We start from the raw sequence: 142,542 nt of genomic DNA on the forward strand, positions 1-142,542 counted from the left end.
ATATAGCAAGACCTATCTCAAAAAAATAAGTATAAATAAAATTACAAATGGAACGTCTCGTTTTATTAGGCAATGTTGCTTTAGAATCACACAGTTGCTGTTTTTATGCCTTTATTATTAGATTACATTACTTAGACAAAATATTGAGTTTCATGGAAAGGTTTTGTGTTTGTTTATTTTGAGATAAGAGTTTAACTATGTAGCCCTGGCTGGCCTGGGAAGGTGTCTGCTACAAACTCAGACAGGTTTTTGATGTTGTTGCTGTATGTTTTGTTTTTGTTTTAACTAATTGGTTCCTGAGTTAACAGTAAAGATTACAAATCTGAGAATCCGAGACTAAGCTCATTAATCTTGAAGTTAAATTTTTTTCCATTCCTTAAATCAACTGTGAAACAACCAAATTATTTAAGAACACAAAACAGAGTGGGAGTCTGGGAATTAAAATCCATTGCACCCTTTCTCATGGCCAGTCTCAAAATCCATCCCTTTTTAATATACACACTACTATTATTGTATTTTTATGTGTTTTGCCTGCAAGTCTTGTCTTGTCTATGCACCAAGTACATGCCTGTTGCCATGGGAGCTGCCCTATGCCTTTTGGGAACAGAGCCCAGGACATCTGGAGAAACAATCTGGGAGCGCGCGCGCGCGCGCGCGCGCGCGCGCGCACACACACACACACACACACACACACACACACACCCATCCCAGAAAGGGGTGTAACCCTGGCTGTCTTGGAACTCTGTAGACCAGACCAGCCTCAGACTCAGAGATCTGCTTGCCTCTGCCTCCTAAATGCTGGAATTAAAGGCAGGCAGCTTCATGCCAGGTTGCAACCTAGGCTCTTAAATACTGAGCTATCTCCGCAGCCCCCAAAGATGCGGCTCTTTTCAGGAAAAACTGGGACAAAGGCGGTTGTCAACTCTCAGATGATCACAATACCTTCTGACCCACAACAAAAAGTTGAGAGGGTAGGCGACTCCACCCTTAAATTCTAAGACTCTCTAGAGTGACTACTCAGGTTGGCCATGGAAAAAAGGACTTCAGAGTCACCCTTTCTCAAAGTAACCCAGGGAATCTAGTCCCTGTCATTATCTAAAGAGACCCTATCCAGCCCCGACTAGCCGACCTGCTCGGGGCGTGGTCCACAAACGCCCCGCCCAAACCCCTAAGCCAAACAGTCTGGGCGGAACTAGAAGACACCACCCCAGCCAGGCCCACACCGAGACCAGCAAAGGGGGCGGGGCCATATTAGGCCACACCCTCCCGCTCTCCCAGTTCAGAAGTCAGGCTCAACCCCGCCTTCCGCACCGCCCAGCCAGTTCGGAGTCCTTGCTCGGCTCCGCCTCAGGCGCACGCGCGGTCGGCGCCCACCGTGCGTCACTCAGCCCCCTGCCCCGCCCCCGCCGCACCGTGCCTCCGAGCCGGGACGGCGGGGCGGGCCTTGCGGCCCAGGCCCAGTGCCCGCCCCGGCCTCAGGCCCTATGTAAAGTTGCGGTAGCCAAGTCTGAGGCGGCGGGGGAACTCACGAGTCCCTTTCTTCCTCACTCGCAGACGCCCGCAGCGCCCGATTTCCTGCGCCGCGGTGTCCCCAGGTCACCAGCCGGGCGCCGTGGGCTGCTGAGGATAGCATGCGAGACTACGACGAGGTGACCGCCTTCCTGGGAGACTGGGGACCCTTCCAACGCCTCATCTTCTTCCTCCTCAGCGCCAGCATCATCCCCAATGGCTTCAATGGGATGTCAATCGTGTTCCTGGCGGGGACCCCGGAGCACCGTTGCCTGGTGCCTGACACCGTGAACTTGAGCAGCGCGTGGCGCAACCACAGCATCCCGTTGGAGACGAAGGACGGACGACAGGTGCCCCAGAAATGTCGCCGCTACCAACTGGCTGCCATGGTCAACTTCTCCGCGCTAGGACTGGAGCCGGGACTGGACGTGGACCTGGAGCAGCTGGAGCAGGAGAGTTGCCTGGATGGCTGGGAGTACAGCAAGGACATCTTCCTGTCTACCATCGTGACCGAGGTAGGTGGCAGGTTCCTGTCAGCATCTGGTGATAACCGCGGGCGACAGTTGTAGTCCTTCGTCCAAGGCACAGGCTCCCTGGTGATGGGCATCCTCCAGCCAGGACGCCCAGGAACACAGATTTATGAAATAACTTCTAGCCACGGTATGTCCCTCAGAGCACAAGTGGCAGGCTGGCCATCCGTCCTTAGAGCCACATTGAAGATGAAGTCCAGAAGGTCCTGCTTCTAGGAAAAGCCCTAAGGCTCTGAGTGGTGCGACTTTCTCTAGTGATGTGATCCAGAGAAGCCTAGGACTTGGTCTAGGGAAGTGCCTCCGTCTCAGCGTCTGTGTTCAGAAAGGGATGCTCTGCAGAACGTTTCTAAGTTAAGGAAGCATGTGTCCCAAACTCTCCTCCTTTTCTCTAGTTACTCTCCCTCCTTCACCCATCCTCATCCCAAATGATGTCTCATCCTGCCCCATGAGAAACGCCTCATGAGAGATGCCCCATGAGAGATGCCCCTTGAGAGATGCCTCATGAAAGAGGAAGATGCCATATGAGAAATTGTTGTTTAACTTCAGTGGATTGTTATTTCTTAAGAACCCCTGGGTCTAAAGATCTATTCAGGGTGACTTTATATGGAGTCTTTTCCACAGTATTCTGAGACAAGAGCGCTGATGGGGTTTAATTGTGGCATGTAGCCTTTATGTGGAGAATGATGGAAACCTAAATCCTCATCCCCTTTCTCTTTATTCTTCAGTGACTCTGTCCGACCCCTTGCAGTCTCTCAGCTGGAGATGTGACATGCTGTTTAATGGTGCATGTGGATGTGTTTGGGGGACTTAGGCACCAACTGTCATTTCCTGGGCTCTCAGCAATACTGAGTATGCAGAACAATGAAAGAGCCTTACGTGATATTCAGGGTCACTGAATGTCAGGAATAGGGATTGATCAGTTAGTGGAGGAGATAACTTCTTGGTGAACCTAGCCATTAGGTCCAGATCCAAGAGCAAGAAATGGTTACAGGAGGATGCATAGCAGTAGCAATAAGGAGAAGCGAGGGGTCCATGTATGGCATCTAAGCCGCCTGGAGGCCAGAGACTGAACTTCCCTCCTTATGGAGGCTCCCAGGTATGTTGCTTCAGGGGTTGTGACCCTTCAAGGGTAGAGTCTGAGAGCATCCCTGCAAAAATCACTGCCTGCTTTCTTTGGATGTTTGAGAGTTGGTGTCTCCAAAACCTGTGCCTACCTGCTACCTAAGTAAGTAGTGAGAGTGAACGTTAAAGGCCGTGGTGGCGCTCGCCTTTATCCCAGCACTCGGGAGGCAGAGGCAGGTGGATCTCCGTGAGTTCCAGGCCAGCCTGGCCTACACATGAGTCCCTGGACATCCAGGCCTACACAAAGCAAAAACGAAACAAAAAGCCAGTACTAAGTTGGTTAGTGCTTTTGATCTATGAGTCCACAGAGAAGAGATTCTCAGTTGCTCCACATTATCCTGGTCTCCAAACTCACAGTACTTGGAAGCAAGTGGGATCCGACAGAGGCTACTGGGTGACAGCAGTTCCTCAGATCTGTTTCTGGCTGCCCAGAGACGGGCAGTTGAAATCTGAAGGGATTTACTGGCATCTCTTGAACTTTACCTTGACCTTGAGGGTACTGGGCTTGCCCTGTGTCACTTGCTCTCACTGTCATGCTGCTTGCTGCCTAGGGTGGCTGCAGTGCTGGTGAGCTCCCCAGAGGAAAAGTAAGCAGCAGGAGTCCAGATCCTTTCGACCTACCGCTGCTGCCAATGTCAGCGTGTCTTTATTTTTTCCCAATGGATCTGGATGTTATTGAGCTGTCTTAGCAGTTTCGTAAGAGCTGTATGCCCTTTCACCTACTTACAGGTCAGCAGTCTTTGCGGGAGGCGAGTTTAATACTTTACTTAGTTAGCCCTTTTGTTTGGGAATACTGGAATGCCTGACTTGAAGTTCAAGGCTTGTCATCTTAGATGAACAACCACTGTTGAAAGCTGCTGCATTAACATTCTGATGACTTTTTCCAAGACAACCCACACCTAGCCTGCTGACCACAGCAGCTAGTCAGTCCACTGCCTGCTAAATGTCTCTAAGCCTGCCCTCTATCCCAATTCTTCTTCTTCTTCTTCTTCTTCTTCTTCTTCTTCTTCTTCTTCTTCTTCTTCTTCTTCTTCTTCTTCTTCTTCTTCTTCTTCTTCCTCCTCCTCCTCCTCCTCCTCCTCCTCCTCCTCCTGCTCCTCCTCCTCCTCCTTCTTCTTCTCCCTCTTCTTCTTCCTCTTCCTCCTCCTCCTCTTCTTCTTTCACTTTCAAGTTAAATTACATAATTGAAGTACTAAACTTTGCAATAGATTAGATTTCTGTGTCTCCCTGAATCTTGACATGATGCTAGATGAGGGAGATTTTTTTTTCTGTGGGTTTTTCATAGGGTTTCTCTGTGGCTTTGAAGCTTGTCCTGGAACTAGCTCTTGTAGACCAGGCTGGCCTCGAACTCACAGAGATCCACCTGCCTCTGCTTCCCAAGTGCTGGGATTAAAGGCGTGAGCCATCACTGCCCAGCTTGAGGGAGATTTTTTTTAATTGAAATTGGGTGATTGGGAAAATAATTTATGAGCCTTTATAGAAGGTTTAAGAACTAATTGATAGACAAAAGAGAAACTTGAGGAGCCACAGACTGACTGGAATGCTTTAAGCGAAATATGATCCCCCCCCCTACACACACACACACACTGACTGGAGCTTGGCTCTATGTGTATTGAAAACCAGGCAGTGGGGTTGGCCAAAAGAAAGAGATTTCTGTGAGGTCAGAGAGCTTTGTGAGCCCACGTTTCAGAAAAGCTTGATGAGCTACATGCTTGTAGGCTGGCCCCTCTTCCTGCTCCTTGCTCATCTCTGGGACACCTGGCAACTCCTACCCACCATGCTGTACTTCTGATCCAGAGCTACCCCTTCTTCTGAGAACCTGCCTGTTTCTTACATTGCTGTGCCACCTGCTTTGTGGTTTCACAGAAACCTTGCCAAGCCTGCAGGCAGATACATTTCTGTATGGCTTTCGGGTGCCTATGAGTTCAGGCTCCTTCAGCTGAAGTCTGGCATGGCTCTGAATTGTCCTACACCGTACCCGTCTCTGCTTTCCATGAGTCTCTTGTCAAGGCATCAGCAGGACTCCAACTTGTTCTCTGGTGTTCCAGACTAGCTTTTCCATCAGTCTTGCCTCTTGCCTAGGTCATCTTGGAAAATGGGAATTCTTCCCACCATTATCCACAACCCACTGGATGAAAATCCTAACACCCTAGTTGGTGGGTTTGGCATGAGTCTGAAAAATAGAGACCAGAGTACCTTGGAGCCAGGACCTTACTGCTTACCTGTGTTAGCCACCCCCTTGCCTATGCCCTGCTTACTTCTGAGATCCACAGACACTCATCTTTGCCTTGGTAGCTACATGACAAACCAAAGCCACTTGCTGGCCCTAACTCCTAGTGCACAGAGCCATAGTAGACACAGCTGATGGGAGCAGTCACACTGAACCCTCTCTTACTGAGAACCAGCACTCTGGGTCAGGGTTCGATAGTGACACAGTCGGGAGTCATAGAGCAAAGAAAAGAATTCATCTACAGATGAAAGTCTGGAGTTCATCTGGACTCTGCACAGATGGGCACAACACCGTAAAGGAAATGATGGTGTTGAAGGGCGGTGGCCCCTTTATCCATTGAGCCACTCAGCCATGTATCATTTAGTTCCCAGGTCATTGCTCTGTTCAGGACATGGTGGGCATGACAGAGGTTGTTAGAGCAGGTACTACTTCTCTTTCCTGAAAGCCCTAAAGCAAGGATCCACTATAATTTTTTTTCAATTTTATTTTGTAAAATTGATTCTTGCTAGGCTGACCACAAGTGATCTTCCTGCTTCAGATTCCTGATTGTTGGGACTCTAAACTCTCACCATTAATTGTAGTGGGGGATAGAACACAATGTTTTAGGGAAAGTAGGAAGTGAGACCTGCTAGTGTGCTTGGTCACCGATGCAGACACACTAGGTACATCTCAGGGAGACTTGTGCCTCTTGGACATAGATCCTATCACTTTTCTCTTCCAGCTGGTTCATGGGTGCAAGAACATTTAGTCCCAGAAGACTGTATCCTCTCTTTCTCCTTCCCTCCCTCCCTTGCTCCGTCCCTCTCTTCCTCTCTCTTTCTCCCGCCCCTTTCTTCCCATTGTTGAAAGGAATGTTCATTATATATTAGGTAGAGATGTGCTTCTTTGGGCTGAGAGGTGACTCAGGGTAAGTATGCTTGCTGACACTGGATCCCAGCTCCCACACTGAAAAAAGGAAGGGAGGGTGGGAGGAGGGAAGGAAAGAATGGAGGAAGGAAGTTAGGGAGGGAGGGAGGGAGGAAGAAAGGAAAGAAGTGTGGGGCCTATGAGATGTCTAAGTGTTAAATAGCATTTTGTGCTCATCCAGAGGACCTGAGTTCAGTTTCTAGCATACATGGGCAATTCACAACCACCTGTTATTCTGGGTCCAGAGGATTCAACACTTTGTTCTGGTGTTGTATACACAGGCAAGTATATACATGTGACATACACTCACATAAACACATAAAGTTTAAAAAGTCATACACAAATTTTTTAAATCATTTTTAAAAAGAGGAATAGAAAGCTGTGTGTGGTGGGGTACACCTTTAGTATCAGCACTCCAAGAGGCAGAGGCAGTGGCTCTCTGAGTTTGAGAGAAGCCACGGAGAAGCCCTGTCTCAGAAAGCCAGAATGTGGAGGAGCCAAGCATAGCTATGCTGTTTAGGGAGAGACCCCATCTCAAAGGAATAAAGCAGGACACCCAACATACTCCTCTAGTCTCCATGTATGTAGGTATAAAGACCTGTACAGACATGCATACACATATACTACATATGCATTATATAATAAACAGAACATATCTTCTTTTATAAAAGCTCAACAATTGTTTTTTTCTTAAAGATTTATCTTTGTGAGTGTTCTGTATGCATGTGTTTGAAGTACCACATACATGAAGTACCAAAAGAGGGCATGGGATTCTCAGGGGAAAAGCTCATCAGTGATTGAGACATAAATGAGATAAAGAGTCTAGCTAAGTGGACAGTTTAGAGAGCTCTGGCACCTATGTTAATATACCCTTGAACCCACTACTACTAGAGAGACACATTTCTGACTAGAAAGAAGTGTGGACCTTGGTCATAGCTGTTCTTGATTCTCCAAGTTTGGGTCCCCTCTTCTAGTTCTCCATCTATGAAGCTTCATGCATGGCTAGTACTACAGAGCCACCTACCAAGTAGAAGAAGCATTGATTGTCTAGCCTTCGGGTACTTCAGTTATAGCTGAGTAGCCAGTGAGTACAGAATACTAGGTTCGTGTGTAAGCTCATCAAGCAGGAATGTGTAACTTTGACTATGATCCCACCCCTCCAACAAGAATTCAGGTCAAGTCTAAATGCCTACTGCATTGGATATGAAGGTTGACCAGTGAATGAATAGATGAGACTCGCCCTGTGCTTTTGAGAACTCTTGTCTTGGCTGACTCTACTCACAGGCTCCCTATATACAGTAGGAGACAAATATTATTGTAAGCCAGGCCCTGAGAGGTATCAGGGACTGTCAGTGGTAGGTAACTGAATACTTATTTCAGTGAGTTAAGCTCATGCCTAGACTAAGGACAGGATAAATCAAACAGATGGGGTGAAAGCCTGAAAGATGCTACAAACCATTAGAGCAGTTTCATCTGCTTTCACTCGGCATCCAACCTTGCAGTGTGGGGTTCCCAGAAGCCTGTTTTGGGTAAACTTATAAAGATCTACTGTTTTAGGAAGAGCAGCGGGCTGCGTCCTGCTGCCCGGCTAGCTTAACCCCCAAAATAACCACACAGTAATTGTATTAATTAAATTACTGACTGGCCCATTAGCTCTGGCCTCTCATTGGCTAACTCTCACATCTTGATCTAACCCATTTCTAATAATTTGTGTAGCACCACGAGGTCGTGCCTACCAGGAAAGATTCTAACCTATGTCTGTCTCGGTTCGGAGATTCTTGGCGTCTACCACACTTCCCTTCTTCCCAGCATTCTGTTCTGTCTACTTCGCCCACTTAAGGGCTGCCCTATCAAAAGGCCAAGACAGTCTCTATATTCAACCAATGAAAGCAACACACAAACAAAAGAACCTCCTACAACAATCCACAACTCAAGAACTTAGCTATAGAATCCTGTGTGCATTTCTTTTTCTTTTCTCTCCTCCTCCAACTCCTTATTTTTTTTTCTAAAAGGCATGGTCTGATCTAGCCCAGATTAACCTTGACAATACCATGTAGCTGAGAATGACCTTGAATGTTGACTTTCTGATCCTTCTCTCTAAGAGTAGGTACTAGGTATTGAAGCAAGGGCTTTTTATATGCTAGGCAAGCACTCTACCAACTGAGCTTCATCCCAATCTTCTGAGTGGATTTCTTGTCTAGCATGGATGTATCAGTCCCAAACCATCACAATGGACGTGTTGATAAACAGCTTCCAGCAACTTACCCTCATTTCATCTTTGTTTTAGCAGAAGTAATACATTTTATCATATTTGAGAGTGACAGTAGCCATAATGTAGTATGTGACAAACAGCTTCACAGAAGCTCACACGCTGCCTGCCATCATTGACTCCTTCAGCTTTATGACCCCAACCACTCCTAGTGACTTTAGCAGTCACATGTGGATGGTGATCACTATAGGAACATTTATCCACCTATCCAGTATCTGGGTGCTAGCACCACCAAGGCAGGTGGAGCCTGGAGGGTCCTGATGCTCAGCATGCTTGACTCCTGCTGGTCTCTGCTTCCTCTTTGACTTGGAGACCAGCTATCCACAATCATCCCCTGGGTTGGGATCACTACCCATCTTAACTCATCCTAAAGTACATGTTACTTACTGCAAAGTGGAGAGCTAGTAGTATGTCTGAGGCAGCAGTGGAGGTTCTTTATGGGAAGCCAGTTGGGTGTCCTCCACACCCAGGTATAGGTGACTGCATGAACCCAGGACAGCAGAGAGGCCCGGCTGTTTATTCCTCTGCCACCAGCCTAGAAGACATTCTTTGTGAGAGCAGCACTCTCCCAGCCTCTGCTGAGTACTGGGGAGGCAGCAGGCTCTGTGGAAGGCAGACAAGAGTTTGGTGCCAGCAGAGGGAGCTCTAGATTGCCATGAGGGTGGCTGCACTAATAAGGTCTACAGAGGTTCCTACTGCACATAGTCTCTACCCAAGCAATATCTTTCTGGGAAACACCAAAGTCCCTGTTTGGACTTTCTTCCAGTCTTCCAGCTTTATATTGGGGTGAGACAGCTAGATGTCTAAGTGTCAATGTTTTCCATGTACCCCACTCCTCCCTGTATACTTCATTTTCTAGTTGTGGTAACTGTAGATGGAACCACATTTTGAGTGTTAGAAACTCAAACAGTGAATCCTGTTTCCTACCCTAATCTCTGCTTTTCTAGACAAAGGAATTAAAGCAGTGTTCAATATGATGGGCAGGGCTTTATGTGAGGTTGGAAATCTAGTTAACTCTTGAGTAGGTATTTATCTTACTCAGTGTTCTATTGCTGTGAAGACACCAAGACTGTGGCAGCTCTTATAAAGAAAAGCATTTAATTGGGGCTTTCTTATAGTTTCAGACATTTAGTCCACTGTCGTGGCTGGGCGCATGGTGACACATAGGCAGACATGGGGCTAGAGAAGTAGCTGAGAGTTCTCTGTCCAGAAGAAGACAGCCACTAGGCCTGGCTTGGGCTTTTGAAAACCTCAAAGCCCATTCCCAATGACACACTTCCTCCAACAAGGCCACACCTCCTAATCCTTTCAAATAGTGCCACTCCCTGGTGACCAAACATTCAAATCTGTTAGCCTCTAGGGCCATTCTCATTCAAACCACTATACAGTTAAAACCATTTTCAGAATCCTAGTCTATAGCTCTTAGGCACAACTGGGATTAGTCCTGATGATGTGTGGAACTGGATATTCCAGACCAGAATATAACAGGGACCGAGGGACCATTGGCCTTGGTGGGAACCCAACAGAGCCAAAGGAGCAGGTCTACACAGAACACCCAAGAGCCTTTGTCCTCGATGTACTGGATGCTTTGTCTCTTGACTCCCATAGCTCCAGTGGCCTAAAGTGTATTAAGCAAAGATACCTTGCCTTTTCCACAGCCTATGGTCCTCTCTGGATTCTTAATAGTAAGTACAACAGGCCTTGCTGACCATAGGTCAATGTCTGGGTAGAATGATGATGCTTTCCTCAATCCCCTTCCCAAATGAAGCAATGCATGGGAGTTTGTGCTATGAGAGACAAGATAAAGGAGAAGAGGCTCCTGCTTTCTCTGCATTGCTGCCCAGATGAGCCATTGCTTGTGTTAGTGAGCGCATATACTCAGAACATTCAGGGATGCGGGGTATGCCAGATCATTTAACAAGAAGCCTTACATCTCAGAAAAGAAGTGACTGATGCATCCCTTTGCTTTTCCTACAGTGGGACCTGGTGTGTAACGATGACTGGAAAGGCCCTCTCACCACCTCCTTGTTTTTCGTGGGTGTGCTCTTAGGCTCCTTCATTTCAGGACAGCTCTCAGACAGGTAAGATCAAGGAGTATGTACCTTTCCTTAGCTTCAGCTGATGGTGTTCTCTTAGACCATGGCCATTCGTTTCAGAAGCAGCAAGCATCTATGTCTAGCATAGACTTCCAACAACTTCCAAATGGGCCAACAACCTCACATAATTTCCCAGTTCTTATTGAGCAGAGAAACCTGAGCTAGCCAAACCATGCGTACCCATGGTCCAATGACCAGTTGCCTTGCCATGATTCACTTCTACACAAGTGTGGTGCCCTTTTTGTGGGAGATTATAGCACTCTCCTATTCCTGAGAAAGGGAGAGAGAGATTGATGCTATACATGTGTGGATGTGCTGTATTGTAGAGCACTAGGCAATACCATGGTGCCCACCTCTGTATTCTAAAGATAAGGTTCTTTCTCCCTGAGCAAGGTAACAGAAGATTAAGATCTCACTGGTCAGTTAGTGGTGTGAGGAGCAGAACTCTGGTGACCCTTAGGTAAGTGGCCTGTGGTTATGGCACTTACTGTATGACCAGGATAATGATTGTTATTTGTACAATTTCAAAGATTTTATCTAAGTTACATTAATGACTATCAGACATGCATTTTAAAAAAGAATTTGACAGTCTAGTATTGATGGAAGGAAAATAAGAGAAACCTTGTTTCTTATGCACACACTCTCTTTCTCCTTTTAGTTTTTGGTCTTTTGTTTTTTTCAATACAAGGTTTCTCTGTGGGACAGCACTGATTTTTGTTCTTAAAAACTTGTAAGCTGATGCAGCTGCCAGCCCAGTGGGCTGGTGTAGCTGCGCGGAGACTCGCGGAACACATGTGACCAAGGCTGCGGTGAACAGGCGGTGCGGCGGCAGGTTAACGGCACAGACACAGAAAATAAGCATAAAGCTTTATTAAAGGAGAGAGAAAGAGAGAGAGAAAGAGAGAGGGGAGAGACAAAAGACGCATGTGCACACACACAGGGACAGTGAGTGGAGGGAGAGGGAAGAGAAAAGATTCAGGATGATTCCGAGAGACCAGAGGTCGCTGGGAGTGGGCGTGGAAAGGGGCGGGGACCAAAAGAATAACACTGGTTATCTGGAACTCCCTTTGTAGATCAGGCTAGCCTTGAACTCACAGAGATCTATCTGCCTCTGCCTCCTGTGTCCTGGGATTAAAGGCGCACACTGCCACACCCAGTTTACAAGAGAGAACTTAAAGGGATCAATTAAAATATTTTCAGTGGTTCTTGCAGAAGATGGTAGGGGCTGAGCATAGGACCAAGGCTGGAGAGATGAGAGTGAAATCAGGAAGACTTGCTGACTGGTCACATGTGGGGAGTGCGGACAGAAAAGGCCTCTGGCCTTCATAGCTAAGACAAAGAACCACATTTGCAGGGGAGACATTGGATACAATAGGAAGGTATTGAATTTGGGGTGATTACAAGACCTCTGATTGGAGAGATTTAGTGTGTTGTTGGATGTATAGCTAATCCGTGAGAGGTTCCTGTAGGTGTAATGGCAGAGGAGGGGCAGGAGCAGGCTGAGAGGTTCTTCAGCAGAAGTGAGGAATTTAAGGATAGAATGACCACTGAATCTCAAAGGAATTGATTTGATGTCAAAATCAAGGAGGAAGTGCCCAAGCTGAGTGTAGGAACCACGCCAGTTGTGTGCTAGGTTAAATAGATCTTTATGAGCCATCTTAAGAACCATGCATGGAACACTATGATCACCTGAGGAAAGGGGAAGTCCCACACTAAAGAGTTTCTCCCAAAGAAACAATGGAAACAAAATTCATGAGCATGCTAGGCATCACCTTCCCTACAGAAGGGGGATGGAGTATATTGGAGACCTTCTCTGAAATTTTTGAGGCAGAGAGCTAGGAATGTAGCTCCACTTCCCAGTTGGTGAAGTGTTTGGTTAGCATGCATAAAACCCTAGGTTTGATGTACACACCGAATAAACCAGGTGTGATGGTGCACCCCTGTAATCCCAGCACTTAGAAGACAGAGGCAGGAGGATTACAAGTTTAAGGTCATGCTCAGTTACATAGTGACTTACAGGCCAGCCTGGGATACATGACAACCCTCTCTGAGTGTGTGTGTGTGTGTGTGTGTGTGTTGGCTTTTGCACCTGAAATCTCTTTTAAGCAAGCTTGCTCAGCCTGGAAATGAAAGCACTGAGTACTGTGTTCTGCCTGCGGTCCTTGCCTGCAGCGACAAGTACTGCCATAGCCTGTTGCACAGCCAGAGACATGCTCGGGCTTGTGAGGTCGGCTCTGCGCCTCCCTACTTCTGAGTACAAGGTTGACAACCAAACCAGATTATGGCCTCAGTTGGTGTTCAGAGGAGCAGCAGTAACTTTTTAATTTTTTTTTTTTCCAGACAGGGTTTCACTGTGTAGCCCTAACTGTCCTGGAAACTGCTGTGTAGACCAGGCTTGCCTGGAACTTACAGAGATCCACCTGCCTCTACATCCCAAGTACTGGGATTAAAGGCACGCACCATCACCACTGGGCTCAACAGTAACTTTTTATGTTTGACAAATGTTGATCTTTCTTCCTAGCATATTACTAAGTCTAAAGCTCAAGTTCGATTAAAATAATCCTATTGCCATAGCTTTTATGTGACATTATCAGGCTATCTTTTTGTATTAGGAGAGGTTCAACACTGGGAAGAAGTATATTAATAGTTCCTGGTCTTGTAAATATGTAGCCTTGCCATTTTGTTGACAGCCTTTAAAAGTGAGGTCTGTGGGTGGGAGAGATGGCTCTGGGTAATGGTACTTGCCAAGTTCAGCCACCTGATTTCTGTCGTAGGGACCCATGTGGTAGAAGGAGAGAACCAACTCCAGCAAGTTGTTCTCTGACTACCACATGTCCCCCGCCACCACCCCATCCAGAAATATAACAAATTAAAAATAAAGTTCAAAATGAGGTTTTCTGGTCTAAGTATGGTTGTGCATGCCTATAATCCAGGCCCTAGAGGCTAAGCAGGAAGGTAGACTTTGAGGGTAACCTGAGCTTATGATAAGATTTGGCTTAGCCCAGCAAAATCCCAGCAAAATTCTTCAAATACCTCAAAAGAATGGTACTCAACTTCATTTGGAAAAGCAAAAAACCCAGGATAGCCAAAACAATCCTGTACAATAAAAGAACTTCTGGAGGCATCACAATCCCTGACTTCAAACTCTACTACAGAGCTACAGTACTGAGAACAGCCTGATACTGGCATAAGAACAGACAGGAGGATTAATGGAACTGAATAGAAGACCTGGATATCAATCCGCACATCTTCAAACACCTGATATTTGATAAAGAAGCAAAAAATATCAAATGGAAAAAGAAAGCATATTTAACAAGTGGTGCTGGCATAACTGGATATCAGCATGTAGAAAAATGAAAATAGATCCGTATCTATCACCATGCACAAAACTCAAGTCCAAATGGATCAAAGACCTCAACATAAAGCCAGCCACACTGAACTTTATAGAAGAGAAAGTGGGAAGTACACTTGAACGCATTGACACAGGGAACCACTTCCTATATATAACCCCAGCAGCACAGACACTGAGAGAAACAATTAAATGGGACCTCCTGAAACTGAAAAGCTTCTGTAAAGCAAAGGACACGGTCAACAAGATAAAATGACAGCCTACAGAATGAGAAAAGATCTTCACTAACCCCATCAGCCAGAGGTCTGATCTCCAAAATATACAAAGAACTCAAAAAATTGAACACCAAAAGATCACAGAATCCAATAAAAAAAATGGAATACAGACCTAAACAGAGAATTCTCAACAGTGAAATCTAAAATGGCTGAAAGACACTTAAGGAAATGTTCAACTTCCTTAGTTATCAGAGAAATGCAAATCAAAACAACTCTGAGATTCCATCTTACACCTGTAAGAATGGCCAAGATCAAAAACGCTGATGACAACTTATGCTGGAGAGGTTGTGGGGAAAAGGGAACACTTCTGCATTGCTGGTGGGAACGCAAGCTGGTACCACCCCTTTGGATGTCAGTGTGGCAATTTCTCAGAAAATTAGGAAACAACCTTCCTCAAGACCCAATAATACCACTTTTGGTATATATCCAAAGGATGCTCAATCGTGCCACAAAGACATGTGCTCAACCATGTTCATAGCAGCTTTGTTTGTCATAGCCAGAACCTGGAAACAACCTAAATGTCCCTAGACTGAGGAATGGATAAGAAAAATGTGGTACATTTACACAATGGAGTACTACATAGCAGAAAAAAATAATGACAGCTTGAATTTTGCAAGAAAATGGATGGAACTAGAAAACATTATTTTGAGTGAGGTACCCAGACCCAGAAAGACAATTATCACATGTACTCACTCATAGGTGGTTTTTAAACATAAAGCAAAGAAAGCCAGCCTACAAACCATAATCCCATGTAATTTAGACAACAATACAGACACTAAGAGAGACTTACATAGATATAGTCTATGTAAGTAGAAAATATAAAAAGACAGGATCTCCTGGTAAATTGGGAGCAATAAACCAACAAACACATTTGTTTGTTTGTTTGTTTGTTTGGTTGGTTGGTTGGTTTCAAGTTTTTGTTTTGTTCTTGTTTTTGTTTGTTTGTTTGTTTTCAAGAGAGGGTTTCTCTGTTTAGCCCTAGCTGTCCTTGAACTTGATTTTGTAGACAAGGCCTCAACTCACAGAGATCCGCCTGTCTCTGCCTCCTAATTACTAGCCTTAAAGGTGTGTGCCACCACCACCTAGCTACAAGTTTGTTTTTTAAAGTAAGATACCGAAAGTGTCATAGAATAATTGTGTGGTTTGATGAGTTATTCCAGGAAATAAAACGAAAGGTTTTTGCATTTTTAGGTCAAGGTGGGAAGTGATTGAGGTGGATTGTTCTTTTGGGGTAGGAGATTTATTAAAGTAGTTATTAACATGGCAGGAGTTTGGAAAAGAGCTCAGGCCCGTGTGCATAGTGGTGGTCTCTTCTACACTTTTCATAGCAAGGGGTCTGGGAAGGAGATTGAAAAAATTCCTTTTTAGCTCGGCAGTGGTAGTGCACACCTTAAATCCCAGCGCTTGGGAGGCAGAGGCGGGCAGATCTCCAAGTTTGAGGCCAGCCTGGTCTACAGTGTGAGTTCCATGACAGCGTGGGCTACTTAGAGAAACACTTTATCAAAAAACTAAAGGAAAAGAAAGAAAGGAAAAAAAGAAAAGTTTCCTTTTTAGCTCATAGTTGACTGTTGCTGGAAATAATCAGAATGTGGGCAATAGATCAACATCTCCCTTTATGGGTCATGACTGGGGGAGTCTTTAAGGATGGGGACAGTAAGAATCTAGGCAAATATTTACTTTAGTTCTGGAAGCCAAATTACTTTAGATTCTGTCATTGTCACAGTTCAACCACAATGGAGTGGCCTGACAACTACCAGCAAGTCAAGCGGTAGAACTTTGTGCCTCAGAAGCCCATCCAGTGTCTGCCCCACCCAAGTTAGCACCCATGAGTAACCATTTCCAGGCCAGAGACGCACTCAGCAGTGAGTGCTCACTGCTCTTGCAGAGGCCCTGAGTTCCATTCCCAGTTCCCACATTAGGCAGCTCCCACAGCTCCAGCTGTGGGGGATCTCATTTTCTGGTCTCTATGAGCACCTGTACTGACACATGTATGTATCCCTACCCCACAAACATATATGTACACATTATTCAAAACAAAAATCTGCAAAAAAGCTTTCATTGAATAAGGTTATAGAAGAACCACTTCCATGTAAACAGCTGGGTGGCTTTGCTTTATAATCCCAGGGATGAAAGGGCAGGAGCAAGAGCTTATTTTCCAGCCACCCTAAGCTAATGGGTGAGTTCTACATGCCAGTGAGAAACCCTGTCTTAAAATGAGGTGGACAGCTCTGAATAATGACACTGAGATTGACCTCTGGTCTCTACATGCATATACATACACACATGTGCACATGAAAACACATACACACACATATGCATATGATACTCAGGAAAACTGTAACATAGTAAGCAGATGGACACCTACAAACCTGAGAAAGCATTGTTTCCGGTGTATCCGAGGGTGTTTCCCATAGTGTTGAGTCTACATGGACTAAGGAGAAGGTCCTCCATGCAGACAGTGTGGGTGAATGTATTCTCCAAAAAGAACCATGACCGAAAGAAAACAGAAGCATGCTAATCTAAGAAAGACAGCAGTCTGCACTGTAGATAATGATGCAAGTCTCCTGCTCCTCTGGCTGCCTTCATGTAGTTGCCCCTAATCTGTCCCTGTAATAAACGGTTTTGTATGCTGGGTTGTTTTCGTGGTTGTTTTTGTTTTCATTTGTGCTGGAAGTTGAATCCAGGTCCTGGTGCTTACTAAGCATGCTCTCTGCCACTGAACTATTTTCACATCCTTCCATTATTTTGAACTACAAATAGCATTTTCTATAATTCATTATACTACATATTTCATATTTACATCATTTCCAATTCTTGGGATATAGATGGTATTTTCATTTTGTGTATTTCAGGAAAATTTGGTTCCATGAAGATACATTATTCCAGCATTGATTTTGTGTATAACTATTGTGCTAATCTGTTGAAACTTCCTCATTAAATGAAGAAATGTACTTTTTATAAATCTGCACTTAGGAAAGATAATAATTTTTCCAGATCTCAGCTCTTTGGGTGACCCATGGAGGGTTTTTTTTGTTTGAGGGATTTTTTTTTTTAATCTCATCAAGAGTTAGACTGGGGACTGGAGAGGCAATTCAGACATTGAGAGTACTGGCTGGTCTTCTAGAGGAACTGGGTTTGATTCCCAGAACCCACACAGAGCTCATAAGCATCTGTGACTCCAGTCCCAAGGTATCTGGTACTTTCTTCTAGCCTCTGGCACCAGGCATACACATGGCGCACAGACACACATACAAGCAAAAATACCTATACATACAAAATAAAGTTAGTTTTTCCAAAATTCTGATTTTAGAATTTTGAAATTTTAGATCTTTCAGAGTTTCAGCATTCAAGATTGTGGCGTTCAGGATTTTGTCTTTCAATTTTAGTGCTCAAACTCCTTTTTTTGTGTGATTTCTTTGGGGGAAGATAGTTTTTTCTCAAAAATAATTTTCTTTAAACCTTGTCTCAAAAAAAAAATGTGTTCTTACTCTGTAACCCTGGCTGGCTTAGAACCATACAGATCCACATGCCTTTTCTCTCTGATGTCTTGAGTGCTAGGATTGAAGGCATTTGCCACCACACCAGGCCCCTAATGTACACCCTTAAGTACAAGTTTTGCCTTGTCCATTTGCAAACTTTAGTATGTCTTAGGGCTGTAGAGATAGCCAAGCAGTTAAGTGCATTGACTGTTCTTCCAAAAGACATGGATTCAAGTCCCAGCCCACATATGGCAGCTTACAACCATCTGTAACTCTAGACCCAGGAGATCTTCTGACCTCTTCTGACCTCTACCTGTACTCGGGATGCATGTACATCAGGCACCAGGCACACACACATGAACATAAAATAATAAAATTACATTTGAATTGAGTATATCTTCTAGTCTACTTTATTCTGTTTTTTCCCTTTATCCTTTTCTTTGCCATGAGGTTTATCTATTGAAGAGCCATGGGCAGTTCTGTTGTAGAATTACCCTTCCAGGTCTGAGTGATCTTATATTCCCTGAGCCTCTTCCTTTGTCTTCTGCTGTTTTTGCAGATGGGCAGCTGCATTCAGAGATTGGATCAGGGTCAGTCCCTCTGGCAGGATTATAGGACAGCATCATGAGGTTGTCAGTCATTCACACATAGTGCCCATGTCACTTCACGGCACTTTTTTTCTCTTTGTTTGCAGCATTTTTATAAACAATTCTCCACCCCCACCACCTTTTTCTGGTTATTCATGTCACAGACAAAGGGAAGTCAGGATAAATGATCAGTCTTCATTTACCATGAATTACGACTTTTCTTTCTTTAAGATTCATTATAATTACATGAATTTAAACAAAACAAATGCCTTTCCATCCCCTGCAGTCATTAGCATCATTGTGGTGCTGCTGTTGGAGCAGCCTAAGTGTCCAGGCTACAAACTCATGCTGGAAAGTGTGGAATTCAGTGACAGCATGGGGACTGAGAGGTGGGACTACGCTGATACCAGTCCTTATAACAGGAGAACGCCCCTAAGTGGATCCAGTTGCTGCTGCCTCTCCCAACTGCTTCTCTGTGACCTTCCTCTCCTCCCCAGGTTTGGTCGGAAGAATGTGCTGTTTTTGACCATGGCCATGCAGACTGGCTTCAGCTTCCTGCAGGTTTTCTCTGTGAACTTCGAGATGTTTACTGTGCTCTTTGTCCTTGTTGGCATGGGACAGATCTCCAACTACGTGGCAGCATTTGTCCTGGGTATGGACATCAGGTTGGAGTTGAGTACTGAATACTGTGTTTCACTTTTCAGGAGACAAGTTGTTATGTCCCTCGGGGAAAACTGGCTAGGATTCTCAAGTAAATAAACCTAGCTTACCTGCTGGGAAATTGAGCCTGACAATGGTTTCTGACTTCTGATTTCCAGTTTTCTTCTGGCCTCTGACTTGTGGCCCCTTGACCTTATTAGTACTTAAGCCATTAACTAGGATTCACCACGGGGCATCCATTCTTAAAGACTTGCAAGGCAGGGGCCTAGATAGCTAAGGAAAGAAGGAGGCACACCAGCAGGGGGTGGGCCATGATGGGCGGGCTCCCTAGGAAAAGGAGATGCCAAAGAGCATTGGTGGCTGTCAGTGTCTGCCAAGGACAGTGAGCTGAGAGGTCCAGCTGAGGTTCTGTCAGAGTCCACCCTTCAAGGCTCTGACTCAGGCAAGCCACCTTGTTCCCACCGGAAAGCTTCTGGTCTCCCTGTTTGGAAGAGCCTTGCTGAACCAATCAGATCACTGGGTTCCTTGGGTTGTATTGTGGAAAAGATTATTACTTTCTTTGCACACTTCCTAGAGCATCCTGTTTTCCTCGAAGGATAATAGTTAGCATGTGTGGCTGGGGATGCTGCTGCTGATGTTTTCATGAGAGCACTGTTGCCCAGGGACCTCAGAGAAACACCCAGGAGCAAATCAAAGCAGACTTAGTTCAGATGCAACCTTTCCCAGGGCTTCAGAACACAGCTAACTCTGGCTCCCTCCTTGTCTCTGCACTGAAAATGATACCACAGAAGAGTCATAAGAAAATAACCCAATTAATGATTAACTTGATTCCTCCCTTGTTTTGAACAGGAACAGAAATTCTCTCCAAGTCAATTCGAATTATATTCGCCACATTAGGAGTGTGCATATTTTATGCATTTGGCTACATGGTGCTGCCTCTTTTTGCATACTTCATCAGAGACTGGCGGATGCTGCTGCTGGCACTCACTGTGCCAGGGGTGTTGTGTGGTCTTCTCTGGTGGTAAGTGTGGGCCTGCCCCTTGGGCTGCCTACCTTTGGGGAGGCTTAAGTCTCATGTCCAGTAGAGGGCAGCAGTAGTTCCCAAACCCCAATTCTAGATTCCAGAAAAAGGTAGTGAATATTATTTATAAATCAGGTCAGAAAGTCTCTCTATACTCAGAAAAGCCTGCTTGTCCTGTGCCCTGTTCTAGGCTGAACTAAGAATTTGCTGCATGCAGATAGGGGCCAGCCGAACCTCTGGGAATTCTCAGATCCGGTACAAGACAGCAAGACCTGGGCTGTAAATGCTTGATGCTGAGGCTCCAGGCATGGGTGTCTGGAGGTAAATAAAGGGAGGGCTTCAGAAGTGAGCTTCCTTGAGTGGCTCTGCAAAGGAATGCAGGCTCCAGCTACACTTCCAACAGAGGGGCATTGATCAGGCAGAGCATAGGCCTCAGAAATAAGCCATGGAACTTGACAGAGGAACCAGGCAGGAATCACTCCTTACACTAGACCGGACTAAGGTGAGATCCTCATCCATGTACAGTGGTGAGCGCCCTGGAGAATAGTGGGAGAAGAAGAAATAGTGCATTATGGCTCCTGATTATGATAGAGGAGAGAGGCTGCCTGAGGACAAGGAAAATATCCAGTAAGACTCCAGCCTTGATACCCATGCTGCTTTGTGGAAAGAGGCTGTCGAGTCCAAAATCAGAGGTGGAGAGAGGAAGAAATGATGTCAAGTGATCGCTGCAGAAGTTTCTGTGGATGTCGGGGACAGAGTAGAAGATAGCAGGATCTGGCTGTGCCTAACTCTCGGCAGAAGCCAGGCACCAGAAGTCCATCCTGTGCTTGCCTCCTTAAAGCCCACAAGGGGGCAGCACTGCTGCAGACGGGCAGGTGCCAGCCCGAGTGGAGATCCCCTTGGGATGTGCAGGATGCTTGAGTTTTCCTCACTATAGTCAGTGTTCAGCAGAACTAATAGCTTAGGGAAGACTGGGCCATCTCTGTTTCTGGCTTATGAAAACTCCTGATACTCCACACACTCCCTCTGCACCTGAAACCTCATTTCCCGTCTCTAGTTAAGCATGCCCAGCCTCTGGGAAAGCAAGTGAACAGGAGGCCTCAGTAGAATGCACTTGTACTTTCAGGTGTATTCCTGAGTCCCCCCGATGGCTCGTCTCTCAAGGCCGAATTAAAGAGGCAGAGGTGATCATCCGCAAAGCTGCCAAAATCAATGGAATTGTTGCACCTTCCCCTATCTTTGATCCAGATGAGGTAAATTTGTGTGGAAGGTGGTGGGGAGACTCACATTGGTCATTTTAGATCAGCACCATACAGCACAGCTCACGGGAGCTCAGCCCTTAACTCTACCCAAACCCCAGCCATCCGTAGAGCAAGGTCTGTTGAAATGCAGAAGTTAAAGGCATAGAGAGATGATTCAGTCTGTAAAGTATCTGCCACATAAGTATGAGGACCTCGGTTCAGATCCCAGCAACCAACCAAAAAGCCAGGCATGGCAGAGTGTACCTGTAATCCCAGCACTGGGGAAGCGGGGACAGAAGGATCCCAGGGATTTAGTCAGGACTGGCAGGTCCAGCCAGCTAACCAGTCGAGGAGAGATCCTGTCTCTAGTGTAAGGTAGAAAAGTGATTGAGGATGACACCCTAAGTCAACCTCTAGCCTACACACACACACACACACACACCTTCCTGTGGTCCATATACATATATACCCTTGAACATGTGTTGAACATGTGTACACACAAGCCTCAGAGGATGAGGAATGGAGTTGAGCTACCTAATTCTTCTCCATGGACGTTTTACCCCCACGCTTCCTTTACTTCTTTCCAAGTATCATATTTTTTTAACCATTTCTTTTTCTTCCCTTTTGTTTTCTAAGAGTCTCACTGTGTAACCCTAGCTAATCTAGAAATCTCTGTGTAGACTAGGCTGGCCTCAAACTCACAAAGATCTGTCTCTGCCTCCCAAGTTTTGTGATTAAAGGGACATGCTGCTGTACCTAGCTTAATTATTACTTTTAACTGTAAAGACCTTTCATGGGAAATAGGCTTTTATCAACTAAAGCATTTTTGGAAGTCTTTGTTTTTTATGCCTCAGGGGCTGCCATCTGAAGATTATTGGAACACTGTTAGATTGACTCAGCAGTATTCTGTCTCTTCTCACTCTCAGTTACCATCGTCCAGGAGCCAGATTCTTTCTGATGACCACCTCTTCCCTGTTCTTAGGTACTCTCAGTAATTCTTTTTGGTTTTGCATGGTTCCTGGTTCTTGCTTCTTGTTCCCTTTCCTGCCTTCTTTATAGCAGGCAGTTTCTTCAGATTTATGATAGGCACTGTAGATGTTGGCAGACATGGGACTTGGTATGTTTCTGGTTTGAGAAGACAAGGGACTGGCTGAAGGACCACTGCCCATAGCAATGCTAAAGGGTGAGCCGCAGGCATGTTTGAGATGCTCTGGGCTCACGATGAAGACTTGGGGCTTTTGAGAGAGGAAGCAGTTGTTATAAGCAACTGAGAGGCTATTGACCACCAACAGCCCTGCTGGCGTCTCCCTTAAGTGGTGGCCCGGCAACGGCAGTCACTTAGCATGCTTTAGAAGGCCGCTGAAGCACAGAAGTCAGGGCTAAGGGCATTTTAAGTGAGGTGCTTTGGTAGCGTTTAAGTAAGAGGTCAGTCTGGGTGAGCCCTCTAGCCTCGTTGGCATCACTAAGGAAACTGGACTGTTTCAAGATTTCTTTGAGCCTCAAGTTGACCTTTCACTGAACTGCTGAGTTGGTAAAATCAAACTAGGTTAGCTAAGAAAAAGCATCGGTGTGTTTAGACACGTGGTTAGTCATGGCTTTGGCTCTGCATAATCTCATAGGAAGTTACTCTGGGTTAAGGGTGGGTCAGTTTTCCTGTTTTCAATTTGGATATTTTTTTCTCCTGGAAGTAGACCAATAACAACACAATATGAGGACTCAAAACATTCATTCCACTTAAATATCAGTTTAGTAAAAATACAGTAATTTTTTTTCTTTGACTGAGATAACAGGGAGTCAGTCTTGCATAGGAAACCTCAAAGGCCTCCCTGAGAGGCAGCAGTGAGCGTGATGGGCAGGGCAATCCAGTGAGCTGGCTGTTACCTTGCACCTCTGCCTTTGCTGTGCTCCTCTCTTTTTCAAAACCCCATTCTCTTTTACTCCAGTTTGTCATTGACTAAGCCTGCGGGGGCCTTGGACATCTCCCTTGAGTCATTGTGCTTCTGTCTTTTCAAAGAGCCTTAGGATGCTCCTCACTCTTGAGAAGTAGATGGTGTAAATGATGGGTTCCAAGTCTCCCAACTTTTTCTCCTTCCTATACCATTAACTCTATTCTTCCTGCAGTTACAAGACCTAAATACCAAGACACCTCAGTCACACCACATTTATGATCTGATCCGAACCCGGAATATCAGGATCCTCACCATCATGTCCATAATCCTGTGGTGCGTAAGTGAGACCTACCTGCCTGAGCCTTCCCCACTCTCAGGACTCTTTGTCTGCAGGCATGCTCAGACTGAAGCTGGAAACCTCTGTCCTCACATGATGCAGGGTTGTCCTCGTGATGGATGGCAGCCACAGGGACATAACAGTTCTTTTGTAGTGGAAGCCCAGGAAAGGAGAACGTGATCATAGAGCCTGTAAGGATATAGGGATCCCCCAAGGGAATCCCACAGGTCCTTGCTTAGCTGTTCCTGTCCCTTGTCCCTTCCCTCAGTAGATTCTATGTGGTAAATAGGCAGGAAGAGACTGTCAGCAACTCTGCTATGTTCATGGAGACAGAGGGAGCTCCCCTACAATGGGGCCATGGTGTCTGTCATTTGCACACGCACCCTGCACATCCCCATACCTGGCTGTTTCCTCTTAAAAGTGTTCTCTGTTGATGACCCACACTCTGGCTGGGACAGTTGGGGATTTGAAGAAGGGTCTCAGTGAAGACACTTTATCCTTTGGGTTCCAGGGGCTGCTAAGACTGGAAACATGGATACAGGATATGGCCCTTCTGGGATGTTCATAGACTGTCCTAAAGTCAAGACCATGGCCTGGATGTTTCCTGCAGGTTTCTTCTGACAAGGTGTTACAGTTATCGGAAGGAATCTCTGAATTACCAGGGAGGAGTACAAGGCTGAGTGCCTGCATAGCTCCTGCCAGCCACTTGTGATATCAGAGATCCTCGAATATACTGAATGAGTGTGATGAGACAGCGAGGGGGAGACTCACCGCAAAGACCTCACTGATGGGCTCAGCCAGCTTTGGACCAGTAAACTAGTTTGCTTCTTAGTTTGGGGTAGGGTTGGTCTTTGAGTCACCCATTTCCAAGGAATTGTCTGCAATGCCTCAAAGGCATCCTGAATCCATGGAGACTACCTCAGACTTCCAGCCTGAGACCTCTCACCTACTCTGAATCGCTCACACTCTAATCATGCTCTGAGGTTTCCTGGGGCATATGAGTCTTTCTTTACCGTGCCAGCTATGTTCTCAGCCTGTACATGAGTCAAAGACAGTCTGGTGCCAAAGAATACAGCTCATCAACAGAGAAACCTATTGGGATCAGAGCCAGACACGGGAGTGGTGTAAATGGGAGACAGTGAGGCCTCACCTTTGGGAGCTCCCTGTTCCAGAAAACGGTGAGGTTGCTGTCAGCCTCTTCCTGGCTGACTACAGATAGTCTCCTAAGGGCCTTCTCCTCCATGTCTGTCACACCTTACCCAGTCCGTTGCTCATTCTCTAGCTCCTCGTACATTTGCTGTGTTTGGAGAAGCATATAGAGCAGGGAATTGGCGTTTCACTTCAGAGTAGGATTTTAATGTTGAAATACAGGCTGGGACTTTTCCCCTAGTGATGAAGTCAATGTGAATCATGTAAACTCTTTTGATGTGACACTTTTTTATGGAATGTTCTGAAAGTGTACCAACAAAAGATTTACACTGGTCTCTGGGGCTAGGGAAAGTTAACTGTGCTTGGAAGTAAGGCACAAGATGAAATCTACACTACCCTCCCATTCCCTGCATCAGGAACAGTTCAGAACTTGTCAAGACGAATTTTTTCAAGGTATATGGCTCTGGAGAGGTGGGTGCCACTTCTTGAGCTCTCTTCTGTACTCTTGCAGGCTGACCATATCAGTGGGCTATTTCGGACTTTCTCTTGACACTCCGAACTTGCATGGAAACATCTATATGAACAGCTTCCTTTCGGCGGCTGTTGAAGTCCCAGCCTATGTGTTGGCCTGGCTGTTGCTGCAGTACTTGCCCCGGAGATATTCCATCTCTGCTGCCCTCTTCCTGGGTGGCGGTGTACTTCTCTTCATGCAGCTGGTGCCCTCAGGTATGGATGGTGTTTATTTGCAGACCTGCTTTTTCCATATGTCACTTGCTTTGAACCAGGCTGTTTACAAAACGAATGCAGTCAGGCCCATCACATACATGCCTCATGTATGCATTGCTGTCTTAAAAATCAAGACATGACACTTCACAAAAAACAGGAGGGGGTCCTTCATGGCCTGGGCTGTGTGCAATGTGAAGAAAGCATTGGGCTTGTTGGTTCATTATGCCCTAGACCCAAATTAACATGTTCATATCTGCTTTCCTCAGAATAAAAAGGAAGAAGGAAAGCCATCCCACTAGTTCTGTCTTATTTATTTATTCAAGCAGTAGGAGGTCTTGATGGAGTCTCTTTCTAGTAGAGAAGAAACAAGTTAATAACTGCTTGTTAATCTTAAGATGTTGTTACCTTCTGTGTAGAAAGAAAGGGAAATGGAGCTCTAAAGAGAAGTCATGAACAAGAGGTATTCAGCAGAATTTAAATGAGGTAACAGAACACCATAAGAAAGTCAGTGACACCATTCCAGGAAGATGAGACAGAAAAAGAAAGCTAGGCAAGATGGCTCACACCTGTAATCCCAGTACTTAGGAGGTGGGTGCAGGAGAATTAGATGTTCAAGCTCATCCTTGACTGTCTGGGGAGTCTGAGGCCAACCTAAGTTACATGAGACCCTATTTATTTATAGATAGATAGATAGATAGATAGATAGATAGATAGATAGATAGATAGATAGAAACAATGCTCTGGCAGGAAGTGAGCCCAGTGTGTTTCAGGGTAGCAAATGACCTAGTAATCCATAAAGAGACAAAAGGTCTTGGAGGCTATGGGCAGGACTGTGCTGGTAAAACTGCCTTGATATCCTACTAATAGACAGGAGGAACCCTTTCTGACAACCTGGGGAACAGATGACAAGCCTTATTTGTCCATCACTTGCCACAATCTTTGATGCCCCTGTGGCTTTTGGGACCTGTAGTGGTAACTTTGAGGCTGTACAAGGGACAACCCGGTGTGTGGCAGAAGGAACCTGGGAGTGACTGCAGTGCCCTCACCTGAGCTCAGAGTGACCTGTGGGTCACAGTAAAGTCGATTGGAAGATCATCCCTAAGTTCAGATGGCTTATAGATATTTTCAATGACTTTATTATACTTATTTTTTGTGAGCAGGGAGACATGCTTCCCAGCAGACATATAGAGGTCAGAGGAGAGCTTGCAGGAAGTGGGAAGAGTCAGTTCTTCCCTTGCACTGTGTGGGTCCTGAGAATCACAAGTTCTCAGGCTTGGCTGAAAATGCCCTTATCGCTGAGTCACCTCAAAGCCCAGATCTGTGAATTTGTTGAGTAGACTGCCAGCATGAACTGAGCTAGAGCTGGACTCCCCCATGCATATCCAAGTCCTGGTTAATTCCACAGTGCCCTCACTGTGAGCGTCCGCGGAAGCAGCTCATCCCTAACACAGGAAGACTTCTGAAGGCAGGCGGATTGGGATGAGGGACACATACTGTCTGGGCCTCTAGGTTGAGGAACACATTTACCCTCACATAGCTAAAGTGCCCAGTCTCTATGTAGGAATCCCCTTAGAAAGAAACCTAAGCCATAGTGTTTCCTCCCAATAGGAAGGTATAGAAATTATCCAACTCTCTCCACGCTGAGTCAGGGAGAAAGTAAGTTCATTTTAGGCTGAAAGGGAAGAGAACTCCTCCAGGGCAACCCTTACACTGGTCCCTCTTGCCTTTGCTATCATTCCTTTCTCTCCAGAATTGTTTTATTTGTCTACTGCCCTGGTGATGGTGGGCAAGTTTGGAATCACCTCTGCCTATTCCATGGTCTACGTGTATACAGCTGAGCTGTACCCCACTGTGGTCAGAAACATGGGTGTGGGGGTCAGCTCCACAGCATCCCGCCTTGGCAGCATCCTGTCTCCCTACTTTGTTTACCTTGGTAAGTACCATGGAGCACTGGAGCGATGGATGGGGCAAAAGCTCTAAGTACCTTATGTGTGAGCTGGACACAAGCACCTATAGTTAGCAGGATGCATCCGTACTGGGACCCTGGATGGAGAAGGTGCTTTCCAAGTGTAGTGGAGAGAAGGCACCCATTTCAAATGGAAGATAGCTCATAGACCAGCTAGATGGGATTGAGAGAGTGTTGGTGTTTCTATTTCGATCTCCCCAGACCCTCCATCACCAACTAGATTTCTTTTCTTTTAAAAAAAAAAAAAAAAAAAAAAAAAAAAAACAACTTTAAAAAATCTTTTAAAAAAACTTTTAAAGTTAAAAAAGCCTCAGTCTTTTTTTTAAAGAAACTTTTTTTGAACTTTTCAGCAGCCCTTGAACTTTAGCTCCTCTTGCCTCGGCCTCCCAGTAGGTGGCACACAGGCCTTCATTGTCATACATGACAGGGTGTTTATGCCCTGTGAAGATCTGCCTTCTGACATTATATAGCAGGACTCCTTCCTGGATGCTGCTGCTCCTCTGCACATACCTAGCTCTGGGGAGGACCTGCCAGTGTCCCAAGAGTAGCAGGTCCTCTGAAGGCTTGGTCCATGGCTCTGAAGGGCTGTAGCCCCTTGTCTAACCTGCATGCAAGTCAAACTGGGACACATCTGCACAGGTGGAAAGTTGCTCCTGTCCTAGACAAGAACCTTGTGTTCCTTGGGAACCCTGCAGCGTGGTGACTGTGCTTCCCTGTACCTCTCCCTTGTCCATTGTGGACACTGCTGGACCTCTGGGCACATCTGTGCCAGGCCTGAGTTCTGAGACTCTCTAGATGCCAGCCTTCACTCTAGCAGTCTAGGCTTTGGGAAACACTGAGATCAACAGTAAGGTGACTCCTACATAAAGCCCCGAGGAAATATAAGGTCAGAATGAAACCAGTGTCACTGTAACCTGGCTCCTCTGCTTGACCACAGGTGCCTATGACCGCTTCCTCCCTTACATCCTTATGGGAAGTCTGACCATCCTCACAGCTATCCTCACCTTGTTCTTCCCAGAGAGCTTTGGTGTCCCTCTCCCAGATACCATCGACCAGATGCTAAGGGTCAAAGGGTAAGAGACTTTCCCCTTAGAACTATGGATGCATTCGTCTGGGCCTGACCAGGTCTTTGGGGTGTGCTCCTCAAACTCGTGCTCCCTGCACACTGTCTCACAAATAACTGGACTACTTTAACCATGTGCTGTAAGGGCAAGGGCCTGATCCTGTGTGAACAGGTGTCCATGTGCATGACCATAAAAGCAGCCACTCCAATGCAAAGACCACGGGAAACTTCAGAATCTGCCATGGCTTTAGTTTTTCTCCATATCTGGCTTGTTTGTTTTGAGACTGATAAGTATTTTTATAAGATCTGTAAGTAACATTGCTTTCCTTGTATTAATAGAATAAAACAATGGCAAGCCCAAAGCCAGACAAGGATGCTAAAAGATGGTGAAGAAAGTCCAACAGTCCTAAAAAGCACAGCCTTTTAACACTCCTCAAGAAGGTGAAAAACTAAACAGCCTGTGTGTTGTCAGAAACACTGTCAATGGGCGAGGAGTTTTCGGTTCTGTTGACGTTGTGTATAATGTGCTCATGGATGGGTGCATCTGTCCAGAGAGCCACCTTCCTCCAGGGACACCAAGGCTAACTGCAGACAGCTTGCCCATCCCATTACAGTGGTGGACTTGGCCTTTCCAAAGAAGTCAATGAGTCTCTTGAATCAGTGGGACTTGGAAGACTATGCGAAACTTTGTAAGATGGGTAAGGTTGCACAGATAGAGATGCAGGTCCATTTTTCCCTCCTCTCCCTAACTGACAGACTCACGGGAAAAGGAATAGGTGTTGCTCGGTGACAGTGTGCTTGCCTAGGATGCACAGGGCTCTGAGTTCCATACGAAGAACCAGAAGGAAACAAAACTTCTTCAGAAAATAAATGATTCCATGGGGAGTTTGATTTCTCATCTTTCCTAAGTTACAAAACTCCTTACTGTGATTGCTTTAACTCACAACAGGAGAACACAAGACCTAGGGCACCCTAGAGGGAATGAAGGTGGGAGCAGGTACATCACGTCAGCAGTGTGTGGGCGGTGACTGCTCAGTCCCACAGCCAGCTGTGCTGTGTATGTCTGGTCAGAGTCTTGGGCTTGTCCGGGCCGTGAGAAATCCACTGTTGAGGCCACGGCTTGGCTTCCACTGCTGTGTAAATCAGAATCCCTGGCTACCAGACACTTACTGTGCCTTGAAGGGCATGTATGGGTGACAGAGTGCCCCTTCCTTCTCTCAGCACTGTCATGGGGATTGTTTTGTTTGTCATCTGTTGTTGTGTCTCAAGTTATTCACCCTTCAACAGAGACTTGGGAGCACTATTTCTCAGCTCTGCATTACCCGGGCTGGTGTACAGTTGCCACCACGGAAGTGCAGTTGCACCTCCCAGCCTTAGCCACTGTCACTGCTCTGAGTGCCCAAACAATAACACTACGCTTGTTCCTTTTACGATGTATAATCATGGGGAAATTCAAGAAAGAAATGTAAGTTGTGTTGACAGTCTCTCAGAGTTGCTGGCTGCAGCCGTGTAACATCGGCGGGTGTTTTGTGTTCAGTGTGATTGTCTCTATTGATTATGTTGCCATGGTACTCCTAACGCACTCACTTCACCTACTTTTTAAAAAAGAATGTTTTGTGAAGCTACTGAGTGCCTTGGGCAATGAGATGGTTTTAATAAACAATGATTTTTTTTAATAATAGCAACTGACTATAATCTTTATTCCTAGTATTTGATGGGCCCTTCTCAAACCAGCATGCAACTCTTCTGTAGGCTAACTGTAGCAGTGTTCAAGGTTAAGATTTAACTAGTACTATGCTATATAAAAGTTATCTACCCAATATTGACCGTGATTTGCACCAGCCTGGTACACTCAGCCTGGGTCTCCATGGAAACAGCCTGAGCTCAGAGCTTCTGTACAGTTCTGTACTCTACCTGGAATAAGACTCTGAGGAGCAGGAGTGAAGAACAGGGAAGGAGGGAGGCCCAGTCCTAGGATGCTTACTGAGTTGGGCAGCACCTAAGAAACTGCAGGGTCCTGAGTCTCTGAGGAAGCCTGGGAGATGCATCTCAAAACCATCTTGCAGCATAGAGAAAAGTGGGGAGCATTTGCCTCATCACCCATTTAAAAGACAACACTGGGGTCTCTGTTTCCTATACACACAAAGATCCTGTCCTCGGATGAAATGCATGAAGCTAAACACTGCTGACCCAAATGAAGCCCTTCAGGCTGCACCTCATCAAAGCTGCCCAAAGCCTGCTTGAACTGGCCTTGGAGCGCCTGAGTAAGGGGTAGAGCAGAGAGCACTGGGCTGGAGTGGTGTACAAGACACACATGTTGATGACCAGTGTTTGCAGGGTGACCTGTGCTGGAAAATACGATGGGACCTAAGTCCAAAGCTCAGCTGTTGCTTAGACAACCGAAGGCCATGTCACATGACAAGCAGGGGCTTCTGGTTCAGGAGTAATACAGAGCAGCATATCTGGAAGATTCGCTTTCCTCCCCTCAAACCAGGTCCTGAGCTGGCTTTCCGATGGCATGCCTTCTCAGGAACCCCAGATTATAACTGCAGTTCTCCCCAGCATATCCTGCTATGAGTGAACAGCTCCTACATTGGCTTTTATTCTTGGTGTCTGGTTCCAGACATTCAGGGCCTCCTGAAGCAAACACTGAGCTGCCTGAATGCCCTGAGCTCTCTCTGTGGGCAGCAGCAACAGCCCAAAGCCCTTCTCCCGAAAACCGTCACCGTCTGCACAAGCCAGCTGTACTTATATATTCTGTTTCCATTGGAGCGATGTCTTCAGAAGGACCATCTTCAGGAGAGGGGCATGTGAGCATTGAGGCCCTGAATGCCTGTGGTCATTGGAGCCGGCATACACATAGACAAGATGAGAAAGAAATCTTAAAAAAAAAAAAATCTCACCACCATCCAAGGTGAAGGCAAGGATCCCAGTATGGTGGTACACATCCGCTATCATAGAATTTAGGATGTGGAGACAGAATCACAGGTTCAATCCGATGTCTTCTTCTGGCCTCCACAGGGAACAGGAATATATGCATGGAGACAAATACTCACATACATTACATTAAATTAGTTTTGGTTTTTGGTTTTGGTTTTTTGTTTGTTTGTTTGTTTTTTGAGATATGGTTTCTCTGTGTAACAATCTTAGTTGTCCTGGAAATCACTCTGTAGACCAGGCTGGCTTAGAATGCACAGAGATCCACCTGCCCCTACCTCCTGTGTGCTGGGATTAAAGGTGTGAGCCACTACCACCTGGCCCCTTTTTTTGCTTTTTGAGACAGGGTCTCTCTGTATATTTGTAGCTGTCCTGGACCTCCCTATGTAAACCAGGCTTGTCTCTAGCTCACAGAGATCTGCCTCTGCCTCCCTAGTGCTGAGATTAAAGGTGTGAGCCACCATACCCAATCCAAAAATAAAGTTTAACAACACAATATTTAAAGGATAAATTATTCATCTAATATATAGATTCTAGTGATCAATTTCAAGTACCCAGGCTCACACAAACAAGAGCCTTTACCCACTGAGCTGTGTCATTGCCCTTGGCCAATACTTTAGTAATTTATCCCTTATTGAGAAAACTGTCGTAAACATTCTCTGTGTGCTGCTTGTGTTGTTGAGAGTGAAGCCTGGGCCTCAAGCATGCTGTGTAGGTGCCTTACCAGGGACTGTGTCCCCCACTCCTAGTAAATAGTACAAAAATACAGAAATACTTACTTTATGTCAAATTAAAATACGTTAAATAAATTAAATAAACATGTTTTTTTAATCCTTCATGTAGCCCAAATTTATTCTTTTTGTGTTTCAGTCCAAGCTTTCTAATGGGACCTAGAGTCCCTGACCATGTGACATCCTAGAGAACTCAGTGTCCCAGCTCGGGTAGTCAAGGCCCATGAGTGCTCAAGCTTGCCTTTGTAGGAACAGCCTGTGGGGTCTGAAGAGCTCTGTCTGCACAGGTGATTCTGTTACTCGGTCAAGCTGACAGAACTCAGGGACAGGGCTACCCTGCAGCTCTCCAAGGGCACCTTGCTCAGAGAGGCTGACTTGGGGTGAGCATGCCTTTGGTGAGCAGCTACTTCTCACTCCAGATGACAAGGATTCCGTCTTCAGGACTGAAGCAAAGGCCAAGGCCTTTCAACAGGGGACACTTTAAAAGTGATGTCAGTCACTCTTGTTGACTCAGGTACAAGTTACTCCTATCTTTATGATGATTCTACTTTTGGCTTCATGGTCTCTTTTAAGGGTGGGTTATTTTTTCTCTAAAAGGAAAGAGTCCCAGCACTGAATTTTACTTGGAGGATGGGGGTTGGGGTAATCCATAAAGCAAGGCATTATAGATGAGACCATTCCCCTACAAGGAAGACATGACTGTTAGCTTATTATTGAACACAGGAGCATATTAAAAGTAGGGAAGTTGAGACATGGTGGTTCTTTGCCCATCTGATACCTTGCTCACGCTGTGGAGAATTGAGGATCTCCAAAATCCTTCCAAGGCTCTAGCTGGTATGAGGCCATCTTTGTCAGAGTGAGCCCTTCCACAACCAGCAAGATAGAATGAAGTGTGAGGTGTTTACTGGCAAGAGCAGGAAGCAAAAGGAGAAACAAAAAGAAGCCTAAGCCATGAAAGACTGAGGTCTGGATGCAGGTATGGTGCCAAGAAAGGGGAGCAGGACAGAAAGAAGCTGAACAGAAGGAAGCTGAAGTAGGTAGAGCCGCAAGCAGCAGGCCGGAAGTGTGGGCTACACTCACAAGAAGCCCAAGCATTCAGACTTGATGGTGAGGCAAGTTCCACCTGCTAGTTGTTCCTACAGGATTTATGTCGTTTTATTCTTTTGTGTAAGAGAGTGCCAGGGCCTGTGTGTACAAGCCAGAAGACCGGTGTGCTCTTCCTTCCATAATGTGGATCCTGAGGATCAAGTTCATATATTATCAGGCTTGACAGCAAGGGCCCTTACCAGCTGAGCCATCTCATTGGCCCTTGTCCAGCATTTAGGATGGTTTTCTAGATTTGACTGATTGCTCTTATTTCCTCACTAAAGTATGTGTCCTGAAGGCAAAGACCACATTTATGTCTGTTTGCATTCGATCACCAACATTGGCAAGATGGCTGCATTTCTTGTGGTTGCTACCTAATGTTTCAAATTTGATTGTGGGGTTTGTGTGTGTGTGTGTGTTTTGCTTTTTCTTCATTATTATTATTATTATTATTATTATACTTGTTTACTGGGAGACACACCAAAGCACACATGTGGAGGTCAGAGGATGACTTTTAGGAGTCATGTTGTCCTCTCCTTCCAACAGATGGGTCCCAGAGATTGAACTGCTGAACCATTAGCCTGCTACCTACCACTGCCTACTACTGATTGAAAGGTATATTATAGATGTAAACTCGGCATTCTCTTTTATATAACAGCACTAATCAATGCTAGAATGCTGAAAATCAGTGAACTTTTGGGTCCCCAAAAACCAAGGACCAAATATAGACTCACAGAAATGTCCAAGACTTTAGGCAGCCTTGGCTTCCTAGCACTGGGGAGGCAGAGACAGGATGATCTCGGGGGCTCGCTGGCCTGCCAGCCTAGCTGCATCTATAAGCTACAGGTTCATGGAGAGCTCCTGTCTCAGAAAAATAAGGTACAGAGTGATTAAGGAAGACATCTGACGATGACCTCAGGCCCCCACACTCAAAGGCACACCCCTACATGAAACCAGGATTTGGCTTTTCCTGTGGGGATTCCTTCCTCCCTTCATGGCTGTTCTAGTCTAGAGTCTGTTGCTGTAATAAAACCCTGATCAAAATCAGTTAGGGAGGACAGGATTCGTTACATCTTACAGCTTACAGTCCATCACTGAGGGATGCCGGGAGGAACTCAAGGCAGGAGCCTGGAGTCAGGAAGCTTACTGGCTTGCTACCCCACAGCTGCTCAGCTTGCTTTTTTATACAGCCCAGGACCACTTGGTCAGGGCTGTCACCTCCCACAGTGAGCTGGTCCCTCTTGTATCAGTCATCAGTCAAGAAAATGGTCCCCAAGAGTCTGTAGGTCAGTCTGATGGTGGCAGTTCTTCAATTGAGGGTTCCTCTTCCCAGGTGGATCTAGTTTCTCTTTAGTTGAGAAAAGTTAAACGGCACCCTGTCTAAAACCTTGCAAGCCTTTGTTTATGCAAAAACAGCCAGAGTTCCACTCTGCTCCCATGAGTCAGAACTGCCCTATAACAAGCAAGAGCCTTGCTGCAAGGCTTGCCTTGGATTTCTAATGTTTTCCGTTTTCTTCATGCTGCAGACAAAAAACACCTTCTGACGAAGAGCTGTGAGCTGCTGTTTTCCTAATGCCGTCATTTGGGCTGTCTCCCTTTCCCTCTGCTCCTGCAGGAGACACAGAAACCTCCTGTGTATAGACCAAGGCCTCCATCCTGCAGGGCGTGTGCAAGGTACAGAAACGCAAGGCAAGCGACTCGCAGTTAGCAGTTCACTTGGCTTTTCACTCCAGTTTTTGGACTGCTCTCTGGGCTCTGTAAAAATAATTGTTTTGTATTTGTTCTGTCTCTCTCACACACACAGAGGAAGGGGGAGGTGGCGGGGGTGCTAACCCTATTTGTCATGACATTTTCCGATAGCAAGTGTTAGAAAAGTCATGTGTCCAGGCCAGTGCAGGACAGAGCTCAAAGCATTTGGGCAAACTTTGTGGCACGTCTGCCTTGACAAAAATGTATTCCAGTGGGCTAACCTCAGCAAACTGTGAGACTTAGTGTTAGAAGCCTTCCCCCAAAGACTGCAGTGCATCCTCAGTGCCCTGTGTGCAGTGACAAAGTCTAGACTCCAAACTGTCCTGTCATCATGGAGACACCACCAACCTTACCAGGTCTTGTCTGTCCACAATGACTTAGCCGTTGCTCTCAAGTTACCCACCCAGAGGCTCATAGAAAATAGTCTGCCAAGTATTTCCTTCATTGATGGTTGCATTTCCTGCCTAAAACCTAGAAGGAGGTGTGACTGCAGGGGAAGAATCTAAGACTTGTTAAATACAGTGCCCCAAATCATGGTCCATCAGAGACAAGATTAGGGCCTGGCCAATAGGTGTTGATAGACAGCACTTGGACCAGAGTCCAAACCTTAGATTTGGCTTTTTCCAGTTTTTCTGATCACGTGACGGTTCTCCCTTTTCACCCAAGTGCTTTTGTATGTGTGTGCAAATGTGGGACTTAATGGTCAATATCTTCCTCAGTTGGTTCACTACCGTATTGTGTGTGTGATATACATGTGTGTGGCTGTGTTATGCACATGTGAGTGTATGCAAACACACACACATCAACAAGAAGTGTAGGCCAGATGTTAAAGTTGAGGGTCATTTCCTTTTTATTTTTATTTTTTCAACATTGTTATTTATTTTGTGTGTTGGGGCAAGCAAGCTTGTGCCACATGTACATATGGTCAGATGTCAACCTGTGGCAGCTGGTTCCCTTCTTACACACTCAGATCCTAAGGCTTGGTGGCAGGTGCCCTGCCCTGCTGAATCATCTTGCCAGCCCAGCTATTCTTTAGAGACAGGTTCTCGCACTGAACATGGACCCCACAGACCCAGTGGCCAGCATGCCCCAGAAATCCTTTTGTCTCAGCTTCCCTGATGCTGGGAATACAGGCATATTGCTTGTCCAGCTTTTTGTGGGGCTTTGGAGACTGGGTTCTGGTTCTCTGCTTGCAGGACAAGCTAACACTTCACTGGTTAAATCATTTCTCATCCCCTCACTCATTTGCTGCATATCTTGTTGTGACAGACAGCCATTACCTAGGGCAACAAGAAACTTCCTTTAAAACATTTAGAATGAGGTGGTGGCTCATGCCTTTAATCCTAGTATCAGGAGGCAGAGGCCGGTGAATTTCCATGAGTCCTGGCAAAACGAGTTCAAAGCCAGCCAAAGCTACACAGAGAATCCCTGTCTCAAAATACCACACACACACACACACACAGAGAGAGAGAGAGAGAGAGAGAGAGAGAGAGACGAGAGAGAGAGGAGAGGGGGGGAGAGATAGAGAGAGAGACGAGAGAGAGGAGAAGGGAGAGAGACGAGAGAGAGAGATAGAGAGAGAGAGAGAGAGAGAGAGAGAGCGCTCTTACATGGTTAACCCTTTACAGCTGTTCTCAGTCTGTGGGTTTCACCCCCTTTGGCAAACCTCTATCTCCAAAAATATTTACATTATGACTCATAACAATAGCAGAATTACAGTTATGAAGTAGCAACAAAAGTAATTTTGTGGTTGGGGTCCCCACAACCTGCGGAACTGTATTATAAAGGGTCCCAGCATTAAAAAGGTTGAGAATCACTTGGTACATGAAGGTGAGGTCTCCCTCAGCAAGGTAGGGTCACTCAGTTCCAGTCACCCAGGCTAGCACTGGCTGCCCCACGCCAGACCCAAGCGCTGCCAGTGGTCAAGTCCAGTCCAGGGCCCAGGCACTGAGTGGCGAACAGCCGGAAGCCGTGACCCTGGCTCGCGTGCCCGTGGGCAGGTGTTTTGGACACTTAGCAAAGCAACGCGCCTAAGAGGTCACGGCTCCACTGCCGGCCGCGCGCGCTGTGAACGCGGACTCTGGCGCGCACACTGCCCTGCCAGCCCACAGCGCCCGCCCGTGGGCCGTGTTCGTTCCGGGCGCGCACGGGCCAGGCCCGCCTCCGCTGGTTTTCGCTTTCGCTTTGCAGCTACTCTGCAGAGAAACAAAGCAGCCACGACGACTGCAGATGCGTCCACGGTGAGGGGAGCTGAGCGCAGCGACCTGGACCCCGGACCCACAGGCAAGGTAAGCGCAGCACCTGCCGCTCACGGGCTCCTCCTTGCGGAGCAGGCGACTAACTCCGGGTCCACGCGGGGCGGGGAAGGCCTTAAGCATGGGACGGCTGGGGTCCGAGTGACTCAGAACCACCAGGTCAGGCTGGAGGATCCGGGATGCCTCGAACCAGACCGCCTGGGATATAGCAGTCCAGGGTCTCCGTCTTCTCCCACGTTTTATTTTTGCAGCATATTCTCCCTCTCTCCCCCTCCCTCTCTCTCCCTCTCTGCCCTTCTTCCCTCCCCCTTTCCCTCCCTCTCTTTCTCTTTCTCCCTTTCTCCCTCCCTCTCTCTCCCTCTTCCTCTTCTTCTTCTTCTTCTTCCCTCCCTCCATCCTCATTTCTGTAAAATCCCATGTGGGAGGATGCATCTGAATGCAGAACCTGCCCTACCTGAGCTCACAGCAGCTCCTAACCTACCCTCCACCCTTACCTGTCAGCCTCAGCCACTTCTTAGTTGCCAAGGTTTGTGCACCTGTCCTGCCTTCTGAGTGTTACCAGACCCAGAAAACTCAGCCCACCTTTCTTGATCATAGCAGTAGGACAAGGCCAGAAACAAGGCCTCTTCCAGGGTCCTTCCCCTATGTGAAGTCTGATGTTCCTTCTGAAGGGACCACAAGCCCATGCCAGCAAAGATGGCCAGGGATGGGTACACTCAGATATGGAAGATAGCCCTCCACGGACCACGAATCATTCTCCTGCCTCCCAGCAGAAGGATGAAATATGGGGCTGCCTTGTCTTGCCTTTGATGAGGTCTACACGCTTAGGTGTGAGAACTGGACTCTACCCCAAGCTCTGGAGAGAGTCCCTGCCTCAGGGCATCCACAGACCCTGGCAAGAAAAATTGTACAGATGTGCTTTGGTAGCGAACACCTTCAACCCCAGCACTCTGTGGGCAGAGGCAGAGGGATCTCTGAGTTCCAGGCCAGCCTGCTCTACACAGCAGGTTCTGTCTCAGCCAAGGCAACACAGTGAGACTCCGTTGTACAGTAGAGATAAAATAGATGGCACAAGAGCCACAAGCTAAGAGTACAGGGACCAGGTCTTCAGATACTTGCTTACATTTGAGTGACAGCTTTCTGCCTGGCCCCTGGGAGCAAGAACCCCCTTGTAGTCAGCCTCTGTCTCCACGGAAGTTAATTCCACCTGGTCCCAGATCTGATCCAAGGTCCACGACTGAAACAGAACTGGATCTGATCTTTAAGGAGAGTTCTGGACTTGAGAACGGTGGCCAGACATCCTAATCTGATAAAGCATGGATCTCCCCTGTGCTTCTTCCTGGATGGTATGATTAGGTATTTCTTTTAGAACATTTGGTTTCTTAAGTCAGAAAAATTAGGTTTTCATCTCTTGTTTTGTGACTTGCTTTCACAAGCTAATTCTTTTCTCCAGAACTCCTTTCTCTCCCTCTGAGCCGAACTGAAACAGGAACCACGGGAAATAAATAGAATCCCCAATATTGATTTCTAATTTAAAAAAAGTGCATCAAACGTGGTGGCTACACCATCTGGACTTGGGCCGCTGAGAGGTTGGGAGGTGGAGGGGGGCACAGAGGCTTGTCCTAATCCTGTCTGCAAACGCTTTTGGTTTTGCTTTTGATTGTTGATGGAACTTTATTAAATGCTTATGCTGTATTTGGCAAGGTGATCATGTGATCACCTCTTCCTTCCAGTTTCCAATAACATTAAATCAAGTGGTGTTTCCTATTTTCTGTGTGCAGACACAGCTCATTTAGGAAGGATATCTGCTCATTGGAAGTTGGTAGAATACTCTCGTAAAACCTTCTGGGTCCAAAAATGCAGGAAAGAGATTTTAAAATCATATAAATTAATGTCTGTGTTAAAGGGGGAATTATTGGAGTGGCTTCTTTGTGGTCCCCTGAGTGAAAGGCCAAGAACGCAGTGGCAGTTCAGTCCCAGCCTCGTACCGAAGTCCCAGAGGAGTCCTAGAGGGCTGCCAGTCTGTGTTGGAATCCTGAAGAAGCTTAGGTTCAGCGCCTCAGGAACGGGCCTGATGAACTAGCCCGGAAAAGTGAGGACAAGCAGGCAAAAACGCAAAAGCTTCCTTCTTCCACATCCTTTTATGTGGGCTTCCACCAGAAAGTGTGGCCCAGAGTTAGGGTGGGTCTTCCCACCTCAAATACCACAATCAAGAAAACCCTCACAGGCATGCCCCGCTGATCCCAAGTGCAGTCGAGTCCACAGCCAAGACTGGCCCTCAAACAATGTGCTTTTATTTGTTGAGCCATCGCTCACTTGTGTGGCAATTTTATAACTTTTAAAATGTCGGTTGTATTTTTCATTTCCTCCTTTTCTGCATAGACTGTTTTTAAATTAAGTATGAAGGTCAGAGAACAATTTAACAGTTGATTCTCTACTTCTAGCCTTTGGGTCCCTAGGGTGAAGCTCAAGTCATCACCTTGATGGCAAGCACCCTTTTCTCTGCCCTGCTAAGCCTCTTTATTTGTTGTTTGTTTTTGTTTAGAGTAGTTTTTGGTATTGGTTTGTTTGTTTGATTTGGTTTTCTTTCTTTCTTCCTTCCTTTCCTTCCTTTCTTCTTTCCTTCCTTCTTCCTTTCTTCTATGTATATGAGTGCTCTATCTGCATGTATGACTTTATGCCAGAAGAGGGCATGAGCTCCCACTATAGATGGTTGTGAGCCACCATGTGATTGCTGGGAATTGAACTCAGGTCCTCTGGAAGAACAGTGCTCTTAACCACTGAGCCGTTTCTCTAGCCCCTGTTTTGGTTTTCTGAAACAGAATCTCACTATGTAGCTCTGGCTGTCCTAGAACTCACTATGTAGACCAGGCTGGCTTCAAACTCCACAGAAATCTGTCTGCCTGTACTCCCAAGTGCTGGGATTAAAGATGTGTGTCCCCATACCTGGCCTCTAAGCCTCTTTTGGAAAAAAAAAAAAAAGGTCTTCTGTTGGTTATTCTCCATCAGTCTTCCTAAAGCTCTGCCCTCCACCACGTCTACCATACTGATTCAGCTTTTATACTTAGTATTTTTTCTATATTTTGTTGGTTACTTGCATTTTGCAATAGATTCAAGCAGTGTACTTGTTTGTATGACAGAAAAGTTCACTCCTGCCTCCTGTGGAACACTCTCTGTAGGCAAACAAGGTTACGGTACTGGCAATCTTGTCTGGACCCTTTCCTATCTCTTACAAACATATTTGTACAACTTTCCAGATTATGTAAGTTATAGGTCTCTGTTTATATTGTGTACACATACACACATCTATTTAAATGGAATCCCCTAATTTATCCAGTTTCTAACCATGAGATTATGTTGAAAGCCTTGAGTGGTGGGATTTAATTCATCTGGTTTTATTCTCTTCAGTGTAGATGTCGTCTTAGTTCTCTTGTTTTGTCTGACATATATTTATTGTAAATTATTCTTCTCCCACCCCCAGTTCTGTTTTTGAAGCAGGGTCTCATGTAGTCCAGGCTGGCCTCAAACTCAATGTAGTTAAGGATGACCTTGAATTCCTGACGATCCACCTCTAACTCTTCAGAACTGGGATTCAGATATATACCTGCCTCCTTCTCCTTCTTCTTTTGTTGTTGTGTTGGTTTTGGTTTTGGTTTTTCAAGACAAGGTTTCTCTGTGTAATAGTCCTGGTTGTCCCAAAACTCACTCTGTAGACTAGTCTGGCCTCAAACTCACAGAGGTCAGCCTGCCTCTTCCTCCCAAGTGCTGGAATTAAAGACGTGTGCCACCACTGCCCGACCCATTTTTTTTCTTTTTATAAAGAATTTACTTTTACTTATCTGCGTATTTATATGTCTGTGTATGCTCATGCAGCCAGGAGTGCCTTTGGAGGCCGAAGAGATTGTTGGGTCCCGTGGAGCTGGAGCTACAGGTGGCTCTGAACCAGCTGCTGTAGGTTCTGGCATCAGAACTCCTTTGTCTTCTGCCGGAGCGACAAGTGCTTTTCACGCTGAGCCTTCCCTCCATCCCTACATGCTGTTGTTTTTCTTTAATGAAATAGGGCCTTACTCAGGCTGCCCTCCTGACCCTTCTACCTTAGCCTGTGGTCTCCAGTAGCTAGGACTACAGGCATATACCACCATGCCTGACTTTCTTGTCTCCTTTTGAGTAGAGATTGGAAAGTTCCTAGCTTTACAAGGGCCATCATTCAGTTCTTTAAAATATATATGCTTACTCCATTTTTAATGGATATGTGTGTATGTCTGAGTATATACATGTACACCACATGCATGCAGGAACCACATAGAGGTCAAAGAAGGGCATCAAATCCCCTAGAACTGGAGTTATAGGTGATTGTGACCTGCTGTGTAGGTGCTGGGACTTAAACCCAAGTCTTATGCAAGAGCAGCAGAACTCTTAACCATTGAGCCATCTCTCCAGTCCCTGTCATTCAATCTTAAACATATTTTCCTATCAATAGCAAAAATTAATATGAATCTATTAATTACTTCTTTTTAAACATGAAACTTTTTGACCTGTTTTTAATTTTTATTACATTTACTTATTTGTGTGTATGTGTGTGTGCGCGCATATATATGTGGAGATCAGAGGATCACATGTGGAGGCCAGTTCCTTTCCTTCCACCATGTGGGTCACAGGAATTGAAATCAACTCGTCAGGCTTGGTGGCCAGTGCTTTACCCAACTAGTCATCTCGCTGGCTCCCTGATATCTTCTGAACTTGTTTTTACTGTTTTTTTTTTTTTTTCAACTTTCCCCAGCATTCCTACAGGCACTGTTTGCCCAGAAGAATCATCTGGAAGTTTCCTACGTTACTAAATTCTTCTTGCTTTGTTTCAAAACCCACTTTCATTTTTCTACTTTAGAGATCTTAAGCATTGCACTCATCCGCACCCTACTCATGCAATTGTGGGCTGAAGTGGACTGGGAAGGTTCAAACACGTTTCCCTTGGCTCTCTGAAAATGCACGGTGAAGTGTATCTGCCGAGTAATGCTTCCCAGAGGCTCACATTCTCTGCAGTATATGCTGGAATCCCTGCTCTTCTGACCCTCTGCTGACCTCTCCTGGCACAGGCCTTTGGAGTGTTTGCAGAGGCTGGAGTCACTTCCTCATGCTTTGCCGAGTTTACTTTAGCTCAGTTAAACCAAACCCTCTGTTGGCTCCAGTTAACTTCCTAGTAACTGAAGGTTCCACCAACAACCCTGCCCTAGAATCCGAGACTGGCTAGAGGAACGTGAAATTGGAAATTGAGCTGCTGAGGACTAGTGATATAGCTCAGGTGATAGAGTGCTTACCTAGCATGCACAGGGTCCTAGTGTTCATCCCCCCAACACCGCACAAAACCCCGGGGGGTTATGGGAGGGGTGCTGGAGAGATGACTCAGCCATTAAGAGCACCTGCTGTGCAGTTATGACAGACGATAGAGCTTAGATCCCAGCAGCCACACAAGTCCAGGTGCCCCGTGCCTACTTGTAAGCCTGGCTTTGAGGAGACAGAGACAAAGATCACTGGGATTTTGCTGCCTTCTAGCTTAACTGAGAAAAAAAATGCCAGCCCCAGGTTCAGACAGAGACCCTGCCTCAAAGGAATAGACAGAAAATGATAAAAAAAAAAAAGGGGGGGGGGCTTGATACCCTCTTCTGACCTCTGCTTGTACCCAATCATTTGTGCACACACAGAGATAGACAAATCTTAATTTAAAAAAAAGGCGTGGAGGCAAACCCCTATAATCCCCAAGCTTGAGAGGTAGAAGCAGAAAGATCAGAACTTCAAAATAGTCCTTGGCTACATAATGAGTCTGAGACAAGTCTTGTTTCAAAAGCGAACGGGCTAGAGAGATGGCTCAGTAGTTAAGAGCACTGGCTGCTCTTCCCGATGCCCACATTCAATTCCAAGCACCCTCACGGTGGCTAACAGCTCTAGTTCCAGGGAATCGATGCCTTCTTTTGACCTCTATGGACACTCTTACACGTGTGTTATACAGACATACAAGTAGGCAAAACATCTGTAGCCATAAAATTTAAAGCAAAGCAACAAGACAAACCTGGAGCTGATGGCTCAGTAGTTAAGGGCGCCAGCTGCTCTTCAGAGGACCCAGGTCCTATTCCCAGCAACCACAGGGTGGCTCACAACTCCCTGTAAATCCAGTTCCAGCGGTTCCAGAGGTTTTTTTCTAGTCTGCATCTGCATCAGTCATATACATACATGTAAACAAAACACATACACTAACACACACTCTGTGAAGTTAACTTTCCCCTGCCCTAACCATCTGCCAGATATTTTACCATCCGCAGGTACTCCTAGGCCTTTTTATGCTTTTAGAATCCAGTCAGGCTCCTGTGACCTCTGCACGCAACAAGAGGGCTGAGGGTGGGGTGGGGGACAGATGACGATGGCATTGTCAGGAAGGAGCCTTCCTCATCATCTCCCAGTCTGCTCAGGGTACTAGATCCAACTTTTCATAGACACTAAGGCGGCTCTGTAACACACCGACTGCCTCATACCATCCTGCTGCAATCATCCAGAGACCTGAGTTTGATCCCACATAGTAGAAAGAGAGAAACGCCTCCCCCAAGTTGGCCTCTGTCCTCTGCTCACACGCACATGCATACACACGTACGCACGCACACACATGCCACAGATTTACACAACTCAGTGCCTTAAAACAAGACACTTTGACTTGTTAATGGTTCTGGAAGTCAGAAGCCATAAGATGGAGGGTTTGCCGGTACTGCATTCCCTCTGGAAGCATGGAGAGGAAACCATGGTTATTTATGCTCACCTGGATGCTCTTCCTCTCAAGACCCCCACTCAGGCACGTCTGCAACACTGCCTTGCCTGTGCGGGGACCATACACACAGCCTCAGGGAGTCAGACAGCCCGTCTTTGGAGCCTTCCAGCTCACCACCTAGCACAGTCTTTGGAAAACACACATCCAAGTCCCTCACTCCTCTGATCAGGACCCTGAGAGGTGCTGCGGTTCCCCGAGAACAAGGCTGCCATGGCTCCTTGGCAGCAAGAGCCCTGAAAGCCTGGCCACACCTCTTAGCCTCACCCTGCCTCCACATTGCTTCCTGCCTGTGACCCAGCCTGTACATACAGCCTGTTTCCTAAAGACTGCAGCTTCCTACTGCAGGGTGGTCCCCGCCACCCAACCCTGGATGCTCTCAAGCTTCAACTTTGCATTTCTTGAGATGATCATCAGGTTAATAACAAATCTTTCTGTGTTAATACTCTTTGAGGCAGGGGCCACAATGACTTGATCAATTAAATGTTTCTTATGTAACTAAAGATGCCATTGGGGCTAGGACCATGTCTAATTCTTACCCACGGTTGTATCCCTAGCAAGGTACGTGGCATGCAGTTGTGAGCAAAAAATGATATGGTCCATGAGCTCTTGGAGAGAAAGGCATACAAGAGTAAATGTTTGTTTATTGTCCTCATTTTCTACCTCCTGTACTTGGCTTCTGCCCAGGAGGTTTGTTTTGGGGTGTGTGTGTGTGTGTGTGTGTGTGTGTGTGTGTGTGTGTACACAAGCACGCGCATACACATGGCATGGTGAATGTGTGAAGGTCAGAGGACAAGCTCAGTCTTTGATCCTCCCCTTCCACCTGGCTGGAGGCAGGGTCTATATGTTTGCCTCTGCGCTGTGTACTCCCAGCTCCGTGACCTGTAAGCTTCTGGTGAGTCTCCCCTCTCCACCTCTCACTTCCCCATAGGAGTGATTGGACTATAGGTGCTCGCACTACTGCCCCTGGCTTTACATGACAGGTCTTGGCACTCACTTGTGGGCAAGCACTTACCCACTGAGCCATTCTGCGGCTCCAGCTCAGCTTTTATCCTTCCTGTGTCACCTCCAGCAGTAGAGTGGGAGACCCAAGTGGAGGGATTTGTGTGTATGCAGTTCCCTCCCCAAACACCAGGGCAGTGCTGTATCCATGGAGATTTGGGAATGACCTCCGGAATGTTCAGCATCTCCAGGTTTTCTTCTTTCAAACCCCTTTGAAATCAGGTGATGCCTGTCCTTCATTTTAATCACCCAGCCTAATTCTGCCATCAGGCCGATTGGCAAGAACCTTTTAAAAAGCATTCACCAGTTTCTATGAGGGTTCTATAAATGAATAAAAGCCAAGCATATAAACTATAGCCCTGTGTGAGATTTAGCTGCTGTGGGCATAGTGGCTCATGGGTTAATCCCAGCTCTTAGGAGGCAGAGGCAGGTGGATCTCTGTGAGTCAGAGACCAGCCTTGCCTAAACAGTGACTTCTGTGATAGCCAGAGCTATATAGAGAGACCCTGTCTCAAATATATATATTTGTGTGTGTGTGTGTGTATATATATATATATATTTGTGTGTATGTGTGTGTGTTTGTGTGTGTGTGTGTGTGCACACACATATGGAGAGGACTAGCACTTGTCGTCTAGCCTGACTGAGTTCTATCCTCAAGACTATGTAGTAGACAGATTCCTGAAAATTGTCCTCTGACCTCCACACTCATGCCATGGTACATATGTGCCAACACATACATACACACACACACACACACACTCTCTCTCTCTCAAATCAATGAATAAATAAATGTAATAATTTTGTAATGTGTGCATCTGCCAGGTGTGGTGGGACACAAGGACCTGCCTCCAGTCCCAGCACTTAGGCTGAGGCAGGACAACTGGTTCCAGGCCAGCTTTGACTTCATATCAGGGTCTCAAATAAAATTTATAAACAGCAGCTGGGTGTGGTGGCCCATGCCTTTAATCCCAGGAAGCAGAGACAGGAAGTCGAGGCCAACCTGGTCGACAAAGCAAGTTCCAGGCCAACCAGGGCTATATACATCCCTGTCTCAAAAAATAAAAATAAATAAATAGGGCAGGAAGGAGGAGAGGAAAGGACTTGCCTTGGGAGTGGATGGCTCTTGGTCCTTGCTTAAGTGTTTTTCTGTCTGACCTGCAGGTGGCAGCATGTCCTGGGCCTCCTTGTGATGTCAGGCGGCTAAGAAAGAAGAAAATGGAGTCCCTCCTCCTGGAGACCGGCTTGAAAGCCAGCCATGGGTGAGTGTGAGCTTGAGCCGGGCCCTGTGTTAGGTTTCAGGCATTGATGTGAACCACATGTGTTCAGTATCGAGGTTGTTTGTTGATATTCACAGGTTGTTTACAAAAAACTCAACTGTAAAACCAGTTATCCTTATGGTGTTGCAGAGGCCACGAGGGGCAAAGGGAAGTGTACCCCAGTAGCTCATCAAGTGTGTGGTATGTTACAGGTAGGAGGTGTTTGGTGCAGGGCTCCTGAGTCTCTCCTCCAGCTGCTCTGTCGTGGTTCAGGCTCCACTGGGGACCTATGCTGGCCCATCAGCCCTCAGGCCAGACTTCTCTACCTCTGATCACCCCGTCTACCACCCATTAACTTCATCTTGCTTATCCTAAGACCTTCTTTGTGCCACATTCATTTGAGGGGCTGGAGGGATGGTTCATGGGTTGAGAGCACTTCCTCTTGTTTTAGAGGACCCAAGTTCTGTTCCCAGCACCCACTTACCTCCCAATCCATACCTGTAACTCCAGCTCCAGAGAATCTGATGTGCGTCGGGATGCTTGCCTGGGGTGTTCAAGTCCCGTGCTCCATCCCCAGCTCTACAAAGTAAACACACGGATAAATTAATTACAGTTGGAGGGCAGATGGTGTTGTTAGGTGGTAAACTGTGTCTGATTAAGACCTTGAGTTATGCCCGGCGTGGTGGCGCACGCCATTAATCCCAGTACCAGGGAGGCAGAGACAGGTGGACCTCTGTTCGAGATCCAGGACAGGCTCCAAAGCTACAGAGAAACCCTGTCTCAAAAATCAAAAAGAAAAGAAAAAGACACACAAGACACACACACACACACACACACACACACACACGAACAAAATTCTATTTTTAGCTGGTTAATACATTATTCACTGTAATTCATTTGGAGGACTAAGAATCCCACAAACTGGAAAAGTTTTTTAAAACTGAAAAGCCTTCCCTGTACCCAGGTTACACATTGAGGGACACACACCAATGAACACTGAACTCCCGGGCACAAGCTTCACAGCTTCATTCCAGAAACAGATGCAACCATGAGTCCACTCTTACCACAGTCAGAGACTTGCGGAGCAGTCGTGGGTTTGCGGCTGTGTGGATGGGTGTCAGTTGGGTTGGTTATGCTCTGGTCATTGACAGCTAAGTACCCCATACAAGTCTTCCCAAACTTGTCCCAGCGAGCTGCTCTGAACCAGTCGCCTCCAGGACATGCTGGGCATTTCACACTGGGAGACTGGGAAAATAAACACCTCAACCGTGAACTCATTTTCCTTAAAAAAACAAAACCGGAAAGCAAGTAAACACACATACAAATGTAATAAATAAATAAAAACATAAGCAAGAAATCAAAGTCTGGGTCTCGAGGTTGTCCTGGATAGACTGGGCAGTTGTTGTGAGTGGGGGCTCATCCAAGGACTCTTCCAGGTGTGCTGGACAGGTGTGCAGGAGCAGTGAAGGCCTGGACCAGAGAGAGGGGTGGGGCAGTGGGTCTGCTGAGGCCACAGGACACGGTTCTCTGAGCCTGGGCTTCTCCCTGATGGCTCTGTGGGCCTGACTTCAGCTTCTCACCCTCTGGCCTTAGAAAGCCCTGGGGCTGAGCTGCTGCTTTTGAGTAAAACGCAGGTGTGAACCTTGTGGTGAAGGACACAGCAGCCCTGGGACTCTGACAGTCACAGTCATGCAGCATTTCCGGCCGGGTTGTTTTTAAGCCACCAGTACCAGTTTTCAGTTGAACTGTTTTCCTTCCTGCAGTCCTTAAGTGAGACTCCTTGTGAGTTCTCGGCGCTCTGTTTTGAGGGAGCTCCTCCATTGGCCTGGTTGGGTTGGAAATAGAAATGATTTTCTTCCTCCCACACAGGCCAAACGTGCAGAAAGGGGTGTGGCTTAAATTTGTCTCCAATTTCATTTCTAGGTGTTTCTTTTCCTTTGCTTGGAAAATAGAGTACTGGAGTCACTCTTAAATTCTAACTTGTAACTTCAAGTGAGTCACCATTTTTATTTTTTAACATTTTTGGTTCCACATTTATTTGTGTGTGGAGGTCAGAGGACACCTTATAGGAGTCCGTTCTCTCCTTCCATCTTGTGGGTCCTGGACACGAACTCATGTTTGGCAGCAAGCGCAATTGCCCACTGAACCAGTTTACCAGCCCAGTACTTTTATTTTATTTTATTTTATTTTATTTTATTTACAGTGCTGGGAACTAAACCCAGAACCTCATACACATTAAGAAAGTGGTCTGCACCAAGCTTATAGCCTGACCCATACATGGTATTTTAGATACCCAAGAGAAAGGACAGTTACTCACAAGGATCTTACATTCCTCCTGGGGCTGGAGGTCAACACGGTTGGTAGAATGCTTGCCTAGTGTGCCTGAGGGCTCTGAGTTCCATCCTTACCTGAATAGAACTCAGCCCAGCATGGTGGTGTTCACTGTGTGCTGCACTGGGGAGGTGGAGACAGGAGAATCAGGACTTCAAGGTCATCGGAAGGTACATATTGAGTTTGGGGCAAGCCTGAAATACATGAGCCCCTGTCTCCAAGAAATAATAATAATTAAAAACACAGCAACCCCCTGCCTCTTGGTGACACAGAACCATCCTCCAAACCCTTCACACACACACACTCATACATACACACACACACACACACACACAATAAAAATACCCTAAAAGGCCTAGTCAGAAAGACTTGATAAGACCTGCCCGAGGGCTCTAGTAAATTCCAACTGGAGGAAAGGGTGTCTGCCTTAGCTGCTCAGGTGTGAGGAGGGAGCAGCTATCTAGAGCTATCACAGTACCTAAGTTGGTTGGGCAGGTTTTGGTGGGGTTGTAAATTTAAATTAGCTCCCCCCCCCAAATAAAAGGAAGGAGGGAAGGAAAACAAAACATAACAGACTTTAGAACAGAGGGACCACTTAGAGATTAAAATAGGAACTTTTATTTCCATTTTACTTACACCTGGAAAAAGCAACACTTTCTTTTCAAACAAGGTCACATGGCGAGCTGGACTTGGATCTGGCACACTCCAGAGTCACACACGCTGTCCTCTGTTATCTGCAGCGACAGGTTGACTTTGTGTGCAGCTAGGTCCCATCTAGTCATGACCTAGTATGATCTTTAGTCTATACATTTGTCTATGACAACCACTCCCCAAGCTGAACTGTCACCAGGTAAAAGGGGACTTTAGGTAAGTCACTTCTCAGTGTGTTGTTGGCACCGGGAAAGCCATAGCAGGAACCAAGCCAGGTCTCCAAGCTCCGAATAGAGAACATGACAGACAAAGTCTGCAGAGCTGCAGAGAGCAACTAGGAAGCTGTGGCACTTCCAGGAAGGGCTTTCCTCTCTAGTGGGAGCTGCGGAGCTGCTGGCAGTGAAGTTGAGGCAGGGGAGAAGTTGACGGTGAGCTTGATGTCTGTCAACATAGCAACAGGAGCTGATGCCTATCAACCCCCTGCCAGCTCTGGCTTGCACCCAAGTGTCCTGTGTATTCCTCTGTTAACTTACTCCCTGGGTGTTCAGCAACCAGCTAAGCACCTAAAATGTACCAGCTTGAGCTGTGGGCACAGAGGTACAGTAGGGCCTTCCCTTAAGAGGCCATGAACCCTGTGCAGTACAGACCTGAGGGGAGGAGAGAGGGCCATATTGACCAATTGTTTAGTGAAAAAAAATCTGTCTTTATGGTTAGAAAAGATACTCTTGAAGGGCTGGAGAATGTAGTTTGCCTAACATGCATGAGGCTTTGGGCTCTGTCTCCAACATTGCATAAATCAGGTACAGTGGTGAACACCTGTGATCCCAGCAGTGGCAAGGTGAACCAGGAAAATCAGAAAGAAATCAAGGTCATCCTCTATTACAGTCAGAGTTCCAGGCCTGCCTAGGTCACAGGAGACTAAAACAAACAAAATGGAATGAAGGAAAGAAGAGCAAAGTGTATGCTTTCTCTTAGGATGTTTTCATTTGGGTTGGAGAGAATCCACTTTGACTGGAGGGGGAACTTTTATCCTCTTTCTCCCCTCCCCCCCCAAGATCCTGAGAGCCTAAACTGCTCACCCCTTTCCTGGCCTTCTAGTCTCAGTGTAAAATCTGGTTAATCAGATTATTATTATTATTATTATCTGAAGGAGGAAGAGAAAAATAACTTCTTGAAGAGCGTTCTCATTCTGATTCGGCTAAGAAAAAAAAACTTCCATAAGATAGGCACATGGATGGGTGAGTGGGAGGTGCGTGTGTGTGGAGGTCAGGGGTGGATGGGTGAGTGGGAGGTGCATGTGTGTGGAAGTCAGGGGTGGACGTCTGGTCCTTCCTCTGTCTTGTTTTCTGAGGCAGGGTCTCTCACTGAACCTGAGGTTCACTCACCCAGCTAGGCTGACTGGCCAGCAAGCTCCCTGTCTCCGTCTGCCCAGTGCTAGGACTACATACATGCCAGTGCGCCCAACTGTGACCTGGATGCTGTGGGGTCTGAACTCAGGTCCTCCTGCCTACATAACAGCACTTCACCACCGTCCCAGCCCAGCCCGGAAACTTCATAAGAGGATGGAGAACGTTCCCTTAGCTGTGTCCAGGGGGTTGTGACTGTTACTCATTTTACGCAGCTCCCAACCCCTTTCATTTGCTTTCAAAACACTCGCACGTCTGTCCTCAGTCTGCATGTCTATGGTCGAGGGCTTGTAAAGACAGACATGGTACTGACAGCAGCTGGGTCACTGTCCTCCCAGTTTCCTTCCCTGCACATAGGAATGAAATAACTATGGTAATTATGTAGTAAGGCTGGATATGACTGCACGGTGTCATATCCTGGTGTTGGCATAGCGTGCGGCTTAGGGTAAAGCCTCATGGACTGCCATCTAGGATGCTGGTGATACATCGAGGAAAATAGAAACCCCAGAGGTCAAGTGACTCAGACAGGGTCTTGTTGAACTCAAGCCTGGTTAGTCTGGCCTGTGCTCGCTCACTCCGGGGTCCATTCTGGCTTCTAGGGAAAATGGTGATATAAACAGATCTGGCTGCACTAGCTGTTAGCTGCTGTTCCCAGCTTTTGCAGGAGACTAGTAGACAGATTTCCTTAGCACACAGGAGCCTCAATTCTAGGCATGCAGAGCCCTTCTGGGCCAGGCAAGTGGGAGCAAAGGACAGGGTGTGCTGCCCTCTTTGTGATGTGAGCGGCAGTGGCCGGGGTGAGGCATGCTCCTAGTATATCCTAGCCTTTGCCTGCTGTAGCCAAGTCCTGCCAACTCGTAGGGCCATCGCAGAATCCTGGATGAACAGCTGGATGAACAGGTCCTGTCACCTGTGTGCAGGTGTGGTGGAGTCAGGGGCCCCCTAAACAGTTGCCTCCATAAATCTTCTGCTCTATGGAGCTGGAGTATTAGATACTCTCTCCAGCCATCCTGGTCACCGGGTGCTTTAGGACTCTCCTACTGATCTCAGCCACAGAATGGTAGTGCTGCTGATGGAATAGATCCCAGGAGGGTTTGCCTAGAAGGCAGCTGCACTGTGCATTTTGTGCCAGTGTCCCGCAGTAGGAAAATCCACACACAGTAAGGCCTGTGCTTGAGGCTGGAGTGGGTATGCTTGGGAAATTATTCAGCCTTTCAGCTCTCAGTTTCTATATCTGTAAAATGGGAGTAAACATACCCAGATGTGGTTTGAAATGGAGTGCACCAGCCTGTCTCTAGGAACTTTTTTTTTTATTCCAGCAGTTGTTAAGTAGAAACAGCTTGAAGGTGTGACCTCGGGCAGCCCCCTGAAGGCTGCACATGTGACAACTCAGATTCTAAATTGAAAGAACTGAAAACCTCAGATCAGACATCTCTGCCACACTGTTGGCTTTAAAACTTTTATTAGGTTGTGTGTGTGTTCTTTGCACATGTGTGCCACTCCATGTAGAAACCAGAGGACAGCTTACAGAAGTTAATTCTTTCATCCAGCAGGTGGACCCTGGGGATTGAATTCAGGTCCTCAGTGTTGGCAGCTTTTCCCCACTCCTCTGCCCACTGAGCCATCTTACCTACTCTGTCTCTGCCACAGTACTATTTCAGTGATTCTTGCTGCCTAGCTAATGGAGCCAGCTGAAGTATGATGCCACATGGTTCATTTCCCAGCATCTCCTCTGTGTAGTTCAGGGACCCGGAAAGGAAGCTTAGTTACGCTGCTAGACTAACCTAAAGTGGACTGGAGAGACAGCTCAGCGGGGAAGGGTGTTGGCTGAGCAAGCGTGAAAACCTGAGTTCAGATCCCCAGCACCCATGTAAAAAGTCAGATTGGCCCGCCATGCCTCTGTAACCCAGCGCTGTGGGGGATAAAGATGGGTGGGGGTCTCTGGAGCTTAATGGCGCCAGTTCACTCCGCGATCATTAGAGACCCTGTCCCAAAGGACAAGGTGGAGAGTGAGTGATGGAGCAAGGTGTCCCTGTCCTTCCTCTGGCCTCTTCCCACGTATCAGCATACCCGTGAGCACACTCGTGGGCACACGTGCCATCCTCACACAAAGGTAAATGAGTAAATTGAAGGTTTGTAATACTGAAGTTTTTGTGCACTCTTTTGATTCACATGACGTCCAGGTGGTAAAACAGATTGTGATGATCCCCGAGGCGGCCCTGTTACCCTGCAGCACACGTGAGCTCGTGAGCCATGACAGTGCCCGTCTTGGTCTCTGCACTGTCCCCTGGGCGTGGCAGTGGTCGAAGTGGTGACTGTCAGAGAACAAGGGCTCTGGTTGACCCCCTCCCTGTTCTAAACAACTGGAGAAAATCACAACTGGAGAAAATCTGTCCGGTCTTAGGATATTCTGTGGCTCCTCCTTTGCTGGCCTCTTTAGGGCCTGGAGAACAGTGTTCTCCTGAGGCTGGGTGTCCATTCTGGAGAGTAAAAGATCCATTCTGAGAGCTTGCTCAGTCTTCTGGCAGAAGCGTGGACAGACAGATGTGAGGTCATGTCTCAGCGGCGTGCAGGTGGCAGTGCAGGAGGCTGCTCTGGCTGCATGTAAAGCTTGAGCAGTAGCCGGGCACCATCCCCACCCACCCTGCAGACTGCAGCTGGGCCCCTTCCTCACAAGTTTTTCATGCATCTGCCTTTGAAAGAGTATAGCAAGTGGTCTGTGGGCCTGCCAGCCAGTCCCCCAGCAAGGTGAATCAGAGGCCATTGTCACCCTAGTCTGTAATCCCACAGGACAGGAAGTGCAAACCTGCTCTCCTAGCGTCATTGGCACCCAAAAATAAACACACCCTACTTAGTTTCTGCTGTGTGCCTCAGGTGGTTCCAGCATGCAAGTAACTGTTGGACGGCCTGGAGCCCAGATGCCCAGTGGCCAGCAGGGAGCCCCAGTGCTCAGAAAGCTCTGAGGCTGCCGCCTGCCAACCAGGCCAGGTTGGCTATGCTGCTGTTAATACCAGCAGTTCCCATGACAACCTGGAGATAAACACCTGCCATGAAGCAAAGGCTGGAATGAGATCAGGTGTCTGAGCAGGGTGGGGCCTGGACTGTGATTCAAACACTTTTAAATGACCTGTATTTCTACGTGACTATTCAAGAGGCATAATTTGTTTGTTAATCGGCTAGGTAATACAGCAAGAACTCAAAGTGGCTCCCCTACGCAGGCGTCTTAGAGGAAAGCAGGTTGCCCTGAGCCTTCTGAGGGAAACGCTGGTGTGAGGGGTGTTAGGGAGCTGCTAGTGCAGCCCCAGCGCCTCATGAACCCAAAGCCGCTGCTGCCAGCACTGGCTTGCAGCCACGCTATGATCCCCTCCTGGCCTCTTTGCAACAAGTGGCTCTAACACCTTCCTGCCCTAAAGCAAAACATGTGACTTGAAAGAAGTAGACCTGACCTCGATTACCAGGTGCAAATATCAGTCGCTGGGAGTCACCAGGAGGCCAGTCCCTGCTTGTTAGCTATTAAGAGTACACGGTTCGTGTGTGATAAAGGCCGGCCGCCTCTCCGTTTATGATTTCCAGTAAACCAGAGCACTTCAAGGAAGGGCCAGGGCAAGTCAGAGGCTCCAGACCAGGCCCTCCACTGAGCTGGCACAGCAATTTCTGCAGAGGCCTAAGAGACAAGAGCAAGATCTCAGCTCCTAACAAAAAAATTAGCCCTCTCTGGGGGCATGGCTGAGAGCCATCCTGTCTGGACAGCTCTGGAGGGACAGGCAGTTCCTGCCCCCAGTCAGGCATCTCATAGGCACGCTCAGGGTAGGAAGTTCAGAAAAGGAAGAAGAAACCAGTTATGTATATTAGTTGCTTTGTGCTTACTGCCGGCTGCCAGGGCAGCTCAATGCTCTGGGCGCGTTTGTCTGCCACACTGGGCAACAGCAGCTTAGCTCTTAGAGAAAGCTGGGGAAACATTCCCAGCAGGCACCTGTGGTGGGGTTCCTCTCCAGTATGGGGAAGCCCAGGCCACAAGGAAACTGGAGGCAGGCAGTTTATCCCACCTGGGAAGGGAACTGAGGTTGTCCTGCCTACCCCCTGCTGCCAGGTGGCTCCCGAGAATCTCTGGGTTTCTTTGAGGCACCCAATCTAGCCGCAAACATAGAAATTTTGTATCAAATGAAATTAACGGGCAGTAAACAGTAGCATGTATCCATCTACTAAGTGTGTCATTGCCCCATCCGCTTCACGTTGCTAGGCACCGGGCAAGTCTTTGCTCAATAGAGCTGAGTCGTAGAGATAGAAAATGAACACAGGATGAAGCATCTGGGACTGGGGACACTGCTCAGCTGCTGGAGTGCTTTCTTAGCGTGCACACAGCCCTGGGTTTAGTCTCCAGCTGACCCTGGGTGTGATTGCAAATGCCTATAATCCCAGCATTAGGCGGTGGAGGCAGGAGAATCAGAATCCCAAAGTCACCCCCTGGCTACGCAGTAAGTTTGAGGCCACACTGGGCTACTTAAAACCCCATCCTAATTTGTTTTAATACACTAGCAGAAGTGCTGTTTGAAAGTTGAAACACACAGATATGTATGTACTCAAGGGACCGAGGAACTGTGGACAGGGTGGTCAGGGAAAGGCTCTCAGCGGGGATGCCTGAAAGAGAAGCAGACTCAAGAAGTGTGTGGTGGCCTGTGCAGTCCCCTGTCCTGTCTGATACAAGGACAGGAAAACTAGTGTGACAGGAAGCAGGATACTTGGGGGGTGTGACTCTGCCTTTCCTATCTTCTAAATCATTACCTCAACATCCATCTGGTAGAAACCTTTACCGGGTGTCTTCAGTGCCAGGCACTCTGCTTGGAAGTGCTGAAACCAGGACCGGCTATCAGGTTCCCCTCACAAGAGGCATTTGGTGTGTTGGGGAATGCACCACGGAAAGCAGTGATGAATGCTATGGGAGGAGAATTCCAGAGGCTAATAGTGGAGGTCTGAATGGCTTCCTGATCCACCGCAAGCTCTACGGGAAAACAATGGGGGAAATGAGGCCTGAGCCATGGTGAGGGATGGAGTAAGATAGTGTCTGAGCCATGATGAGGGTTGGGGTGAGATGGTACCTGAGCCACGATGAGGGATGGGGTGAGAGGATGTCTGAGCCATGGTGAAGGATGGAGTGAGATAGTGTCTGAGCCACGGTGAGGGATGGGGTGAGAGGATGCCTGAGCCATGGTGAGGGATGGGGTGTGGGAAAGAGAGCCTGGAGAAGCTGGAGGCTGGGGTAAAGGTATGAGAGGCCTTGAGACTGACAGCTGCTGGGTGCAGATATATAGGCCTCAAACGCCCTGGAGCCTCATCCAGACGCTCAAGAATAGCCTGTAGAGTTGAGATAGATTCTTAAGGGGCCAAGGCTGGAGGACAGGATGCTGCTTATGATCTGAGACTCGGACCACTCTCCATGGACCGCTTCCTTCCAGAGAGCCAGCCCATGGGAGGACCAATCCCTGTCAGTAGCCGCTTGTCAGATCAGAATAGAGATGAACCTCAACAGATCACTAGGGTGAGAGGGAGCAAGGACCCAGGGCACATCAACTGCTCGGTTCTTCGTGGGCAGGGCTGCACAGTTTCAACCTGTGCGTCTAGAGGCAACACAAGGCTTTGCATGTAGGTCAAGGGGACTTTCTTACCAGATCCCTTTCAGGCACATCACTGGGTTGGAAAATACATAGGAGTGATTACCGCATCCCAGTGAATGCATATTCAGACTTAACAACAAGTTAATCATGTATGCAACCCCAGCCTGCTGAGGATGTTGGAGTTCTCCATCTTTCCTCTTTCTCCTTCCTCATTTTGTATTCCCCTGTCTCAGCCCCAGTCCCAGAGCCTCTGGTTGTCTTTTTAACACACACACATTGCTTCTTAGCAACACTCCAAGGTGCATGGTGACAGATACCTGGTTACTTTAAGGACTGCCACCTTAAGTTGATGTGTTGACAACCAGAAAATAAACAGAGAAAGAGAGAGAGAGAACCACCATGTGCTTAGGCTCTGTGGCCTCAACTGTTCCAGACACTGCTAACCACATCGCCTTCCTCCTTCTCCCCACCCCTTTCTTTTTTTGGTAGGGGGTGTTGAGTTAGTGTGTAGCCTTGGCTGTCCTGGAACTCTCCCTGAAGACCAGGCTAGCCTCAAACTCACAGAGATTCATTTGTCTCTGCCTCCCAAGTGCTGGGATTAAAGGCGTGTAATACCACCACCCACCCGGCTCTTTCTTTTGCTTAAACAGAGGGTCAGTCCATTTGTTCATAAAGGTCCTTTCTCTGCCCTTAGCACAAGCCCGGTGCCAGGAGCCAACTGATGGGCTGTACCACCATCACCTTGCCTCTGGCTTCTGGTTAGGCTTACTCAATGGAGAGCACTAGCAAGAAACAAAGAAGATTAGGACAAAGTTTATTCCCCTTGGGGCTGGTTGAGATTTCTCAGTGGGTAAAGGAGCTGGCCACCAAACCCGAGGATCTGAGTTCAGGTTCTTAAACTTGTCTGAGCCTCAGCTTTGCTGCCTTCAAATGGGGCTGAGACAGTCCTTACCTCATATAAAGTTCAGTGGTGGGCCGGTTATCGGAGTGTGGGAGGGGTTGTGGCAGCCCCAGAGAGTGAGGTTTCTGGGGGATATCAACAGTGGGGAACAGCTAGGACCTGTAGCTTGATGGTGGTGTGAAGGAAAGGAGGGGTAACAAGTGCTGGGAGGGGGCACCTGGCAGGAGTTCTGGGCTCCAAGTGAGGAGGATGCAGTAACTGGGTAGAGACCAAAGGGGTATTCAACTCTTTTTTTTTTTTTTAAATTAATTTAGCAGGGAAGTGGTGGCGCACGCCTTTAATCCCAGCACTCTTAGATGCAGAGGCAGGTGGATCTCTTTGAGTTTAAAGTCAGTCTACAGAGCTAGTTCCAGAACAGCCAGGGCTGTAACACAGAGAAACCATTCTGAAAAATCAAAATATGTGTGTGACTACACATGTGGAATTCAGAGGACAACTTGTAAGAGTCTGTTTTCTTTCTACCACATAGACCCTGGGGATTGAACTTAGATCCTTGGGTTTGGTGGCAGATAAATAGCAGAGTGGATCTCAATTCCAGCTGTTCCAAAGTGTGTGTGTGTGTGTCTCTGTGTATGTGTGTGTCTCTGTGCATGTGTCTTGTGTGTGTCTGTATGTGTGTGTGTCTCTCTGTATGTGTGTCTGTGTATGTGTGTCTGTGTGTGTCTGTATGTGTGTGTTTGTGTATGTGTGTGTCTGTGTGTGTGCATGTGTCTGTGTGTGTCTCTGTGTATGTGTCTGTGTGTGTATGTGTGTGTCTCTGTTTGTGTATGTGTATGTGTGTCTGTGTGTCTGTATGAGTCTCTGTGTGTGTGCGTGTGTCTGTGTGTATGTGTGTGTTTGTGTATGTTTGTGTCTGTGTGTGTGCATGTGTCTGTGTGTGTGCATGTGTCTGTGTGTGTCTCTATGTATGTGTCTGTGTGTGTATGTGTGTGTCTGTGTGTCTGTATGAGTCTCTGTGTGTGCGTGTGTCTGTGTGTGTGTATGTGTGTGTTTGTATATGTGTGTGTCTATGTGTGTGTGTGTGTGTGTGTGTGTATGTGTGTAAGTCTGTGTGTGTGTGTCTTGTCATTAGGTTAGATTGCTTCCCACCCACTAGAATTCACCTCCCCTCGACTTCGCGTATCTGTTTACTCTAGTCTTTGTTTCTCAATGCACAACCATTTTTTTTTAAAGCATGAAGCAGACTTTCTGGTAACTGTGAGAAGTGACTGGTGTCTGGTATGGATGGCAACACCGCTGCACTAGGCTGCTGTGACTGTCAGTGTCCCATGCTTGCTATGCCCGAGGATCTGTCCTTTGCTCTAAAGGTATCATAGCCCCCGGGGGTTGCAATAAAGTTCTCAGTCTGCCAGAAAGGTAACCTGAGGTTACCTAGTGTTGTTCCCCACTTCTCAGCACTAGGACTACACTTTATTCTAGCTCAGAGGCGGAGACATGGCACATGATGTGGTTCTTCGGTGGCTGGCTTTCGTGATCTATGATAACACCCCAAACTAGGGCAATCCTGAAACTGCTGATTCAGTTTGCATGAGGATATTACTTTTTATTTTAAGGAACTTTCAAAATCACCTAAAATTTAATTGTAGACGCAGTTTAGCACTGGAGAACCCTTGGGCGTGGCCTTTCCCAGCACTTTGAGATCACTGGAGGTTTGATACACCGAGGACATTGGCCAGGAAGTCGCTGTTGGGTCCCTGAGCCACCCAGTAGTCATAGACCTTTTAAACCCTGGAACTCGGCTGCCCTTCTTGCCTCACCAGCCTTTCTGGAGGAGACCACGGAAGACTGACCCTTTACAAACCTCATTTTAAAGTTTTTTTTTTTAAAAAATACTTTTTTGTCGGGCAGTGGAGCTGACACACTCTTCTGGCCTCTAGGGGCACTAGAATGTACATGGCAACACATACATGTATGCAGGCAAGATGACCATATACATTAAAAAAATCTACCAAATAACTAGGTGACACACACCTTTAATCCCAGCACTTGGGAGGCAGAGGCAGGTGGATCTCTGAGTTCAAGGCCAACCTGGTCTATAGAGTGAATTCTCAGACAACCAGGGCTACATAGAGAAACGCTATCACAGAAACACAAGCTATTTTCTTCTTTTTAATGTATTTAGGGTGTATACAAATGCTATATCTGGGTGTGGAGACCAGAGGGCAACTTGCAGGAGTCTCTTCTTCTATACCGCGTGTAGTTTGGGGATCTGGCCCAGGTTGTCAGAATAGTAGCAGGTGCCTTTACCTGCTGAGCCATTTCAGCGGACATCCTGTTTTTTTTTTGTTTTGTTTTGTTTTGTTTTTTTTGTTTTTCGAGACAGAGTTTCCCTGTAGTTTTTAGAGCCTGTCTTGGAACTAGCCATTGTAGACCAGGCTGGCCTCGAACTCACAGAGATCCGCCTGCCTCTGCCTCCCGAGTGCTGGGATTAAAGGCGTGCGCCACCACCGCCCAGCACCCAGTCCACTCTTAACCTGTTAAAGGCGGTGAGTTTCTAATCCTCATTGCTCTCCTAAACTCTAACACAGAGTTTCTCTTGTTCACGGAGGCCAGTATCCCCCTTGTTCACGCAGAAGGAACAGAAGGGCGATCTCTAAGAGACACCTCAGACTGACCTGACCTCATCCCAAACAGCCCAGTGACTGCTCCCCTCCTTGGGGAGAAATGGACTGGCCTAGGTGCCACATCCTTGACATGGCTTCCAGAAATTGACCTGACTTGGGGGCAGCTAGGGTATGAAGAAATGACCATTATACATACACACAAAAAAGCTGGGGTCAGGTAACCCAGGCTCTCTGGTAGAGACAGCACAGTACCCAGGAAGCTCAGCGTGTTTATTATATACAGTAGAACAGAGAGACAGGATTATTACATAGCTGAACAAGGAGGAGGGGCTATTACACACACAGATGAGGAGCAGGGGTTATTACCTACAGATTAACAAGGAGACAGGTGTAGTAATCTCTGTAGGAGCAGTCTCTATAGGAAGGCAGTCTTTGGGTTATAAATATGAGAAGGTTGAGGGGAGAAAGCTATGGTGGACATTTTCTGCACATACTATCAGCATCTACTTTAACCAGAAGAAGGCTTCTGAGCCTCACCCCAGGGGAAGGGAGGAAGGTTTCGCTATTTTCCCATGGGTCTGAGGCTAGTTTCCTTGACATGGCCGGCGTGTGTCAGTAACACACGTTCACTCAGGACCTCACACACTCAGGATCACACACTCAGGACCTCACACACTCAGGACTTTACACAATCAGGATCACACACTCAGGATCTCACACTCAGGACTTTTTCTACTCCCTACACCAGGGCATCCAGCTACTGTCAAGGAGCTGCCCTGGTGGCAGTGGCCTTGACTTGAGAACTGTCTGGACCCTGAAGCTGCAGTCTCCACAGCCGACATAATCAAAGCCTGATTTTATTATCTCCCTTTCCGGTCTCCAAGAGCCTGTGCACTGGTTCCTCTAGCCTAACCCCATGCCAGTAGCCACACAACCTTCCGTCCCTACCCAAACCCAGCCTTTGCTGCCTCAGCTTATTGAGTATGAAGATTACAAACCTGTGCTCACACCACAGGCCCTCAGCTACTTATTTCTCTCAGATAAATAACTGTTGCCCCTCCTAGCCTCTAAACCTGGCACACTGTGAACACACAGTACTGCAATGCTGACTGAGCTGCTTGTCCTGCCCTTCCTCAAGGTCCTTGATGTTTCAGGACACAAGCAATAGGAAGTGTTAGGTTGTCTAGGACTTCCGGTAGGCGGGCCTTCTTGTGGGTGGAGCCCTTGTGTGGGAGGAGCCTCACTGGACAGTCTTGTATGCAAGAGCCCTCCTATGGGAGGGAGGCCTGGGGGGAGGCTCCTGAGAGGAAGCCAAGGTAGGAGGAATAGTGAAGATAGAGCTTACCCGTCTATGGCCAAGTCAAAAATTTAATACTAGAGACTGTCTTCTTCTGTTTCTTTTTTCTCCACTAGTGGGAAATATGCCCCACCCTTTCTCTTTCTTAAGTCTCATTGCATTGGCCCTGGTTCAATAAAGGGGTGCTTTCAGGATTCGTACTATGTGGGGGGTATATGTGGCCTGTGTGCACATGCATGCACACAGAGGCCAGAATGGGTTGCTGGACCCCTGGAACTGGAGTTACAGGTGGTTGTGAACACCCGATGTAGGTGCTGGAAATGAAGGTTCTTTGCAAAAGCAGCGAGTGCTTGTAACCTCTGAGCTGTCTCTCTTGCCCTGAGTCTTCCCTTTTTCCCAGATGTGAGTTTATGCCTGTGCCTCCACCTTCTCCAGCAGGGTGTTCAGTGCAGGTGGAAGGCAGGAGACTCTGGTTGGCTGAGATGTTGGCACTGCCTCGGGGGAGTTGTTCGGAATTCTTCTTTTAAAGGATTATATTTCTACTTTATACGTAAGAGTGTGTTTTGTACATATGTGTAAGTGAGTCATGTGCAAGCAGTGCCTGTGGAAGGCAGAAGGGGACATCAGCTTCCTGTAACTGGAGTCAGGGACAGTTGTGCCCCTCCATGCAGGTGCTAGGAACCAGAGCTGGGCTCTCTGCAAGAGCAGCCAGTGCTCCTGACCTTTTCCCCAGCCCTTTATTGGGACTCGTGCTGGCTGTGTAGCATGGAGAAACCTGTCTCTAGAGCCCCAGCATAATCTCTGGGGTGGCACCCCAAGTGCTATCAGATGGCACGTCATTCCTTGCACCAATATGTCAGTGAGGGGACCCCTATGTTAGTGCAGACAACAGCAGCCTCTCTGACACAAAGGACTGATTCCCTGGGTTTAGTCTCAGTGCATAGTCACACCCTGAAGGTGGTTCCGTGCGGAGTCACACCCTGAAGGTGGTTCAGGGAAGAAGCCCAGACCTCATGTTTGCTTTAAAATATCCCCAGGAACTCTGCATCCCCCTGTAACTGGGAACAGGGACCTGATGGATCCTGAGTCCCCAGATCCAAAGAGTTAGCCCTAAGAGTTGGACCAGGCACGCTGACACCCTCCTCCGGAGAGGACCGGAGTGCCAGTGAGAGCAGGCTCCTGTTGAATGACCCCCACGTTTGTCATTACCTCGTCATTCTAAGGACCTCACCCTCAGACCTGACTAGTGGACAGCTTGTCCCGAGACGCAGAGCCTGTCGTGTGTGATGTGGAGCACCAGACACCAGGAAAAGTAAATTAAAAAGAAATCGGAGAAAATGCAGAGCCCCATCACGTAAGGCCAGAGCACAGTATAGAGAGGTCTCCACGTCAGCCCTGGCTGCAGTTGCCAACTGAGAATGCTGTCTGCAGAGACTTCCCAAGGGTTGTGTAAACAGTTTGGATGGTTATATCTTTTAAACAACAGTTTCTGAAAACATTGGGTGGGGAAAAAATCTTAATTATTCAACAGATCGGTGTCTTGAGCCAGCCTTAGAGTTCATGAGAGGCCGGCCATACAGATTCACTTCCTCCTGACTGGGGCTGGGGGCAGGGCCCTGGCTTCTCAAGAGGGCAGTGTTGGTAGCAGCAGGCTGGGGGGTGGATGCGGTCCCAGTCTACCATTCCTACAAGCAGCTGTGTCTTGTCATCCGGGGAGAGAGAGCGGGTCTCCTGGGGACTCCGTCCCTCTGGGGAGGGATCCTTCACTCCTGGCTCAATCCTCCCATCTGACGGTCTGACATGAAGGAACAGTCAGGGCTCCAGGCTCCTGAGCCATGGCAAGAATCTGCTCTTCTCTCAGGAGTCTTGGCAGCCTTGTTGGGCACTGGGCTTTCTCCAGTTGATGGAGCTTAGACTCTTTTTCAGCAATGCCCATGTCCAACACATCCGGGTCACTATCTCCTAACCACTCTGTGCTCTCACTATGGGCAGGTACTTATGTCATCCCTCTCAGCTCAGGTCTCTCCTGCTCCTCATTGTTAGTGTGTGTGTGTGGTGGGGGGGTGCTGTCTGCAATCTCAGCACTCACTCAGGGATAGAGGTAGGAGGAAAGCCACAACTCAGGTCTCAAACTCAGGACAAAATGCCTGAGGTGCCTATTTAACACATCAAAGCGGACCCTGGATGCCAGTCCCTGCTGTTTGTAGTCCCAGCCACTCTTTACAGAGTCTTTCTGGCTGGTGCATCCCATCCCCCACCCCCACCCCTACCGCTGTAGCCCCTGAGCTCCGCTTCCCTTCCCCAGCTTTTCTGATTCCTGTGTCGCCCATCCCAGGCCCCAGCCGTTTTTTTTGGCTTCCCATTCTCTTGGTTCTCTTGATTCCTGCGAGCACTCTCGTGTGTCATAGTCATCTGTTCAGTACCACCCCGCTCCAAGTCTCTGGCCTGGTTCAGTCTGATGCCCACGTCCAGTCTGGCTGTTTTCTCCCTCATTATCTACAACAAACCTTCTCCTCAACCATACCTAGGAGTGTCAGGTCCTCGTTTTCTTTTTATTCAGTCAGCAACTGTGCTAGGCCACAGCAGTGACACATGGCCATATGTTAGGACTTGTGTGTCTAGCATGAAGGTGGAGAGTCCCCGAGCAGTGTTTTTGCAGAAGGATGCAAGTGATGCCTGTGTTCATCTGGTAGGTTGGACCTTCTCAGCCAATTGACAAGGGTCACTGGTAGGCTCCTAGCCAGAGAGGTGGGGAGGGGCTTGGTCACTCCAGACCATAAGTAAGTGGAATGATTTCTCCAAAGCATGGTTGAGGAGAAGGTTTTTATCGTAGCTGTGAGGGAGAGTACAGCCAGAGGCATCTAGACGAGTCCAGAGCAGGAGAGAAAATAGTACATTGAACATTTCCAGTAGACAGAACCGGGCCATGAGGGGTGGGAGGAAGCAAGAAAGAACTAGAAGCTGGCAGTGGTGGCGCACGCCTTTAATCCTAGCACTCAGGAGGCAGAGACAGGCAGATCTCTGTGAGTCTGAGGCCAACCTGGTCTCCAGAGTGAGTTACAGGACAGATTCCAAAGCTGCAGAGAAACCTTGTCTCAAAAAAACCAAGAAAGGCCAGGCGGTGGTGGCGAACGCCTTTAATCCCAACACTCAGGAGGCAGAGGCAGGTGGATCTCTGAGTTCGAGGCCAGCCTGGTCTACAAGAGCTAGTTCCAGGACAGGCTCTAGAAACTACAGGGAAACCCTGTCTCGAAAAAACCAAAAAAAAAAAAAAAAAAAAAACCCAAGAAAGGAATAGAAATGGCGGGGGTTGAGGGGTGCCAGTCGACCAAGAGCCAAGAGCAGAAGACCAACAGATAATCCGAAATGGCAGGGTGATATAGGAATCAGGAACTGGGGATGGAAAGCAAAGACAATGAAGAGGTTTAGGGTGGGGCGTGGGGTGAGAAGAGCTGAGAAGACCACACCTACTGAGCGATCCTGGAGGCCAATGTGCTAATAGGTGTGCGCTTAGCCGTCTGTCCCACTTTCTCCTGGACCCGACATAGTCTTGAATCTAAGATCTTGTCTTTTCCGTGGGGAAGTCAGACTCATAAAGTAGCATGTGATTGGTAGGGCATCACTCCGTTCAAGCTGGGGGAAACGTGGGGAAGTTTTTGGATCCAGATTTCATCCCAGCACATCACAGGGGATTTTGGAAGTGCTGCAGAATGGTGAAGCAAGCACGGTGATTGTTTGTAGTCCAGCGCTTGTGCAAAGCGCCTGCTGTGTGGTGACTCAAAGAGGGTAGAATTTCCCTAGGGGTCAGCCAGCTGGACAAGTCAATGCTGCTCTCGGCGCAGGCGCAGGCCCGCAGGGCCCGACTGAGGGGAGGCTGTAAGGGAGAGGGAAGAATCTGCACATGCCTGCTGAGCGGCGTGAGGTTCAGCGCCCATCTATGCCACGTGACACAGCAAGGCTCAGGCTTCACACTCAAGTGGACCCGCCCTTGAGGTTAGAGGCTCTCCAATCAGCAGGCTCTCCAATCTCCAATCACTTCACTATGATGTTTAATACTAGCAGTTTTGTTCTTTCGGATATGTCTGAGAGAGAGAGAGAGAGAGAGAGAGAGAGAGAGAGAGAGAGAGAGAGAGAGAGAGAGAGAGAGAGAGAGAGAGAGAGACAGACAGGGAGGGAGGGAGGGGGCGGAGAGAGAGAGTTGCTTCCAGGCAGGGTCTCACTAAGTTGCCCAGGCTAGCTAATGGACTTGTTCTGTAACCCAGGCAAGCCCTGATCTTGCCATCCCTAATAGCTGGGGTGACAAGCATGTGTACTGAGGTGAGGCATGAGCATCGGGGGTTATTTACTGTCATGCAGTCTGTGGCACAGTGAGGGTGACAGGCTGAAAAGTGTCAGCTAACCTGACCACTCAGGGAAAAGCCTCAGTCTTAGTCTGAGCAAGGAGATAATAAAGCTGTTTTCCTTTCTTGTGGCCTATGGAGCTCCCAGATACTAGTGGGCAAAGACGGCCTGCCATGTAACCAGCCTGTTCCCATTGGTAGACAAGCACCCAGACCCCCAGTTTCCTCCAGATGCTCTCCCTGTGACTAAGGAAAGGAAAGCTAACCATGTGGAGGGAGACACTCCACAGATGCTAAAAAGGAAGGATCGCTGCCCCGTCTGTCTACAGCCACCTTGGCCAGGACATACTGGATCAGTAGGACGGGCCTTTGCCCTGATGGCTCAGGCATGCTAAGCAGATGCCAGCCTCCGCCCTGTGTACTGATAATCCCAATCAGCTACCCTTGTTGGGTGTTGGCTTTCTGCAGAGTGACCCCTTGGGTGCAGTGGGACCTGCTTCTCTACAGGTGTTCTGTTTACTAGAGAAAAGGGACACTAGTCTAGGTCGCCCAAACCCTGTGTCCTCTGTTCCTTCCCCTCTTCCCCTTGACTTAAGTCTAGCTGCCTCTTTTATTCAGCCTTCACCACACCAGACACCGTGGGGTCCTGGTCCTAGGCGCCCAGTAGTTAGTAAGTCCAGATGCTTATTGTCTGGTGGGAGCCATTTCTACCTCACAGTAAGGTCAGCCAGGTCCTAAGCAGGTCACTAGCAGTCCCTATGTCCCTCCTGAGCTGCGGGTCCTCAGGTCCCTTGCTGGCAGGACTGCATTGATGGAGAGAGCCTGGGACCTGCCGCCTCCCCGCCCCTTCATCGGCCCTGGACAGCTGGAGGTTCATAGCTGCTCTCTGCAGGAAGATCCACAGGAAGATGGGGTGACTCAGATGAGTGTAGCAGGGGCAGGGTAGTGGTGGAGGGGTGCCATTGCCCCCCAAGGACATGCCTTCTCTATCAAGGACCTGTGAAGAGTCCCTTTTCACCCAAACTCCCTGCTGCAAGCCCGCTGCCTACAGCAAAGTGTGCCCCCAGGGACCAGAACCCAGCCCTGATCTAGCCCAGCCTTTTCCTGTTGTGACCCAGGCAAGGCACCTACCGTGCTGAGCTTGTATCCTTATTAATAAAGAGGAGCTAATGACTGTTCCTGCTCTCTTCACTGTGAATGACACTTCTTGTCCTTACATTGTCCTGGAGCTGGGGGTGAGGATTGCATTTTATGTCAGGACTGTCTTGAGTATAGAGGTCAGCTAATTCTGCGGAGCTTCCTGTCTGTGTCACAGGGCCTGGCAGGAGCCATCCTCCAGTCCTTTGGATACCCGTGTTTGTTGTACACCAGACCCCTGTGTATTTTACCAGTGTTTGTTTTGTTTAATCCGCACAGCAAGCCTGCGAGGTTGATATTATTGTGCCCATCTTGCAGATGAGCTAGCTGAGGCCTCTGGAGTGGTATGTCCTTGCTGGGGGCTACTGCAGTGAGCTGAGGGTTGCAGATCTAACAGTAGGCAGAGTCCCACCCCTTTGCCACATGCCATCCCCAGGTGGTCACCTTCTGGGATGAGCTGGAATGTGTCAGAGTCACTGCACATTCCCAGGTGTGCTGGCCTTCAGAGTTGGAACTCTGAGGGTACACACTGTCCCTGGCAGCCCTCTAAGGGATGAGGAGCAAGCCTGGAAGTGTCCTTGCAGCCCTGACCCAGAGCCAGGATTCCCCCCACACGGGGGGAGGGGAGGAGCTTTCCCATGGGGATTTCCCCAAGGGGCTGGAGTGGGCTCTTTTTGGGGGTCAGAGAAGGACATTTGCTCGCTGGCTGAGATGGGGAATCCCCATGGATTTCACGGTGCCAATGGGAGGAGCCTATTGTTTTCCTAAGGCGCAGTCCTTAAGGGAGAAGAGGGCTAGGGCCTGTCAGAATTAGCCTCTCAACCAAGTCTGGTTGATGGCGTCTGGAGCTCCAGCTCCTCCTCCATCACCTACTTCTGCCATGAGACTATGGCACCAGACAGTGGTACTTGTATTAATAACTGAAGGAAACAGTCAGAGATTTACAGCCTCCACCCACTTCTGAGGGAAAATAAAAGACACCAGATTGTTCATTACCACACTGACTTCTGGTGGCCCTCACTAGAATCAAGGCAAATGGCCAGTGTTTGGGGATTGGATAACATACTGTGAGCAGACATATGTAAAGTACTAAAAAACGAAAATTATCCCTAAGAGGAAACTGCAATGGCAGGAGCATCTCATAACAGATTTAGTAAAAATTTAAGTCACAAAACAATGGTTATAATTTCTTTTTCCGACCCCTGCAATCCTTTTGCCTCAGCTCTGAGCAGGAGACTACAGGCATATGCCACCATATACAGCTTGATTTCCTTCCCCTCCTCCCAGTTTTACATTGCAATCCAGACATGGTGATGTACACCTGTAATCCCAGGCTTGAGAAGTAGAATCATAGGGCCAGGGATTCAAGGCCAACCTGTGCAGCATGAAACCCTGTCTGAAAACGTCTGGAAGGATGTCTGTGAAATGCTTTTGCTGTCTGTTTTGTCCTGTTTTTGTGTTATGAGACTGAGTCTCACTATGTTGACCAGGAGCTTTCTATGTAAACCAGGCTGGGCTTGTAGTAGTCCTCCGGCTCTGCCTCCCCAGTGCTGGGATCACAGTATATACCAAATGTCAACTGTAATTGTTGCTGAGAATTATAAATGTCTTCTGAGAGGGGTTTTCTGATTTCAGTATTTCCCTAATCCATCAGTGAAAAGATACTGTATTTTAGTCTTTTGTAGCTGCAAAAGGAAAAGTCCACAGTGTGGGGGGTGTCTTCCTTTGTCTGTGGCTAGGAAACAGCGGGCCCCAGCCAAAGTCCCGGAGTGCCGATAAGGAAGATCCTACAAGGGAGGCCTCAGAGGGGAATTGGCCCAGTTTGGTTATCCAGGCATTACCAGAGAGACCAGCTGACAATACAGGCTACAGCAGGGAGGCTCCTCCATCCTTTCTGCCCCTCGCCCTACATTATTGCCCTCACAGGCACATTGGCATCTGAAATTACCTCTCTGCTAATGGCATGTTTGTTGAATTTGGCCCTCTGCAACAGAAGGCGGCCCTGGGAGAACAGAACAGGAGCCCTGACTAACTAGTCCTTGAGCCTCCCTCCCCCCACCATCATGAAAGAGCAGATGAGATCTTGGTTTATAAGAACATGGGGACTGAGCCGGGCGGTGGTGGCGCACGCCTTTAATCCCAGCACTCGGGAAGCAGAGGCAGGTGGATCTCTGTGAGTTCGAGACCAGCCTGGTCTACAAGAGCTAGTTCCAGGACAGGCTCCAAAGCTACAGAGAAACCCTGTCTCTAAAAAACAAAACAAAACAAAAAAAACAAAAAAAAAAAAAAAAAAAGAACATGGGGACTTTCTCAGCAGGACATTTGTCCCAAGGCTCACGTGGCAGTGGGAGCTGGAACTGACATCACAGGAGTCGAGAAGCCGAGAGAGAGCAGGCTTATGAGCCCAGAAGTGGGTGGAGCTTGACAACTGGGAGAGCCTGGTCCTATCCATGGTTCCAGTTATAGGTGCCGTAGATGGGCCAGCTTTGCAGTCTGCATTCTCCATCCCTTTGCCTCTAGCTTCTCTCTTCTGAACCTGCTGCACTTGAGATGTGTTCATCCCATCCATTCTGCTGGTCCTGCGGTGACCAGGTATGCAAGATGCTCCTTCCATCTTCACGGTACATGGCCTGTCTCTGTGTACTGCTCATCCTCCCTGGCACCCCTTCTCCTGCTGTCCCTCGAACAGACTGTGAGTCCTCAGTCACCTTTGCCGAGCTGTTGGATGGGCTTCTGTTGTCCACATCTCCTCTCCAGACATCCATCCTCTTGTTGGTTGATGGTTACTGTAGGAGGGCCCAGCTCGCTGTGGGTGACACCATTCCTAGGCTGACGGGCCTGGGCTGTATAAGGAAGCAAGCAAAGCATGAGCCAGGGAGGGAGCCAGCAAGCATCATGCATCCATGGTTTCTGCCCCAGGTTCCTGCTCTGATGTCCCTTAATAGGTTATGAGCTGGAGGTGTAAGATGAAATAAACCCTTCCTTCCTCAAGTTGCTTTTGCTCGGGGTTTTATCACAACACCAGAAATCAAACCAGAATAACCCCCAGTCCTAGGAGTCCTCCCTCAGCCAATTAGCTCTGCTTTCTAGAATCTGGCCACATCCATGCTACCTGCTCTACCCAAACCACCACCGTCCCCAGCATGTCTGTGGTGGTGGGCTCTCTTGATGAATGGTTCTACCTTTGCTCCTAAGTTTATTCTCCACAATGCTTCCAGGATGATCATTGCTAAAATATGAACTGTTATGTTACATGTAAAGCCCTCTAGCTTGCCTCTAAGGCCATGCAATCTCAGGACCCTCTCTGAACATTTGGTACCAGCTCAGGACTCCCAAGACCAAGTTCTTCACACAAAGGAAATGTATTTGCCCCAAAGGTACAAATGGCAAGGGGAAGGGAACAAGGGAGAGAAGGAAGGGTATTTGTTAGAGGGGGAGAGTTGCCTCTGGATAGACAGGAAACAGATGTGGCCCACAGGCAAATGGCAGTTTATAAAGGTAAAAGGGGAAACCCCGGATGAGATGAGGTATTTAATTTTGATTGGACATGTTAATTAGGTGAGCCAATGGGGGCTTTTGATTGCCAGACTTCAATACTTTGACAGCTGGACCCTGGTAGTCAACCTCAAGAGAAATAAGTGGCCAAATAAGGGAACAGACCTTGGAGACGAGCTTTAGGAATGTAATCTAATGGTTTTTAGCAGGGCAGAGGGAATGGGGGGAAAGGGCATGGCCTGCCAGAGCCATGTTTGCTATGCCGATCTGGCCAGAGTCCCTTGTTCTCCCTGCCTCCCGTTCCTCAGTGGCTTTCCTCGCCTCTTACTGCTCAGATCACAACTGACCTCACTGGTCACCTCCAGACCTTTGCCTTTGTTCCTGACCCTGGGAACCACCTTTCCATTAACCCTTTGGGTTCATGGCCTCAGTTCTTCAGTTCCTTTTTTACAAGGTACCTTCTTAGATCTGCAGTCATCCCTGGTTTTGTGTGTGTGTGTGTGTGTGTGTGTGTGTGTGTGTGTGTGTGTGTGTTTGTAGACCTTTCTTTTGCCCTTTGCTTTGCTTTGGTTCTCTTGCATCCTAACCTGCCCTTGAACTTACTACGCAGCCAAGTATGACCTTGAACTTGGAGTTCTCCTGCCCCTGTCTTCCAAGTGTAATGATCACAGGCACATGCCACCACACCTAGCTTTATGCAGTGCTAGGGATCAAACTGATGGCTTCGTACGTTCTAGGCAAGCACTCTGCCAACTGCGCTACACCCCAACCCCACTATTCAAAATTTTGAAACTTCTTCTCGATGTTCTCTACCTTCTCCTGATTTTCTGGGTGTTTTTTTTTTTCTTCATAGCACTTTACTACCTGTGACTGCTGTGTTCTGTTTGTTTTCTTATTCAGATTTTAGTATTTCCAAGAACACCACACACTCCCTAAGGGGAGGTTCTTCTGTTCCACTGGAACAGTACCGGGCATGTAGTAGGTGTTCAATAAGTAACTGATGAGATCAGGCACATTTGGGGTGATATGGCCATAGGGTGTTCAGTAAGTGGCTGATGAGTGGCTTCATTGGTGAAGATAGTTTATGTGTGTATGTGTGTGTGTGTGTGTATACATATATAATATATATTTATATTATAGGTTGCTCCTATTTATTGATCCTTGAAACGGGATGGGGGAGGGCTGGGGCTTCTCCCAGTTTACATGCATTCAAGGCCAAGTGAGAAGGAAACCTCAGGAGAATGGGGCCACGTCACTGTCTTCTCAGCTTGTGTTCACTAGCCCACATCGCAGTGGCTCCGGGAGAACTTGCCGCAGATGGGCTTGCATCATTCACCTTCCATCCCCAGTGCCCACTTCTCACTTCCCTTTGTTCCTCTTCTAGGTGTTAGTGCTTGTAGCTGCTCAGGAGAAAGCAACATGGAGGTGAGAGCAGTCAGGCTGTGGCTAGCTTGGGATTTCCCATGTTAAAGGTTTTGTAAAGTGGCCCAGGAAGTCCCAGGGGACTGGTGCTGACTTCATGGACAGAGAGTGAACCCTGGGGTTAGGTGACAGTTCAGTAACGTCAGGGGTGATGTGAGGTCTTCCGCGCTTGAAGATTAGTCAGGTTTCTGGTGCTACAGCGGGACACCAGAGATTGGATAACCTGTCAGGGACAACAGTTCATTCTCACTCCTTTTCCCCAGAGGCAGGAAGCCCAAGACCAGATGGCCCCATCCTGCGTGGGTCTCATGCAAGGAGAGAGGGAGGCAGCAGCCAGCAGGGCAGGGGTCACTGAGGACCCTTCTCTCCCAGTGATCCAGTCACTTGGGCTCCACAGAGCCAGTGATTTCAGAGTGACAGACCATGTTCTAGACACAGCTTGAGAAAATGCCTGACTGTGAACCCACAGGACAGCTTTTCTGCTCCAACACCCAAGGGCTTCCCTTTCCAGCTCTTTCCAGAGCTCCTACATGGTGCTCTGAAGTCAAGGAAGGCCTTGAACAGTTTAGTTCTAGACTAAGAATTCATTAAAATCACCCCCATCCCAGCATGTGATTCCTCTGGTTTCCTGCTGAACTTAGTCTAAATGAGAAAATTAAAATATTCAGTGTCTAGTTAATGTAGGCAGCATGTCTCTATCGCAGTGTACTGCTGATGTGGGGGACTTGCTGGGGGTACTATTGATGTGGGGACTGCTGAGGGGGAACTGTTGAGGTGGGAACTGTTGATGTGGGAACTGTTGATGTGGGAGACCACTGATATGGGGGACCTACTGGGAGGGGACTGTTGATGTGGGGACTTCTGTGGGGGGGTGACTGCTGAGCAGCGGGGGGTACTGTTGCTATGATTAGAGACAACTTTAAAACTGTCTCGCGTTGGACCAAGCAATTGACTTCACAGAACTAAGGAATAATCATATCTAGGCAAAAGGGGCTGTAACTACATTGTTTGTAAAGGAAACATCAGGAAACCTCTGGAAACATCAAAAAGAAATTACTCTGGACCCTTTTAGATTGCTTCGTAAGGGTGCTTGCCACCAAGTCTGAAGACCTGAGTTTGATTTCCCAAGACCCACACAGTAGGAGAGAATCCCCACTCTACAAGTTGTCTTCTGACCTCCCACACTCAGTTGACACACGTGTGCCCCTCCCCATTCAAGGACACACCAAATAATAAATAAATAAATGTAATTCTGAAACAGAAAAGGAAGTATTCAGAATTTGTACATCTGTTCAAGGGTGTGTCGAGCATCGGAGTGACATGCTAATAAGACAGGCATATCTGTCGTTTTGGTTTGTTGATTATGTTTTGAGACAGGGTCTCACAGTGTTATTACCCTGGCTGGCCTGGAACTCATTATATAGACCAAGCTAGCTTGGTCCCAGAGCTCTGCTGCCTCTGCCTCCTGACACTGTGACTAAAGGCATGTGCCATGATTTCTAGCTGGCTGTTTGTATTTAAGACAGGCTGTCTTGTAGCCCAGGCTAGCTTTGGGCTCCTTGTGTAGTCAGTCTCTCAGGTGCTGGGGTCATGGGTGTAAACCACTATACCTGGCAGTATATTTGGATATATTGGTTGTGAATAAAAGAAAATAGAAAAACCTTACATTACATAGACAGTACCCTCCATCCTGGAAAGTTGAAGATGACCGGTCTCTTAGCCAGCCTGGGGACAGGACAACGTGACCTGCCTCAGCCTGTCTCCCACACCTGGTGAAAGGAACACGTCTTGGGCTACAGCACAGACTCTCACGTGCTGAGCGCTCAGCAAGGTCTACCCAGAACACATGGACCTGGAGGACTCTTTCAGAAGCCTTAATGTTCTGTTTTGTTTGGGGGTAAGGCTAAGAGAATCATGAGTCATTTCAATATTTCCTTATTTTCTACAAAGCATACTTCTGCAGTGATGGCATACATTTTTAAAAATGTATGTGGGTTGTTTGTTTTTTTAGCATATGTATTTTTAGTGCAGCCACTGAAGAGGGAATGGCTCTGTGGGTAAAGATGCCTACCATCTGATGATGCAAGCCTAGAAACCCGAGTTCAATCCCCTGGACCTACAGAAAGGTGGGAGCAGAGAACCAGCTCTACAGAACTGTGGTTCTCCGACCTCCGCGTGTGATACCTTCATCCTTCCACTCAACATTAATCAAAATTTAAAAGTTTTTTGTTTGTTCATTTGTTTTGTTTTTGTTTTTGTTTTATTGAGCTGTAGAGCATTTGACTTGGGTAGGGGAGCCAGCTGAATAGCTCCTGCTCAAAGCTCTAGACTCTCTGAGCTCCAGGCAGGGAGGAGAAGCGCTGGAAATGAGGAAAAGACACACCCTGGGGACCCGCTCCAGGGCCAGCTAGCCTGTTCCTCTCCACACGCCACCTCTGGCTCTGGTAGAAGAGCTGTTGACCTCAGGCTAGCCTGACACAGCTTCAGATGGTTAACTGCCTTCTGCGACTGCTGAGACCGCCCTGCTCTGGTCCTTCAGAGAGAAGTCACGTGGCTCCAGGTCCTGGCTCCTTGCCCATCTTTAGCACCATTTTGCCCACATCCAGATCAGGAAAGGCAGGAGTCTCAAGGAATCCCTAAGTCATTCTGCAGGAGTAACCACCTCTCGGCTAGGCAGTGGTGGCGCACGCCTTTAATACCAGCACTTGAGAGGCAGAGGCAGGTGGATCTGTGTGAATTCGAGACCAGTCTGGTCTACAGAGCAAGTTCCCGGACAGTCAGGGATGAATGGACACAGATGGTCTATGGTGTGCCTCTGATCAGAGACAACACATGACATGGCCTATCTGGCACAGTGGACTGGCGGGTGCCAATTTTGCCTGGAAGCTCACTATGAGTGCTCTGCCCAGAAATGTGAAAGTCATATGACTAGCCTTGGGTTAGGGTTAGGCTTAGGGTCATGTAAGTCTCACTTCTTCTGCTCTAGTCACAAGTCTGCCTGAATTCAGGGAAGAAAACAGACTCAACTCTCAGTGGGTGAAGCGTCACTCGTGAACCCTGAGCCATTCAGGTCAGGTGGTGGTTAGGAAGTTGAGTGTGTGTGTGTGTGTGTGTGTGTGTGTGTCCTGTTTATCGCAAGCATGCATGAGCACGTGTATATCTGTGCATTAAGAATCATTCTCAGTCACTCTTCCACAATCCTCACTGATCTGGAATCTCTCAGTCAGGCCCAGAGCTCACTGATGTGGGTTTTTAGTGCAGCCTGAGCCTTCCACCCATGTTCACCCCTGTGTTCTCCTACCCTTCCTGCACCCTTTCTCTGTCCTACCACCCGCGCAGAGTAAAGGCGGGGTCCCCAGCCTCCATACTATCACGTCTACAAGCCCCAGCTCCTCTGAAGCTCCGGGAGCAGGAGGCTTTGCATCCACAAGTGCAGCCCTCTGCTCCCCTCTGGTAGCCATCACTCCCCATTTTTCCTCCTTCCAGGATTTGTGGAAATGACTCAGCCATTCATGTTTCCTCCACTGTTCTCTGTTTTTTTGAAGGTTTTATACCATTTGATTTTGAGGGGGGGTCTCCTTTGGAATAGTATTTCTCTGTGTACACTGGCTGTGTACCTGTGTACTGTGTAGCCCTGGCTGTCCCAGAACTCACTGTATACCTGGCTGGCCTCAAACTCAGAGAACTGCCTGCCTCTGCCAGGATTAAAGGTGGCAGCCAGCACCACCCATTCCATTTTCTTTCTCGACTGGAATTTTTGCACAATTTAGGAGAGAAGGGGTTCATTTATGTGAATAACCCAGCGTGTTAACTGGAAGCCCTGCCATATCAGCTTAGATGCATTTAGACTGTTTGCCATGCTCCCAGCCCCTTGGTACAGAGGCCACATTGAGCCTTTTGTTGAGAATTCAGCTATTTCTATGAATATGTACACTTACCTTTGAAGTACTAAGTTAAATAGTGTGGGTGTCAGTCCATGATAGGGACCCCAACCCTGGTCTAGAATCCCTTTTCTTGTTATTGTGTATGAGTGAGTACATGTGTGTATATGGGCTCTCATGCAGTTCCAGGGGGGATGCAGGGTTCCCGGCCACAGCTTCCTACTGTGTTGCTGGCCATTCACCTTCCCTTTGGATTGCTCTCAATGTGGCCTGCCCTCCCCTCTTTATAAACAGGCCCTTCCTTAAACTCTCCTGTCCCTTTGGGTGGAGGGAAGGGGCGTGTCTGCTTCCTGCTGAGACTCTGGCCTATACAAAACATTTTCTGATTTGCATCTAAAAAAAAATCAAGAGTTCTTCAGCTGAGCCTTGCTGAGCTCCGAGTAGGAGCCCTACCTAGCAGGCTTAAACACATCCAGACCACACGGCAGCCCGGCCTGCTGGTAGGGTAGCGGTTGCTGCTCTTCACATTCACATCCTAGCTTTTTTTTTTTTTTTACGTTGTTTTCAAGACAGGGTTTCTCTGTTTCTCTGTAGCTTTAGAGCCTGTTCTGGAACTCACTCTGTAGACCAGGCTGGCCTCGAGTTCACAGAGATCCTCCTGCTTCTGCCTCCCAAATGCTGGGATTAAAGGCGTGACCACCATACCCGGCCACATCCTAGCTTTTAACTATACTCGGGACAATGGAGGGGACCTGGTTAGTGACTTGTCACTGGAGAATCTGAAGAAGAAAATAAGCAGGTAAATGAAGAGAAGCCAGGAGAAAGACTGGACAATGACTTTCAGAATCTATGTGACAGGTTGGAAAATACCAGTAGTGCTGGGGTTGGGGGAGGGGAAGGTTGGAGTGTGTGACTTCCTGGAGAGCAAATCCTTGCTAGGTTTACACGGTGAAGTTGGATGTCTTAGGGGACATCCAGGCAGTGTCCAGTGGGATTCCCCCAGACTTCCTGTGAGAAGTCCCTCAGGTGGACCCACCCAGCCCGTGTGATGCTGATCAATTCTACTCTGAAGAGGGTCCTGTGCTTGTCTGTCGCTGTCAGAAGAACATGCTGGAGGCCAGGGAGGTGTGTGGCTGGCCCACTATCACAGGTGGTGAGTCCGGACTGCCATCTCTCCACACGGACACTCCCTGGATTTACTCACCACCTTGTCACTGCCTCCAGTTAGCCCTTTTAGTGTCTTCTTTAATTTGCATAACTCTCTGAGTCACACATGTCTCTAGTGAAAGAAAAAAAATATATATATATATATATATATAAAACCAAGAACTATTTGCTGCTCAGTCCCTAAAAGCACAAAAAGGAAACATCATAGGTGGTGCTTTTTAAATTTTTTATTATATTTTTAGCTGAGGTATGCTCCCATGTCATGCAATGCCTTTAGGGGTCAGAGGACAGGCTGGGGGAGTGAGCTCTCTCCTCCCACCATGGAGGTCCCTGGAATCAAGCCGGTTGACTTGGTGACAAGAGCTTTGCCACAGAAGTGTCTCTGCAGCCCTCATAGATGCCTCTTAGGGAGGACCCGGTACCAGGCTATGTATCTATTTTGCTTCCTGGTACAGGCGTGTGCTAGTCCCTGTGGCTTTGGGAAGGATGATCCATGCTTGTGAGAACACACTGACCACTGTTGCTATGGGCTTTGCAACCTATTAGTATGCTTTTAAAGGTGTGTGTGTGTGTGTGTGTGTGTTCTTGACCACTGAATCCCAGTTACATTTCACAAGATACAAAGCATACAGAGCTCAAGTATAACAAGTTTTCAAAGTCTACTGAAGTCTGCCTTTGGTGGTAGCTGCTACAGAGTTGGGTTTAATCCCCAAATGTCAAAACAAGAAGCAACGGTGTAGGGAAGGGTGTGCTGTACTGTCAAAAGAGAGAAGCTGGAGATGCTATTTGATCAATTAGGCTCCTACCTCACCTGGACAAAGGAGGCGCTCTCTAGGTAGCAGTCAGGTCGGGAAGCTGGGATTGCCGAGATGGTCCAGCGGAAGGCACTGGCTGCCAACTCCCCGGTCTGAGCTGCGTCCCTGATCCACATGGCAGCAGGAGAGGACCAACCCCAGAAGTTATACTCTGATTCCCAACCACATGCATGCCACGAGGTGTACACACGTGCACACACAAATAATAATAAATGTCATTTGAAAATTTAAAAACAAGACCATTAAAAACAATCAATGAAGTTAAACATTTACTAGATGTCGAGCTAAAAACGAAGTAAATGTATTGTTAGTTTAAATAGGTCAATGTAAAAAATAAATAAATAGGTCAATGTATATGGGCACCAGTGTTTGTAATAAAACACCTCAGAGAGGCTGGAGAGATGGCTCAGAGGTAAGAGCATTGCCTACTCTTCCAAAGGTCCTGAGTTCAATTCCCAGCAACCACATGGTGGCTCATAACCATCTGTAATGAGGTCTGGTGCCCTCTTCTGGCCTGCAGGCATACATGTAGACAGAATATTGTATACATAATAAGTAAATAAATACATTAAAAAAAAAAAACACCTCAGAACTACAAGAAAGGAGAAGAGGAACAAAACAGGAAGGGTAGTGTCACACTGGCTAGCAAGAGGTGCCACTGTGATATCACAGACAGGAGATGAGATAGTGAGATTCCAGCCAGGGACACTGAAGGCAGGGCCCGGGCCCTCTGGGCCACCCCCACAGAGCTAAGCAGAGGGAAAGGTGTGGACTATCATTCCCGCCTCACAGGGAGGGGACCAGGACTAGGGAAGTGGCATGGCACAGCCTCGTGGAACGCTCCAGTCCGCCACTCCTGCCACAGCCACAGTTCTCTCGCCTCCAGGAAGGAGCATTTCAACCCTTGAGTGACATAGCTTCTATCAGATTAATTTTTTTCTCTCGCATCCCACGCCACTCTGAGTCCTTTGGTCAAGTGCATCCATCCGAGGAGCACTCCCCACCCCCAGCAGCCCTGTCTAGCAGAAGCCAGGAAGCCTCAGGCCCCTTCCAGTTCACCATGTGAACTCAACCCTGCAAGGCAGATCAGAGGCACTGCTCCAAGATCCAGCTTTTAGTTCAGCCCACTCACTGTGGATGGCAGAGAAAGCCCAAGGCTTGGGTCCCTAGCCCTGCCTGTCTGCATAGCCCCTCCCATAGCAGGAGCTTCATGGTCCCTGTTTCTAGATGGGCAGATGGAGCCCAGGTAGGCAAAATACCAGTGTGTGACCCTGTGTCCTGTCTCTTCCTGTCTAAGCTGCCTGTAGTTTGACCAGAGTATACTGGAAGTCAGCTATCTCTAGGGAGATTGCCACCAACCTCATGGAATTTTCAGGAAGTTCTCAGTTACACTCTTTTTTTTTTTTTTTTTTTGGTTTTTCGAGACAGGGTTTCTCTGTGGCTTTGGAGCCTGTCCTGGAACTAGCTCTTGTAGACCAGGCTGGTCTCGAACTCACAGAGATCCGCCTGCCTCTGCCTCCCGAGTGCTGGGATTAAAGACATGTGCCACCACCGCCCGGCTCAGTTACACTCTTAAAACTAAGCCCAGTGTGGTCCTCAACAAAATGTTGTAAATTCCTAATCTGGACACAGAGACCAAGAGGCGTGGCCTGGAAGTCAGAACTGGCTGTTACCCATAAACACAGACACTCTGCGTCAGCCTTCCTCTTCCTCTGCTGGAACTGTCAGAACCTCCGCAGTGTTCCTGCCCTAGGGAAGCCCGGCCGCCCTCTCTGCGTGACTTAATAATAGCTGCTCACAGTAAGCGATCCATTTCCCTGGGCAGAGTGGGTGGGGCCTCCCATGCTCCCATGACACACCATTTCACCTGATGCAACTGCTTTCAGCACGGAAGAAACACATTGCGACAGTATGCTGCAACACTCCTTCCGCCTGTATGGGGAAACCTCACATGAGCAAAGATGGCATCTCCACCGCACTGATACACTGCACTCTGCTGAAAGTGTCTTTCATCAGGACCACTTTGTCGGGGCCAATGGCATGGCTCAGCAGATGAAGGGACTTGGTGGCTAAGCCTGACGACCTGAGTTCAGTCCCCAGGACCTACATGGTGGAAGGGGAAAACCATTCCCTCAAATTATCCCTTAACTTCCACATATGTGCCCCAGCATGCATTCCCCTTGCAAAACTAAATGTAAAACAAAGGAATTTTTGTTATTTATGTGTCTGGCTGTGTTTACATGTACCATGTGTGTGCAGGTGCCCATGGAATGTAAAAGTGCCTCGGCCCCCCTGGAACTGGAGTGACAAGCAGTTACAAGCAGTCAAACCTGGACCCTCTGCAAGAGCAAGAAGTGCTCTTACCTGCTGAGCCACCTCTCAGCTCCAGCTTGAGACATCTCAGTGGATCTGCTTTTCCAGTGCATTTGAAACTCCTGGTGCCTGCATCTCTCCTGGACCCCAAAGATCCCAAAGAATTTGTTGTGAATTAAAATAAATGAAAATTTTTTATTAAAGGATGACATAAATGAAATAAAGCATAAATGTAAATGGATGACATTTCCTCAAGTGAGCTTAGCCTAAGTAACCAGCACTGAGCTGAAAGGCATCACCCGTATCGCTTGTTACGGGTCTTAAGTCTGCATGGAAACATCAGGCATGTCTGCGGGTCACAGCTGGATACAGTGGGCATGGTAATAGTCACGGCTGGCTACGGCAGCTCCCCTCACCCCAACCCCAGCCCTTGGGAGCTAGGAGCCAGAAGATCGGAAGTACAAGGTCATTGTAAGGTTAGTGTTAATTGTCCAGGATCTAGAGGATCTAGAATAAAACCCTCCAGGAATGGGCATCCTGTAAGGAATTATTTTGATGGGGTTCACTGAGGTGGAAAGATGCGGCGAGCGAGCCCTGACCAGCAGGGAAAGATCACCACCGACACAGGATTCTTCTCTGATCACACTTTAATGAAGCGCTGCTTGGTTGAGGGAGAGCTGGAAGCAGGGGGCTCCGAGCCGGGCTGGGTGGCGGCTTATATAGAGGAGGACGGGGCGTGTCTACTGATTAGGTGACGTGGCAGAAAAGGATTGGTGGAAACCTGTTGCCAGGCAGATGTGGCGCGAAAAGTTCGCGCCACATACTTGTTTACTTTAGCCCTCGGCGCCATCTTGTAATGGCGAATGTAAGTGCGGCCGCCACAGTTCCCCCCTTTTAATTTTATGAAATTTAAAAGACAGTCAAGGCTGAGGTCAGAGGACCTTACCCTGAAAATGTAGACATGTCCCGTTTTTCTCAGGGATGGGAAAAATAAGCGGGACTACCCATATGCATAAGGTCATGATCTCCTGAGTGGATCTACTCAGTGCACTCTTAGGTGCAAAACCTCCTGTCCAGGACAACACATCCCCAGATTCAGGGGAACCTCATCGATCCCTCTTTCCGAGTGCAATGGCTCAATGGCCTTCGGGTGCAAAAGCAGGGATTAGGGTCAGGAGTCCTGTAAGATGCTGATCCAAGCTTGGGGGGAGTTACCGGCCTCCAAGGCTGCGAGGGCACGAGCAATGGCCACCTTTTCCCGTTTCCTTACCCGAATCAGCCTTAGAATCAGAAACAACGCCAATATCACTCCCGAAGTTAATATTAATCCTAGCACGCCAACCCCTGCCCATTCCTTAATATATGAAAAGGTATCTACCAGCCAATCTGTAAATTCCCCCAGCGAAACCATAGTCGCCTGGGTTTGATTCAAAGCCAAAATCTTCAAACTAAAATTTGCTTGCAATTGTTCCAATTCCCTTGTCCAATTGCCATTTAGATATTGAGAAATCGCTCGGGATTCATTAAGGGTAGCAGTATAGGGGGTAACACACAAATGCTTAGTACGATCTACACAACCAAAGGTAACTATATCAAACATTTTTAACATATTTCTTTCCACCAAATCAACTCTCTTATTTAACAATAAAATACCTGACATTAATTGATGGTTAATCTTTTCTTGTATATACATAGCGTCCGAGGTTTTTTGAACCACGGAATTGATAAAAGTAACTGTCTGAACTTGATTGGCCATAGCTACTCCTGCAGTAACAGCTGCAGCAGCAGACACTGCAATAGCCGTCACAATAGTTGCTGTAATGCCAAAATCCCTTTTCCGGCGAACCAGGGTGGCTAATGGGAAGTTCTTAGGATTGGCTTTTACAGGCAAAAACACAAAGGTAGGGATGCGCATAACAATCGCACCTGAATGGTAGAAATTCCAACATTGTGACAGAGAGCAATTATCCTTCTTGCAATCAACTGCAGTATTATTTGAAATCCCTGTAGTATTAAACAAAAGCCAGACAAAGGGAGGATCCAGGCAAACTCTGGTTTGCCGTAGAGTAGTATTATGTTTTTTCTCTACACTAGTTATATTAATTTCTTTAGAAGTGTGATTCATAATCCCTGTATAATTATTTAACATAATTATTCCAGAGCGAACAAATGTAGCAAATGGAGACAACTCAGTTATAGCTCCTCTGGAATTCATAAGTATCCATGGTGTAAAGGGTGATCCAACCTTTATCATAAGTTTTCTTTTAACCTTAAAATGGTTAAGATTCCTAAGAACCCATCCAGAATTATTGTAAAACTTATCATATCGTCCTCTGCAATCCACAAATTCAGGGGGATAGCTCAAATCATTACCAGAGCATCTAGGGACAGACCAAGAAAAAATATTATTACTAGTATGATTACTATTGCCAACCTGTGAATCACTATTATTAACCTTGCTAACCTGTACCCAATTGGGCGTTGTAAGGTTGCAACTGATCCCATAAGTGGTAACATTAACAGTATCATTGGAACCGAAATAGGAGCCAGATCCAGATTTAGCTCCAGATCTGACCTGAGGCAGGGCTACGCTAATGGCCTTTCTCAAAAAATTAGGGGTATCTTCTAAAAATGGATCTCTAGCTACAGTAAGATTCATAGCATCTAGCAAGATGCAGTCTGAGATAGAAGTGCTCTGATTTGTGGTAAAACATAAAGTTCCTGCTAGGGGCACTACAGTTTGATTAAATTTTTGTTCCTGAGCATCCACCTTTTTGCAAACTAAGTTCAATTGGCAACTATCAACAAAAAATTGTGGCAATATTGTGGACTCATTGTGAACAGGAATTGGAATGGGCCATGTACGGGCCACAGCCCAGAAATAAGATTCTTCAGATTCAACTGGAACCGGCAGGTTCACCAACAGGATCAGGAGCAGCAACATCTCCTTGCTCTTCGTCAGGCTGTTCCAGTGTTGTCACGATCCTTGTCAGTCTGGTAGGGATCCACACCGGATCTGGCCGATTCTGAGGAAAGACACAAACAGCTCCCCTGGACCTCTGTATCACAGGGTCCGGTCCATACCATTTGTTATCAATTACATCCTTCCATTTTACTAATTCTGTATTTCTGTGTCTGTGGTCCATATGTCTTTCCGCGGCTGAACAGCCATTGGAATCCAAGGTCAAAAAATTAAATGTAAAGAGAGCGAGAGATATTCTATCTCGCGGGGATGCGCCCTCGGCTATTCCCCCTTTTTGTTTTTGAAGCAATTCCTTAATGGTGCGGTTAGCCCTTTCCACGATGCCTTGTCCTTGTGGATTATAGGGCAAACCAGTAGTATGATTAATTTCAAAAATAGAGCAGAACTGTTGAAAACTTTTAGAGGCATATGCCGGGCCATTATCAGTTTTTAAAGAATAAGGCTTGCCCCAAGCAGCCCAGGCTTCTAGGCAATGGGTCCTTACGTTAAGGACCTTTTCACCACATAACGGGGTGGCATGTATAACACCTGAACAAGTGTCCACAGAAACATGCAAATATTTTTGTTTGCCAAATTCTGAAACATGAGTAACATCCATCTGCCAAAGGGTAAGTGGCTTTAACCCACGTGGATTAACCCCAATATGAGGCGGATGATGAAAAATCACACAGGAGGAACATTGTTTAACTATCTCACGCGCTTGGTCGCGAGTAATATTAAACTTAAGGCGAAGGGTATTTGCAGGCACATGAAACTTTCTATGAAATTGTTCAGCCGATTGCATAGGATCCAGGGCAACTAAAGCCATTTCCCTGGTAGCCCTATCAACCATATCATTAGCTTTAGTCATAGGTCCAGGAAGACCGGAATGAGCTCTAATATGACCGATAAAAAATGGTTTAGCACGTTGAATTATACAATTCTGAATTTGTAATAACAAAGATGCAACCATGCTACTAGGTTTAACATATGCAGCCACTTCCAGATGTTTTACAGCATTAACTACATAGCATGAATCAGAATACAAATTAAAAGGCTGATGGGGAAAGGCCTTAAAGACCTCCAACACTACTTGACACTCCACGACTTGGGGTGCTCCAGAGCGAAATTTCAGAGTAACAGGCGGGGAGCCATATACCATATAGGCTCCAATTCCAGTTTTGGACCCATCAGTAAAAATAGTCAAGCCATTATTCAAAGGAGAAGCACTGGTAATCTTTGGAAAATATACAACATTCTGTGCCATAAAGGACAGCAATTTATCAGACGGATAATGATTATCAATAACGCCTGAATATGAGGAAATCAATACGGCCCAATCATCCGTAGTCCCTGTCAAAACCTCAATTTGATCTTTGGTATAGGGCAATATTAACTTCTCTGGCATTTTGCCAAAGGAGGTCAAGCTGAACCTCACTCCCAATAATGCCTGTTGTGCCACTAAATCAGGATAATAGCTTAACGTGCGCGAACCAAGTGTATGACCATGTATCCACCAAATCGGGCCTGTCTGCCACAATACTCCAGTAGGATGACCAACAGTGCGCAGAATGCAAAGCAATAATGGTTGTTCTGGATCAAACCGAAGAACCTGCGCTTGTTCTATGGCCTTTTCCACTATCTTTAATGCTTCTTTTCCCTTGGGTGTAAGCTCTCTAGGTGACGTTACATCAGGATTTCCTTCTAATATTGAGAACAACGGCTGCAAAGCTTCACGGGTAATGGGGAGATATCCTCTCAGCCAATTTATATCTCCGAGCAATTTTTGAAAATCATTTAAAGTGCGTAAATGTGATGTGCGAATGCAAATTTTTTGTGGAAAAATCTGTTTTGGGGTAACATGGGCTCCTAAAAACTCTATAATACTTGTCTTTTGAATCTTATCGGCGGCAATAATCAGCCCCTTTTGTTTTAAGGATGCCTCCAGGGCAACTAATGCCCGTTCTAGCATATGCTCTTGTTTTGCTGCCAATAGGATATCATCCATGTAATGGATCAGCCTAACTTTTGGAAAACTACGTCTCACTGGTTGTAACGCCTGATCCACGTATAGCTGGCACATGGTGGGACTGTTGGCCATACCCTGTGGTAAGACCTTCCATTGATAGCGTTCATCAGGCTGTTCGTGATTTATAGAGGGAACAGTAAATGCAAAACGATGTTTATCTAAAACATGCAAGGGTATAGAAAAGAAGCAATCCTTAACATCTATGGCAAAAACAGGCCAATCTCTTGGTAAAGCACTTAAAAGAGGCAACCCTCTTTGGACAGATCCCATGAGTTGCATTTGTGCATTAACTGCTCTAAGGTCATGCAGCAGCCTCCATTTTCCTGACTTCTTTTTTATGATGAAAATAGGGGAATTCCAAGGAGACACAGAAGGTTCAATATGACCAAGCTGAAGTTGTTCTTTAACTAATATGTGTGCGGCCTGGAGCTTTTCCATAGACAGGGGCCACTGAGGCACCCAAACGGGTGTATCTGTGCCCCAGGGGATGCGTAACGCATCATCAGTGGCCCCTAGGAAAAACCCAAGCCCTTCCGATCAGATTTGGGAGTGGGCAACACGGGATCACTTCGTCCTTGAAGGCGAGCCCCCAGCCCTTTTCCTGGTACAAAGCCTTGTGCCTTCATGACATCTTTACTCACTTGAGAATAATCATTGGTAATTATCAATTTTAATTGTTGTTGTACATCCCTTCCCCATAAATTTAAAGGAAGGTCTATGACAAAAGGCTGAAAAGTGCCTTGACTGTGTTCCATCCTCCAATGCAATTGCTTAGCACTCATATCTGGAGTATTTTTGTATCCTAGACCCTGTAAGGTTTGTGCAGCCGTCTGTAACGGCCACCTCTTCGGCCAATCCTGTTTACGCATCACACTTCTGTCCGCTCCGGTATCCAATAGGCCCGTAAAGAGCTTTCCTTCTATTTCTAGGGTACACATGGGGCGATCATCAAGTCCTATAGACAAGCATGCTAGTTCAACCCCAGAGGAGCCGAACCCTCGCTTGCCCCTCTCTTTCTCATAAGAGGGAAATTTTTCATGGTCTGATCGAAGAATTAACAATTGTGCAATACGATCTCTGGGTGCAATCGAAATGATGCCAAACGGAGAATGACACATTACCTTAATAATGCCTTTGTAGTCAGGGTCGATCACTCCAGGTAGCACTAATAACCCTCTAAGAGTACTGGAGGATCTTCCTAAAACTAGTCCCACTGTTCCTTCCTCTAGAGGTCCTGACATATCTGTGTCTATAGCTTGAACACCCATACTCTGAGTCAGTACCAATCCGGTGGTGGCACGGAGGTCCAACCCTGCGGAGCCTGTGGTGGCCCTTCTGATGACTGGGGTGGTCTCATGTTTGGCTCCTGAATTGCCCCATAAATTCTCGGGCCCTGGGGTAGTGGGCCCTTCTGCCCGTTTTTTGACATGGCTGATGTTGCATTAGGTATGGGCTGTCCATTGATATCCTTTACGGATCGACACTCATTTGCCCAGTGTTTTCCCTTTTTGCACCGCGGGCATGTGCCCGGCTGTCTCTGACCTTGGCTCTTTTTATGTGTGCCTTGGGGGCAATTTTTTCGTACATGCCCCGGCTTCCCGCAATTAAAGCAGGTACCTGATCTTCCCTGCCCCCTGGAGACTGCTAGCATAGCAGCCGCTAGGCCAGCATTAGTTAGAGGGCCGCCTATCTCTCGGCAGGCCTTAAGCCAAGCATCCAGTCCTTTATTTTTCCATGGCATGATGGCTCTCTTACATTCTTTAGTAGCCTGTTCAAACACTAACTGCTGAACCAAAGGCATAGCTTCTTCGGCTTCACCAAACACCTTCCCTGCGGCTTCCATCATGCGAGCCACAAACTCCGAAAAAGGTTCAGTAGGGCCTTGAATAATTTTAGTAAGGTTGCCCGTCACTTCACCTCTTTTTGGTATCATTTTCCATGCTCTTGTGTAAATTTCATTAATCTGTTGATAAACCTCCACTGGATAGGCTGTTTGATTAGCTGTCCATTGCCCTTGCCCTAATAACATGTCTGCATTCCAGGGAGCTCGATTTGGCGTTTGCGCATTTACTCGAGCCTGAGTGTGAGCAGCTTCTACCACTATAGATCTATAATCTAGATATTGACCTGTAGAAAGGCATGCTCTAGCAATTTCCCACCAATCTGTTGGTGTCATAGCTCTGGTGGTCAACCGAGTCAGTAATGTGCGGGTATACTGCGCATTAGCTCCATAAGTCTTTGCCGCTTCCACTAAATCTTTTAACTCTTTATAAGGGACTGGCTCATGATATCTTTGTTGATTTTGATCCTCAAAAACAGGAAATACCACCACTGAAGGTGGATAATGCACAGCTAACTGCGCAAGAGTGCCCCTGTCGATGAAATGGCAGCTACTCCTGGGCTGCACGTAAGGAGGGGGAAACTCTCTAGTGGGCACTTTTAGAGCTGGCCCATATCTCTCCTCCTCATAACGTGCATCTTCCTCCTCTAAGCTCTCCTCCTCTGCCTCTACCAGCTCCTCTTCAGCCAGCCGCAAGGCTGCGAATTCATCCAGCACCGGATACAGGGGAGGTGCTGAAGGTTTATTTATCTTAGGATCCTCTTTTTCTTTTATATCTTTCTTTTCTCCTTTTTTGTTCCTTATTACCGTGCACTTTTCTTCTGTATCCTCCTCTGTCTTTGAACCTGCTTCTGAAAGGCTGTCCTGGTGTCTTGCCAACATTTTCCTTCCTTCTCTTAACTCCTCTACATTTTTTCCGTCTTTTAAACAGGAGTGTACTAATCTCCAAAAAGGATAAGTCCCCTTCTTTAATTGCCCCTGTTCCTTTGCTGCCTCCAAATCTTTGCCTAGCTTTCTCCAGCAATGCAGATTTAGATCCCCAGACACCGCAAACCACGGAGCCGAGCGATCAATATCCCCGACAATCACCTTTATGGTGGATTTCGAGATTTTCAATCCTCTCTCCTGGAGTAACCGCTGTATGGGATCTACAAAATCGCATACACTGGAGACAGACTGATCGTTTCCCATCTTTGCTTACTTTTCTACAAGAGGCTTACAAAAGGGCAGAAAAATCGCCTTATCTGCTACGGATTTACTTTCACTTTAGATGTTACAGCAGAGACACTCCTCTCCTGGTCTATGACAACGGATAAAAATGCAAAAGGCATAAACCACTACAGCAAAAACAACCACTGCTAGTGCAAACCACAAAGGACTAATTCCTCCAAGAAGCATACCTGAGGATACTTACCGGCGCCGACCGCTTCGTGTGTAGAGTTCTGAATCCTCTTCGGCCCCCTGTGTGTGTCCGCCGAAGTTCCCGGGTTTCGGCACCAGCTGCGGCGAGCGAGCCCTGACCAGCAGGGAAAGATCACCACCGACACAGGATTCTTCTCTGATCACACTTTAATGAAGCGCTGCTTGGTTGAGGGAGAGCTGGAAGCAGGGGGCTCCGAGCCGGGCTGGGTGGCGGCTTATATAGAGGAGGACGGGGCGTGTCTACTGATTAGGTGACGTGGCAGAAAAGGATTGGTGGAAACCTGTTGCCAGGCAGATGTGGCGCGAAAAGTTCGCGCCACATACTTGTTTACTTTAGCCCTCGGCGCCATCTTGTAATGGCGAATGTAAGTGCGGCCGCCACAGAAAGACCCCTTCCCAAAGGAGGGTGGTACCTGGACTACAAGAAAAGGAGGACATCATCAGAGCACAGCTGTTACTGCTCTCCCTGACTGTTGATGACCTCTGACCTCCCGTTCCCACTGCCACACCGTCCCCATCTGAAGCCACAACTTTCCTGCCATGATAGATGGACTATACCCTAGAACCAGGCAGAGTTTCTCTGGGTAGCCCTGGCTGTCCTGGAACTCACTCTGTAGATCAGGCTGACCTCGAACTCACAGAGATCTGCCTGCTTCTGCCTCCTGAGTGGTGGGATTAAAGGCATGTGCCAATTCTGCCTGGCTTTTCAGGATTTTTTTTAACAGGAAACAGTAGCTATTGCATACAGAGTTTGAGGTCAACCTAGGCTACATTAGATCTACCTTGAAAAAACATAGTAGATAAGTCACTGACTCAAACAATGTCTGTCCTTTGTCTCTGGCTCCTTCTGCTCAGCGACAAGTCTGGAAGATGGTTGTTGCCTGTAATCACTGTGGTTTGTTCATTCCAGGGACAGGGTCTCCTTGTGCAGCCCCGGCCGGCCAGGAGTTCACTGTGTAGACCAGACTGGAGAGGCACTCACAGAGATCTATCTGCCTCTGCCTCCTGATTCGAAAGGCATGTGCCACCACACCCGGCTGTCCAATCTTAAACCACGAGTTGCACGGAGGGGCTCTCCCTCTGTTCATCTGATCCTCCTACAGCTGGGAGATGTTGCCGAGTGAACATTCTGATGTGGCCTTGGGGAGCACAGGTTTCTCGTGGGCAGATGCTCGACGGCGGGATCCAGTCCCTCCAGCTGTGAGTGCGGAGAGTTCAGCACATCTTTGCAAGCAGTTATTTTCTGATTGTTGTTTCACGTTTCCTGGTCCAGTGGGTGTGTGGCGGTATCATATTCACAGTGTGGTTTTAATTTGCATTTCCCCGGTGACTGATGTAGCTGAATACCTTTTTATATGCTTAGTAGCCATTTAGAACTCTCCGGAAGTATCTGTTGAAATATCTGGATATGAGCGCATCTCTTTCTTTTCTGAGACAGGGTCTTGTGTAGCCCAGGCTAGCCTTCAAACTTACTAGATAGCCAAGATTGACCTAGAACTTCTGATCCTCCTGCCTTCACTTGCCAAGTGCTGGGATCACAGGTGTAAAAATAGCACACCCAGTTTTCTGCCGCTGAGGAATGAAACCTGGGGCTTCGTGCTTACCCAGTGATGGTTCTACATCCCAGCCATGATCTGTGCGTGTTTCTAAAAGCCCTTGGGTAACTCTAGTGTACAGCCAGGGTTGAAAACCTTGTGAGATTAGTGTAATTGTCCAGGATTGAAACCAGAAATGCTTGTCCTCTCCCCTGTGTGGGTCCTACCCTACCCCTGGACTAGAGAGGACCGCATGGCCGTGTTGGGAAAGGTAATCTTCACTCCTCAGTAGATGCACCTCCCAGAAAGAAGCAAGAGATTGGAGCTGACAGTCAAGGATTTTAGGAATGTGACCTCCACTTCAGAAGGGCCTTGGGGTGGGGCTTGAGTCATCCACAACTACCACAGACATTTCCTGACCACAAAAATGGCCCCTTACTGGTCCTTATGGAGCCTCAGGCAATTATGGAGAGGAAGTAGAGGGCGCCATGCCAGGTACTTCCCAGTTTCTAGGCATGAATGGTCCCAGCTCAGGTCTGAGGTTACGGTCAGGCTTGGGATGGTATAGCATGTGTTCCAGAGACAGGGAGGTCTGCTCTCTGTGGCCTTTGTGCCGAATGCCAGATCAGATCAGCTGGTGGATCTCTTCAATGTAGGTGCCGCCAGTTGCTTTCCTCATTTGGAATGGCCTCTTCCATTCCCTGGTTCTAGGACCTTCTCAAGCTGACTGCCCTGCGTGGGATCCATGGTAGCACCATGCCACACTAGTTAGTAAGGAACCTTCTGCTGAGTCAGTAGTTGGTCCCTAGGACCAAGGCTGTGCTGGTACCTGGACTAGGTGTACACAAAGGTCCCTTCAGACACAGAGCAGTAGGCTCCAAACACCCTACTGGAGTTCACCACGGTGCCTAGAACTCAGGGTCTGAGCCATGTGCTCTTGGAGAAAAATGGGGGCTGCCTTCTCTTCCTTGAAGGCCTGCCATCTGCTTTGGTTGGTTTGTTTGTTTGGGTGGGGTTTTTTTGTTTTTTGTTTGTTTGTTTTGAGACAGGGTTTCTCTGTGTTGCTTTGGAGCCAGTCCTGGAACTAACTCTTGTAGACCAGGCTGGCCTCGAACTCACAGAGATCTACCTGCCTCTGCCTCCCGAGTGCTGGGGTTAAAGGCGTGCACCACCACCGCCCGGCTTTTGGCTTTGTTTTGTTTTGTTTTTTGCCATCTGCACAGTATTGTAGGAGGCACCAATTGACATGTTAGAGGCTGGGGGACAGAGCTGCTCTGGCCTCTGCCTCATGCCATGTCTCACAGATACAGACCCATCTGGGAAACTGTTCCGGAAGCAGAGTACTCCATATCTGACCACCCAAGTGCAGATGTTAGGGTTCTCCTGACTGGCCCAAGTGATCTGCAGCAGCCAGTGATTGGAGTGAACCCAGGAAGGCAGGAACCTTCCTCGGGCGCCACTGTAGGAAGCTTATAGATGCTTCTCCTCCTCGCCAGCAATCAAGCCTATTCTCTCTTCACCGTATTCGCCACCTGCGCTTCATAAAAAAGAGCCTGTCCACTGAGCCCGCCCCTTTCACGTCAGGGCTCCACACACCCCTTCCACCCTCTCAGACCACGCCTACAAAGGCTCCTACCCCACTGGCTCCTGACCTGCAGTCCTTGCTGCGCCACTGCCTTGAAGGTGCTTCCTACATTCCACCTTCCCCAGCAAACAGACAGTAAAGGGGTAAAGGGTTTTGTTCTGATTTGGGCTAGTGAGAAAGTAAGATGAGGGGCATGCAAATCAAGCCCATAATAAGATGCTACCTCACAATGGCTGTTTTCAACAAGCAAAACAGAAAGCAACAAGTGTTGGCGAAAAGTAGAAAGTCTTGTGCATGGCTAATGAGAATTTAAAACGGTGTGGCCGCTATGGGAAACACAACGGCAGCTCTTAAGGAGACCAAGAGAGGGTGGCCGCGGGTGATGAAGAGGGATGGAAAATGGCAAATGACACGTGGACCATGGAAGAGGTAAAGAGGCAGAGTCAGGGGTGGGAGTATACGGGAAGGAGAATCACCAAGACTCTTTGTTGGTGTCTTTGTTCGACGACTATGAAGAGGCACCATGACCAAGACAACTTAGAAAAGAAAGCATTTAATTGGGGGCTCCCTCACAGTGTCAAAGGGCCATCCTGACCAGGAGCAAGGCACAAAGCCTGCAGGCATGGCACTGGAACAGCGGCTGACAGCTTATATCGTATCCACAAGTTGGAGGAAGGGAGAGAGAGACACACGGACAGACAGACTGACAGAGACTTCTGAAACCCTTCTGAAACCTGAGTGTAGCAGGAAGGCTTTTCTCCATCTTGCCACTGGGTCCTGCTAGTTCCCGAGCCACTTATGAAATAACCGCTCTAAGGCTTATTATCAGTTAACAATTGTTTGGCCAATGTCTTAGGCTTTTTACTAGCTAACTCTATTAAATTAACCCATTTCTTTTAATCTGTGTGTTGCCACAAGGCTGTGGCTTACCAGTGTGGCGTGCTACTCCTCCGGAGACTTCATGGCATCTCCTCAACTCTGCCTGCTTTCTCTCTATCTCTGTTTGGACTTCCCACCTAGTTATATTTTGTCTGTCCATTGGCCAAAAAAGCTTTATTCATCAACCCACAATAGCAACACATACATAGAAGGACATCCCACATCACCTAAGCCCAATCCCAGTGACAAGGCCGCTATCCTATGTTAGGGAATATTATTTTAAAGATGTGTCACGTTTATTTATACTGTGGAACATTTGGTTAATGATGCAAAGATGTGTTGCATTCTTTTATGTTACGTTTGTTTAACTCTGAAGCTGTGTTACTTTGCCTGTCTAAAACACCTGATTGCTCTAATAAAGAGCTGAACGACCAATAGCCAGGCAGGAGAGGGAACAGACATGGCTAGCAGACAGAATAAACAGGAGAAGAAATCTGGGAAGAGATGGAGCAAAAGGGGGAGAAGGAGAGGAGGACTTGAGGGGCCACCAGTGTCTACACAATAAGACACAGTAAGAAGTAAAGGAAGGTATGCAGGAATAGAGAAAGGTAAAGTCCCAGCATCTCCTTCATGGGCACATCCCAGGGACTTTTCTTCCACAAGTCCCCACCTTAATATCTTACCTCCTCTCAATGGTGCCTTAGGTCAGTGCTCAAGCTTTTACACCTGGGCCTTTGGAGAACCAGCAAGATCCAAATACACCTACTCACCAGTGCCCAGAGCGGCAGTGTTTACCCCGACCAAAGGGTGGAGACAAGACAAGAGGAGGGGACCGATCCAATAATTCTGATCCCTACTGCAACAAGGAAGAGGAAGAGCCTTTCTGATGAGGTGCACAATTTCCCTCTGAAGGTTCAGTACTTCAGTTGAGTGGAACTGACAGTTAACGAAACAAAAGGCATACAAAGTCAACAGCCTGTATAAATACCAGGGACCGGCAGAAGAGTGGGCCACCCAGTAGCCCAGTGACAGTCAGGAACTTATATACCCAACCCCCACTGCCTTTGTATCTGTTTAGAGTTTTGGTTTTTTGGTACTAGAGCATCAGAAAGACTATGTGCTCTACCCCTGGGCCCCAGGAATTTACTCTCTTACAGGGGCAATGGAAAGTGATTACAAGCGTTTAATTTTTTTCCAGTTAATGAAACGTCAGTTAAAAGAAGGCTGTTGTGTCCTTTGCTGGATCGGGTCTGTAGGTGGTAAGGACAGTCCTTCCCCTCCTGAAGTTGCTGCCCCACCCCTAACCCCAGTGCTAAAGGACACATTTTGTATCATGCCACTAATATGAGCTACTCAGGAGAGTCGCCTTCATAGAGACAGAAAGTAGACTAGGTTGCCAGAACTAGAAGGAGGGAAAATGGAGAGCTCATGATTAATGGGTGTAGGGATTCCAGCTGGGATGGTGGAAATGTTATAAGGATGGTATATGTCATGCCTCAGAAACCATACTCTTGAAATGGTTACAGAGACCCAGTAGGTGCCAGCACTTGGGAGATGGAGGCAGAATAATTCTGAGCAACCTAGGGAGTTCTAGACCAGCCTGAGCTAGCTAGACCTGCCTCAAACAAGACAAAGCATGGTCACAACTACTGTGACGGTTGTCTTGGCTGCCAGCTTGGTGGGATTTAGAGTAAAGGGGAAAACAGCCCTCTTGGCTTGTCGTGAGGCACTTTTCAGGTTATATTAATTAAGGCAGGAAGACCCACCCTAAATGTGAGTGGCATAATTCCATGGGTCCGGGTCCTAGATGGAATAATAATAGAAAGAGAGCTGAGCACTGGGATGCATCTCTCTCTGCTTCCTGACTGTGGATGCGAATTGACCAGCTGGCTGCCTGAAGCTCCAATTGCCTTCCCATCGTGATGGACTGTACCTTCCAACAATGACTGTACCCTCCAACAATGGCTGTACCCTCCAACAATAGCTGTACCCAACAATGACTGTACCCTCCAACAATGAGCCAAAATTAGCCTTTCTCCCTCAAATTGCTCTTGCCTGATATTTTGTCATGGCAAGTAAGTAATGTAGTGATACCTGTTATTATATTTTACCACCAAAAGGAATGTATATACATTACAGAGATTTTAGAAACAATTAGTAAACACGGGGGGGGGGGCAGGGGCTTAAAATCATTAAAATCATTCTTAAGCACTAAACAGAGTCACTGTTAAAATTTCAGTATCTTTCTATTTGCTTTCAAAGTGTGTGTGTGTGTGTGTGTGTGTGTGTGTGTGTGTGTGTGTGTTCATGGGCCATACTGAACCTAAGGAAGACTTCTTCACCCTGTTCCCCCTACTGTCACACAGTGCTGCCTCCTCCCTTGGAGCCACCCAGAACTGGACCTATTCCAGATGTCAGCAATCTCTTGAGAATATTTCTCCCGGCTGATTTTCCTCTATCATATCCTGGGTCATGCTTCTCTGGAAATGCCCATTTCTTTGATGTGTCTAAAACTGTCCTGTAGAGTGGGCCAGTCACACATGGGAAGGGATGGACAGAGGAGTGCCTCGCATGCCCTGATAGATGCTAAATGACAGCTCTCTGGAGCCCTAGATCAGTCAGTCAGGCCGAGGAGTCCTCAGGTCCCTCCAGCCCCTGCCTTGGAGCACCTGCTTCTAGGACGTAATGCTGAGCCTCGCACTATCCCTGCCTAGGTCCTGCTTCTCCAGCCTGTCAGGAAGCAGGACCTCTCTTCTCAGGGGAGCAGGCCAGCCTCTGCCTCCGAAATGAGTTGCTGAGTCTCTGACCCTTACACAGCTTTCTCTGTGCCTCCTCTCCTGAGGCTCTCGTGAGTCGGCTGGGACACTCCTCCACCATGGGGCTCTGTAGAGGCTGGGGACTGTTTATGCCTCCACTGCCACAGATCTGACCCGGAAAGATAGCAGTTGCCACATACCATGGGGGTAAGTACCCCAAGCTCACATTTGAACCTAACTATAGCCCCCTTCCTCTGCTTGGCCACCTGGTCTGGGATCCAAGACATCTCTAATTTCATCAGCAGAGAGGATAAAACGAGACGTCATGGCTAGTGAGAGCCGAAATGTATGCCCCCCCAGTAGAGACAGAGCCTTCGTTTGTCTTCTCGGGCAGCCACAGATATGTAGCCCTTCTCTTTTGACTGAGAGGCCTCCAAAGAAGGCTTTATTTAACCTTGCAGCAGGGAGCTTTACAGCCCAGCCCTGAGAGTATTATCTTTTTATTGCAACTTTGATTAATGATTGATCAAAGGCTGATACTAGATGCCCTGAAGAGCAAATTTGCCCTAGAGATTAGGGACACTTACATCTGCCAGGCTGGCTGGGGACCTGTCCACCTGCTCTCTCCAAGATCAAACCAAGGCGAGGGTGCACGGGAGACCCGCCCCACGTGTTCTCCAACACAGGGTGGGAAAGAAGCAAACCGCCCTCAAGCGGGCTAGAACTAGGCTAAGAATTTCAAGTCCGTGACGATGGACGGGAGAAAGAGGCTTCACAGCCTTCAACAGGATCTTTTAGACTTGTTTTTGTTCCTGATTGCTCCCCATTATATTTCAGCAGCTAAAAAGGAAACTGAGGCAGGAGGAAGAAGCTTCTTGGAGACCCTAAACACTGCTGAGTTTTCTCTCAGCATTTTCTAAATGGCCATGATGATGGCCGCCTGGACTCCCCCATGAGGAAGGAGGTGCTTCCTCACACAATTTACTGAGGGTCAAAGGTCAGGCAGGGAAGGATGGGTTGCTAAACAGAGAGACCCCCTTTCGTGAACATTTGTGTTAGAAAGTGACGTGGAGCTGATTTAATTCATGTTGGTCTTGCTACCCTCAGGCTACCTTCAGGTAGCCCATAGGCCAAGAGAGAATCGCTGAAGGACCCAACTCAGAGAGAGGAAGGCTGCAGCTTCCCAGAATCCCCACACAGATTGTGCTCCTGCTGGTCCTCGAGGAGCCCCCGACCCCCAGCAGGGTGCTGGCTGGACAGTTTCCTGCTCCACAGCTTCTCTCAAGCCCTGGGGACCAAGGCAAGTAGGACGCTGGCAGAGCTGCTTCTAAACTGAAACTGGAAAATGAAACTGGAAATCACAGCCTCCCGGAGGCGCCAGGGTTTCTTTTCCACACGGAGAGGCCGGGAGGGAGAAAAAGGCCTTTTCACTGAGGGCCTGAGGTGTCAGTACATGTCATGTCTTCATGCGCAGAGTCTCCAACCAACCGTGCTCGAAGGGGACTCCCCTATGAGGAAGGAGGTGCTTGCTCACACAACTCCACTGAGGGTCAAAGATCAGAAATCCTGGACTCTCTTCTCCTCTAACCCCACCCCTAGAGACACACGTGGGCTCCACCAGGTACACACACTAGATGGTTCCAGCAAATCAGCCTTGGTGCAGGCAGCAGATTTCCTGAAGAAATTAGAATACAGGAGAGAATTCAGTGAAGGGGAGCTACAGACCGACCCCACTGCTGACTGCACCCTGCCCGTCGCCTCGCCTCCAATGTCCCCTCCTCAGGGAACAGCAGCCAGATTTCCCCAACCCTGTACCCCTTAGGTTAAGTCCCCTGAAGTTGCACCCTCCTCTGAGCCTGCATTTGTCAGCTCTCTGCATGGTAATATACCTAACTTCTGCCTCTTCCATTGACCTCCATGTCTGAGACTCAGACTTGGTCTGTGTGGCTTTCATTGTGTCCCCAAGGTGGAGAATAATAGTACCTTGCATACAGCAAGTACACACCAGGTGCGTGCCTGGTCAGTGTTTGGACCTGATGATGCTTTTTCAAGACTACGGCCTCAGGGGCTCCAGTATTCACGCCCCTTCCCAGGCCCTGGGGAGTACCACCTTCTGTGAAGCTGGTGGTGGCAGATACCCTCGATCTGCTGTCCCCGGTTCCCAGCCCCACTCATGGACTACTTGGACGGTGTCCAGTATGTACAGATGTACAGGATTCTAGGCTTAGGAACAGGAAGTGGCCACAGGGGTAGACTACCTGTGGCACACCCAACATGGCCCTGTATATACAGCTGGGCTTCACATAACCTATCCCATATACACAGGGACACCTGGCTCCAGAAGGTCCAAGAAAGAAAAGCCACTTTCATCCTGTGGATTAGGAGCTGAAGCTTGGGAACATGATTGACTTTTCTAGAAAAAAATTTGTTTGTTTGTTTTTGCTTTTTGAGACAAGGTTTCTCTGTAACGGCCCTGGTTGGCCTGGAACTCGCTCTGTAGATCAGGCTGGCCGTGAACTCACTGAGATCCGCCAGCCTCTGCCTCCCGAGTACTGGGACTAAAGGTGTACAGCCACCACTGCCTGGCTAAAAACTAATTTTTTTATTGCATTGTGTGTGCGTGCACACGTACATGCGTGTGTGCACATGTGTGTGCGTGCGTGCGTATTGTTGTCACCTTAGCCAGAGCTGTGAGAAGTCATTGGGATGGATGCAAGCAAGCACAGCCCCCCAATGCACAACGCAGTGCAAAGGTGAGGGACCTGCAAAAAACGTCAGTCCACCTTCTCTCTCACATTTGTCCGGGGCGGGACAATGGCTTCATTTAATGCTAAGCTACACGTTGTAGCAGAGGAAGGTGACAAACCGAAACTGCCAACCGTTTGAGCTGTGGGCTGCCTGGGCTGCACTGAAACGATGTGACCAGTGCAGATGGTGAGGGCCCACAGGGCAGGCCCACTTCCTCCCTCCCTGCCAGCCTGCATCCTCCTCATCCTCCACAGGCCAGCAGGCTTCCCAAGGCTGCAGGAAGTGGGGCAAGGAGCAGGCCCTTTGGGTGTGTTTGTGGTGGAGGGTGGGGGAGGACACTGGAGCAGCTGCCGTGGTGATGATGGAAGCTGGGGCTTTGCTGGGTCTGGACTTGGGAGCTGCCCTGTAGTGGTGTCTGCCTTCTTGTCATGAAGCCTGCTCGGGATGGGTGTGCAGCAGGCAGCAGGCTTTTCTGTCGTGAGATTCACCGGTCTTGATGGCATCCAGGGAGAGAAGGGAAGGAAAGGGGGAGAGCCAACCTTTTCTCAGAGGAAATGCAGCTGCGGCTTTGCGATGTTCGCATTTCACAGCTGTGGTTGGTGTTTCTCAGGGTTCTCAGAGGTGAACGCCGGGTCAGCCCCATGTCACCAAATAAGGTTCACAGTGACCCCAGCAACAGTCTTCGCTGCCCATTGGCTGCCACTGCTGCCAGCCACCAGTGCAGCCTCCTTGGAGGCAACTCGGGGGTGGGTGATGTTTCTAGAGACATAGAGGTTCCTCTGTCTGAAATCATTGCCCTTCAAAGCACCGTGGAGAGGGACAGTGTTCTGAGCAAAGGTGGACGAGCAGGGGTGGGGCAGGACTGCCTGGCTGCGGGAGTTTCAGAGTCCAGCTGAGTCCTCACACAGCGCCTGACCAACACCATCTGTGGAGTGGCCAGGCCCCAGCGTGCCAGGTCAAGCCCTCTCCTCTCTGTCCGCCATGATCGCCACAAAGGCTTACATTTCGGTCTGCTCATTCTTCCTTTGTGCCTGGCACGTAGCTAGGATCCTTCTACATGTTATAGCCTTTAATTCTCTCGGTAACTATGTCAGCTGCCTTTTATACAGAAACTGAGGCTGGAGAAAGGACTAAACCAGAGTTACATCACTAATAAGTCACAGGTTAATCTCAATGTAGACAGGTCCAGATCCCACAGCCGCCGCACCGTATTGACGGCACTCAAGGTCTCTGGCTCAGTGACTCAGTGTTGTGACACCAGGGGACTGAGGTGAGGATTGCACATGTGACATACGCCTGGGGAAACTGGTGCCAAGCCGTTGTCTGCCTACATACCTTGGCAGGGTGACACTCCCCCATAGGCTCCCCACGAGTCTCACACGGTCCTCCACAGAGCAGGCAGCTCAAACACCGGGTTTGAGGGCCAGACTTCACTGTGCCTCTGGTATTTGGTTTCCACTTCCTCTTCTGAATTTCTTCCCACCCCTACCCACTGCACCACCAGTGTGAGGAGTCGAGGGAAGGCTGCCTCAGAAGGTGCTAGCCTGGGGGGCTAGAGGGCGCAGGACCGGCCAGGCCCAAGGGTTCAGATGGTAGAAAGTCAAATTGGAAGAGGAGACACATGCTTCTCTTCCACCCAGACAACACTACGGAATTACAGCACCACCTCCCTGAGGAATATTTTCTAGACTAAAAGTGAAGATGATGGGAGTGAGTGGGTGGCTCAGTGGTTAGGAGCACTTGCTGCTTTTGCAGAGGAGTTGAGTTGTTCTGAGCACCTACAGTGGGTAACTGCCTGTAACTCCAGCTCCTAGGCATCTGGCACTCTCTTCTGGACTCTCTGGAGACATGCACACACAAGCGTGTATAAACACATGCACATAACACACGTGCACACAAATAAAAACTTTATTTTTAAATGTTTTTGTTTTAAATGTATGGGGCCAGGTGAGATGGCTCACTGGGGAAAGGCACCTGCCAACAAGCCTGGTGATAACTTCTATACCTGTACCTACATGGTAAGAGAAAAACCGAGTTCCACAACTTGTCCTCTGAATTCCACATACATGCGGTGCGTGGTCCCCCTACCCCCTGTCAAAATATAAAGAAATGCAAAGAAAAAATGTAAGATGAAAATACAAATACCTTATTATCCCAGTCCCACTCAGAATCTTTTCTTGCTGTGGTCGATCTGATCATTGTACCAGCATATCCACTGATGGGTGACAAAATCCCGGGGAGAAGCAACACACACACACACACCTCCCTGGATAGGGAGCCCACAACAGACCAAAATATAGATAACACCAACCTCCAACTTGGTGAACCATGTGTTTCTGGGGTTGTGTACAGGAGCAGAAATGACTCAAAGACAGCTACATTACCAAAGCCCACCCTAGCATGGGGGACAGCTCACGAAGCTGAGAATCTGGAGCACACTGCATAGCCTGCAGGCAGCTCAGCAGGCTGGAGAGTGTCCTCTCCAGGTACCTCAGACTAAGCTTCTTTCAGGCAGCTTGTTGTCAATATCAGTTGTTGGCTGTTGCTCAGCTTTCTTCCCTCAGAGGGAGACTCTAAGTGTTTATTATTTACTTTGTGAGGAAGGGGCCTAGTGAATCTGGTCAGTTTTAGGGACTTCCTGAAGTTATTTTGAATTGTTTACCTACTTGCTCAAGGAGTTCCCTTCAGGATGGAATGTTTCAATCTCAGGGAAACTGTTACACAACATCTACCCAGGAGAGAAAGAATGTCACCAAGCATGGTGACACATGCCTGTGATCTCTTAGATGAAGACAAGGAAGATCAAGAGTTAAAAGCCAGGCTTGAGTGCATGCTGAGTTTGAAGTCAGCTTAAGATTCATGAGACCTTGTCTCAAAAGACAATAAACAAACAATGATCCAAATGTCTGTAGACAGCAAAGAACCCGAATGTACCATGCATCATTTTTTTAAATGTTTTTTTTTTTTTTTTTTTTTTTTTGGTTTTTCGAGACAGGGTTTCTTCTGTAGCTTTGGAGCCTGTCCTAGAACTAGCTCTTGTAGACCAGGTTGGCCTCGAACTCACAGAGATCCGCCTGCCTCTGCCTCCCAAGTGCTGGGATTAAAGGCGTGCGCCACCACCGCCCGGCTTTTTTAAATGGTTTTTTAAGACAGAGTTTCTCTGTAGCTTTTGGAGCCTTTCCCAGAACTAGCTCTTGTAAACCAGAGCTGGCCTCGAACTCACAGAGATCTGCCTGTCTCTGTCTCCCAGTGCTGGGATTAAAGGCATGTGCCACCACCACCCGGCTCCATACATCATTCTCGCAGTAACAGCAGGAACCAGAGACATGGAGTAGCATAGCATCAGGTAACCCTGTAAAGATCATTGACTCTTAACAAGGGGATGATCAACAAAATATAGACAGTACGTTTCTCTGCAAAAGTTTATCCCCGGCAACACTGGGCTGCGGGAAGCAAAGACCCAAAGGATAGAAGCGAACTTTGGTGTCACAGAGGAGAGCCAGGGGCTATGATGCATGGGAGCACATGGAGGATTTTGGAGGTCAGTCGTTACATTAACATCTCTTGCTCTGAGTGGTGTTTATGTAGGGATTTGCCTTATGGTTATCTGTTAAACAGAACATACGTTTCACATGGTTTTATGCATATTTTCACTAAAAGAAACAAAAGCAGAGTTGATGATAGGGCTCCGTGAGTAAAGGGTCCTGCCACTATGCTCACTGATCTGGGTTCAGTTCCCAGTGACAACACATGCTAGACAGAGAGAACCCACTCCCACAATTGTCCTGACATTCACAAGTCCTCCATGGCAGAAGTGTGACCTCTACCCATGCACATGCACAACAGGTAGACACACACACAGAGAGAGAGAGAGAGAGAGAGAGAGAGAGAGGGAGGAATAAATAAATCGTGCATGGGATGAGGATGTAGCTCAGTTTATAGAGTGCTTACCTATCATGCATAAAGTCCTGGGTTCAAACTGCAGCCCTACATAAACCAGGTATGGTGTCTCGTGCCTGTAATCCTAGCACTTGGGAATTAGAGGCAGGAAGATTGGTAGTTCAAGGGCATTCTTGGCTACAGAGCAACTTGGAGTTCAGCCTGGGCTACAAGGGACCCTGCAGAGGGAAGAAAGGGAGGAAAGGGGGTGGGGCACAGAAGAAAGAAGAGGAAGGAGCCATGCATATGAATCTCTCATTGCCCTTCACAATGCAGTGATTGACAGGGCAGCCACAGGCTTATCCCATAGTGCACCTCTCAGGAGGCACAGTCAGTGCTGCTGCTACTGCTTGCTGTACCACAGCTGTGACTGACAGCGGGAGGTGAAGACAACAGTGAAGGCCCTTGTAGGCCTGAGCATGGCAAACGTGGCTTTGGCAGGTCTTGCCCTTCTCCCCAATTCCCTCTGCCTTGCTAAACTGTTAGATTATATTCCTAAAGCTACCCATCAAGGTCTGTTCCCTTATTTGGCCACTTCTTCCCCCTGAGGCTGACTACCAAGGTCTAGCTATCAAAGTATAGAAGCCCAGAAATTAAAATCCCCCTTTTGGTTGCCCCAAATAACATGCCCAATCAAAACAAACCAAATCATCCTAAGGTGGGGGGTCTCCTTTGTTCCCTTTATAACCTGCCATTTGCCTATGGGCCCCCTCTGTCTCCACTCTAGCCAGAGGGTGTCCCTTGTACCTCCAGGGCAAATACCAGCCCCTCTCCCTGGTTCCTTTTCCCTTCTCTTTGGTCCTCTAGCTCCTGTCTTTGTCCCTTATTCCTTGCCCTTTTCCCCTCTGAAACAAATCTCCCTTGTGCTGAGAACTTGGTCTTGGTGTGTCCTGTGCCTTTCAGGCCTCTTTAGTGTCTTGCCCTTCAAAAAGTGAGGAAGGAAGCCTGTCGGGAGCCATCCTTGGGGTGGGAATGGGAGCTGAAGAAACCAGAACCCTGCATATTGCTTCTGCCCCCCTGTGACCAAAATAGCCTAAGGGAACAATTCAAGGCAGGTAATATTCTTTTTGGCTCACGTTTCAGAGTCCGTTGTGGTGGGAGAGGTGATTGTGACCGGAGTGTGTGGTTGGCCAGAACTAGGGACTGGGCCATAATCTCCAAAAGTCTGTTCCTACCGACCCCCAACCCCTGCCTAATAGTATGACCAGCCAGGAACAAATACCCCCAAAACACTGTCTTCTTGACCAAGGCTTGTCTAAGGCTTATCTGCACTTCAGCAGACTTGAAGAAACCGAGGAATTCATGCAAATGACCCAACCAGAGTGGCTGTCCCCAATCAGCTCCCCGCCCCCACAATCATCTCAGCCAAGTATCCCTAAGGAGTCTCCCTTCAAAGACAAACACCTCATTCACTCTGCCGGACACCTGATCTCCAGGAAGAAGTCGGCAGCCAGTAGCAGTGACTGATGCTGGAGTTTACACGTACTTAGTGAGGAATCCAAGGCCTTCCCAACTCAGCCCTCCTGGCCTAACAGTCTACTGTTGGTAGTCTGGACTAAGGGTACTGCCTTGTTCGCTCCATCCTCACTTCCCTACTTGGCATGAGCCCTGTGTCACACGTAACAAGCTCGGTTGAGTGAGTGCGTAGGCAGTGCATGCTGGCTGCAGAGCACAGTCGTTAGAACCCTGGTTCGCAGGCTGCCCATGGAAGGCCTTGGCCATCGTAAGCTATCCCTCCCAGTTGGAGTCAGCCTCCTTGGTCGTGCCCAGGGCGTTTTCCCCAAGGGCCGTTCTTCCACAGGACGCCCTGCAGAAGTGTTAGTAAAGTCTGTCTTCCTTTGGTGTCTCCAGTTTCAGTGTGCACGGCTCTTTATGCTCTTCCTGGTCACACCAGTTATCCAGTCTGAAGAAGCGACAGGCCTGTCCAGATAGATTCTGAGCATGCAGAATCAGAGGTGTGGGCGGGGAAATGTTGATTCCCATTCTCTCGTTGGCTGCTAATATATTTGGATTGTCACGGTGCTGCTGATGGCTTGGCCTCCAGCCCTGCAGAACATCTCAAGGTTGTTCCTCACCTATTTCCTTTCTTTTAAGAGATTTTGCTTTTATTTTTAGCTCTGTGTATGTGCCTGTCAGTGGATATGTGCAAATGAGTGCAGTGCCTGCAGAGGCCAGAAGAGGGCACTGGACCTCCTGACACCCTCACACAGACATACATGCAGGCAAAACACCAATGCACATAAAATAAAAATAAATCTCTTTTTAATTACCTTTAATGTTCTTATGGCCTTTTGTCTAGGTACTGTTTTTCTGTAAAACCATGTTGTAACCCTCCCTGCAGATCCTGGAACCCCGAGGCAGCTGGCTAGTGGTATACATTTTATCAATATTAGTTTATATTATTTACTTTGTTATTTTGTTATTTGAATAGATGATAGATCACTTCTATCATTTAATGAGCATGTATTGTGTGCCAGGAACTGCTAGGTGTGAAGGAATGGACTTGCCCCTGCCTGCCAGAACACCCAGACACTCTGAGCTGACTTGCTAATTGCATGATAATCCCTGATTTTACTTACTTTCATTAACACATCCACTGCCAGACACCATTGGGTGTCCTCTGGGCATTCACCTTTGAACACACCCTTCATGCCTTTGGGTGCTGGAATGCAAGTGGTAGAAGGTGAATGAAAACTGCTCTCTGGGGGATCGAGTCCCGGCTCTGCCTCAAGCCCACTGTGTGACCATGGCTGAGTTTGTTAACCTCTCGGAGCTCCACTTACCAGTGAAACCCAATTAACAATCTATACCTCAGGGGCGTCTGAAAATGCATGGGCTCGCCCCATTGCACAACGAGGGTGGTGGGTGGGGAGTGGGGGGCGCTGCTGCTCGCGGTTGAGTCTGTGAAGTCTCTGGTGTTCAGGTGAAGGAGAGCACCTGAAGCTAACAGTCAGAGTCAGACTATTGTTGCACACACGTTAAGGGGGAAGCCGAGGTCAATGCAGGCCAGCAGGCTGGACCAGCTTTGGCCATGCCAGGCTTTGTTCTTCAAGGAAGGGTAGGGCTGGGAGAAGTGCAGGTTGCATTGTAGGCCAAGGCCAAGAGGCAGAGACTCCCAGACCACGTCTGGGAGGCGCAAGCCAAGGAGCAGACATCAACAACATCCAGGTCTGGGGGAGGAGTTTGCCCTTTTTTCTATTCTGAGGAGTCCCTGGAAGCTGAGTGGGGAGCAGCTCGGCTGAAACCAAGGCAAATGCTGCAAAGAGCTGCAAAGGATCCAGACGGCATCTCATCTAGCATCCTATCTCCACAGCAACAGGACCAATGCCAAGGCCGGGGTTAGGGCCCATACCAGGGCAGAACCCAGTTCACAGAACTCTGCAAGTCTAGTTATGACTCCCAGAAGGAAATTCCTGTCCCGGCTGTGACCCCAAGGTTGGGAACAGGGTGAACAGGCATTTGTTTTGCCACCCCAGGAAGAGTTAATGCAGCAAACACAAAGAACAAAATCACCTTTAGCCTCTCACCCAGAGGCAATTGCCCAAGTATTATGCTGCATTTCCGCAGGCAGCGCCGGAGGCCATCAGCCTTGGTGCAACTGACCGCGCAGTTTAAGTCCCATCTTTTCCCTGTAAAATATGTGTGTTTTCTCAGATAGGTCTGTGTCTTTAATGCAGAAGAAATACAAGAGAACACTGTTTTCTGTTTTATTTGAGAATTTCATATAAATACATGCAAGATGACTGTATATTTTCATCCTTTTCACCCTCCCCTCACCAGCCCTTCATGCCCTCTACCTCCGCCTGAACACATGACCTACATGCATTTAGGGCCGACCGCTTAGGATTGGGGGCTTGCTCATCCCTGGAGGAGACTGGCTCTCCCTTCCACTCACTGCACATGGATGCCCGTCTCGGCATAGTGTCTTGTGACAGTGACCGGTGTGGTCTTTGCAGGCTTTTCTTGTGCAGGCCTCCATGTTGTGGAGAGGTTGTGAGTGCACAGAAAAGAACCTTTAAAAGCAAGAAGAAAAAGGGCCAGGCATAGTAGCACACGCTGGCAATCCCATCATTCAGGAGGCTGAGAGGCAGGAGGATTACTGTGAATCCAAAACCAGTCTCAAGATATGTAGTGAGACCCTGTTAGCAGGGTGGTAAATACAACAAGCAAGCATAGTGCAGAGCTCCAGCCAGCAGGACATCCTGTGGGGACAAGGGTGGCTCTCGCATCCGCATCCTGTGTGAGCCGTAGAGGTGGTGGCTCAGCTCGGCCCGGCTCTCATGCTCTCCCAGACCCAGACCAGCTACAGCCTCCTGCCTGAGGGTGAGAAATGCTTCTGATGGGTTTGCACTCGCCCTTCCTTCCCCTCAGGATGCACTGATCATCCCCCACCCCCACCACCACCACCACACACTGAAAGGCAGGTGGACTTGGAGCAGCCCAGTCTGCCCGGATCTCTGCGTTGCTCACCAGAGACCCACAAGCTCTCTGAGCAGCTGACACAGGCGCTGCTCTCCACATTGTTATAGCCGGCTTCAGCTGTGATAAACACTGACCGCAAACAACTTAGGAAGGAAAGGTTTTATTTGGCTTACAGGTTACAGCTGTCAGTCAAGGGAAGCCAGGTCAGGAACTGAAGCAGCGACCACAGAGGTGCACTGCTTACTGGCTTCCTTTCTGTGGCCTACTCAACTGGCTTGCTTATCTGACCCAGGGCCACCTGTCCATGGGTGACTCTGAGAATCAGGCCAATCTGATAGGGACAGTGTCTCAAGAGTCCCTCTTCCAGTCGGGCACTGGTGGCACATGCCTTTAATCCCAGCACTCGGGAGACATGGATGGGTGGATCTGTGTGAGTTTGAGGCCAGGCTGATCTACAGAGCTAGCTCCAGGACAGCCAGGGCTGTTACACAGAGAAACCCTATCTTGAAAAACAAAACAAAAAACCCAGATTCCGTCTTCCTAGGTGTGTCAAGTTGACAACCCAGATTAGCCATGAGTTCCACTTTAAGAATGAAGCTGCTGAGGCTGCCAGCGGGCTAGTAGCCCAGTGAGGCTACGTAACTAGCTAAGTGACAGTATGCAGATTGGTTGATATCTAACTCAGTGACTTCCTCTAAGTGCTTTTTTTTTTTTTTTTTTTTTTTTTTGGTTTTTTGAGACAGGGTTTTTCTGTGTAACAGTCCTGGTTGTCATTCATGGAACTCGCTTTGTAGACCAGGCTGACCTCAAGCTCACTGAGATCCACCTGCCTCTGCCTCCCAAGTGCTGAGACTAAAGGCATGTGCTGCCAACAATACCAGCTTCTAAGTGCTTCTCTTGAGCCAAGCTGTCCCTAGGGAGGACAGGTAAGCACTGAGACTGTTTATTTTCCAGTAGGTGTGGTCCCAGGCGCTACCTGTGGGTTCTGCCTGGCTGTCCTGAGGGCCTCAGTTTCCAGATGCTTATCTAGAGCCAATGCACAGCCGGCATCCGGAGTCACTGGGGGCTCAGGTAGGGCGTCCAGGAGGCCACTGTTTCCTATAGGTGTGCTCTGCAGAGGCAGTGGTGATATCCTTCGTCTGTCCCAGGCTTGGAGTCTCCCAGATGGGACAGGATCTGTCCCTAAGTCTCTGAATACCTAGGGTAGCCTGGGCCCCAGTACAGAGAAGATACACAGGGCCTCCTGCTGCCCAGGGTACATTTGAGAGGTATCAGACATGTCCTGAGATACTGACTCCAGCTAAGGTCTGGGACCTGGTCCAGCTGCAACCTCCCTTCTAGAAGCTTCTGAAGAGTGTCAGTTTCCTATTGCTGCTGTAAGAAATGGCCATGCACTTGATGGCTTAGAATAGCACACAGCTATTATCTTATGATTCTGAGGGTCCATTGTACAAAATAGGTCTTGCAGGGTTATGCCTGGGGTTTCAGGAGGCTTGTGTCTCCTTCTGAAGGCTCTAGTCAATGGGCTAGGGAACACGGCTGTAATCCCAGCACTCGAAAGATTGAGATAAGACTTTCAAGAGTTGCTGGGCAGTGGTGGTGCACACCTTTAATCCCAGCACTCAGGAGGCAGAGGCCGGTGGACCTCTGTGAGTTCGAGACCAGCCTGGTCTACAAGAGCTAGTTCCAGGACAGTCACCAAAGCTACAGAGAAACCTTGTCTCAAAAAAAAAAAAAAAAAAAAAAAAGACTTTCAAGAGTTGGAAGCCATCCTGGGCTTCATGTGGAACAGCAAGTCCCCACCACACACACACACACGTTATTTTTTTAATCCCCTTCATCCAGTTTTTGGAGGCTTCCTGCATTCTGCAGTTCCATAGTGCCTTCCTTCATCTTCACAGCCAGCAATGGATGGTCCTGTCTTTCACTTAATGTCGTGTCTCTGGTTCTATCTCTCGTGCCTCCCTCCCTCTTTCCCCTTAAGAACCCTTGTGGGCAGCTGAGTATAGTGGTATATGACTTTAATCCCTGTACTCGGGAATCAGATCTCTGTGTTGGAGGCCAGCCTGGTTCACAGAGTGAGTTCCAGGACAGCCAGGGCAACATAGTAAGACCCTGTCTCAATAAACAAACAGATAGATAAAAGTTAAAAACACAAAACAAAAAACCCTTGTGGGAACTGAGAATTTAACTCAGTGGTAGTTTAGCAAACTTAGAATGTTCAAGGCCCCAAGTTCAATCCCTGGAATGTCTCCTCCCAGTGAAGACATTTGTGATACCCCTGGACCTCTCCAGATAATCCAGGGTAGTCTCTCTTTTATTCATTCGTTCATGTATTGGTTTTCAGTACTGGGAATCAAGGTGATTTCCCTCACCTTGGTACACATGTCCACATACATGTGAGTACACAAGCAAGCACACGCACACAATAAATAAATAAATACGTGGAACTTCAAATCTTTAAAGTTTGAGCTAGTGCCTTGCTCTGTTGGCTCAGACTGCCTTGAAGTCACCAAGTAGCCCAAGCGGATCTTGATCCCCTGAGCAGGATGAATAGAATGTGGAAGTTCACTGGGTAAAGGCACTCACCCCTAAGCCTAACTACCTGAGTTTAGCCCCAAGCCCCACACGGTGGAAGGAGAGAACCAACTTCTACAAGTTGTCCTTTGATTTCTACACGCATGCGGTGGCACAGCCACACTCCCAACAAAGAAATGTAATTTAAATGGTTTTTTTTTTTTTAAATAAGACTCTCTTGAGCCTTAGTCTCTTTGAGTAATTGAGTTTATAGGCCCATGCTATCAGACCCAGATACCTCTCTATTTCAAATTCAGCTAAGATGAGCTCAATCCTTCGTTGCCACAAAACATAGCTTAGTGATGGCTTCCGTGCATTTGAATGTGGACATCTTGGCCAGGTGGTGGCGGTGCATGCCTTTAATCCCAGCACTCCGGAGGCAGAGGCAGGCGGATGTCTGTGAGTTCGAGGCCAGTCTGGTCTACAGAGCAAGTTCCAAGACAGGCTCCAAAGCAGAGAAATCCTGTCTCAAAAAACAAAACAAAACAAACAAACAAACAGAATGTGGACGGCTTCCCTCCCCCACCCCCCATGGACTGCTCTTCCTCCTCCGGCATTCAGGCAACCTATAGGTTTTCCAGGCAGCTAGCTCATCTTCCAGCCCAGGGCAGACCACAGGTGGGATAGGCCTGTCATTGTCTAGAGCCCTCCCACCTGCCCCTCCTCATCTGCTCAGTCTTCTCCCACCCTGCTGCTCCCAGTCCTTGGAAGGGGGTGCTGGACGATGGGGGAAGAGGTGGGCACATGGAGAAGAGGAAGGCAGGGTCAGCACCCCAGTTGCGGGAGCCCAGAAACCTGGGCTTTTCCTACCAAATGCCTGCCCTTAGATTTGGAGACCAGAGGCTTGCAGAGTCTGAGGGCAACTGTGGCCTTACTGAGCAGTAGGCGGGCATTAGAGGCTCCATTGTGTATTCCTGACTTCTGTGATCACCAGAATTCCCCTGAGCCCTTACTCAGGGGAATGACAGCCTGTCTGCCTTCCCTCCTTCCTCTCTTGTCCTCTGAGCCTTAGGCTGAGAGCTAGTCACCTGCCCCTGAGCAGTAGAGCCTGTCTGTAAAGCACAAGCAAGGAAGTCTAGACGAGACCTTTATCCCTCAAACAGGGTAAGCAGCTGGCCCTGGCTTTCCTGAGACCTTCTTTGGGTAATAGCAGAAGTCTCGAATCCTGGGTACACCCTCTTCATTTCTGAGCAAACTGAGACCCTTGGCACCCCATCTCCTTTGCACCTCCCAGTCGCCTCTCAGTCCCCTCTGCTCCCTGCACACCAGCCCTGTGGTCCATGGATGCTAGAAAGATTAAGGGATGGAGCAAGGTATCTTCCAGTTGTGTCTGCATGGCACCGCGTTCTCAGCTGTATGCATGAGTGACACAGAGTGTTTGCATCAGGCCTTCTAAAAATGTGACACCCTGGTCACTTCTGGGTAGTGTTCTGCAGATGTCTTTAATAAATGTTTTTATTTCCTCATACTTCTTCCTCTTTGTACAATTAGGCCATGTTCGTTTTGTGTATCGAAAATAGATACTTCTTTTTCACACAGTATATTCCATTCACTGTTTCCTCCCTCCACTCCTTCCAGATCTCCCCACTTCCCACCCCCCCAATCCACACCCCTTCTTTCTCTCATTAGAAAATAGGTGTGTGTATGTGTGTGTTAATGTTTATTTATTTACTGCGTATGCCACAGCACATGTGTGGAGGTCAGACAGCAACCTGTGGGAGTCAGTTCTCTCCACAACATGAGTTCTGGGGACCAGATTTAGATAACTATGCTTGGCAGCACCACGCCCTTACCCAATGGGCAATCCTACCAGGTGCTTGTGTATGTTTTAAATAAAATAAACATTATGAATGACTCAGCTTTCCAACTTCATCCCTGCTGGGAACATGACAGATTGTGTCATACACACACACAGTGGCCCTTGTCCCAGGGCCTTTAGCCTTGACGGCTGGTTGGTCAGGACTCCACGGCAGAGGCGGGTGAGCTCAGTAGAGCAGGTGCCACAGACAGATGTCCCAGGCCACCAGAACATAGGCACTTAAGTTTAAGCTGGGGCTGAGCACCATGAGAATGTAGAGAGCCACTTATCCCTGGGGAGCTTCCAGTCCAACAGGAGAACTTAGCTACCCATGGACCACGCAGGGACACAGGAAGGAACTAGGACCTGGAAGGTGACCCTTTGACTATGAGGGCTCACACTACACCTTCTTAGAATGGACAGAGACGGAAAATGTTGTCCTCCCAAGTGACCTAAGGCTGACTCTGCAAGCTGGGAGCACGGGGTCTCCCGGGCTCAGCATCTGCGTCCGGCTGTTCACTGCTTTGCAACAGAAGAGTCCTGATGAATGGCCAGGGAAAACTGGACACTCCTTCTAGCCTTCCTTCCTGCCCTCCTCATACCGCACAGGACTGCCAGAGTCTAGCCTTCGCTCTGTCACGCAGACATGTAGCTCCCCTTTGCTTTCCAGCAAGCTAACCAAAGCACTTGGAGGGAAGCCCTGGGTCCCCAACTATGACAGTGGTCTGCCACCTCCCACAGGCAGCATCTGCAGCCCAATCCCAGCCTGACATTGTTCTGACATGGCTAACATGACAGAACTTCTTGCCTTGTTCATAGTGGCTCATTTGCTGTTGCTTTTTGTTTGAGACAGGGTCTCTCTATGTAACCTTGGCAGGCTGGCATGCTGGCATGCTGGCAGGCCTAGAACTCACTCTGTAGACCAGGCTGGCTTTGAACTCACAGAGATCGCCTGCCTCTGCCTGCCATGTGCCGCCACGCCTGGCCATATCCAAGGGACTTTTAAGGAAAGGAGAGCAGAAAGAGACAGGGCCCAACAAGGGGAAAAAAAGAAGTCACCAGAGATGACGGTCTGGCCCCAGGTACAGAGCTCAGAGGGAGGCTGCACAGGACCCAATAGTCAATTTGGTTTCCAACAGAACTGGTCACCTTGCTCAGATAGAGATGTGGGTGGCAAGAGCACTTTGAACCCTGGGGAGCTAAGCCCTGGCAGGCCAGAGTCCTCTGGAGCAAACATGTATGGCCAAGCTGCCTGCTGCTCAGGAGGTCAAGTTACAAGCCTTGCCTGTACCTCAGCCCGCTGGGGCCCTAGCCCGTGAAACAGCAGGTGGCCTCCCAGACATAGCACAGAGCAATGCTTCTCTTGAAGGCCATGCCAAACTTCCCTTGGGCCCCAGGGAAGCAGAGTCAATTGTCTAGGCCCTAGACTCTAGGGCATGGGGGGCGGGCCGTGACGGCTCCACAGCCCCAAATGCCTTCTTGGCATAGTGTCCTGGCACCCTCCTCCCGCTCAGCTATCCTCGGTTTCCTTCTTTCACGAGCCTTGACAGCGTGGAGCCAGTCTGGGTTCTGGACATGGACAGATGTGGGATGGAAGCCAGCCTCCATAGCTGAGTCTTCCTGGGCAAACCCCAGGGGCCTGCTGAACATTGATTTCTGGTCTGTGGGGAGGTGGGTGTAAGCATGCCAGTGTACTTCAGCAGTCTGTGTTGTCATACCCAGCTAGACGCTGTGGTCCATCGGAGTCCTCACTGCTGAGCTCTTCTCCCTGGTAGATGGTTGGCAGGTGGATACCTGCCTCTCTAATTTTCCCTTTGTCTTTGTGCATTTGCCCCGGTGGTTCCAGCAACTCCCCTGTTGAAAGGAAACTGAGCATAGGAGCATAGGCACACAGATCTCACCGCCTAGCCACCAGAAAGCGGGGGGGGGGGGGGGTTTGGCGGGTGCGGCAGCGGTGAGTCTCTTGGGAGTTGCTAGGAGTTGAGGAAAGTACAAGGCCAGCCAGTGAGGCCTTGGCTTCACAAGGGAGCTCTTAGAAAAGCCATGTGCTAGCTCATTCCTACCCAGGACTCCTTCCTGCCTCATGGACAGCTGGCAGGGGTCTGACCCACTTCACACATCCTCTACATGAAGGGCAAGTTGTGCTGGAGTTAAGAAATAGCATCTGGCCAGGAGGTGGTGGCACACACCTTTAATCCTAGTACTCGGGAGGCAGAGGCAGACGGATCTCTGTGAGTTTGAGGCCAACCTGGTCTACAAGAGCTAGTTCGGGACAATTACAGAGAAATCCTGTCTCAAAAAAAAAAAAAAAAAAACCAAAAAAGAAAAAAAGAAATAGCATCTGACAGAAGCAAAGCTTCTTCTTCTTCTTTTTTTTTTTTTTTTTTTTTTTTTTTGGTTTTTCGAGACAGAGTTTCTCTGTGGCTTTGGAGCCTGTCCTGGAACTAGCTCTTGTAGACCAGACTGGCCTCAGACTCACAGAGATCCGTCTGCCTCTGCCTCCCAAGTGCTGGGATTAAAGGCGTGCACCACCACCACCCGGCGAAGCAAAGCTTCTTGTTGGGTGTTTTAATTGGACTGTCTGGAAGAAACACACACACACACACATTGCCCTCCCCTGTGCAAGAGTAGGTTTTTGGATCTGACACCCTGGCCAGGGCTCGGCCCCACCAACACGAGTGCTTTGCTTCCAGAGAAAAGGACTCCACCTCCTATCAAGCATTCCCCAGCATCTCTCCTCGGCTGGCTTTGAGAGGGATCCGAGAAATCTCTCCTCCTTTGGGCCAGGGTTGTCCCAATTTTGCAAACTGTGTACTGAGAGATGTTAGTGGCTGATACACTGCAGTCTCTGGCTTTCTTCCTACTTCAGAGAAGTGAATAAACAAGCCACCTCAATTAAAGTGACACCTTTGGGACAAGGCAAGAAGACCCCTGTGACTCTCCAGAAATGCCCTCAAATATCTGTGAACTTGGGCTGTCATGACAAGGGGGGCAGGGTTCAGCCATACAGACTATAAACCAACTTAAGACTCTACATCTGGCCGGGCGGTGGTGGCGCACGCCTTTAATCCCAGCACTTGGGAGGCAGAGGCAGGCGGATCTCTGTGAGTTCGAGACCAGCCTGGTCTACAAGAGCTAGTTCCAGGACACGCTCCAAAGCCACAGAGAAACCTTGTCTCGAAAAACCAAAAAAAAAAAAAAAAAAAAAAAAAAAAAAAAAAAAAAAAAAAAAAAAGACTCTACATCTGCTTCAACTCTGAGCTGGCAAAAGTGGGGCTTCTCCTGTGAACCCTACCTTTTTGACAGTTAACCCCACTGGAACGTAGTCCTTGATAGCTATGATGTCACCACAACCTCAAAGAAATTCATCTCCTGGTGACCTCTGACCTCCTAGTGCTCAGCCAGGAGCGTCCTTTAGTGGTTAAACAGAAACTCTTAGGCGCGGCCTTTAGAAGCACTGTAGAGTCCTTAGAATTATATTAGGTCTAAATTTGGCTCAATTTATACTCATATTGCCCTATTCCAGGCACTAGCTGCCACCTTTAGTTGGATAATCATATTTTTACAGTGTTAGTCTTCCAGGTGAGGGCAGAAATCCATGGCAGGACAGCTCTTCATCTTGGAGGTCCTGAAGGACCTGGACCCAGCTACCCTGTGATGGAGGAGTCGAGTTTTGGACATTCCAAGGGTTGGGCCTATTTCTAGGAGGAGATCTGGACTCCAGCCTGGTTCTGGAGGTTGGGAGCTGATAGCGTAATGACTTTCTGATAAGCTTTGCTTCCTGGGGCTTGAGCGTGTCCCTCTGTCCCTCTGCTGCTTGGGACTTTTGTCCCTACTGCCTGCTCTCCATCAGGGATCAAGCTGAAGGACAGACCGGAAGAGTGAGAAGTGGGGCTTGCTGTCTGTGGTAGATTGACTTCCTCCCCTCTCCTCCACTCCTCTGCAGTCCACTCTAGCTGGCTTCACACCACTCCTGTCCTTCAGGACTTAAAAAGCCACCCACTAGGAAACTCCACAGATGCCACATGAGGCTAGCTACCTCAGATATAGTTCTTGGTAAAGATTGGGCCCTGAAGGCCTAAGAAGGCTATTCATCTTCATTGTCTTCCTTGTCCCCAGTAAGGCTATCCTTGAAAACCCAAGCCCCAAGCAAATCTTCAGATGGGCAGGGCCTGCAATCAAGGACCCCACCCCCAGACAAGGCCAGCCACCCAGGAAGAGCCCACCTGCCACTCACACAGCACACTCATGCTTCAGGGCAATCACAGACTGAACTTTGCCCGTTTTCCAGTTCTGTCCTCATTTTAACCTTCCCTCATCCAGTTCAGGACCCAGTGCAGGGGTCCCCAGTCCCAGCAGGTTTGGGATTGAGAATATGGGAGCAGTGTCCGAAGTTGTCATAAAGCAATGCCGTTCCTGCTGTGAACCCACTTCCCAGGCATGGCCAGTGGCACCCGCTTCAGGAGACCTGAAAGCTGTGTCCCGACCGTCCACCCTCAGGCATCCCTGGGAGCTGGGCTGTCTTAAGAACTGTTGCGTACATATGGATCCTTAACTCTGCTTTCAGACACTTCTGTCTGAGCACCTACGTATAGAGCTTGTGTTCTTTCACCCAGGCACAGCGCTGGAAGGAAAGGAACAAAGACATCACTTCAGCTGCGGGGTGGGGTCATGGGGGTGGGTGGTGTTGGCTCAGTTGGTGAAGTGTTTGCAAGTAAGAAGACCCGAGTTCAACCTCCAGGACCCTTATTAAGTCATGGGTGGTGGTGCACATTGGCAATCCCAGTGACAGCAACATGAGAGGCAGAGGGAAGTGGACCCTTGGAAGCTCAGAAGCCAGTTAGGATAAGCTGCCCGATGAAGGCCCAGGCCAGAGACCCTGTCTCAAACAAGCACTGGAAAGCTCCTGAGGAGAGGACACCTAAGGAAGTTGCCCTCTGATTTTCGTATGTACATGTGCATGCACGCAAACAAGGTCTTTCTAATGCTGTGGGGTTGGTGTTCAGCACTCAGAACCATTGAAATAACCAGGTGGGCTGGGACAGCCAGCATCAGTCCCCTCTGATCTGTCCCCCAGCTGTGTCTGTTATTTAGTACAAACGAGTCCAAACCAGTCACTGATCACATGGGGCTAGTCAGATTTTCACTAAAAGTTCCCGGATGTATCACTGGACACATCTCAGGACATGTGTGGACAGACGCACTGCGCAGAGTTCCTTCCCAGTGAGACCCAGTACAGCAGGCCCTGGAGACGCTGCCTGCCCTGTTGTCTGTTCCGGTCGGTATCATGCCAGTTGTCCACTGTTCGGAATGGCACCTGTTCCTTCCACAGAACAGATAGGCTCTGGGTTCTTCTGAGTGAGTCACAGACCAACAGCTGACCCCCCCAAGCCTGATGACATCAGCTCGAACCCAGGACCCACAAAGTTAAATAAAAACTCCTGTAAGTTGACCTCTGACCTCCATGCATACATACTAAGCAAATAATGTATGATTATAATCAAACTCAGCAGGCAGAGCAAGCAGATCTGAGTCTGAGGCTAAGCCTGGTCTGCGTAGTGAGTTCCGGGACAGCCAGGGTACTTAGTAAGACCCTGTCTCAAAAAACCAAAAATAAATAAAAACTTAACTCCATCTGTGGCAAATGAGTATAAATGAGCATGTCCCTGTGACGTGGCATGACGTCCCCTCCTCCTGCCATCTTCTTCTTGACCATAACTGGAAAGATTCATGACAGATACATGTCACCGCTCAGCCCAAGCTCAGGCAGAACGCCAAAGATTCCCACCAGAATGTTTCCATAAAAAGTAAAACAGATTATGATTTCTAAGTAAAAAGCCACAGGCCTTGTAAACAATTAACATTTTATAAAAAGACAAATATACATATTTACACAGATCCATATGTGATCAAACACAATTTTGTAGTTAGGTGGCGTTTCCAATAGTTAAAGTCACGCCAAGGCGCTCACAACCCCTCCCTGGGCCTGCTGAGGACTGCCGAGGCCTGAGGAGACCGTGGGCACCAGGCAAGGCACTGTATAAATAATGTGAAGGCCAAGAACTGGGGAGAAATGTTAGTGTACGCCTTTGACCAGAATGTGACAAGGTCCGCAGAGAAAGTGCCATGCTTTTCCTGAACCCCACAGCTGGAGCAGGTGGTGAGGCAGAGCTCGGAGGCCAAGGGAACCCAGCCTCACAGGGCCCTGTTTTTCCCTTCACATTTCACTGGCTTTGGAACCATCCCAGGGCTCGGCTGGGAAGGGCAGCAATTCTTTGGGAATAAGACTCACTTAGTGCAATTGTCTCCCAGTGCAGAGCCAGCCCCGGGGTCAGGGCTGTGCTCTTTTCTGAGGTCACCAGCCTGTTCCCCTCAGGGCCAGCCCAGTGACAAGATCCTCTCCAGGCAACAAGGCTGGAGTGTAAAAAAAAAAAAAAATAACCAGAGGATGACTCCTGCCTGTGTCCTCCGCCCTCACAGCAATCTCAGAACCCCAACTCCATTTTTACAGGAGTTAGGGCCAGCTTCACCCACAAGAAGAACTCAGTCCGTGGCCTTCCAAGTCCTCAGAGTCCACTGACCCAAGGAGGGTGGGGTGGGCTTTTCTCCGTACGGCAGTGGGGCCCACAGCAATCTCGCTTTTCTGTTTCACAGCCGCCACGACGGGCAAGAACGGGTCAGGGACACAAACTATGGTGCACAAGAAATAGCTTGAATGGGGGGCAGCCTGACAGCGGAGGGCAGCATGTTTATGTTGTCCATCCAGATGGAGTCCACACTTGTGAAGGATCGTGGTAGGCCCATCCCAATGTCCCCTAGATGACAAAAAAAAAAAAAAAAAAAAAAAAAAAAAAAAAAAGCTGTATAAGGAAGTCTAGGTAGAAGGAACCTCACACAGTTGTGGAGCACAAGCAGCAAGCACGGCTCACTGCTATATACCTGCTGGCCCCAGTTTTAAAATGAGCTTTTATCTGGCTCTGCCCCCAAGCATTCCCCAGTCTCTGTAAGCTTCTCCAGAACCCATAAAGACCTGGAGACCTCTTACCTCCAGGGCTGTCAATCTCTGGTTCCTCCTTGCAGCTGAAGTCTCCATAGACAGAAGAAGGCTGGGCTCCTGGTTCATTGAGCAAGTATCCCTTGCCATCCACGTTTGTTGGCTGCCATTCGGACTGCTCAAAGAGCTGGGGAGGGAACATGAAGCCATCAGCTGTCTGCCCGTGCAGACTCACCCTGTAACCCTTCCCACCATAAGCTAATCTGTCCCAAGCCGGATCACACCCTTGGATATGTCTATATTCTCAAATGGGTGACAATATGCAAAACTGCCAAGACAAGGCCCGAGAGCAGGGGAACGAAGGGACAGGCGCGGGCAGATGTAAAGCTACCTGGGCCCTGTTGGCCTACGCTATGTCCCTCTCTTCCCATCCCCACCCTCTGGCACAGAATCTGCATGACTTCCCTCAACTGGGGGAGGCCACAGCAACAGGCAGGGCAGCTTCAAAGGTTAGGATAACAAGCCTGGAAGGCTGAAGACAAGGAACTAGACTCACATCTCAATGATCTGTGCTCCGGGGCCAGAGTTGGGCTTAAACTACTGTAAAAACTTTTATAGTCACACTGAAAACTGAAGCCGACAAAAAAAAAAAAAAAAAAAAAAAAAAAAAACTGCCAAAGAACTTGCTAAGAAAAAAAAAGTTCTAAAAAAATTTTTTAAAGCCATCTTAGTACAGATCCCAAAAGCTGATTATTGAAACCCGATGTGCATTTCCCAGACTCGAAGGGCCGGGCATGCTGGGGCGGAGGACACAGTGCTGATGGGGGTTGACTCAGAGCTATCTGGGACCCTGAGGCTTGCTTCAGGATGGCCTGCTGGAAGCTAGGCTCCTCACCTGCTGAGGCAGCAGTCCCCCCAGCACACAGGGTGGGGGTACTTGTGGGGCTATGCAGCAAAGCACCTGGATCGACAACTGCATCCGCCCGCACTGATCTGGAAGCTTCCCCTAGCTTGCTCTCTCTTTGCAGATTGCGGTACAGAAAGGGATTTACCTTCATGATGTCCTCAGGTAACTTCCCTTCCTCGTCCTCATCTGTGGCAGCTGTGAGGAAGGGCAGCGGTGAGTGATCCATGTTTGCCCTGCAATTCCACCCCACCAGCTCCAGCACCCCCACCTTCCATACCCCCGAGCCTCCCAACTAGCATCTTGCCTGCCCTGGAGATTCCAGAAGGGACGGATGACTCACCCTCCCTAACTATGGAACAAGGCCACATCCCACCCCTTTACTTCCTTCCTCACCCTCACAACTGAGGGCAGAGAAGTCAGGAGTACTAGCCATCTTTGACCAAGACGGGGCTTGATCCCCTCCCTCCTGGTGTGCAGCACACCAAAGCTCTGCACTGTCCTCTTATGTCTCAGGGTCTTGTTTCATGCCCTCGGGGCTGGGTTAAGTAGTGCCCAGCCCCAGTTCCACGAGCTCAACAGCATGTACGTTTCTGAGCATCTATTTCCCCTCAAGACCCTGAGGCAGGCCAGGGCCCCAAGAGTACAAACCTTCAGAGGTGGAGGGCATGGGCGACACCTGCAAGTTATACAGATCGCTGGTACTGTCTGGCATAATGTCCTGCATGTGCCACTCCGGGAGAGTGCTGCTGACGACACAGGGCGACAGTGCTGGGGGAGGGTGCAACAGAAAGCACAGGTCAGGACGGCATGCTTTCCTAGTCAGCAGTGCATCGGCCACTCCATCCTGGAACCTACTCTTAACAGTCTCCTCCCTTCTCCCATTATGCCTTAGACCGGACCTGCGAGCTCCCTTGCCAGATTGGCGCCCTCACCTGGAGTAAGGTCATGCTGCTCCAGGTCCAAGTCCTGACCCAGGTAGCCCTGAGTTGTGTAGCTGCTGTGGTCATCGGGCAGTGTGGAGCTACTGAGTCCGTCAGAGAAGGTGTCAGGGCTGGCATCTCCACAGAGCTGCAGAGAGAAGACAGCTTAGGCCTGTTGTGGCACTCCTCACTGCCCACCCTGCCTATGGTGACCAAAGACTGCGCTGGCAGCATAGAGCCACCACACTCACCTTCCTCTTGGCCTTGCTCTTAGTGTCTCGGCTGGACTTGGATTTTCTCTCTGCGGGACAGACAGACTGTGAGCCCCGGCTGATCTTCCTTGCCACCCCTTCTCCCCTCTGCCCCCTCCTGAGGACCCAGTGCTCTTAGTTACCTTTCCTCTGGTTCTTGGTGAGGGGTGGCAGCATCCGGTACACTCGTACAGCCGAGCTGCCCTTGTTCCTGCTCTGGTCCTTCACTTCCTCGATGTCTGGCAGGGAGTTCATCGCACAACGGAAGTTTGCTTTCCATGTCTTGGGATCTGGTTCCTTTTCTCCTATTTTGTATCGGCCTACAGAATGGATAATGAATGCATCTGTCAGCTGCTCCCGGGGCTGGGATGTACCCCAGATATCAGTACTGGTGAAACTAGCAAAACCCACTGGTGACAGGCCCTGGGAGTTCTCATATGCCCAGGGTTGACTCAGACATCCAGCAGGCCTGTGAAGGGCTCACTTGAGTGTCTCTATCCTAAAATGTATTCATTGCCTTAGGCCATGGCACACCCTGCTTACACTATCAGCAACCAGACGTGGCTAATACCAAGGCTTATATGATGTTTCCAAAGTGGAAATGAATGGGCAGAGTGGGAACAAAGACAGTTACTATCAGGTCAGAATTGGACCAAGAACCTGATTCCTAAAACCTGAAAGGAAGCCACCAAGCAGATGTGGCTTCAGCCAAGGACCTTAGTCCATACCTTGAGAAAGGAAGCTGAAAGTCTCCTTTGGTGCCCTACTCACAGCTGTATTCTAGCTACAGACCCCCGAAGCATGCTTTCTAAGATTTTAGCCTTTGTAAATCCTCCGAGAACTTGCTAAAACAATGGATTCTGACTTAGAAAAACACAGGTGCGCCTGATCCCCTGCTCCAAAAATCCTCCATGTTGGGTTGGGGAGCTCGGAGCCACCCAGAGCCCCCATGGTCTCTCCTCTGCCCCTCCGCCACCCTGCACACCTGTGTGAATGGCCCAGCTCCGGAACAGACAGGCATCCTTGTTGATGTCCCAGCCGTGCTTAGCAGCATGCTTCCATGGGATCTGGAAGATCATCTCTTCCTGAAGAGTGGACACATTAAGACTGTGTCAGCTCAAAGACCACAGGTTTTGTGGCTGAGTATGCCCAGCCCCCAAGTATGGGAAAAGACTGACTTCCCCTTTTCACCCCGACATCTGGCCTGGATTAACCCATCCTTACTGCCTTAAACAAGCCATTTTGCATCTGTCAGGAGGGGTCTGGGTTCTGCTGAGCCTCAGCACCAGAAGCTCGGCAAAGATACCCCTGCCTCACACACCTGCTGCAGATGTGCTGAGAGCCATAAGGGGCACCCTCTCTCAGCCCTGGCCTGGCAAGTCTCTGATGCTTTTCTCTGGCTCAGAGCATGGGAACACAGGAACTTCCTGCATTAGAGTCTACTCAGAACACCTGGAACCACTTGCTCCTACACAGGATAGGTCATACCCTTAAGGGAGCCCAAGCCAGACATGGATGCTGTGTAATGCTGGCCTATGTCCTCTGGGGGTGTCGGGGGTGTTTGTTTTTAATAAAAAAGATTATGTATGGGGACAATGGCCACAATGATAAATAAAGGTTTAGGAGTTTTCCTTGTTTTATTTTTAAGTGTGTGTGTGTGTGTGTGTGTGTGTGTGCGCGCACGTGCGCGTGCGTGCAAGCAGCCAGGGTGCTTTTGTGGAGGTCAGAGGACAACCTGCAGGAGTTGCCTCTCCTCCTATCAGGAGGGAAGTAGGGATCAAAGTCAGGCTGTCAGACTGTCAGGCTTGGCGGCGAGCCTCTTTACCTGCTGAGCCATCACCAACTACCTAGACTTTCAGTCAAGTTTGTTCGAGTTCAGTCTTAGCCTTCACACTTTTGGTGTGATCTTGTAATCTACCTTAAAGTGCCTCAATTTCCTTATCTGAGACCCATCTGGCAAGATTACTAGGATTAAAATGCACAATATTAGTAACATATTTAGAAGGGTAACAAGCACATAGCAATTACTATCTAGTATCGTGGCTAAGTCCGTGTGGTCAGTGCTGCCATGTCCGCCAGATGTGGCTGGCTGGGCTACAGTAAGTGAGTCTCCTACTGGGCCAGTCATGTTCCTGCCCAACACTGTCTATCAACTGGAGCCGTGTAGGATGTCCCATGGACAGCAAGTTTCTCTCACTTGCTCTGCAGATGCTGGGAGTCTTGGTGCTGAGAACTGAGTCTCTAGGAGGCTGGACTGGCCTTCTTCAGGAAGGAAGAAGCATGAGGCACAAGTCAGACCTTGCACGTCCTGACCTGCAGCGCCCACTGGGAAATAGATCTTCCTGCTCTCTTATTTCCACTAATGAAACTTTGGTCCCCAGAAGGACATGGGTTAAAACAGTGGTAGAAACACTCACTTTATTAATCCAGATCAGTCCCGGAATTTGGTTGGAATTAATCTGCATCTCTAGCCAGGGTCTCATTCGCATCCGAGTGATAGGCATGGTGGCTGGAGGGAGAAGACGGAAGGTCTGTGTTTGGAGTCTGTTAAACAATCCTGGGCACTGCCCTGCTCCACCCAAGGCCACTCAATTACCTTCCCCTGCCCTCACACATAGGTCATTACCCTCCCCCTGCCATCAGTCAGGTACCAGGTTCTACAGTCATAGAGAGAGAACCCTGCAATAGAACGAAAGTGCTCCCCAACATCGTGGGCAAAACTAACTGCCCCTTTTGGCATGCTCTCCCAGACAGTCTCAAGAGGAGACAAGCAAGTCTGGATGGCTTCAGAATTTATGTGCAAAAAGAGTAAAAATACACAAACATTTCAATGCCAGAACTTTTTTCTCAAAATGCAATCTTTGAGGGAAGGAAGGGACTATTGTTGCTTGTTGTCACCGCCAGCTCTGCACCTTCCAAGCAAGTCACCCTCCATCCCGGGCACTTCCCCCTAACACCCTCCAATCCACTCTATGTCCCCTGAAAGCCGATGCCCACAACGCATAGGCTGGGGCGCAACCCCTTCCGGCCTGGTTTCCCCTGCTGCAAAGAGAAATGGTGCAAGCAACACCTGTGGCACCTCCTCCCGAAACCCCTGTAGTTCACGACCGGGTCCAGCCACTCAGGGCAACGAGCCAACCTCTGCCACCGAGCACCGCGGGCCCAAACCTGGGGCACAGAGTGCCGAGCTACGACCACCAAGAGTGCGCGTGGGCGGACGCTCGAGACCCTCGGTACTGCTCGTGGATGCGCGCGACGGACTCTCTGGGCCACCCGACAGGCCCCGCAGCGGCTCCGCGCACGCAGACCGCCGAGAGCAGCCAGAGGGCGGTGCACGCCGCGGCCCGCCTCCCGCCCGCTCGCGAGCAGCGCCCGCCCGAGCCCGCGCGCCACCCCGGCCCAGGGTGTCCCTGGCCCCCACTTCCTGGTGTCCTGCGCGCCTTTTGTTCCACGCCGCCCGTCGGTACCCGCGCAGCCCCGACGGGCTCACCTTTGCAGCAGGAGCGATCCACAGAGGGTACCCGAGAGCGAGACACGGGTTGCGGTGTAGATACGCGATGAGCGCAGAGAGCGAGCGAAGAATCCCCGGGATGCTGGGGTCCGCGGGCCACGGCAGACTTTGGTTCGGCTCGGCCTGGTTTGGCTCGGCTCAGACCAGTCTAAGAGCGCGTCCTACCTCGACGAAGGAGTAGCGCGCACTGGCGAGTCCGCGGCGCCGCGAAGAAAACCAAACACTTAGCGGGATTCCCCGGCCCGGATTCGGCCACGCCCCCGGCGGGGCGCTTACGCGCGCCCATTGGCCAGTGCCGCCTCATCATTTCGGGGAAATCAGGCTGTTGTAGAGCTAAGCAGCGAAGGGGAAGTACAAGGCGGCTGAGCTCCCCACCCCCTCAGGCCCGCGCCGCCGCCCCGGGGCTCCCGCGGGCCCGCCCCACGCTCCACTCCACCCTCGGCCCCCTCGCCTGTCTTGGAAAGCGAGCCTCTTGCCCTCGTTCTGCATGCTCTGACTCCTGTGACCGTCTTCCCCCTCTCCTCCACCGGGGACCTCTTCCAGGTTTCCAGGACACCTGCTTCCCTCTCCAGAAGGGACCCCGGGACTGAATCACCCTGAAAAAAAAATCTGGTAATGAAGTGTCAAGAAGGGAGGTATTCGGTCCCTATACTGCCATAGGTGACACCTCGCTTAACGGTCGGTTGCTCGGCTGCTCTGGGAAATTGAGGCAAAAGGCCTAACCTGCTGCAGGTGTTCTGTGGAGTTGCTTGTGAGGAACTCCCAGCCTGGGCTCTGCAGGCACAGTTATTGAAGGACACAGGGAATCTTAATTTTCTTAACCATAAAATGGCAGTAGCCCCCTTGCTAGTCTACAGTGATGGAAGAGCATTGTATCCTGATGGGGAGAAATGATGTGTGTGCTCTACCTGGGCACAAGATGCTGACTGTGCTTTCCTGTACCCCACGAGGTTCTAGCAGTGGCCAAGGTGACCCTCCTCCCTTGTACCCTTGAGACTACCTGAGACCAAGGGAGTGGAGGGAATGTAGAAGTCGCCGTCGTTCCTTCTAGAACTCTTGCCTCAGCTCTACAACCTCACCGCGTAGCCTTTTGGGAGAGAGTTCCTCCCTGATAACTATTGAAGTCATTTCTGAGTCCCCAAAGCTTGGCTCTGGAGAAGCTCTGGGTAGCATTGAGAAATCGTGGCCAAGGCATTGAATCTAATGAAAGGAACGGGGACCCACGTCCCAAGGGGTTGGTATAGGCAGTGTGGGCTAGCTGGTGCTCACAAGCAAACCTTGCCAGTTTGTTCTCCTAATGGCTGACTGGTGTGTACATGTTCCACCCAGAACTCTGGCCCCTCGGGCTTCTGACTAACAAGTATATCAGTCCTCACCGGTGTCATTGTCCTGTGTCACTTTCCTTGCTCTAGACACCCAGTTGGAGTGTCGCAAGCTGTAATACACACATCGATGAAGGACTGAATCTGTCAATCATTTCTCTGACTCGTGGAGAAGGAGAAATCAAGGAGCTAGGAGAATCAAGATGGCAGGAGGACCTTGCAGGAAGGTACTGAGACTCTAGAATGATTAGGGGGTGAGATTTGGGGTATTTGAAGTGGCAAATAAGAGTACGGATGGCTGCAGGAACGGAGACCTTCTGAATAAGTGACTCAGAGCTGTGACACCTGCTTTCTGAGCAGCAGATTCCCATCTCGTATCGAGACAACCCTGACACAGCCATTGAAAAATTCAAAATGAGATTAGGAAGAGGAACTTCGGAACTCTTGCAGCCCACAGAGACCCTATTGAAAGCAACAAGCGACTACAAAAAATTTAAAATCCCTGTGTGGGTATGCATAGTGAGAGTCAGCTCGTGTCCTGGAATGTGTTATCTGCAGTGTTGTTAGTGATGGGTACCTGTTTTCTGTCCGAAGGATAAATAAAAATTTACCTAATGAATACTCTGTTGTAGGAATTTAGGTTATTTCCATTTTCCCCCCAATGGAGACAACACCTGTGAACAAAATCTACACACACGCTAACAATTTTCCGCCTAGGAGACACTCACCACCCCACCCCACCCCCGCTTGGATTCACCAGCAAAACTGACATTCACATCTTTTAAATGTTCTGTGAGGTTTTTTTTTTCCATTTTGACTTTGGGGATTCTTATTTATTTTTAGTTTATTTTTGGTTTGGTTTTTTGAAATAGGGTTTCTTGTAGCCCGGGTAAGCCTTGAATGCCTCATCTTCCTACCTTTGTATCCTAAGTGCCGGGGTTACAAGCCTGTTCCACCATGTTTGCCTGGTGCTTGATTTTAAATTCTAAGACTCTGCTTTTTACTGGGGGTGCTGTGCTTTTCGTTTTTTTGCTGACCCTCGTTGAGTTCCATTTTGGTTTTTTTTCTTTGTTTTTTTGTTTTGTTTTTCTGAGGCAGGGTTTCTCTGTGTAGCTGTGGCTGTCCTGGAACTCATAGACCAGGCTGGTCTAAAACTCAGAGATTCACCTGCCTCTGCCTCCCAAGTGCTGAGATTAAAGGCATTCACCACCACGTCCCCACCAAGTTTCCAACGTTTTTATTGTTACTGCCTTTTCCCTTTCTTCTTATTTTTGAAACAGCTCACGTATCCCAGGCTGACCCTGAATTTCGGATCTTCCTGCTTTGACTTATCAAATGCTGGGATTGCAGTTCTATGCACCACTTCATCTGGAATATTTGAACCTAGGCTTTGTGCATGCTGGGCAAGCACTCTGTCTACTGAGCCACATCCTCAGCTAGGCTCAAACTCTCCCTCTTCCCACCCTACTTCCTGCCCCTTCTGTTCTTAGAAGAGGGTAGAAAACAACAGAGCTGAGTCTGAAAGCTTGGAATCTTGTGCTTCTTCTGCTCCACCAGGGCTGGAGGATGGCTTAGTGAGAAGAGAACGTCCTGCTCTTGCAAAGGACCCGAGTTTGGATCCCAGCACCCACTTGGGCCTCTCACGACCTCCTGTGACTCCGGCTTCTGGAGCTCTGACGCCCTCTTCTGGCCTCTGTGGGCACTGCACTCACATGCACAACACAAGGAGAAATCTTTTTTAGAAAGAAATGACTTACTCTTCTCTGGGCCCTGTTGGCTCTAAACCACAGAAAATCTCTGCCCATCACTTCTACTTGTTGAGAAGATTGTTAACCGCTGTTCTGGACTGAGTTCCAGCACCAGGCTCCAACAGATCAAATAAAATGGAGTCCCTCGTGCTAAGCACAACATTATTCACTGAAATGTTAAAGGAGCACACAGATCCTGAACCAAACCAGGTGTTCCTAAAAGGCAGAGTTGTCAGCCCTAAGACGTGACAGTGCACTCTGAACCACCCTAACATTAACCAATCAGGTTTTTTTCTGTTTTATTTCCTTGTTCTGACTTCACAGACACCATCCCCGCTGCTGCCCAGTGGGAGCGCTCCTTCTAATTCGCGAATCAAAGCCAGTGAAACTCTTAATCAAATTTCCTACAGTTTTCCCCTCTGAAGTCAGGTAGACTATCAGCCCTTCCCAAACTATTAAACACCATTAAACACTCCTTAAATGGAAGGAAACCATCAGTCTTCCACTGTGTTCTCTGCCCTGAACACTTTTCTCCTCACTTCTTTCTTTGTTCTGTTGACCCTCCCCACACCAGAGCCCCCCATAGTCCCCAATATTTAGCAATACTTCCTTGCCCCTAACTTCCATTTCTACCAGTCCTCTCCGCCCTCCCCCACCCCGACACTTTTTTTTTTTGGAAACAAGGTCTCATGTAATCTAGGTCATCCTTTTCAAAATATATGTTTAAACCGGGTGATGATGGCACACACCTTTAATCCCAGCACTCGGGAGTGAGTTCAAGTCCAGCCTGGTCTACAGAGTGAGTTCCAGGACAGCCAGGGCTACACAGTGAAACCCTGCCTTGAAAAACCAAAACAAAATATATGTTTATTATAACATGCGTGTGCATGTTCATGTATGATGGTGTACATGCCACAGAGCACATGTGAGAGAACAACCCACAACCCAGGGCATCTGTCCTCAACTTCCACCTTGTGGTTTTATGTAAGCTCCAGAGAACAAAGATAGGTCATCGGGGGCTTATGTAGCAGGTTCCCTTACCTGCTAAGTCATCTCCCTGCCCCCTGAGGCTGGCACTAAGTTCCTGCTCCTCCCGCCTCTACCTCCCAAGTGCTGGAGTCGCAGAAGTGTTCCACCACACTTGGCTTCCATTTCTGCCCCTGGAAAACTCAGAACAAACGCCCAGTTTCTATGCAGCCAATCAGAACTCCTCCCCTCTCACCTTTGCCCCTGGGTCTTATCTCTCATCCCTGGTGCCTCTTGAGCAGGGAGCAGGGAGCGCAGGCTGTATTTTTCTATAAGACTCTAGCAGGTGCCTCCCACCCCGCATCTGGAGTTCGCTGAGAGCCTGAGGAGAATGGCTGCCTGTCCTGGTCAGCGGCATGCGTAGGGCTCACTCCCCAAAGTCCGCTGGCTCAATTAGGATGAGTATACCGTGCAGCTTCCCTGCTGGGCCCTGAGGTTCTCTGGACTTCCAGAGGGGCTGGCCCGAGTCTCCTTGACCGTGACGTGACTTTGATCGTAACGCTGGGGGTGCCGCGAGGATATAGCTTGGTTGACAGAACGCCCATGTAGCACAAGCAAAGCTCTGGTTCCAGCCCCAGCGCCACAGAAACCTGGCGTGGTGATTTATCCCTGTAATCCCAGCCCCAGGGGGAGGGAGGGACAGGCCAACCTGGGCTACGGTGAGACGAAGGCGGGGAGGGAAGAAAATCATCCACAAACACATTGTAGGAGCCTCTCCCCTGGTGAACCAAATCCTGTCCCCTGCCACCTCCCTCCTGTTCTCTGCTTCTTTGGTTATGATTTCACAATCGCCTTCTAAGTGGGGGTCTTGCTAGTCCCGAGCCACAGGAGGCTGCCACCTCAACCCAGACACACACACACACACACACACAACGCACACACGCACGCGTGTACACACACAGACAAGCACTACTCCAAGGTCATGCTGCAGTCCTGAAGGAACTAAAATTCCTGGCTAAATGACGTCACCTGATGCTTATTCTCATTACACAGTTGACTCCGCGCTTGTGCTGATTGACAGGTGCGGGATGGGGAACAGAAATCCGAGGTAGGGAAACCAGGTCCAGGTCTGGTGAGGTTTGAATTAGGTTTTTGACTGGTCCCAAGAGCATACAAGCCAGGCACAAGCATACGGCAGGGCTTCCAGACTTGCAGGCCCAAAGGGCCTCCTAGCATTTTCACCGCAAACCTCTTCATGCAGGACCTACGCTCGCCTAGCACCGGTGAAGCTCTAGGTTCGATCAGAAGCATAGCGTATACTTGAGGTGCTGCGCCCAAAGTAGGGCCGGAGGATCAGCAGTTCGAGGTCACTCTGGGCTACACAGACCCTGTCTGAAAATTAAGCCAAATATCAAAGCATCCAAAACCACCCCCAAAGCTTGCCAATTTCAGGTCCCACCACTGTGACTGTGAGACGCTTGGACAGAAAGAAAAATCTTAACTTATTCAATAAATGGGAATCACACTTCTGTTTTAGGGTTAGCCCGAAGTTTGGCTCTGGGGAATTGCCCGGGCACGAGACCAGCCCCTCCCGCTCACAGCTTTGGCACTCGCGCTGTATGACACAGCAGAATAAACGTTGTACCGTTATTTTATTTTATTTTATTTTTTTAGTCCAGAACTCGGAGAGTGGGAGGCAGCAGCTGACTGGGAAAGCACAGGGTCCTACGCTGAGTCCCAGCTTGCTGGAATCGCGGCGCCCTGGTGGTGTCGGTGCCGCTCCGGAACTCATCGCCCCTCCCCCCCGCCCGCTGGAGTGTGCGTGTGACCGTGTGGGCTGCCACTGGGGCCCGCTGCGGAGTTTCATTTCTTATAAACACAGCATTGGGAGGAAAGAGGCCTCGGTTCCCATCCGCCCTGTGGGGCCCGGAGAGCCGAGTCGAGGAGACTGTGAGGCCAGGCCCAGAGGCCGTGACCCTGGGTAGGGCAGGATGGGAGCAGCACCCCTCCCCTGTGGACGAGTCCTGCCGAGTAGCCGAGGCGCCACCCCCACCCCACATCAGGCTTCCCCGCCTGGCGTGGCCCTAGGGTGGACCCCACCTCTTCTCCACATGATGCATTCTGATGCTGGGTGTGCGTGATTGGGGGAGAGTGGGCAACCAGGCCTTTTGGGCCAACTTCCACATTCTTGATCCGCCCCGACTTGGGGGTGAGTTGTAGGCTCCGTTCTGGCTGGCTTCCTGGAAAGGGAGGAGGGGGCAGGCGGGAGAAGCAGCTGGGCCGCCCAGGTGGTTGCCTATATTCTAACCCTATGCCTATATTCTCCCACGCCTGTACACTAGCTGTCTGCCCCACCCGTGCCAGACAGCTCACCTGCCGGTGGCCAGAGCACTTCTTCCTCCCCTCCCCCACCCGCACCCAGCATTCCCCTGCTGCTGGGAGTTTGCACCTAGCTCAGCAGCTATAAACTGTGTGACCTGGGACTAGTTGCTAAACCTCTCTGTGCTAATTTATCATCGCTCCTTGGAGAGCTGAAGCTGGCAAGCCTCTAGCAGGGCTCCTGCTCTTAATCCCCTCTGCCTATCCCCCTTCTCTGTCCCTACCCTTTCCCGGGGTTGGCAGGCACGCAGTAAGAGCACAGAAGTGCTGGAGGATGTCTCACAAGCGCACTCCATCATTGTAGCCTGAGATACGAACTTATGGTATCTTGGCAGTAGGCATGTGTGTGTGTGTGTGTGTGTGTGTGTGTGTACACACGTGCATGCACGCAGCGAACTGGCTAGAGTTCTGAATCCCAGTTCCCAACACCCACTCTCTGGGTTCGGTCGAACCGGGCGGGAGGGGGCGGGACTTGGGTTTCGCTTTCTTGCCAACGTGGAGGCAACAAGGAAATCGAGGAGTTTCCCGGAACCGCTGGAGGAGCGCTGAGCTCCGCTCCTAGCCGGGCATCTGGGACGGGCACGTGTCCAGAGTTCCTGGCCAGCAGCTCAGTGGAACTTCCAGTGGGAACTGGGGAAAACCAGCCCCGGAAAAGCCCCACCTCAGTGCACCTGCCCAGTTCTATGCTGGCTGCTGTTTGTTCCCAAAGAAGGTGGGGACCTCAAGGGAGGACAGCAGAGGGGTGGCCGCACAGGGTACGATGGTAGTGGTCCACTGGCTGAGGATGGACTGTAAGGTCAGGGGGTACCTGAAGAATGACGGTTTTATTGGTTGCCTTTGCAGGGGGACACATCTCACATAACTGCAAGCTGTTGTTGAAATCACTCCGTAGCTCAGGATGTCCTTGAACTTCTGAACCTCCTGCCTCCACCTCTGAAATGTGGGCTGGTCTTTTCAGCTTGGGGATCTAACCCAGGGTTTGATGCATGCCAGGCAGACACTTCTAACTGAGCCACATGACCGCTGGTGTGATTGCCTATGCGTGGAAATAGGGTTTCCTGAGCCCAGGCTGACTTCGAATTCCTGTATAGCTGAGGCTGGCCTGGAACTCATGATCCTCCTCATCTCCCATACCTTCTAATGCTGGGATTATTGGCACTGCTAACTGCTGGTTCATTTATACTCTTAGATCATTCTTTTCCTTTTCTAGTGGGAAGATTTCTCCCTACCTACTCCAGAAGACCTGACTCCCCTGCCCAGTCTAGCCTGCCAAGCTGAAGGTTAGGAACAGTGACAGTCAGGGGCACAGGGACAGTCAATCAGTGAAGCTGATTGGATTTGGAGGCATGGAGTGGAAGGGGACTTCCGGATCCAGTCCCCTGGCTCCTAGCCCAGTCAGGTTCTGTAGAGGAAAGAATTCTTCTCTAGGAGTAGACTCAGCCCCTTAATGAGTGATTGAGCCCTGCCCTCCCATGGGTCCTTGGGCAGCAAGAAGAGTGTCCTCATCCCAGAGGAATGCTGGCTGTGAGGTTGGCCACTTCCTTCTGTCCTTGGAAGCTGGAGCTCCAGCAGGGGATAACTGTGGGTTGGGCCTGAATCTGAGCCAGGAAGCATTGCAGGGAATGGGGCCGGCAGGATGGGGTGTTTGGGGGGTGGCAGAGTCTAGGAGGGAATGGGGCAGGGCAGGATGGGGTGTTGGGGTGGCAGAGTCTAGGAGGGAATGGGGCAGGGTGGGATGGAGTGTTGGGGGGCAGAGTCTAGGGAATGGGGCAGGGTGGGATGGGGTGTTGGGGGGCAGAGTCTAGGGAATGGGGCAGGGTGGGATAGGGTGTTGGGGGCAGAGTCTAGGGAATGGGGCAGAGCAGGATGGGGTATTGGGGGTGGCAGAGACTAGGGAATGGGGCAGGGTGGGATGGGATGTTGGGGGGGGGCAGAAACTACTTCCCTCCCTTGCATCTTCAATCCAAAGTAGAATCTTAGGTCAAGGTAGGCAGGACCACCCAAAAGCCTGTGTTTCCTTAAATTCTTGGATCTCCCTCTTTGTGACCATAGCTGAGGCTGTGGTTTTAGAAAGACAGGAATCACACTCAGTAGAGCTGCCTGGTCCAGAAGACACGGGGACCATGGGAAGGCAGTTGTGGTGGCCATCTGGAAACAGCCAGCTTGCCAAGGGGCAGGCAGGCAGACAGGCCAAACAGTGGCCCTTGGCAGGGTAGTGTTGCTTCTTCCAGCCAGGTTCAGAATTGTCATGGCCTAGAAGAGGGCTAGAGAAACTCTAAATGCTGCAGGAGCAGAACCTGTGCTATGCCTACAGTCCCCGGTGACTCAGCCTGGGAATCCCGATTCCAGGGGCTGCCCTGGGGATGAGGGTGGCTGGACAGCCATGGCAACAATTGAGTGAGGCCCCAGAGAGAGCGTGTTGCTGTCCTTTCCTTCTGTGGCTAGGGAGCTTTTGGTGGTTTTCGTTTTTAAAGATTTAGTTTTTAAGACTGTTTTTGTAGGTGTGTGCTTGCCTATGTGTGTGTGTGCAGGGTGTGTGCTTGCCTGTGTGTGTGTGTGTGTGTGCAGGGTGTGTGCTTGCCTATGTGTGTGTGTGCAGGGTGTGTGCTTGCCTATGTGTGTGTGTGCAGTGCTCAAGGAGATCAGAAAGGGGTGCCAGGTTCTCCAGTGCTAGAGTTACAGGCAATTGTGAGCTTCAGATGGGTGTGCAGGGAATATAACCTGGATCCTCTATAAGAGCAAGCGTTCTTACCACGGAGCACTTTTTTTTTTTTTTTGAGTTAGAGAACCAACTGGTCCTAGCTCATAAAGCAGACCTGGGAGACAGCCTAAAAGTGTCTGTGTTGAATTTCACTAGAGGTCACATTTGTGGAAGAAAAGTGGGACAAGAAGAAGGTGCGTAGCTTGCTTGCCGCTGTATCCTCAAGAGCCAGCCTGGGGCTCAGCGTGCCCTATGGGAAGTAGTGCAGGATGCACTGGAGAGAGAGTGGATGGGGGGATAGGGTAGGCAATGTATAAATAAATGGGTGGATGAATAGGAGGGTGGGCAGGTGGATGACTGAGAGGTTAGATGAATGGATACAAAGATGGATGGACGGGAGGGTAGATGGATGAGTGGCAGGGAAGATAGGCGGATCAATGGGACAGTGAATGAGCAGACTGATGGGCGATGAATGCAAGGATGCATGGATGGATGCATGGATGGATGCATGGATGGATACACGGATCACTGGGAGAGCAGGCAGACTCAGCTGGTCTTAGCAGTGTGTACATTTTCCCTGAAAATAATCCTAACAATAGAAACAATGTCTACAGAAACTTGCACTGCCTCAGTAGAAGGGAATGAAGAGTGTGGCTAGCCTGAGTGGCATTTGGGGTTGTTCATGCTCAGCTCCATTCTTCCAGTGGGGCCTTGCTCCCTTTTCCATCACCCTCTCCATATGTGTGGCCCCTTGAAGTCCTCCTGAGACCCTGAGAGTCCCGTTGAAAGAACTGCCCACACGGAAAAGAAGGGCTTAGACTTCTAGGTTCCTGCGAAATGAGAGAACACTTAAAACCAACGTGAGAGATTCCAGTCTCTCTCCACCACAGTGTTAGGATCCAGGCCACACCCACTTGCTGCAGCCCCCCCTCCCCCTTCACACCTCAAGTAAATAGCGAGCCCCCTACTGGGAGCAGATCTGAGTCAGGAATTGCTCACCCCAGATGCTGGGGTTCCGGGAGAATGGCAGGTGCCATTCTCACTTCCCCTAGGAAGTTCACAGATTTCAGGTTGCCAGACTCCTAGGGTCATTGAGGACCTACTGGTGAAGGCACTTCCTTCCCAGGAATTGGGCAGGTTGGCCTCAGGCTCCAGATTGGAAACCTCCCCCACCTACAGGAAGGGACTCCCACGCTGCTCTCTGAGTTCTTCCCTGTTATCTGTGTACATATCTATCGTATTGGGGCCTGGTCTCTCCTTAGAGTCCCAGAGGCTTGTTTGCCTGTTTGTGTGTCCATGTTTATAATTCCTCTAATAAGCTTCTAACACAAAAGGAGACCTGTCTGGCAGCAGGCAGGAGGTAGGCAGAGGACTCCACCCCCACCTGATGGTCAGGAAGAAGTAGTGCTCATCTCCGGCTGGATGAGTGACAGACCACAGTGAGTGTGTCACCATGTCAGACAGCCAGAATGCAGTGCTGTACAGGGAGTGTCCTGGAAGACTGGGCTCTGTCAGTGGAGCCAGAATGAACAGTGGCATGCTGGGAGAAGAAGTTCTGCGCCAGGGAGCCTGTGGTGACTTGTCTATCATTCTTAGGAAACAAAACCCATGCCTTAATATTCCTAAGGAATATAATAGAGCACTTCCCACAGCCGCGTGGGATGGGGTGCCAGTCAGTGGCTTACGCAGCTTCTCATAGAGTAGGAAATCAAGGATGCTGAGGACTTTGGGTGTCTGATGCTCATGGGGTGTGTTGTTCAGTAAGGCAGTCCGTGGATCCCCACCGCTAGCCTGCATAGACAGTCTCCGAGGAGCTTGGCCACCTCCTACAGGAGGCATTAAGTGCCTCTTTCTATGTGACTGTGTCTATGTGTCACACCTGGAGTATGAAGCAAAGGGACAGAGATGCTGTAGTCGTGGAGAGAGGAACAAGGTGGCTCAGCTGGGAGATGGCTTCTCAGAGGAGGTACTGGTGCAACCAGGCCTGCCCATGCAGGAGTCAAAGTTCTCAGATCAAGGGATGAGAGAGGCCCTCATCAGGGGGCAGTTTAGAAAGGCCTGGAACTCAAAAGGCAGGACAGACCCTTTCCCACCTGGCTTGCCATGGCTGCCAGTGGGTCCCTGATCAGGGCCTTTGAAAACTCTCCCCGGCTGCTGTGCAGGATCGCCCACTAGCCTACTAGGGATAGGCATTTAAAGAAGCCCAGGTTCTCAGGGACCAACTCTGCGGCTGTGTGTGCCTGAGTTAGTGCCTCCTTAAAGGTTTGCTGTAGGTGCCCTACTCCAGTCCAAGTCTCTGCTGCACCCTAGAGGTGAGGGAGGGTAACAGCAAACAGTTCAAGCGACCATCTCTGCTGGGTTAGGGCTGTGTTTGACTCTAGTTTTCTATTGCTGTTTTATTTTGCCTCTTTTATTATTATTATTAAAAAATGACATCTAGGTATTTAGGGGCGAGAGGAAGGCACCTGTCACTGTGCATGTGTGGTGGTCAGAGGACAGCTTCCACCGTATGGTAGGTTCAAACTCGGGTCAGCAGACTAGGCAGAAATGCTTTAATCCTCCGAACCTAAGTCTAGGTTTGCAAATACTTGGGGTGTCTTGATGCTTCCCAAACCAGAGGCTGGGGATTGGGGTATAGCTGGGGTACAGGAGAGATGAGGGCAAAGCTCCTGGGACTTCCCCAGGTCTCCTCTGGGAGCCAGGCAAGGAAATAGTCCAGGCATTTTGCTTTGCGTGTGTGCACGGTCACAGCTACTAAGGCCCAGACAGGGATCAAGGAAGGGACTTGAGTTAGGGCAAGAGGTCAAAAGGTCTCCGCTTGCCGTATGAATGCCCTGGCACTGGTGATCACTGCTAGGGGCTAAAGCAATGTCCCAAGATTGCTCAGTCTTGCTCTTTGCACCCTGGCTCTGTGGGCATGGCGGGGGTGGGGGTGGAGGGTGAGGGGAAGAATGGAGGAGGTGGCCTTCGCTGCTGGGCGGGACTTATGCATGGTTGCCCAGCAAAACCAAAATGCCCTCAGGTCCACCTATACTCCCAGCCTCAGACCCCTGAAGCTCAGCTCCTGTGGCAGCAGCACCCCCTATCGGCAAGTTTAGAGAACGACGTCTCCGTTTTTGGAACGGAGGTCTAGGGGTCCAGGAAAGAGTTTAAAAAGCTATGCGGCTGTTGCTGGCAAGAAGGGCAGGACTGAGAGGAGGACTTTGGCTAAAGCAGATAGGCAGATGCCATCTGGTAAATAGCACCCACTTCCTGGTTAGTGGCCTTTGAACAGATGCCAGAAAGGCCAGGACTCGGGCAAAGGTGGAGATGGGGTTTTCTAAACTAAGGGACAGCTGCTCTCATGTAGGTATCCATCCTCTCCTTGTCCACATGGCCCAAAAAAGATCTTCACTGAAGTCTGAGTGCCAGCGCCTGTAAGTGGATGCAAGCACACCCATGGGTTTCTCTGAGCAAGCCCCCTGGACTCACAGAGAACTCAGACTGAGTTGAAGGGTTGGGCCTATGGAGGGCAGTTCCCTCGGACACTCTAAAGAGAAGAAGACTAGCCAGGCCGTGGTGGTGACGCATGCCTTTAATCCCAGCACTCGAGAGGCAGAGGCAGGCGGATCTCTGTGAGCTCGAGGCCAGCCTGGTCTACAGAGCGACTTCCAGGACAGCCAGGGCTACACAGGGAAACCCTGTCTGGATGCATGTGATGGTGCATACCTGTACCCCAACACTTGGGAGGTTGCAAGAGTTCAAAGTCATTCTTAGCTACATAGTGAGTTTGAGACAAACCTGGGCTACGTGAGATCTTCTCTCACAGAATGGAACAGGAGAGAAATGGAGAGAGGGAGAGAGGTAACCCAATTGAGGGTTAAGCCTATGTACTGGTGCACACTTGTAATCATAGCTCTCAGGAGGCAGAGGCAGGAGGATCAAGAATTTGAAGTCAGCCTACACTACATAGCTAGAACCTGTCTCGAAACAAACAAACAAAAACACACTGACAAGCAATAACAACAAAAAAGGCATTCCTGTAGCAAATAGCTAAAACTGTGAATGGAGACAGGATCAAACCAACCTACAATCCTGAAGCATCTATGAGCAGCTGCCTGCCTACCTCTTCAGACACATGTCCCCTGAGTTCCAGGCCAGTGCTGCGGGACACAGCTACCACTTTGGAGCTCTAGATAAGGCCCAGAGGAAGGAGAGGACCTGGTGTGTGCTACTGTGATTCACTTGTGAATCAGGCATGTGTGCAGCATAGCCACGAGCAATGTGTATTTCCCAGAACTTTCTGTCATAGAAAGTGGGTATTGTTCCCTGGGGGAGCTCTGCCCTCCGTAACCCCGGCATCAGGACTCTCCACCCAGACTGGAAGCCAGTACTGGACTGGGGATGTATCTCAGTGTAGCCTAGCATACATGAGGTCCTGGGTTCCATTCCTGACAATGCATAAACCAGAAGTGGTGGGGCTCACTGGAATCCCAGTACTCGGAAGGTGGAGGCAGGAGGATTAGAAGCTCAAAGTCATCCATGAGTGCATAGTGAGTTTGAGGCCAGAATCGGGCTCCATGAGGCTGACATCGCCCAGAAGAGGAGGGAAAGGAAGAGATGGTGGTTTCAGGGAGCATTTTACAGTCATCTTGGGCTAAAATACTAAATTTGAGGCTGGACTGAACTATGTGAAAGCAAGCAAACGAAAGCCAGTGCATCTGCGACTTTGTTTGCTAGCAAGTACTGAGGTCACCCCTGCCTTGCAGAAGCACAGGCCAGGGCTTCCCAAGGAAACCTGTCACTAGCCTTGACAATGTGGAGGGGACTATTGTCTTTAGGACTAGAGAGGCCCCTTGCTCAGGCAAACAGCTTCTGATTCATTCACAGGGCAGTGGATGCTCTACATAGCCCCATCTCAGAGCTCCCAGTCTCCTGGGAGAAAGAATAAGCCTGCAGATGAGCCGGGAAGACAGAGAGCTAGGACCTGGATGCCTGAAACTGCCCAGGTACATGTGGGGCTGTGTTCTGCCTGTAGATAGGAGCCATGGGAGCAAGGAGCTGTATCACCAGTATGTGGACGCTGAGCCACCACACTGGGACTTACTGGAAGGGAAATCAACTTGCAGATACCAGACAGAGCTGTAGCCCAGAAAGCCGTGTGGCCTTGGAAGGGTCCAATTTCTTTTGACAAATAGGCCTGACAAAGTGGGTGGTGGTGCAAGTCTGTCATCCTAGCACTCGGTGATAGAAATAGGAGGATTATCATTTGGGCCAGCTTGGGCTACATGAGACCTTCTCACTCAAAAACAAAATGGGGTTGGGAAGATGGCTCATTGGGTAAAGTGCCAGCTGCACACGTGTAAAGACTGAGTTCTGGTTCCCAGCACCCATTTAAAGAGCTGGGTGTGGCAGAGCACACCCAGCTGGGAAGCTAAGACGGGTGGATTCCGGGGCCTCAGTGGCCGGTCAGTCTAGCCAGTCTGTGATCGCTAGGTCCAGGGAGATGCACTGTCTCTAAATTAGTGTATAAGATGGCAGGAGGTGGAGAAAGACACAAGAAACACAAGCACAAACATGTATGGACACTTTTACAAGAGCACATATCTGCACACATACATACGTGCACATATACATAAAAATACAATGTTAAAACCAGGCTCAAGAAGCCTTTGGGCTGTGCTGCTAGCTTCACCATCAGATTTTGTGTATTCTATGTGGGCCTGACAACCCCAGCAGCCAAGATACTCCTGACCATCCCTGGGGTGGCACCAGGACAGGGTCATTGCCATCGGGTCACAAAACTCCTAGTCTGGGTGAACTGATCTCTTTACTAATTTGGGGTGTGTGTGTGTGTGTGTGTGTGTGTGTGTGTGTGTATGGTGCATACACATGAGTACACAGGTGCAAGAGCATAGAGCACACATGTGGAGGCCTGAAGAGGCCATTGGTGTTTTCCTCTATTACTCTCTGCCGATAAAGCCCGAGTCAAGTCTCATTGATCTAGAAGGTGCTAGTTCAGCGAGGCTGGCCGGCCAGTGAGCTCTTGGGATATTCCTGTTTCTGCCCTCCACTGCTGGGTGACAGATACTTGTAGCCATGTCTGGTGCTAGAGATTTGGACAAAGGTCCTCAAGCTCGCAGATGAGTGCTCTTGCCCACTGAGTCATGATCTCAGCCCCTCCCCCTTTTGATCTTGTGTGCAGTTTTTTTCTTTTGTTATTTTCCTGCATGCTCATCTTTTCTAGCCCAGGAGAGGTTACTGATCATGCTTGGGGACAGATGGACAATGTGGTAAATCCAGATGTATGGGATGGGTGGACGATGTGGTAAATCCAGATGCATGAGGATGGGTGGACAAAGTGGTAAATCCAGATGCATGGACAATGTGGTAAATCCAGATGCATGGGATGGGTGGATGATGAGATAAACTCAGAGAACAAGTATTACTCTGCCAGGTGCTGGGTGCTAAGTGTGTGATGGGCACAGATACTCAGCAAGACTTTATGAAGCCAGGCATTGTAGCAGTCCCAGTCCTTGGGAGGGGATGACAGGAAGACGAGAAGTTCAAGGTAAGCCTCAGCTGCATCAAGTTCCAGGCCAGCCTGGGTCACAGACCTTGTTAATAAAGAGAAATGTGGGGGTTGGAGAGATGGCGCCATGCTAAAAATGCTTGCTGCTGTTCCAGAGAGTCTGAGTTCAGTTCCCAGTACCTGTGTCCAGTGGCTCACATCCACCTGAAACTCTAGCTCCAGGAGATCTAGCACCCCCTTCTGGCCCTTGCAGGCACCCCCACACACAGGGTATACAGACACACAAATAAAAACAAAACAAATTTTGGGGAAAAAATCCACAACTTATTGAGCCTGGGCTGTGTATCAGATGCCGTCAAATACCAGAGAAATGGCAATGAGACCTTCTTTTAAACTTTTTTATTTAAGCTGGGTAGTGGTGGCACATTCCTTAAATGCTGGCACTCAGAAGGCAGAGGCAGGCTGATCTCTGAGTTCAAGACCAGCCTGATCTGCAGAACAAGTTCCAGGACAGCCAGAGAAACCTGGTCTCAATAAACAAAACAACAAAAAAATTAATTTAATTTTTTGTGCACGGGTGTTTTATCTTCATGTATGTCTCTGCACCGTGTGTGTACTTGGTGCCTGTGGAGGTCAGAAGAGGGTGCTGGATCCCCTGGTACTGGAGTCAGGCCAGTGCTTCTCAACATGTAGGTCTTGATGCCTTTGGGGTCAAACAGTTCTTACACAGGGGTCACATATCACATGTTTACGTTATGACTCATAACAATAACACAAATACAGCTATGAAGTAGCAAGGAAAATAATGTTATGGTTGGAAGTCACCACAACATGGGGATCTGTATAAAGGGTTGCAGCATTAGGAAGGTTGAGAACCACTGTTACAGATTGTTGATAACCTCTGTAAGAGACTATGGTGAACCACGATGTGGGAGTGAGGGATTGAACCCAGGTCCTTAGGACGAATAGTCAGACCTCTTAACCACTGAGCCATCTCTCCAGCTCTGCAGAAATCCCTGATCTTGAAACTCATTTTTCAGTCCAGGCAGGCAGTTATGAAACAAGGAAAGTACCACATCGTGACAACTGTTTTGGAGAAACATAAGATGGTATGATGTCACAGTACAAAGACAGTCACCTTAAATTTGGGGTCTAAAGAATGGCTCTCTGAGGAGGCTGACTTCAGCTCTGAGAGAAGGATCAGCAGTAGAGCACCCCAAGGTGAAGGGGTGGGCGGTTCAAGGCCCTGGGGAGACAGCTGCAGCATGGAGGGGTGGGGGTGAGTCAGTGAGGTAGCAGCCTCCACCAGACAGGGCCTTGGGGAACCTATGCCTAGGAGTTAGGCTTTGTGCCAAGAAGGGCTTCGCTGGATGTGGTGACACTCACCTGCAGTCCCAGCACTCAGTAGAGGCAGGAGGATCAGGAATTGAAGATCGTCCTTGGCTACATAGCAAGTTTAAGGCCAGCCTGAGCTATGCAAGACTCCGTTTCAAAAAGCAAAGAAGGCTGGGGATTGTAGATTGCTAGCTCGCCTAGCATGTCTGGAGCCCCAGGGAGTTTGCTGGTGCTGTATCAACTGGGCATGGGGTGGATGCTTGTAATCCCAGGAATTGGGAAGTAGAGGCAGGAGGATCAGAAATTCAAGTTCATCTTTGGCTACATAGTGAGTCCAAGGCCAGCCTGGGCCACATTAGCTCCTGTCTCAGAATGAACAATAGGTCAGAGGGGTGGCACTGCACGTAAAGGCATTTTCCACACATGCCCTCTTCTGGCCTCCTCTGGAACTGCACTCATATACACACATAATTAAAAATAAGATTTTTTAAAATACAAATTAATTAAAAATAATAACAAAAACAAGCCAGGCAGTGGTGGTTCACACTTTTAATAGCAGCACTGGAGAGGCAGAGACAGGTGGATCTCTGAGTTAGAGGCCAACGTGGTCTACAGAGCGAGTTCCAGGACAGCCAGGGCTGCACAGAGAAGCCCTATCTTGAAAAACAAAACTAAGCAAAAACAAGAACAAAGAAGAACGGAAGGATTTGGAGGGATGCTGTGTACGGGAGGGAAGTGACCCAGTGTGCCTTCTCTTTAGTTTCTTTTAAGATTCGTTTTTATCGCACGCCTTTAATCCCAGCACTCAGGAGGCAGAGGCAGGTGGATCTCTGTGAGTTAGAGACCAGCCTGGTCTACAAGAGCTAGCTCCAGGACAGGCTCTAAAGCTGCAGAGAAACCCTGTCTCGAAAAACAAAAAACAAAAAAGATTCATTTTTATCATTTTTAATTATGCACGTATATATGTGTTTCTGTATATAGGTATGTACGCATGAGTGCAAATGCCCCTGGCGGTCAAAGACACTGGATCCCCAGGTACTGTAGTTACAGGGAGTGTGGCTGCCTGACATGCATCCTCTACAAGAGTAGTCCATTCTCATGACTGCTGAGCCATCTCTCCAGCTCCCAGACTGCTGTGTTTAGGGTGGGCTGCAATGGAGCCACCGTGAAGGAGAGAACACTCTCGGGGCTGGGGAAGGAGGAGGATGTAGGAGGGACCTAGGGTGGAGGAACAGCGGAGCAGGCAGTGGGGAATGATCCAGGCAAAGTATGGTGGGGAAGCCGAAGAGTGGAATCAAATATTGAGGCGACAGAATGGGAGGACATATATATTATAAAATGCATATCTACTAAAGTGTTTGCATCTAGAATACACAAAGAACAGTTGCAAAACAAGCCAGGCATCGTGATGTACACTGGTAGTCCCAGAACTTGGGAGGTAAAGGCAGGAGGATCAAGACTTCAAAGTCATCTTCAGTTACATAGTAAGTTGGAGGCCAGACTGGGCTACATGAAGCCCTGCCTCAAAAAAAAAATCAAATTAGTCAATTAAATATACCTTTAATTCCAGCACTGGGAAAGCAGAGGTAGGCCCATCTTTATGGGTTTGAGATTGGGCTAGTATGCATAGTGAAATCCTATCTTCAAAAAAATTAAAATAAAATAAAGGATTCTTATAGCACAACAGTCAGTTTATTAAGTGGGTGCATATATATAATATGAAAGATATGATTATACATATTATATATGAAGAGAGAGGGGAGGAACAGCTACAATGAAATACGTATAAAAATCCATACAGAAACCTATTACTTTGCTGTAAGGTAATTTAAACTTTATTTATTATCCTCAATGTGTTCATGTATGTGCACGGTACTGTCCAGTTGATCATCACCACCCACCACCAGAACATGCACAGTGCTGCACCTGTAATCCCAGTATCTGGGCAGCCATCACAGGAAGGTCAGAATCTCAGGGTCATCCGTGACTCCAGCATGTAGCAAATCCACAGGCCAGCCTGGGCTACATGAGAACCTGTCTAAAACAACAACAACAACAACAACAAAAAACCCTTCTAGAGAAAAATGACCGTCTTCACAGATGACTAACAGGTCAAATGACTTCAGCTTTGAAAGCGAGTCTCACTGTTACATTAGGAACAAGGATAATGACATCTTTATTAATTTATTTATTGTGTGTGTGTGTGTGTGTGTGTCAATGTTAGTGTGCGTGAGCACATTTGTGTTTGGGTACACAGATATGCCCTGTGTGTGGAGGGCCACAGGTTGACGCTGAGCATCTTACTTTATCATTTTCTTCATCATCATCATCATCATCATCATCATCATCATCATCAATATGACAGACTCCAGAATCTCCCTGGAAGTCAGGGCTCACTGCTCTAGCTAGACAGGCTGGCTGGCAAACCCCAGGATCCCCCCATTCTTGCCTCACTAGCGCTGGGATTACAGGCACCTGCCACCCTGTCTGGATCCGAACTCAGGTCTCACAGGTACAGAGCAGAGCTTTACTGACGGAGCCAACTCCCCAGAGTTGTGTCGTTTTAACAACATTTGTTCCTTGTGTGTCCGAACATGCCACAGCACTCCTGTGGGGGTCGGGGCACAACTTGCAGGGTCAGTTTTCACCTTCTACCATGTGGGTCCCAGGGTCTGAGCTCAGACGTGGCAGCAAGTGCCCTCCAAATCCGGTCTTTAAACACCTGATGTAGAGCCGGAGGGTGATGGTGCACACCTTTAATTCCAGCGCTCGGCAGGCAAAGACAAGTGGGTCTCTGAGTTCGAGGCCAGCCTGGTCTACAGAGTGAGTTCCAGGACAGCCAGGATTATACAGGGAAATCCTGTCTTGAAAAACCAAATAAAATA

The 142,542-nt window shown here is 48.7% G+C and overlaps 2 protein-coding genes across 9 annotated transcripts; one reads left to right on the plus strand and one right to left on the minus strand.

The window, feature by feature from the left end:
- Positions 1-1,406: 1,406 nt before the first annotated feature.
- LOC119811272 (solute carrier family 22 member 5) lies at positions 1,407-79,861 on the plus strand. Of its 7 annotated transcripts, XR_006020785.1 has the most exons (15): positions 1,409-2,024; positions 10,544-10,647; positions 18,850-19,004; positions 19,862-20,033; positions 21,160-21,286; positions 23,396-23,496; positions 25,161-25,375; positions 27,126-27,308; positions 28,279-28,414; positions 28,744-29,102; positions 34,685-34,832; positions 37,098-37,195; positions 46,134-46,231; positions 48,152-48,220; positions 79,567-79,861. XR_006020785.1 is itself a non-coding variant. In XM_038325003.1 (10 exons), the coding sequence occupies exons 1-10, from the start codon at positions 1,632-1,634 to the stop codon at positions 28,829-28,831; spliced, it is 1,674 nt and encodes a 557-aa protein (XP_038180931.1). In that variant the 5' UTR covers positions 1,409-1,631; the 3' UTR covers positions 28,832-30,085. The 7 variants fall into 7 exon arrangements, 2 of the variants coding, with proteins under 2 accessions (XP_038180933.1, XP_038180931.1); XR_006020784.1 differs by lacking the exon at positions 48,152-48,220; XR_006020787.1 differs by lacking the exons at positions 1,409-2,024; positions 10,544-10,647; positions 48,152-48,220 and having other exon boundaries at positions 18,882-19,017.
- Positions 79,862-115,964: 36,103 nt separating this feature from the next.
- On the minus strand, positions 115,965-122,935 carry Irf1 (interferon regulatory factor 1). 2 transcript variants are annotated; one of them, XM_038325009.2, is made up of 10 exons: positions 122,675-122,935; positions 121,602-121,693; positions 120,170-120,269; positions 119,328-119,504; positions 119,185-119,234; positions 118,946-119,081; positions 118,662-118,781; positions 118,159-118,208; positions 117,158-117,293; positions 115,965-116,927 (listed from the first exon to the last, which is right to left on the minus strand). In XM_038325009.2, the coding sequence occupies exons 2-10, from the start codon at positions 121,686-121,688 to the stop codon at positions 116,803-116,805; spliced, it is 981 nt and encodes a 326-aa protein (XP_038180937.1). In that variant the 5' UTR covers positions 121,689-121,693; positions 122,675-122,935; the 3' UTR covers positions 115,965-116,802. The 2 variants fall into 2 exon arrangements, with proteins under 2 accessions (XP_038180937.1, XP_038180938.1); XM_038325010.2 differs by lacking the exon at positions 122,675-122,935 and adding an exon at positions 122,255-122,497.
- Between the last annotated feature and the right edge of the window lie 19,607 nt (positions 122,936-142,542).

The sequence above is a fragment of the Arvicola amphibius genome, chromosome 4 (genome assembly GCF_903992535.2).
Source record: "Arvicola amphibius chromosome 4, mArvAmp1.2, whole genome shotgun sequence".
NCBI classification, from domain to species: domain Eukaryota; kingdom Metazoa; phylum Chordata; class Mammalia; order Rodentia; family Cricetidae; genus Arvicola; species Arvicola amphibius.

Coding starts and splice junctions, on each gene's coding strand:
- LOC119811272 (XM_038325003.1), top strand. CDS start 1,632: ATGCGAGACTACGACGAGGTGACCGCCTTCCTGGGAGACTGGGGACCC. Junction 23,497..25,160: donor ATCATGTCCATAATCCTGTG/GTGCGTAAGTGA, acceptor GTACTCTTGCAG/GCTGACCATATCAGTGGGCT. Junction 27,309..28,278: donor TCCCTACTTTGTTTACCTTG/GTAAGTACCATG, acceptor GCTTGACCACAG/GTGCCTATGACCGCTTCCTC.
- Irf1 (XM_038325009.2), bottom strand. CDS start 121,688: ATGCCTATCACTCGGATGCGAATGAGACCCTGGCTAGAGATGCAGATT. Junction 118,209..118,661: donor CATGCCCTCCACCTCTGAAG/GTTTGTACTCTT, acceptor CCTTCCTCACAG/CTGCCACAGATGAGGACGAG. Junction 116,928..117,157: donor AGAGATTGACAGCCCTGGAG/GTAAGAGGTCTC, acceptor TTTGTCATCTAG/GGGACATTGGGATGGGCCTA.